Genomic DNA, 144,179 nt, shown 5'->3' with positions numbered 1-144,179 from the left:
AATTATTAATGTTTCCATTACTTAGGTGTTTTAAAAAATTATTTTGGTGCATTATAGTCAAACATCTTAATGGAATACAAGTTGGTAGAGGCATACATGCACACATCACTCATTTAACTTTTCCCTAATTCCCACCCCATTCTCTCCCTTCTCCCTCCTCGTGTTTGGCTTAGTGATTGACTTGGATATGTTTATGAATGTATATCATGTACATTACAGAATTTTCCTTTCCCCCTTCCATCCCCCTGTATTTGGTCACCTTATTTGCTCATCTATGGTTTCTCCTTCTTTGTCTAGAGTTTCACTTATGACCCTTTTTTTCTCCCTAGCTGCCCCATATTAGGAAAAGCATCCAATTTTTTTACTTTTTGTGATGGACTAATCTCACTTAGCATAATGATGTTTATCTAACATCAAATTTTATTACCCTTTACACCTAACTAGAATTTTGTAAGTTCCATTGACCTATAGTTTTGAAATGTGTCAGAAGCAAATTGTCCTAATATAGCACAATGTTTTAATTTTTCATGTCTTAAATTATGTATGCTATCCTACCACACATTTCTTTTGTGTTATCTTTATTCAAGGGAGCAAGAAACATGGTATCCTGACAAAACTTATATTTTATTTGATCCAAATTTACAAATTACTTTGTCATTTCTTTGGTTAGCTTTTGAGCAAATGATTATTACATTTCATTGAACAGTATCAACATTTATTCATATGCATAATTTATTTACAAAATACTTGATTAAATAAATAGTTCTATTCTGATCATTATGTGTCAAAGTATAACTGTAAGACTTTCTAAGGATTTTATCAACTCCCTGGAAAAATTAAGCTCCAAACAGGTGCCCGTTTCATCTAACATAACAAAATTTCTTTGACTAAATTATTCTGAAAAATTAGATTTACAAAGTTCTTGACATACATGTAAGAATTGTTTGACATATAAGTAATAAATGTTTGCAATACTTAGTAGATCTTAAGCATAATTTAAAAATTTTGCTTTGAAAAAAAACAGAAAGTTTTTCAAATACACATCACTAAGTAATTAATGATATTGGGAAAGCCATCTAATTTCTAAACCACATTTTTAATAAGAAAATCATATAATAAGCTGGACATAGTGGATTGTGCTTGTAATCCTAGCACTTTGTAGGCTGAGAGAGGAGGATCATGGGTTTGTGGCCAGCCTCAGCTACTTAGTTAGGCCTCCTACAACTAAGTGAGACCCTGTTTCAAAATAAAAAATAAAAAATAAGGCTGCGGGTATAGCCCAGAGGTAGAATGCCCCTAGATTCCATCCTCAGTACCACAAAAAATAAAAAATAAATTAAAAATAAAAAACTGTATGGTAATGCACTTATAGAATTTTAAGAAGTCAATTTGAAATATCAGATAAAACACTTAATATAGAGCCTGGCATATCATCAGTGCTCAAATATTGGTTGTGATTATTAGAATACTTTTATATCAGATTGCTAAGTAATTTTCTAATTGTTTCAGTATTTTGTCATTACATAATTTTTGGAATTTTTTTCTTATTTTCTTCTTTGGCCAACTGAATAATGAAATGCTATTTGCCCGTCTAACTTCAGAGACAGGAGGAAGTGTGTCCACCATTATCTACGCACTGACCTAAAATAATTGAGTTCTGCTTCTGTTTTAGTATTTAATTCTTTAGGGAGAGTGTTATTTTTAAGATAAACATCTTTTTGTTTGGGATTAAAACTCATATCCAAAGCATACTTTCTCCATAATAAGATAACAAGAGGGCACAACAGCAGTCAGTGTAGCAAGCAATTGGGTTGCATAAGGCCACAGGTGTAGTGGTTATAGGGTCCTGCTGCAGGGAATAACTCTATTTCTACTTCTAATTACTTCTGTTATTGATTTTTAGAGAAATGGGGCTCTGTACTTTAAAAACTAATGCTTTGGTAACAAAACAGTCATTATGTTAACAAAATGTTGTTCTCTAACTATAAACAATAAAAATAATAATGCATTATTATGTGAGCTGCTTTAGAAATTTCAACAACTCGCAGAAAAGAGCTTTTGTATTCAACTTAACCAGAATATTAGATATTGAAACCAATAGGACTTAGTAGGCAAAAAAGTTCTTTTGCATATCATTTGAAAATGCTAGAAAATTTAAAATTGTCAATTTTAATGAAGTGTGACATAGATAAATTTGTTATGTTTTTTAGTCTTTAATTTTTCATGTTATGATATAATAAGATTTAATACTCTTCTTTTGCATAAAGGCCAATCAAGGTGTTGCTTTACTATTTGTGTCTATAGCCAGTTATAAGAATATACTATCAACAAACTATAATACTGTACTGCCAATCGAGTGGAAAATTTCTCTAAAACAATCTTTTCTAATTTTTTTTTAGTGAAGAAATATAGAAAGTGGTTTAAACTCAAAATTGGCTTTTTTTCTGGAACATCATGGCAACAACATCATATGAAACAGAAATTGTATAAATTTTGATACTAAAATACAGATTTCAAAGAGGACAAAAATTCCTGCATATATGACACTAGCCTTTTAAATAATGAGAGACAGTAGTTTATTACTGCAAACTAAAATTTCTACTTTTGTTGTAGCCAAAGTTTCAGCACATTTGAGAACTAATGGGCCCACCATGAAGAACAGGTCTCCATTATTTTGCAAAAACTAATAATAAAAAAATTGTCGATAAATATTAGTTGCTTGATTTTGAATCCTGTAATCCAAATTTTGAAATTTTCTCAAGCTACAACATAATATTAAAACTGTGTAGTCTCTTTAAAGGTGAGTCTAGAGAACTTGAATTTACATGAGCAGTTTATGACCAACACCAACTGTCAGGAATCATAATTGATCCTTTAAAATGTAATCTCTGTGCTATGAGAAATAAAGTAATAAGAAACTGCAATAACTAAAACAAAGCAAAGTAAAAATACAAAACAAAACAGTTTAAGTGAGTATTTGCCTGAGAATCAGAAGATTCAAGTTCTAGTTTCATTATTGTTGAAAGCTACTTTAACACCTGAAACAAAGGATTGTATTAGATCACCAGTTTTCCAGTAATGGTTGCCTATTTTTTGTTGTTGTTGTTGTTTAAACAATGGAAGGAAGGAAAAGAGGGAAAGAAAGAAAGGAAAAGAGGGAAGGAGGAAAGTGTTAAAGCTCAAATTACCAGAATACTTGATTATAGACCAGAGAATAGAGTGTCATTGGGCTGCCAAACCAAACAAGTAAACAAAACAAACAAACAAACAAAAAGCAAAGAAAAAAACTCACCACCACAACGACTGGTTTTTAATGAAAACACCAAAAATGTAACTCCCCACAACAGCATTAATGAAGGGGAAAAGTTAAAGTGCATGGCTATTTTTTAAAAAGTGTGATAAATATTGATTAAATATTTGATGCTAATTTTTTGCATTTTATAAAACCTGGAGTGTATATCAGGATGTATCTTTGGCTTGACCATCATGAAAAAATATTTAATGTGTAATATTTAAATACCACTGTGGTAAATAAATTTTATGAAGTTCCATAGCTCCATGTTAAAATACTATATATCTAATTTCACTGGTCAGGATTGAAATGGTAATCATACTGTCTACCACTAGAAGCAGGGAGTGAACAAATAAAAAAAAAAACAGATAAAAATGAGCGGAGCAAAATACATGGCTCAAAGCAAGCAATATATATACACACACACACTAAAACTTCATTAGTACCATCGCTATTTTTAAAAAAGCAACAATAAAACAATCTGGAAACTAAATAATCCAAAGAAAAGCATGGAACTGCAGAAGTTCAGAATATCCAGGTATACAGAGTATGACCAAAGAGAGAAATTCCTTATACAACTAGAAAAAAAAATCTGCATTACTTAATAGAGCAGGGAACCAATTAAGAACAGTACCCTATCCGGTTTAATTAGGCTAACTACAGGTAAGGGAATCCTGTGGCACAGGGAGGAGCATTAGGTGGTGAATTCTCCCTGTATCTCTTTCATCTATGACCCCTCCACTGTGACAATGTGAAAGATATGTAGTGCTTGACATTCACCCAGGATTGCCCTTTTCAGTGGAATTTAAATGAATTAACACTTTTACAGTATTAGCATGTAAGTTCCAGAAGTACCCCAATGCTATAAAGAAAGCAACAACTCACTAGTTCTCATCAACATCTTTCCAGATTATTGCCATATTAGAGCACATCCATGTCTAATTTCACCTTTAGTAAAATGACATTATGAAAAAACTGTATGCGCTCTCTGTGTAGATGAAAAAAAAGAGGTGCATGTTAATCATGTAGTGTCAAGGTCTAGGCTTTAAAATGCTGCTGAAGAAGGAAACCAGAAAGTGGAAAGAATAACTTTAATTTTCTGTTCTGTCTGGTTATTTACCTGCAACTCTGACTTGCTCTTCATTTGTTCCACTTTCAGGGTTTCGAACAGACATGCTTAATAAAAATTGGACCTTCTGGGAAGAATTGGGAAGAAGATGCCATGTCTCCTTATCTTACATTGCAGTTCTTAATTCATACAAAATTTCCCACTTGTTTAAAAGAATTGTTCTGCCTATCTTTAATGTCACATTTTAATAGGAAGTGATTATTTTATAGACCTCTTTGTAGAGTTTCAAAGTTATTGAGAATTCAGGGGTAGTAAAACAGGACACTATAGGAACTGAGAAAACTATGTTGTAAAAAAAAAAACTGAAAAAAAATCCCTGAAGGAGAGAGCACCTTAAGGTCACCAGGTCATTATATGCTGATATTCTGCTCTTTAAACAAAATTCCATTTCTTTCATTGGTGCATATAGCTGAAGAACTAGAATAAATTATGTTATCAAGACTACTAGAGGAAATTAATATTTTAAATTAGTGTTATATAATATTCCAAATCATAACATACGCATGTACTTGAGTATGTTTATGTTTGCATACCTATTTTCTTAAAACATATCTATAATCAATACTATACAGCTATATTCCTTCCTATCTATAAAGGATATCTTCAGGTTTTGTGACTGTGGTTAGAAAAAGCCCATGGCAGTACTAGTACAAATAGAATGAATATATCTTAGCATTAAGGATCATGTGAAAATACAGAAGAGGACAAAAGGTATTAGACCTACTCATTGGCTTCTGGATATTCATATTTTTCTGCTATGGTCATGATTATTTTCTGAGGGTCCCCCCTTTTATCCACATTACTTCAGTAAGTTTTACTCTCCACAGAAGTGAGCATTTCATTGGTTAAGTAATTTCTTTCACTTATTTCAAAATGAAAAACACACTTAGAATAAATTTTTCCAACTCCTGCCCAAATATAAATGCACAATTTCAACATCAAGGCGGTAGGGATTGTGATGTTATTATGTCTCAAGAATTCTCTGATCGCTGGGTCTGAAATGGCTTTGTATCTGATGGTAAAACAACGAAAGGCATCCCATGACTGGAAACATAATGTAATATAATATTACAGTTACGAATTCTATAAGTGTATTTCAAAGCCATTTATTTCAAGGAAATTTAGCTTTTCATGTAACTGTGCACAAGAAGAACAAGAAATTATCACTCAAGAAACATTTATTGAGCACCCACACTGTGCACGTAAATGATACCAGCTATTTAAGAAGGATGCAAGAGAAAACATACATTTTGAATAATTTTGCACAGTATCACCGAGTGACTTGGGAAGATCACAGGGAGTACTTATGTAGTCAGACAAACATGAGCATCAGGTGTCTAGATTTGTTTATTGTGACTAAGTGAAAATCTGAGATATACTTGAGACCAAACACAACTGTTCAATTGGGAATATCAGAGAACCCCCAGTGGCAGGCCATAGTCACCCTATTTCAAGTTCTTAAAAACATGAAATACTAGCAACATGGTCTGTGAATTTTATATTGGAAGAAAACAGTCGTCTGTACGACAACATAAATTAAGTTTTATAAAAAATGTGATCAAAAAGTTTTCCTACAATAGTGTAGTTGTTGATAGAACGTATTTTAATAGTAGAGTGTGAAATTTAGAAGGGCAGTTATGCATCGAAACACATAAGATAAAAGTAAATTTATAAAGTAAAGAGAAGGAAAATCATGTTACCGAGAAAGTCCAAAGGCCCACTATAGACTGTAATGCAAGCAAATATTACAAGCCTATCATTATCTGTATTGAGTTGTAATCATAGGCCTTTTAAATTTTAATAAAAAAGGCTATAGATCCCAAGTAGACCCAAATACAATAATTCTGGGAGACTTTAATACGCCTCTCACACCACTGGATCGATCTTCGAGGCAAAAGATGAGTAAAGATGCTTTAGAACTAAAGGAAACCATAAACCAAATGGACCTAATAGACGTTTTCAGAGTATTTCAACCAGGAACTACAGAATACACTTTCTTCTCAGCAGCCCATGGAACCTTCTCCAAAATAGATCACATCCTGGGACACAAAGAAAATACCAGCAAATTCAAAAAATGTAATATAATCCCATGCATCTTTTCAGACCACAATGGAATAAAAGTAGAAATCAACAACAGGAAACTCGAAAGAAAGTATTCAAATTCATGGAGAATGAATGATACACTACTAAATGACGAATGGGTAAGAGCAGAAATTAGGGAAGAAATAAAGAAATTTATGGAAACAAACGAAAACAGAGACACAACCCACCAAAACCTATGGGACACCATGAAGGCAGTACTAAGAGGAAAGTTTATCGCATTGAGTGCCCACATAAAAAGGATGGAGAACCACCAAGTAAAGAACCTAATGAAACAACTCAAGGATCTAGAAATTCTGCAACAATCCATTCCCAAAGCCAGCAGAAGACGAGAAATCATCAAAATTAGAGCAGAAATAAATGAAATAGAGAACAAAAAAACAATTCAAAGAATCAATAAAACAAAAAGTTGGTTCTTTGAAAAGATTAATAGAATTGATAAACCCCTGGCCAACCTAACCAAAAGAAAAAGAGAATCAACTCAAATTACCAAAATTAGAAATGAAAAAGGAGATATCACCACTGATAGTGAAGAAATTCAAAACATTATCAGAAACTACTTTAAAAATTTATACTCCAATAGATTTGAAAACCTGGATGAAATTGACAGATTTCTAAACACAGTTAACCTTCCTACACTCAACCAAGAGGACATAGCAAGCCTAAACCAACCAATAACAACCAAAGAAATAGAAACGGCAATAAAAATTCTTCCACCAAAGAAAAGCCCAGGCCCAGATGGGTTCCCAGCTGAATTCTACAAAACCTTCAGTGAACAACTAATACCAATACTTCATAACACGTTCCGGGAAATTGAAAGAGATGGAACTCTTCCAAATTCCTTCTATGAGGCCAGTATCACATTAATCCCCAAACCAAATAAAGATACCTCAAGAAAGGAAAACTACAGACCAATATCCTTAATGAACATAGATGCAAAAATTCTAAACAAAATACTAGCTATACGCATTCAAAACTATATCAAGAGAATAATTCATCACGACCAAGTCGGTTTCATCCCAGAAAAACAAGGCTGGTTCAACATACGCAAATCAATACATGTTATTCACCACATAAATAGAACCAAGAACAAAAACCACATCATCATAGCAATAGATGCTGAAAAAGCATTCGACAAAATCCAACACCCATTTATGTTAAAAACACTGCAAAAAATTGGGATAGAAGGAAAGTACTTCAACATCATCAAGGCAATATACTGCAAACCCAAAGCCAACATTATATTGAATGGGGAAAAACTGCAAGAATTTCCGCTACAGTCAGGAACAAGACAAGGATGCCCACTTTCACCTCTCCTTTTCAATATAGTCCTTGAGACTCTTGCTGCAGCAATCAGACAAGAGAAGGAAATCAAAGGAATCCACATAGGAAGAGAGGAAGTGAAATTATCCTTATTCGCAGATGACATGATCCTTTACCTGGAAGACCCAAAGAACTCAACCAAAAGACTTCTGGAGCTGATCGACAAATTCGGCAAAGTCGCAGGTTACAAAATCAACCTAAAGAAATCAGTGGCCTTTCTGTATGCCAACAACGAATCCACAATGAAGGAAACAAAAACAACAATTCCATTCACTATAACCTCAAAACCAATAAAATACCTAGGAATAAACCTAACCCAAGATGTAAAAGACCTCTACAACAAAAACTATAAAACATTAAAGAAAGAAATAGAAGAAGACCTTGGAAGATGGAAAGATCTCCCGTGCTCATGGATAGGCAGAATAAATATCATCAAAATGGCCATTCTGCCAAAACTGATCTATAGGTTCAATGCAATTCCCATTAAAATACCAGTGACATTCTTCAGAGACCTAGAAAAATCAATCATGAACTTCATATGGAGAAAGAAAAGACCTAGAATAGCCAAAGCAATTCTCAATAACAAGAAACACGCAGGAGGCATTACAATCCCAGACTTCAAACTATACTATAGAGCAATAGTAGTAAAAACAGCATGGTACTGGCACAAAAACAGATATACTGACCAGTGGATTAGAATAGAAGATACAGAAACAAACCCACACATCTTTAGTCAATTAATCTTTGACAAAGGGGCCAAACACATACGCTGGAGAAAAGACAGCCTTTTCAACAAGTGGTGCTGGGAGAACTGGCTAGCCATTTGTAAAAAGATGAATCTAAACCCCTATATCTCACCTAACACAGGAATCAACTCAAGATGGATCAAAGACTTAGAAATTAGACCTGAGACGGTGAAGTTAGTAGAGGAGAACATAGGTTCAACACTACAACATATTGGCACAGGCAGTAACTTTCTCAACAAAACCTCCAAAGCTCAGGAAATTAAAGCAAGAATAAACAAGTGGGATAACATTAAACTAAAAAGTTTCTTCTCATCAAAGGAAACTATCAATAACCTAAAGAGGAAGCCTACAGAATGGGAAAGGATCTTTACCAGCCACCATTCTGATAGGGGGCTAATATCCAGAGTATACAAAGAGCTCAAAAGGCTCTACACCAACAAAACAAACAACCCAATCAAGAAATGGGCAAATGAACTAAATAGACACTTCACAAAAGAAGAGATACAAAGGGCTAATAGATACATGAAAAGATGTTCTTCATCACTGGCCATCAGGGAGATGCAAATCAAAACTACACTGAGATTCCATCTAACCCCAGTGAGAGTAGCAAGCATAAAGAAATCAAACAACAACAAATGCTGGCGAGGATGTGGGGAAAGAGGAACTCTTTTACACTGTTGGTGGGAGTGCAAACTAGTTCAGCCACTATGGAGATCTGTGTGGAGATTCCTAAGAAAGGTGGGAATAGATCCACCATATGATCCAGCTATACCACTCCTGGGTATCTTTCCAAAAGGGTTGAATTCAGAGAAATACAGCAACATATGCATACCTATGTTCATAGCAGCACAATTTGTAATAGCCAAAATATGGATCCAACCCAGATCACCATCAACAGATGAATGGATAGCAAAACTGTGGGAAATACACACAATGGAATTCTATTCAGCCATAAAGAAGAACAAAATTTTATCATTTGCAAGAAGATGGAAAGCCCTGGAAAGCATCATGTTAAGTGAGATCAGCCAAGCACAGAAGGAGAAGATACACATGTTTCCTCTAATATGCCCAAACTAGAAAACACAAAGGATACCAGTAGGACCCCAGATATTAGAGGGGAAATACTAGCTAAGTTTTAATGGAAAGATAGGAGAGGAGAAAGGCCGATCTTGATTAAGGAGCATCTTCACCTGAACATGTGTAAAATTATGAATAAGACATGGTTAACCTGGCCAACCATTGGTGGGGGGGGGGAGAAAACGGGGGCGGGGGGAGAGGGCACCAAATATAGTGTAAATGTATACTATTTATGTTCAATAAAAAAAAATTGTTAAAAAAAAAAAAAAAAAAAAAAAAAAAAAAAAAAAAAAAAAGGCTAGCGGCATATAAACAACATTCAGCATCTAAGTGTGCAGTAAATCAGATTGTGTTCCTTCTGAAAAGGCTTCATGACGCACTTGTTTATTCAGCAAAACAAAATTGTTTCCTGTGTCTCTTAACAAGCCCTGTTTTGTGCCACACAGACTTCTGCGGGGCTGACTCCCGTTTTGGAACCTTTTCACACTAATTAGAAATAAGAGAAAAGGCAGCGCTCATAAGCACCGCAGCTCTTGGCCCCTTTGAACAGCTCTCTCCCAAAATTAACTCTGTTGTAACCCTGCGTGAATAATAGCTTTGCGGCAACAGTTTAGAGAAATATATTGTTAATAATTGCCATCTTGCTGAGAAAAATGCTGGGACAGATTTTACATAACAGCGCAAGATGTAATGAAAAGGTGAGTTTGCGGAGCTCTGAAAGGCAGTTCGCTGCTCAGTTTTGTTTCCAAGACTCCTCTCAGAATGGTTTTAAAGAACATTACAAATAAATAAGAATCAGCATCCAGTTCCAATAAAAGATGATTGCCCAAGTTTTAAAAGTTTTTAATATATTAATTGATAGCAACACTAGAGATAGAACTAACTATAAAGGACAGTTTTCATAGACAATATATATGGAAAATATTGTTTGATGCAACTAAATTGCTAAAAGATAGGTGGTATTTATAGCTAATAAAAATAAAAATTTTGTAAATTTCTAAAATAAAATATGCCTTAAAATGTGCATATGCCCATAGATGGCATAGAGATAAAAAGGAAAGGGTACACTGAGGGATATATTTTTAAGAAAGAAAAATAGAGCAACAGAATCTAGGTAGGGCTTGCTCTACCACCAAGAAAATATCAGAGCCAAGTACAGTGGTGCATGCATATAACCCCAGTACTTGGAAGGCTGAGACAGTAGGATTGCAAGTGTAAAACCAGCCTCATCAAGGCCCTTTGCAATTTCATGGGACCCTGTTTCAAAATTAATAAAATACAATAAAATAGAGCTGGAGTGTAACTTAGAGGTAGAATGTCCCTAGGTTCAACCCCAGTAACAAAAGAAAGAAGGAGGAAGAGGAAGAGGAAAGAAAAAAGGAAGGAAGGAAGGAAGGAAGGAAGGAAGGAAGGAAGGAAGGAGAAAAAATATCAGAGTTAAAAGAAAAGAAGGAAAGAAAGGATGTCATGTTAAAAAAATTCATCTCCTACACATATTGTTTTCCCTTAAGAATATAGGTTTCTAAATACTGTTTTCTTAGGGTATGCATAGAACTATATAGTCTCATGTCCTAGGATCTCCTCTAAAACACAAAGACCTATGAAAGAAATAGATATTAGCAATACGATTAAATACCCCGTACAGATGCTTCAAGTGAAAAGTCCTATTTGCTATGGTTTGTCTTTTAATCCAAAGTTTGGTAGAGAAAGAATTGGGTTCTGATTGTTAATACAGTAAGAAATTGAATGACATAAACAATATGGGTCGGCTATTTGCCAATCTTTATCAAGTTGATTAAATAAAAAAATATTGCAATCAGTTAACAGTATTTGGTGTATAAAAAGGAGAAAAACTTGATCCCTGTCCTCAGGCAACAGATACTCTGTTTAAAACAAAGAAAATATACAATTATCAATGTGTTCTGTGTGTTCTGGGAACATGAAGGAGCTCAATTTTTCTGGAAGTGGAAAAAAGGAAAAAATGCATTAAGAAAAGCAGCATAGAGAAGGTAAAATTTGCAATGAGTATTGCGTAGACATCATCAAAAATGAACACACACACATAAATCAGTGTATGTAAAAGATACCTTTACTCTAATGCTTATTGCAACAATATTCACAATTTAACATATAGAATCAACCCAACTATCCATAAATGAATGGATGGATGAATAAAATGTGGAACATATACACAGTGGAATATTATTCAGCCAGAAAATGAAATTTTTATCTTTGTCCACATGGATTGAGCTGGAGGTCATTATGTTAAGCAAATTAGGCGAGACAGAAAGACAAAAACTGCATATTTTCATTTGTTGAAAGTAAAAAGTTGATCTCCTGGAAAGAAGAATAATGAGGTGATATAGAATCGGTACCAAAATACAATTAGAAACTGGGTGTAATTGTGCACATCAGTAATCCTAGTACTTGGGAGGCTAAGGCAGAAGAATCAAAGGTTCGATGAGAGTTTTAGCCATATAGCAATAATCTTAGCAACCTAGAGGGCCTGTTTTAAAAACAAAAAATAAAAAGTTTGTGGGTATAGCTCAGAAGTAGAATACCCCTGGGTTCAATCCCAGTAACAACAACAAACAACAACAACAACAAAAAAAAACAATACAACTAGATAGGAGGAATAAGTTTTAGTGTCTTACTGCTTACAAAAATTTATTATGTATCTTATAAAACTTTAAAAAGAGGACTTTGAAGTTTCCCAACGTATCAGAATGATAAATGTTTGAACAGATGGAAATGCTAATTACCTTGATCTCATCATTATACATAGTATACTTGTACCAAATTATCATACTATACCCCCTAAATGCATTCAAATAAGCAATAGAAATCCAAAGGCTATTTTACAAGTGGACTCATTTGCTCATGAATCAAGCAGAAGGATGATATGAGCAATGACATTTCAAGTAAACTAGAGACAAAAGAATGTCTTGATTAATGAGGGATTGTATTATTTTTCCACGCTGTATTTCAGACTACATTCATTAGCAAATTTCCAGAATCAATTAGTTCAACAGATCGGTGTTGAACATCCATCCAATGATTCAGGCTCTAAGAAAGGTACACACGATGAATTGGAAACTACATCTAAAGAGCTTATAATTGATTGATATAGACAACCTTCTGAATGGGGAAAGAAAGGGAGATTTAAATAGTTTTTGGAAATATAATTTAAGGAAAATTTATTTCACCAAGAGGTCAATGTTATTTTATTTTTTATTTATTTATTTACGTATTTATTTGTTTGGAGGTACTGGGGTTCCTGGAAGCCCTTTTTCCTCCGAGCTACACCCCCAGAGCTATTTTTTATATTTTTTTAATTTGGAAACAGGGTCTCTTAAAGCCAACACGGCTGGCTTCGAACCTGTGCGATCCTCCTGTCTCCGCCTCCCAAGCATGGGGATTACAAGCGTGAGCCACCACGCCGGGCTTCAATATGTTATTTTATTTTTTTAACTATTTTATTTTTTTTGCGAGTCTGGGGGTGGAACCTAGGGGCATTTGACCTCCGAGCTATACCCCCTGCCCTATTTTTTATCTTTATTTTGAAACAGGGTCTCACTGAGTTGCAGAGGGCCTCACTAGGTAGCTGAGGCTGTCCGCGAACCGCAATCCTCGGGTCTCAGCCTCCGGAATGCTGGGATTACAAGCGTGCACCACCACGCCTGGCTCATTATGTTATTTTAAAAAGCTCTATTGGGGTAGTCTTAGACATATTCTTATAGGCACTGAAAACCTCACAGGTTGAGGGCAGTAAGAGAAAAGAAAATAATATGAGTTGTTAAACTAACCTGCAGGGATTGTATTAGAACAATAGCATTTACTGAATTACACTTCTGAGATTCTGATTTATTTGATTTTGGTTTGGGTCACAGCATTAGTTTTTCAAATGTGTTTGTGTTTTTCTTAAACCCGCCACATGTAGCCAAGATTGAGAACAAGTTTGCCATAATTGTTATATCACCAATCTTAAAAAAATTAAGAAGAGATCTATTTCTTTGAAATAATACATTTGCAAATATTTAATTAGATGTATTTAAAATAAATTAATTGAATGTAAACACAATAAAAACTATAAACATCATTGATCCTTTTGAATTAAGATAAGTATATATAAGAAATTAATGCAGTGAAAAGTCTTTTTCAGAAGTTAATCTGATTTCTCTTTTTCTATGAAATTATTACTTCAAATAATGCATTTATAATAAACACTGCCTAAAACTTATCAGTACTCAAAGTGACTTTAACAACTTTTTTTTAAATAAAAGAACAATGTTTTCTATTAGCATATTTTACTCTAAGTTTCATCTGAAATTGCAATTACACTTCCAAGTTACTAGGATTGATGGATTTCAGCCCAATTAAATGCTCTCCTTATGAAGCAGGGCTCTGGGCCAAACTATGAAAGAATGATCCAATTCTAAATTTTGGAATACTAAGGTTTAACTTCAAGTGTTGATCTATATGGAGAAGCAATCACATTGTTAAGGTCATAATTGAGGTTCATTAACAGAGATTTACAAATTTAAGGCAAAGAAGCCCTTATCTTAACCTTAAACCCTAGCAGCACATTGCACACTTATAAAACTAGGTCACAGCTCTTTGAAAAAAATCCTATAGGTTTTCCTGCCATTTTAACAAGTCCATAATAATCCCATTCTTGGACTAATAAAAAAGGAGAGTATAGAAAGTGCTGGAAGGCAGGTCAGTACATTTTAACCCATTAAAACTGTCAAAAGTATCTTCCAAACTTAGTACCAGGCTAGTGAAGGGAAGGTCTACATTAGTTAATATCCAAAAAGTTAAGGGCATTCTCAGATTCCTTGGTGAAGTTTCTTCTCTGTATGAATATTATATTACAGGCCAGTAATATAATAGGACTTCAGTCCTAGATCCACTTTGGTGGCAAGAATTCACACAGAAAGCACGAACTTGGGGAGGAGAAGATATTAGAGGTTTATTTAGGAAGTAGAGACACAATAATAAAAGAAGGCTGTGATGGAATTACGTTCCAAGGAGAGGGTTCGGTTATGAGAGGGAGCGAGAGTCCACAGAGAGCCATTTCCCTAGAGTGAAAAATGTCAACCGACTAAGGGAGTGACCAAAGCGTTTCTTTTCAGACATGGAAAAGGGAGTGATGTCTTCCATGTTAAGTTTGTTCAACAGGGAAAACTTTCCCCCTAATATGCATGTGGGGAGGTCACTGTCTCTGTTAGTGCCTGTCTTTCTGCACTCTTCCTTGTCCCCACAGTCCCATGGCAGAATGGGCGTATCTCTAAATGAGGCCTTGCAAGTGGTTCAGCCTTGTGATATCCCTGCAATTTTCTAGCCCCAGCCATATTCATTTACAAGGGTCCATTTATTCAGATGTGGTGGAACAAATCTATAATCTCAATACTTGGGAGGCTGAGACAATTGTATCACAGGTTCAAGGCCAGCCTCAGCAACTCAGTGAGCCTCTCAGCAACCTAGAGAGACCCTGTTTCCAAATAAAAAATTAACAAATTTAGACTGGGGGTATATCCCAGAGGCAGAATGTCTTTACAGTCCAATCCCCAGTACAAAAGTAAAATAAAAAGGCCTGTTTAACCTTTTCCTCAAATACTTCAGGCTTGGTCCATTTTAGCCTGTCTGTTTCCATATTTCAGTAGCCATCACTTAGATGTTTGCTACAGGGAGTGTTGCCTGGGTTCAAATGTGCAAACTCTATAGGCAGAATGACTGGGTTCAAATCATATTCTCTCCCTTATTCTGGGGTGTCTTGGGCAGAGTAGTTAGTAAGTTGGGATCCATGAAAGTACTAACTTCACATAGCACAGCTGCATGAAAAAACCACACATCTTGCCCAGCCACAAGCAAGAAATATATATTAATTGTGCTCTTATGACCTAGCAGGAAAAAATAGATTTATGTATAGTTTGTTTGAGGCAAACTTTCTTATATTATATAAACACACACACACACACACACACACACACACTATATATATATATATATATATATATATATATATATATATATATATATTGCATCCTCAAAATAACAAATGTAAATCATACTTTTAAAAGCTTGTCAATAATTGTTACAATTTTTCTCAGCCTCAAGAACAAAAGTTGAATTCTCACCTTAAAAATACAGAAATTCTGTGCTTGCTTCGGCAGCACTTAAACTAAAATTGGAACAATACAGAGAAGATTAGCATGGCCCCTGTACAAGGATGACATGCAAATTTGTGAAGCGTTCCATATTTAAAAAAAATACAGAAATTCTCTGAGTGTATATTGGGACAGAACACATTTTTTCATTAACAAAAGAAAAGATGGGATCCCTACCAAAGTCTTACCATCTTTTTTGGTGCTATACTGAAAAAAATAATTTAATAATGAGTTCTAATTCTGGTGTTTTCAAATAATTGTGTACTTTTAGATGTTTTTTTAAAAATAACTATAAAAATTAAATGTAAATAATGAATCTGCTTACAGATGCATAGAATAAAACTACAGTTTTCGGGTAAGAAGTTTTGGGTCCAAGAGAATAATTCTCTGAATGTTTCACTATCAGTACATAATAGGGCTTATACTATAAGCCAAATTTTTTGACTTAGATAACTTTGAACTTATTTTTATCACTGTTATTATAGTTTTAACTATGCATTTTAAATTACATTTAGTCTATTCTTATTAATTTTACTTAACCATAAGCTTCAGAAAATCTCTTTTAACACTGCTGTATTGTAATAGAATACCCAGGCCATGTTAGGGACTCAAAAATAAATGAGAGAATGTTTTAGTGTAATCATATCACTTTTCAAAATGGTATAAATATTAAAATATTACTATTCTCAGAAGATATAATTTTCTGTGTGTATATGGTACTGAGGATTTAACCCAGAGTAATTCTACCTTTTTTTTTAACTTTTTTCTTAAAAAAGGCTCTTGCTGGGTTGCGGAGAGTCTCCCTACATTGCTGAGGCTATCCTTGAAACTGCAATCTTCCTGTCTCAGCCTCCCAAATATTGCAATTACAGGTATGTTCCACCATGTCTTGGCAAGATAGCATTTATAAATTAAAGTATTATAGATATTAACTAAATTGATAAGTAACCAGATAAGTTGTGTTTATTACTTTGTACAGAAAACAAAAATATATTTGTTGTGGTGGTTCTAGATAGAGTATAAAAAATTCAAAGTTTGTTACAACCAAGAGTGATGTCTAATATAAAGTAGGTGTTGTTTGACAAATGGTAACAAGGAAGGTGATGGTGATGATGAGAATGATGTAAAAAAATGAATAAGCTGGGAGTGGTGGCGCATGCTTGTAATCCCAGCATTCGGGAAACTGACACCAGAGGATTGTCGTTCACAGACAGCCTCAGCTACTTAGTGAGGCTCTCTGCAACTTAGTGCGCTTCTGTTTCAAAATAAAGAATGAAAAATAGGGCAGGGATGTAGCTTAGTGATCAAATGCCCCTGGCTTCCATCCCCAGACCCCCCTCCCTCCAAGAAAAAGAATAAATAGCCAGGTATGATGGCACAGGCTTGTAATCCTAGTACTTAAGAGGCTGAAACAGGAGAATTGCAGGTTCACCACCAGTCTCAGCATGTTAGTAAGGGCCTCTGCAACTTAGTGAGACTGTGTTTCAAAATGAAAAATAAAGACTAGGGTTGGGGATGTAGTTCAGAGCCAAAATGCTCCTGAATTGAATCCCCAGTACCTCAAAAAAATAGAATAAAATAAAACTAAATAAATTGCTTTTATACCCATTTTATTTCAACTTGAATTATAAATATTTTGTAATATATATACATATATATATATACTCATAAACATTTATTAGGCAAATTTAGACAATACAAATATATGTTTTAATGTTTTTCTTGTTTCATTCATGATCTTCTCCCATAATTACAATCCCTCTGTTATCTGGACATTCTGTTTTAATTTTCTGTTTATCTCCATTTATCATGTTAGTTGTGATAGACACTAGAGGCTCCCCTCTTATAGAATTATCTCACAGGCATAAATGTGACCACCATTACAGGATTACTTGTACTGCAATTAATGAATGACTTTTGGATTAGTGCAAACCTATAAAGAACATTATGCTTGATTTTGAAAACAAAATGCATTTAAATAGCTATTAAAATTATTTCTTATGAGTTTTTCCTATCTCTACTTTTTATTGTTTAAATAGATTGAGACTTTTAAATTACTAATCTTACAGAGTTTTCTTGTGCCCTTCACCTGGCTTTCCCTACTGATATCTTACATTTCTACAGTTCATATAAGTTAATTATTTAAAGTGGAATTACATTTTTACTTTATTATATTTAGTTTTAAGCATATTGATCCTCAAAAATTTCTAAGTGGGTGTCAAACGAGGTGGTTCACGCTTGTAATCTCGGCATTCAGGAGGCTGAGACTGGAGGATCACGGTTCGTGAACAGCCTCAGCTACTTAGTATAAGACCCTGTTTCAAAATAAAGAATACAAAATAGTGCAGGGGGTATAGCTCAGAGGTTGAATAACCCTGGATTCCATCCCCAGACCCACAAAAAAAGTTTTTAGGTGGGAATAAAATTTATTTATTGTTAACAAACATCATTTCTCCAAAATATGGTTTTGGGGGGAAAATACCAGACAATATCTTAATCCCTATGTCTCTGTGGGAAGTTAGTGAATGGATTTAAATGCATTGAGGAATGTACTCATTTACCATTTCTGAGAGGCTAAATGGGGGATTTTAGGAACAATTATGGAACATATTCTAGACTACGATGGTGACAATATGACGGAGATTTCCTGATCAAAGGGGTAAATACATTGCCTTTAGAGACAAATCCTAATTACTTCTGGCCTTATATAAAGTTTAGTAGACTATGGTGTTCTCCTTTATAACTTTCCCTACGAAGCAGAAGTACCCCAGAGATACTGGTGGTAAAAGTGAAGGATTCCCATTGTTGGGAGTAGCCTAAAATGGTACAAGAAAGGTAAACTACCCAGTTTCCTAGGTAACTGACTTCCTTTCTCTGAAAGTAATTCACCTTAATGCCAAACAAATCACAATTTCATAATCAATACCTATAACCCTCATTAAGAATATAGATATATTAACAGAATTGCATAATGAGATCAATAAACTACCTGAAGTATGTAGACTATGTTAGAAAAATAGCCTCAACTTTTTGTCAAAACAGGCAAAAATTTGTTTAGTTTTCCAGTGTTAGTCTAATTTAATTCTTGCTCCAATTTTTTATGCATGTTACCATTTCTTTGTCTCTTTGTTCTGTAAATTTTATCAACAACTCTGTAAAATCATGAACAAGATCTATATACTAAACATTAAATCTAAATTAAAATAGGAATATCTATTATGAAAAACAACATAGTCTTGTCCACATAAAAATAACAGGTATTTGAATTTTAATTCAGCCTGTATATCAATAGACATTATGGCAATATCTGCCATGTCTCTACATTTTAAATATAGGTATCAAAGACTATTAATTTATCCACATAGTCCTTTTTATAAGAATCACACAAAATGTGGATCAATTATATTTTTGCTAACTTTATCAAATGCCTTGTCTGAGCTAATTATTTCCATCCCTTTACTGCACATTAGTTCATTATATCATTTGAAATCCAGTTTCTGCCACAGAAATTATTTTAAGACCACTATTTCCCCATTCTTTCTTGGCTGAATACATTTTGCTCAGAATAAAAGTCCTAGAAAAAAGTCCTTGGCTGCATAAAAGTCCTTTGTTGGTGCTTTTGAACTCCCTGGTCGTGGACTACAAAGAGTCCAGCGCTCTGCCTCTCACCCCTGTAGAACAGAAACGGTGCCTTTTGTGGATCTTGATATACAGGATACATTACTGAGTGCCTTTAAAAGCTTTGTGAACCTTGATGGAAATCAGAGGTGAAAATGACAGTTCAAATGTCTGGTCTGGGTTTAAAAGATCCACGGTAATATATTTTTCTTCATATCAGATGCAGATAAAATAGTGAGAGTTGTTCTACCAGTAAAAGCAGGCTGGGACTTACGGTCACCGCACTCTGTACTCCCCAAAGCCATAGCCCGGTGGACTTGGCAAGCTGACTCACCTGCTATGGGTGCACTAGGGGCAAGGAGACCTTATTATGCTTGTCAGGATTAGATGAGTGTCAGATCACCAGTGCTTTAAATTCTGAGGTGAATTTTGGACTGATACCACCTATTTAACAGGAAAGTTGCTATTTAAACATGCTTCAATTACTCCTAATGATCTTGAAGATATTTGAATTGTCAGTGCTTGGGCTCATGTGTGGGTCAAGACTGGAGCCCCTCAAATGTTGATCTCATTGAAAATGAAATTAATCAAGAGTTATGAGCATGATGATTCATTTAAGGAAGAGGAAGGATTAGACATTCAACAATATATGGAAGAAGCTGGGAAAATAAAAATCTGGAAGGAAAAAAATAAGACTATCAGAGAAGGAATCAATAATTATTCCTACTGAAGCTCTTATATGTGTCATTAGGTCAGAAGAGTCAAAGGATGTTTAATCTTCAAAATGTGACTGCTTATTGATGAGAAATGAGCTAAATGGGCTGCTCACTGAGATCATGATACCTTGTGTGCATTGCTGTGGGTAGCAGCCACCTCTGTGGTCCCAAGCCAAGAAAACATCTCTTGGGGAACCTAAGGCCTTGGTGGTCAGAAGGACTATTGTTCTGGAAGAAAATCTGTAGGAAGACTGTGAACTTGGAGAGCAGAGCAAGCTGAGGCTCCTGGGGAACCTCTGTGTCTTCTCTCACTCCAGATTCCTCAGGAACTCCTGAAAACAGTCTCTACTTCCCTCTGCCTTCCATATTTAATACATGTCCCATTTTTGGGCAACTCTAACCTTAAAATTGACAGGGGTATTAATCTAAAAAAAAAAACAACAAAACACTAGTTTCAGAGCCGGGTATGGAGGAACAAGTCTGCAATCCCATTCCTTGAGAGATTGAAACAGGAAGATCTAGGTTCTCAGCCAACCTCAGCAACCTAGCAAGTCCCTCAGCAACTTGACAAGACCCTGTTTCCAAATAGAAAATAAGATGGGGTTGGGGGTGTAGCTTTGAGGTAGAATGCCTCTGAGTTCTATCCCCAGTACCAAAAATAAAATAAAATAAATCTGGTTTCAAATTAATGAAATTGACAATAGCACACGTCATCCCAAGGGTTTTCTTTCCTGTGGGTATAAAACTAATTTTACTATTAAAACTCTAAATTAAAATCATCATCAAACGAAAGCTGTAGAGTCTCTTGTGTACCTCCTGGGTGAAGTCACAGATGATTTATCTGGCAAACAACCAAAGCAAGAGATGCATTAGTATTGTATTTCATGAGCAGAACTATAGATCCTGGTAGGATGTCATTCTGTTAGTGTATCCTTGTGTAAAACATTAAAAAATTCCTACAATAAATAGTACTATTTGATTTGGGTTTGTAGTTATAGTTGCTAGAAAGTTTATCCCTATGTAGAAATTAAAAAAAATAGTTATCTATCTAAAATTAATCTTGTTCTAAACAATAGTTATCACTGGTGATATAATTTTTGTCTCACAAACCTATGGTAACTTATTTTATAAAGGTCTTAAGTTTCTATCTCTTTTGGGAAAATATAAAGAGAAAAATTAGTCTTGTCCTATCTAGTTTGCATTCACTTCTGGAAATAAAGTCTTCTTGGGTCAGTTTGCAGAACACAAGAATAACTTGTCTGTCTTGGTCCTTGCTTTGATCTCTACACTAATAGCTTAGCCATGGTCTCTACTTGTTAGGACACAGAGTTATTTTCTTTCCAATTTTCATATTTCTGCTAGCCATTTTAAGGGTTTGATATATTTTGAGAGACTGAAAAATCTTGGTTATTAGCCCTCTAAGTATTAGCAGCTCCAGAACTCTTGACTACTTTCTTCATATTCCAAGCTGTGAGGAAAGCCTCATGATGATATATCCAGTCACCCATGTGAGACCTTCATATTTGCCTTAGGTTGTATTCTCTGGAATGGATGACCTGAGCTAAAGGTTTAAGTGCAGATAATTTATTTTCTGTCATCCAAATAGTAGGAATCTGAAACAGAAGGAGAAAATGGGAATGATAAAAATGAAAAGCCGTTATAAAGAGGTGTACTGGCCACCTTTGCAGCAACTGGAGGCTTGATTCTATCGATTGTCTAAAATTTGTACCTAGAGAATTCTGTTTGGAAAAAGAGCATTTGTCCATCAGCAACCACAGCACTCCCTGATAGAGATGTGCTCCACTGGGTTTGCGGTCACCTGCATTTCTGGAATATACATTCCTGGGTGCCCAGTCTTGGAACAGAAGTGAGGTGCATAGCCCAACCCTGAAGCACTGTCATATTTCATTGCATGAAGTTGGTTGGGCAAAATAGAACAGGTCACTACAGCAGAAGATAAAATAAGATTAGGAAAGTAATTGGAGAAATATCTAACACAGTCCACTCATTTTAGTACTCAATATAATTCATCTGAATCCACTTCAAGATAATAATCAGAATTTCTCTGAAAAATGTTTGGATCATATAGTGTTTCTGAGGAATCTTCACAATGATCTACATAGTGAAGAGGCTATGATAATTTGCAGTCCTTCTAACAGTTTAGAAGAGTTCCTATTTCCCCACAATCTCAAAAGCTGTTTTATTGTTTGTATTCTTGATGATTGCCATTTTAATGGAAGTTAGATGAAATATGTGTCATTTTTATTTGCTAATGATTAACCTTCTTATATATGTATTGATCATTTGTATTTCTTCTTTTGTGACGTGTCTACTTAATTAAATTGCTCATTACTCGATTGGGTTATTTGTTGCTTTAATGTTAAGATTTTTAGTATTTTGTATATTCTGGATATTAGTCTTCTATTTATTTATTATTATTATTTATTATTATTATTATTATTATTATTATTATTTTATTATTATTTATGGTGGTACTGGGGTTCCTGGAAACCCTTCTACCTCCGGGCTACACTCCCAGACCTATTTTTATATTTTTATTTAGAAACAGGGTCTCTTAAGTCAGCGAGGCTGGCTTCGAATCTGCACAATCCTCCTGTCTTTGCCTCCCAAGCGCGGGGATTACAAGCATGCACCACCACGCGCCATGCTAACATATACATCTTTAAAACACCCTATTATTTTTCAAGTGTCTGCCACCTGGGCATATATTTCAGGGTTTCAAGAATATTGATTTTGCTTTGGGTTGCAAATATTTGCTTAAAATTTTTAAATTTTATTTATTTATTTATTTATTTATATTTTTACTTATTCTCACTACCTCGATGGTAATTTACAGAAAATGCTTTTGAATGGATGAGGAGACTAAGAATAAAATAAAAACAAATGTTTAATTTAAAACATGGTCTTACTACACGGCTTTGGTATGCTAAGAAAGGACCTGATAACTCCCACTGATGCATAAAAAAGGAGGAAATAAAACAGGTGTGGTGGCACACGCTTGTAATCCCAGTATTTGGGAGGCTGAGACAGGAGGACTGCAGGTTTACCATTAGCCTCGGTACTTAATGAGGCCCTCTGAAATGTAATAAAACCCTGTATCTAAATTAAAAAAAAAAATAGGGCTGGGAATGTAGCTCGGAGGGAAAATGCCTCTGTGTTTCATCCCCAGTGCCACACACACACACACACACACACACACAGAATAAACAGAAGACAATGATTTAGTATAGTAAGGCAATAAGGATTATCAAGTTTGAAACTTGAATCTGATGTGATTCTTCCTTCAGTCTATTTCTTTTTTTTTTTTTTTTTTTTTTTTTTTTTTGCGGGTCTGGGGGTGGAACCCAGGGGCATTTGACCTCCGAGCTACACCCCCTGCCCTATTTTTTATTCTTTATTTTGAAACCGGGTCTCACTGAGCTGCAGAGGGCCTCACTAAGTAGCTGAGGCTGTCCACGAACCGCGATCCTCCAGGTCTCAGCCTCCCGAATGCTGAGATTACAAGCGTGCGCCACCACGCCCGGCTCAGTCTATTTCAATATGAGGGAAAAGTCCAGAGTTTCTTTGATTTTCTAGCATAATTAAAGTCTGACCATAGTGAAGTTCACTACCAAAACCTAACTTAAGCTCCCTCTAAACAAGCAACAGTGCTCACTCGCACTTTCCCCACTCCAATATTTTCTGAAATACTAATTTGCTGACAATAATTACCTCAAGAGAAAAGAATTTTTCATTGAAAAATATTTGCATGAACTTCAAACCCCAGTCAGAATTTTTCAGAACAGGTTGCTTGGTGTGGCACAGATTCTGGATTCGGATGGTTACAACCCTGAGTCTGCCTCCAGGCTGCCTGGGACTTTAATTTTGCTAATATGGCACTGTTCCTGTTTCACCACTGTTGATTTACTTAAATATAAAAAAGTAGTGCATTCGAGAAAAAAAGGTCTCAATTTAGTGAAATAGATAGATAAAAAGGGATATCTCTGAAATGTAAGCAGTTAGAATAAGGGAAAATCACAGAGCCTATGCCACTAAAATAAAATTCCTAATTCTAGCTCTAGCTTTATGACTTGGGGAACAAAGATCTTGCCCAATGAATTGCTCACTATGTGTCCTTGAAAGCTGTTAGAGTATCCTGGTGCTAATGGTGCTGCCTGAGTTCCTCACTTCAGAATTCACCCACAAGTTTGAAGGAATGGTCATTTTTGTTGACCCAGACCCTGAGCACCTTCATGGCTTGGCTTCAGTACTTCCTAGTTTCTTATACTTCAGAAAGCTTTGGGAAGATTCAAAGGCTGCAAAATTGCCGGGGCTGCCAAGTCTGATCTAGTAACTCGTGTCTGTAAAATAACAAAAATGTGGGTGGTTCTAAGCAACCCAGAGCCTGGAGTGATGATTAAGGATATTGTTTGGTGCCAAACTATTCCTTCATGGAATGAATGTGTAAGAAGAAGTACTTTCATTTTGTCTGTGTTAATACCCACTTTTAGAAGCAATGATCAACTGCCGCCTTGTTCCAGAACAATAATGGTGGCATCACTGGCTTCCAGGTCATGTAGCCATCATGCATTCACACAATGGGCAGCCTGGCAAAGCTGTTACTCTCTCCTTCTCAGAATTCTGCAGAATCCCTTGCTAAACTCTGACTCCGCACATCTTCATCCTGTAGGTCACTTGAAACAAAATGATCCCTCTTACCTGTAAAATATCTCCTTTACACTCTCTCTGCAGATATTAATTGATTTACATATAAATAAATACACATTCATAGCTATGGATACATTTATCCATCCATAGAGGATATATTTGTATGTTGCATCAGAAATATTTTGAAAATTGTTGGTTTGTTTAAAATTTTTAAATAATTAACTGTGTACTAAAAATAAAACTTATTCTATAATTTAATGTAAAGTTTATATTAAGTCAATGTTGTACCAACTATTCAGATTTATAGACTTTCTTAGACATTTTTGCTTTGTCTATAAATATTGAGAATTATTCTGAAATTTTTCTTTGTACTTCAAAAATTATTTACTTTTATATTGTAAGCTTATATTATTGGTGGCAGAAGATGTTATGTATTTCTGGGTAGATAAACATTTTATCAAAATTTATTGACTTAAATATTTCAAATTTATGACTTTTAACAGTTATTTTAACTAATATTAATATAAACAACCTATTTCTTTTACTTGTATTTGTTCTTTCACGTTCTGTCTCCTTATGTTTTAGGAGGCATATCTCTTCTAAGAAAAAATCTAAACTGTTCATCTTCGGTTATTGACTAGTATAGTGGACGTTGATAAGACTGTATCACTCCATCATTTATTGTTTCTGGTAATGCTGACACCTCCTTATTACAAAAATCAGTAATGCTGTGCCTGAGCATTTCTTTCAGCTGCAGGGATGTGTCTGCAGCTTGAAAGGACCAGGGAGTGAATGCTTCAGCAGCAGTTCTCAGAAGGAGGGATGGAATCTGCTAAGTAGAAGTGGCGGCTCCTTCACCTGGGGCAAGTATTGTGAGAACATGGTTGTATCTTTTCTATCAAAGGAGTAGTTTGAACTTAAACTGCCATTTTGAAATCTGGTAGGGACTTATATTCCTTTTCAAATTAGCACCTCTTAAAAGATTGCAGGTGCTAACCATTCCCCTCTCTTCCACTGTAGCTGACCTGTGAAGCTGTAACTCCCACCAATAGGAGTTAAGCACAGGAGAACCTTTGCGTCAGAGATATAAGACCCACCTGGTTCTTTGTCAGGTGTACTCTATTGCATACCTGGGAGCGCCCTTTTATATAAAAAAGTAAAATTGCCTTGCCAAGCAATTTCTGACCACACGTCTTTTCTTAACACCACAAAAAGTTATTTCTAACAAATTTGATCCCCATCTGGGGCACAGCACCCCTCCATGGTGGTGAGGATCCCCTTTTTCCCTTGAGAGACACAGTTCCTACCACCCTATTGTGATCACCTTGTGGGAAAGAGGACCCACAAACTCTGGAGCAGGCAACAAATCTTCAGTCAAGGTAAAGCAGGAAAGGCCTTAGAAGATACTGCAGCAACGCGAAGCTCACATGTGGATCTAGGTACAAACACTTTGGAGAGAAGCAAGTAACACCTGCGTGTCAGGCCATCCCAGGAGGGTTGCACATTTGTGTGCTTGAATGAGCGAGTGTGGAGTCTGAATCTGCATTTCTGGCATAGCCTTGGCACATCATTCCGCATACGACCTCTTTTCCAGGAGAGAGCCAGCTAGAGATTTTAACTGGCCTGCCTATTGTGGATATATTTCCCAGGAGAGAAAAAGAGAGAAAGATAAAGCACATTGGGGGAAGAATGGTAGAAAACCCAGCAGTGAGAGACTGGGCATCAATCAACTCAAGCACCTAGTGTGGTTATATAAGCAGAAAGGCCAGGGTGGGAAATTCTTGAATGAGACTTAGCAGGTATGGAGTCTAAATCTACACTTCTGGCATATCCTTGCTGGCTACGGGCTTTAACTGGCCCACCAAGAAGCACCTAGCATGGATATATATCCTACAAGGGAAAAGAACAGAGAAAGACAAAGCATACCCAGGGAGAAATACTAGAAACCCTAGCTGAGGGAAACTAGGTCTCAGCCAAGTATCTAGTTGTGATTCCACAACTAGGAAAGCCAAGCAAAATGGAAAAATAAAGCCTCTTCATTCAGCAAAATGGCTCCCATGGAGGGAGAGGTATTAGACAATTTTTTTTCCTAATAGTCTGTTAGGTCCAATGTTTTAATATGGAGAATTAAGCACACAAAGGTTTGTGTTTTTTTTTAACAAATTGGCTATAACTCTCTTGTTCTCTATCACGAGGACACAATGCCTGGAAAATCAAAGCTATAAGATATGTGTTTGCTGTCTATTTGTATGTATGTCCATAGTCGTAAATGTGTTGTCTGTCTAATGTCCACATGATACTAACATTGGCTTATAGGGTAGGATATTCATAAGTTTTTTTTTTTAAATTGGAATTAAGGCAGGTAAAGATTTTTGCATGAAAAAAGAGAGGCCCAAATCAAAGTATGGACAGTTGGTAATTATAGTAGTAAGGGCAGTAATTGTAAAGTAATGCATCCAGGTTTCTTTCCTAAGTTTTCTGCCAAAGCTTAACTTTTTTTTATATAGCTTAAAGTTTGCCATCTTGGGTTTCACATTGGTCCCCAGGTAGTTGGGACTGGGTGATGCTATCTTGATGGACTTAGCTGCCTAATCTGGCTTACTCTAATGTAGATTCAGAAATGGAAGCTTTTTCTTTAAGTGGGAAAGACAAATGGGAAGAAATCTAAATATTCCGATTTTTTCCCTTCTCAGAAACATAATGTGGTGATATTTGATGCAGATCTGCCTCATGGTGACAGTGGCACCTGAAATATTTTGTTTCCATGCCATCCATGATTAGCAGTCCCTGACCTACACATTCCCTACTGTATGGGCTCCCATGTTTACTAAATTAATTAATTAATTAAAAGATGTCATTGCCGGGTGTGGTGGTGGTGCACGCTTGTAATCCCCGTGCTTAGGAGGCAGAGACAGGAGGATCGCACAGGTTTGAAGCCAGCCACGCTGGCTTAAGAGACCCTGTTTCCAAATAAAAATATATATAAAAAAAATAGGTCTGGGAGTGTAGCCCAGAGGTAGAAGTGTTTTCAGGAACCCCAGTACCACCAAAAAAAAAAAAAAAAAAAAGAAAAAGAAAAGATGTCATTAAAAGTTAACAGATTTTTTTCAGGTTAGTTAATTACAATTATATTGTCAGTTTCTATTTGATGTTTAAACCACAATGTTCATTGTTTTTATGATTTTTACTTGTGAAAATAATAACAAAGTGCTGGCTACAGCTATTATAATGGGTAAATTAGGTAAATATAAATAAGTTTTATAAATGGCTTATATTTAAAAAATCTAAATTGTGTATAAGTAAGTTAAAATGTTAAATTTCAATTGCTAAATATATTCTTGGCCTAACATCAGCAAAAGATAATATATTAGAGTCTAGTAAATATGTTTTTATGTATATAAGGAGCAGGGAGGTGGTAGGGAGCACTGGCTTCTTCCCTGACTGGGCCCCTGTGCTCTCTGCAGGTCAGCAGCAGCAAACCAGGCCATATAAGTTCTGATTGATATGTGATTCTTATATATATAAGGCTAAAGAATTCTTAGGCTGCATTTTGATAAACAACTATTAAGAAAATTATTAAATGCTTTTATCTAAGTGCTAAGTGTTTTATCTTACCTAAAAATTGTAAATTGAGAGACTTGTAATAGAGTTTGTTTTAGTGTAAGGATTAGTTAAATGTAAGAATTATTTAATTGTTTAAAGTTAAAAAAATTGTCAGTCAGTAATGGTAGTGCATGCTTTTAATCCAAGTACTTGGGAGGCTGAGAAGGATGATTGCAGCCTCAGCTACTTAGTGAGGTCCTTCATGACTTAGTGAGACCTTGTTTTCAAATAAGAAATAAAAGGTTTAGATTAGAGGTAGAATGCCTCTGGGTTCAATCCCCAGTGCCAACACACACACACACACACACACACACACACACACACTCACACACACACACACACACACTTGTCAAGACAAATGGAAATCCAATAAATAATAAGAGATGAATATTCAAGAGATATAAGGAGGTATTATAAAAAGTGGGGGAAATAATTTTATATGTTTTAAAAAGGGATTTTTAATGGCAAAATTGTAGTGTAAATGACTCAATTATCCCATAAGGAAAAGGAATTTGAGAACAAAAATCAAAGTCCCAGAGGATTGGAGGAAATTTTGATATCTGTTAAAGATAACTTACAGTAGTGTTTTTTTTTTTTCACAAATTGGCTAAAAATTAAAATACTTTATTTAAATGGTCCTCTAAAAGGCATATTTGTTGCATTGATTTCAAATTTGAAACAATAGCGTTTTCTTGAGATATTGATCTCCTTTTGAGTTTTTTCATTTTATTGAGATAATATTCTATGTTCTTTATATTTAAGAATAAGGTTTTGTTCTCTTGACCTTTACTAAGAACTAGCTTAATGGTTGTGTGTTAGCAAGATAATCATTGTGTTTACTGTACTTGATTACCTAGCAACCTGCATTGTAGCAAAATTGAGGTTTATAACATTGGGTTACTATATTTATCTATGACCCTATATATATCTATGATCATAGATGTGTACATATCTGTAACCTAAATATGCTGTGTATCCAGGTTCACCTAAGTGTTTTATAAAAAGCATATATGTAAAAGGTATATAGGTTTTATATACATGCAAGCTAACCAATAGGTGATCTCTTTATGAAATGTGCATTTGTGTCTAAAGTTACTAGAACTTTTTGTCATCTCTGTTTAGTACCATGCAAAGATCTATCATTAAGTCCTAGTTTACATCTGTTTGCCTTGACTAAATAAATGTCTTATTATTGTATAAGAGAGTAATAAGCTTAATTCTGATTATTAATACTGTCCTCTAAACTTATAAAAAAACATAGAGCTATTTACTGACTTTTATCAATGCTGTTAACCTACATAGACTTATATAGTTATCTTTTTTTTTTTTTTTTTTTTGCGGGTCTGGAACCCAGGGGCATTTGACCTCTGAACTACAGCCCCTGCATTATTTTTTTTTTATTCTTTATTTTGAATCAGGGTCTCACTGAGTTGCAGAAGGCCTCACTAAGTAGCTGAGGTTGTCCACGAACCATGATCCTCCGGTCTCAGCCTCCTGAATGCTTACAAGCATGCGCCACCACGCCCGGCTTATAGTTATCTTGCTGAACCACAAATTCTAAGTTTTATTCCAATGGTTAAGTTAATAGTATATGTTAACTTCTATGTAACTATATACAGAAGTTAATTATTACCAGCTCCTTTGTAAGTTAGATATATTTGTGTTTCCTAAGTATCCTCTAAAAGGTGAAGCTTAAGAAAACACTTTACCAATATGATGTCCCCTAATAAAAAGTTGTTAATAGTAATATATTTTTAAGGTTTATATTTGTGTAATCCTAATTTGTGTTATGATCATCTTCAAGCAAAAATAGAGATTTAGACTAGATGATAATAGTTAAGACCAGGATATGAAAAAGAAATCTAGGTTGAAATGAATTAAAATTTCTGCCAGCCCCTTAAAAATGGCTCTTTATATTTGTGCATCAGGCATACCTGAAGCTTGAGTTTCTTTTCAGATGGACTTCAGACCCAACAGGAGCGTGAGATGTATGATAGCCCTCTTCCAGGACAGTCTAGCATGGGGCAATGAATCCTGTAAGACCATATCTCTCCTGTTCCCAGCGGCTCAGGGTACAAAGCAAGAGCCCCTCAAAACTGTTAAGCCTCTAGTCCTGAACACTGACTATCCTTCGTGCCTCCCAAGGTGAAAGGGACAATCAGCGTTTTGCGGGAATGTTTCTGGCTACGGTGAATGCTGGTCCTTTGAGGAGTTAATCAGTCTTCGATTAGCAGTAGCTCAAGCAAATGTCTGGCAGTATTGTGGAGGACTGATACTGGAGACTTTATTGGTCAACTGGAATGAAGTTTGTACTGTAGTACAATTGTCAATCCCTTTCACCCTGACATTTCAAACTGCAAGTGAGTCATTAGATCCCCACATTTATGTTGATTCAGTCGGGATATCAAGGGGTGATCCCAACAAATGTAAGACTACATGGTTTATGCCAGTATTACTTTGGTGGTCCACTACTAATTAAAAAATAGATTGGATGAACAATATATATTACAATTAACAGAGGGTTGTCAACCATACCCTAGATGACACACAGGAAATGGATAGTTAGATGCTACTAACCAAATAACACGGAAAATAAACAAGCCTTAGGTATGATCTTAAGGAGAAAGGCATGCTCCTTAAAGAGGGATCAATGTTACACCTGCATTCCAAACAAAAGGGCAACAGATGGCGCTATAACTGAAGTCTTGCAAAGTTTGTTTGCATTAGCAAATGAGCTAGCCAAAAGTTCAAGGATAAATAATCCTTTCTCCAGCCTAATGAAACAATGGCTTGGAAGAAAAATAATAATAATGACTCTGGTCATAATATTTCTGATAGTATTTAAAATAATGATCCTACTAGGATGTGGTATAATTCTCTGTATTAGGGGGCATACTCCCAGACAGGCAGAGACAGTTCTTTTTGTGTGTGTTGCAGGAGGGGGGGGTACTGGGGATTGAACTCAGGGCATCTACCTCCAAGCTACACCCCCAGCCTTACATTTTAATCCTTAATTTTGAAATAGGGTCTCACTAAGTTGAAGAGGGCCTCACTAAATACCTGAGGCTGGCCTCGAACAGGATCCTCCTTTCTCAGCCTCCCAAGTACTAGGATTACAAGCATGCACCACCATGTATATCTAGGCAGAGACAGTTCTAACCAGATCATCCTTCATAGAATACCAAAATAATAGCTTGTTTTGACTTGTTGCACTTTCAAGAGCAAGAGCCACTCTATATTAATAGAATTTGATAAAGAGTATTAGTGTACAATAAAAGATGGGAAAAATTGTGAGAATATAGTTGTATTTTTTCTGTCAAAAGAGTAGTTTAAACTTAAACCACCATTTTGTAATCTGGTAGAAATTTACATTCTTTTGCAAAATTATCATCCTCTAAGAGATTTCAGGTGCTGACCCTTCCCCCCATCTTCCCCTGTAGTTGACCAGGAAGAATATGAAGCTGTAACTCCCGTCTATAAAAGTATATTGCAGGAGGAGCCTTGCATCTGGGATATGAGGCCCACCTGGTTCTTTGTCAGGTGTGCTCTTTTGCATACCTGGAATCACCCTTTATTGCCAAAAAGTAAAATCACCTTGACAAGCAATTTTTGACCACTTGTTTTTTTCTAAACACCATGAAAAATTATTTCTGATACTACTACAAGAAGTGGACAGAGCCTTAACTACCCAAAGTTTTGCCTATCTCTTAATTCCTCCTGAGATCAACTCTAGCATTACTGCCCACTAATCTGGGTGTTTGGGTGTCTGCTTCTGAGAAAACCACATAAAACAACCAAAAAACTCAGTGTATAATTAAAAAGTTTGAATTTATTTCTGCCATCATTTTTCTGTATTATGCCATTATTATACCATCCCACTGATAATTTCTCTTTTGTTCCCTTCCTTCCTTCCTTCCTTCCTTTCTTTTTTCTTTTTTCTCTTTCTTTCTTTTTTTTTTTTTTTTTTTGGTACTGCGGATGGAACTCAGAGGCATTCTATTTCTGAGTGACACCTCCAGCCCTATTTTTTATTCTTTATTTTGAAACAGGGTCTCACTAAGTAGTAGCTGAGGCTGTCCTCGAACAGCGATACTCCTGTCTTAGCCTCTCAAATGCTGGGATTACAAGCGTGTGCCACCATGCCCAGACTGTTCTTCCTTTCTTGATATCGAATTATCTCAGATTTCTTTCTTCTCACATTACTCTTTCCTTTTTTTTTTTCATTCTTTGGGAGATGATCTTCTCTATATTTATTCTTCTCTTAGCTACTCTATTTTTTTTTTCTGAGAATGGCAATAAGTTAACACATTAAGCCATGTTGCTCAAAGTAGAATCTGTGTGAATTCAAAGAACTCAACTAGAAAGGCAGCAGTAAACGGCATAGGTACAACATGGATTCTATCCAATCACATATTATTTTGATTATTGTGAAATATGGAAATACAGTAGAGCATAAATGTATAAAACTGTGCTGAGCAACAACTCAAGTTGTCCATTCTTCTAAGAGCAACGTTGGCCAAGTCTCAAACTTCCTCAGGTTTCACTAGTATCTGAAAGTCAGATTTATTAAGAAAAGTGCCTGTAAAGTTTTAAGTTGACCAGTTTGTGCAGGTTACCCAAAATGAATTAGCATCTAGCTAGTTAGCTCTTGGTTGCTGTAACAAAATGCCTGCAAAAATCAGCTTAGAGGAGAAAAGATTTCACCTGTCTCACAGGTTTCAGGTTTCAGTAAATGATCATCACTTGACTCTGGGCCTAAAAAATACCATGGCAGGGAGAGTGTGGACAGCAAAGGTGTTCATCTCAGGACCAGGAAGCTGAGAGTGAGAGAGAGAGGGGAGAAGAGGAGAGGAGAGGAGAGGAGAGGAGAGGAGAGGAGAGGAGAGGAGAGGAGAGGAGAGGAGAGGAGAGGAGAGGAGAGGAGAGGAGGAGTTCAGTTCTAGGAAGAGGAAGAGTCTTGGGACAAGAAAAAGTCCTCCTAAGAGCATGCCTCCAGGGACCCACTCCCTTCAACCAAATCCAAATTCCTGTAGTTTCCAGTACCTTCCAATAATGCCATCAAATTATGTATTTCTAGTACTTCGTAGACTGAGATAGGAGGATTACAGATTCAAGACCAACCTCAGCAACTTAGCAAGATTCTGTTTCAAAATAAAAATTAAAAAGGGTTGAGGGCATAGCTCAGAGTTAAAATGCCCCTGGGTTCAATCCCCAGTACAAAAACATATTGTAAATACATCAGTGAATTAATGGGCCTTACTAATGATATCAGAGCCCTCATAAACTTACCATTTCTTCAAAGCCTCACTTCTAAACATTGCTGCCTTAGGGCCTAAGTCCCAAACACGTGAGCATAGGGAACATTCCAGATCCAAACTTCAGCAGCATCAAGCCTATTTCAGTGACAGAGCACAGGTCAGCTGATTTATTTTTTTAAAGAATGATGTTGACATCCAGGACACCCTCCCAGGCAAATGTCTTTAGTGTGTACTTCCTTTCAAATCCACTGTCCTGATGTACTTAGATGGCCTACGTAATTGCAAAGGTGACAGGGTCCTGCTCTCATAGAGCTGTGAGAAGAGAAATGCAAGCAGACCCCACGAGCCTCCTCCACCATTAAAAAAATAAAAATAAAAGTGCTTCTCCCAATAATAATATCATAACAGTTTAGCATAACAGCATAGCATAACAGTTTATCTTAAACCTAGTATATCTGTCCATTTTCTGTTGTTAACAACACAATACCAAACTGGAGAATTTCTAATAAAAGACATTTAACTCAGCTCACAGATCTATTCCAAGAACATAAAGCCATATCTGGCAATGGCCCCATTGCTGGCTAAGTCCAGAGCTGGTGCAGAGCATCACTTGGAGAGGTGGGGATGCACATTTGTATGCGTCTCTTCCTCCTTATAATGCTGCTCAAACATGGGAGTTCCATCCTGACTTTACTCTGATCACATTATCTAATCCCAGCCATTCCCCAAAGGCCCAGCCTATAAACATCATAGGCAGATTAAGTTCCCACCCTCTAATAGCTCACAATGGAGTTGAAATTTCAACAGATGAACCAATGGAGAACATCTATAAGCCACAGCCAAACCATAGCGCCTGTGGAAGATTTAAATAGTGGAAAATAATAAGTCCTCCTCAATGTCATGACATTATTTATTAGATGAATTTTTTCATGACAAACGTGCTGCTTTTGACAGTGTGTGTGTGTGTGTGTGTGTGTGTGTGTGTGTGTGTGTGTGTGTGTGTGTTATTGAGGATTAGACCAAGGGGCATTCTACATCCAAGGAATTTTATCTTTCAATTTTGAAACAGCTCTTGCTAGAGAGTCTCAGTACTCCCCGAGGCTGTCCTTGAACCTGTGATCTTCTTGTCTCAGCCTCCCAAGTACTGATATTAAAAGCGTCAGCTACCACACCCAGCTTGATTAACACTTTATAGAGCCCTTGGATCTCTATTTAAGTATCTGTGGCATTATCTGACATTAAAATTCCTCATACCACTGAAATCATATGATTTGGTGTTTTCTTACTGTGTAAATTATATTACCCATTCACTGTTCAATCATCTTTTTATCTTCATAGCATTTTCTCAATAATCACTCTTAATACTTCTATTGTGAGACATAGCATAATCACATACATAAATGTGAATGTTAGACTTGTATAGTGAAAGAAAAATTGTCAATATTTATAGCAGTGCTACATATCAGTGATGTTTTATTGTCTGATTCAAGATTGTATTGATAAATTCTAGCTATAATATTTTTTCTTTGTGATTTCTTTAAGATATAGTAATTAAAATCATCAGTAAAATAATATACTTCTAAGGTGCATTAGGTGGAGACTGCTATGTATGGTTTAAATATCTCTACAAAAATGTATGATGAAATTTAAGCCCTTTTGTAAGATGTTAAAGAGGATCATGTGGGGTCCTGAGGATCCTGAGGGCTCTGTTCTCATGAATGGATCAGTCAATTTGGTTAAAGAAATAGGTTGATGACCTACCCCTAGCTTGAATCTTTTAGAAAAGGAAGTTTGCCTCTGTGTCTTGGATGTACCTCTCTCACCAGGTGATTCTCTGTGCCACCTTGGGATGCTAAAGAAAGTTCTTATCAGCAAGAGGGCCTCAGGCAGATGTAGTCCCTCTACTTCAGACCATGACTAACAGACATAGTCTATTACAGCAGCAGAAAATATGCAAAGACTTCATTATTAACCATAAAGACTGCCACTCTTACAAATATTAATAGCATTTTATTCATTCAATCTATCAGACAACATTAAAAATCTAAACAGACTTCCTTCACTAGATTAAAAAGTCACCCAAGACATGATTTCTTTGAATTAAAATTTGAAAGTCATTGAAATTGGCAGTGATTTCTTGGTTATGATTTCAATGGCACAGGCAACAGAAGAGTATACAAACTCCCTAAAAAATAAAAAAAAAATTGTATATCCAAAGACAATGTAAACAGAGTTAACAGTTACTAATAGAATGGGATAAAATATTTCCAAATGCTATATCTGAAGGTATATTAATATTCCAACTAGACATCCTAAAAATTAACAACAATAAAGGCAAACAATACCCTTTAGAGATAGGTAAAAGACTAACATAAATAATGAATCTCCACAGATAACCAATCTTAGTTGTCTGTTGGATGGAAAATCTTGTTTCTCTGGTTCTGATGTGTGTTACTTATTTCTTCTTTGTAGTTAATCTCTTTGAGTATTTTCTCTAGTGCTGGTTTTGAAGATATAAATTCCTTCAGTTTCTGTTTGTCATGGAAGCTTCTTATTTCTCCATCTAATTTGATAGAAAGTTTTGCTGGGTAGGAAATTTTTGGCTGGAACCCAGATTTTCTCCTAAAAGTTTATAGTCTTAAGATTTATATTTAGGTCTTTTATCTATTTTGAGTTAATATTTGTATATGGGATTAGGTAAGGGTCCAATTTTATTCTTTTCTGTGTAATTATTATTTTTCAACAATATTTAGTTAAAAGATTATTATTCCCACCACCAAATGTTCGTGGAAACCTTGTCAAAAATAACTTGACAATATAGGGAAGAATTTAGCTCTAGGCTTTTATTTAACTCTAATGGTTTATATATCTGCCTTTAGAATAGTACTACACTGTTTCAATTATTGTAGCTTTATATGGTTTGAAATCAGAAAATATACATCTTCTAGCTTTGTTCTTTTTCAAGATCGTTGTGGGTACCTAAAGTCCATATTCCATATTAGGATAGATTTTTTTTCTGAAAAATAAATATATAAATATATGATAGTTTCACCTAAAAAATAGAAAAAATAGATTCTCTGGTAAGAAAGAAAGCAAAAAGAAATATTGAAATGTTATCTTTAAGTCATCAAAAGCTTGGTATCAGACAAATGAAACTGTTATGTGAGATTATCATTTTTAATTTTTGATAAATTGCTATAATACTAGATGTCAATCACTAAGCCAAGCATGGGAGGGAGGGAAAGGGAGAGAATGGGGTGGGGATCGGGTGGGGGCTGACTGGGCAATGTGTGCATGTATGTCTACAAAAGTATGTATCCCACTATGATGTATGAATACAGTGCACCAATTAAAAAAAATAATAAAATTTGAAAGTCAACTTGTAAGCATACATGTCATATTAATGGTTTATTTATCTGAAAGAAAGCATAGAATTTTAAAGTCACAGCAATAACATCTTATGAGAATACATTATGAAATGCACAGTGAATATTTTGTTTGCCAATAATTTCATATATTTAATATTAAACTGCTGAATAATGTGTTTTGTTTAAAAAAAAACTTACTTCTTCCTAGCCACAGAATAGTCTCCTAGTGTGAAATGCATGTATTTAAAAAATATTGGCATGCTAAAAAAGTGATTTGTTGTTCCTCACTTCCTATATTTTCAATATTATCAAATTCTAATATGTATTCTACAGAAATAAAATAAAGAAAACTCAGACATAATATGAAGACCCAATAATAAAGAAAAATTTAGAAAATAATACAAATATATGAAACATTTATGTCCAAAGCCGCGCATGGTGGTGCACGCTTGCAATCCCAGCATTCGGGAGACTGAGACCAAAGGATTGCTGTTCATGGACAACCTCAGCTACTTAGTGACCCCTCCGCAACTTAGTGAGACCCTGTTTCAAAAAAATAAAGAATAAAAAATAGGGCAGGGGGTGTAGCTTGGTGGTCAAATGCCCCTGGGTTCCATCCTCAGACCTGCAAAAGAAAATAAATTAATAAAACATTTATGCCCATATGTTATTTAATGTAAAAAATAAATAAATGAAAATCTACCTGCAGAGATATACTTATTTGTATCAGGTTGCAAAATAGAATATTACATATAAAAATAAAATATGTAGATAAAGAATATATATAAAAATATCATTGAAAACACTTCTAACAGAATTTTTTACAATTAAATTTTCATATAAGCTATGAAATATAATACAATCATGCAAAAAAGGGCACAATATAAAATAGCTAAAGTGCATGCATCATAATAATAATGAAGAATAAATGATATTTAACCTTTCATATTTTTATAAAACATATTGTACGGTTACATTATCTAAGTAATAGAAATTTTAAGATACTGTTGAATATCAGAGATTCTTTTTACTAACATTTTACCTTGTCAGTAAACTCAAATATCTACTAAGGAATATAAAAATAAAAAGTTACTTTGATTATCTCTCTCTTTTTTAAATTATAGATTGACAAATTATAGTTGTATAGATTTATAGGGTACAAAATGACGTTATGATTTACAAATACAGTGTGGAATATTACATCAAGCTAAGGAATCTATCCATCATATTGAATACTCTGGTGAGCACACATGAAATTTATTCTCAGTGTCTGAAATCTACAACACACTCTTGACTAACTATATTCACCATGCTATGTGACAGGTCTGAAAACAGGAAAACTTGTTCCTCCTATGTAATTAAAGCTTCATATTCTACCACAGCCCCTGGTGACTACTATCTTACTCTTGGCTTCTGAGTTGGATTATTTTAGATTCCACATATAAATGAGAACATATGATTTTTGTCTTTTGTACTTGGCTTATTTCATTTAGCACATTGTGCTCCAATTCCAGCCATGTTCTCACAAATGGAAGCATTTTTTTGGTAAAGTTGAATAATATTTCATTTTGTATACATACCACATTTTCTTTATCTATTCATCTGTTGGTAGGTACACAGACTGCATAACTTCATTGTTGTGACTAGTGCTACAATGAACAGAAAAGTGCCTCTTTTGATATTATCAGTAGAAGAAAGTGATGTGATAGGTCAGAGTTGATAGAGAATGCAACTATTAAACACATCAAAGTGTAGATTATCAAACAGGAGCCAAAAAAAGATAAACTGGGTATCGTGTGTGTGTGTGTGTGTGTGTGTGTGTGTGTGTGTGTGTGTGTTGCTAGACATTCTATCTCTGAGTCACACTCCCATCCCTATTTTATTTTATTTGTTTTTTAAAACGGTATCTTGCTAAGTTGCTGAGTCAGGGCTCAAACTTGAAATCTTCCTACCTCAACCTAAGATTGTGGGTGTGTGCCACCACTCCTGGCTTATTTTAATATCTTAATATCAGACAAAATGAGCTTTAAAACAAAAATGTTACTAGGAACAAAGATGTATCTTTTGTAATAATGAAAATCTCAGCTCACTGTGAACATGTAACAGGACTAGAATTGCAGTACTTGGAAGGCTGAGACAAGTTTGAAGCCAACCTCGGCATCTTATAGAGACCCTGTTTCAGGCGTCTCTATAACATACAGAGGTGGTGGTAATCCCAATACTTAGGAGACTGAGACAGGAGCATCACAGGTTAGAAACTAGCACCAGCAATTTTGTAAGACTTTCAACAACCTAGTGAGACATAGTAATACACACTAGAACATGCTTAAAAACAATATGCTAAGTAAGTAAATTCATTTGCAAATGATCACATGTTGATTGATTCCATTTATATACTAAGTGTACAAGTATATCAATACTGACAGAAAATAGATTAGCAATTACAAAGGGGCATAGAATGGCCAGAGATGTAAATAGGTATAAGAAATACATTTTGAGTAATGAATGCTCTAAAACTATATAATGCTAATAGTTTCAAAGCTTAGTAGGTATACCAAAACCCTTAAATCACACACTTTCAATGAGAAATTTTATGATTTAAAGTTTTTTAAAAGTTCCCCAACTACTAGAGCTTCCTTCTGATATAACTTCTCACTGAACATAGTATATTAAAGCTAGGTTGCATTGCTAAAGAGAACCTATAATATGAGAAAGTTCCAGAGTAGAAAGTAGCTTTGTTCCACAAAGTTATTCAGGGATTGAGCATCCTTCTTTGTATTACTCTCCTATGTCCTGTGGTCATCCGTATAGTAGACATCTTCCTGTTTAGTCCCTGGCTGGCATGGACCAATCACAATTTATTGGTAAGAATGTGATCATATGGTTCACTCTGACTTCAAGAAATGTGCTGTGGCAGCACTGGGCTCAGTAGGAAAAAGAAGAAGAAATTCTGGTGAAAAAACAAAGAATAAAATTAATGTGTCTGAGGTCCTAACTTGTTAGTTATATCGCTTTCCTGTTTAAAAATTTACAAGAGATTCTTCTTACCCAAATTATACATTTTGGGTTTTTCAGAACACTTTCATATTTCATCTTATGTGATGTACTTACTATTGCTCAAACATCCTAGTGTTTGCTTAAATAAAAATTATCTACTTGTTTCCATAAAAAAGAATAACAACTCTTCCATTTCAAATGTGAAAAACAAATCTTTTCTTTGAGATTCAGTTCAATAACATCATCTTGGTGAATTTTTACCAACTATTTCAGGACAATTTTATACATTTCCCCATAGAAATAGTTAGAAATTTCCCTCCTCTAAACCAAGTATTTTATTCTGATAGAGTGCATATTTTGATTTTTAACTAATTTGGAAATACTTTCAAGATAAAAAAAACAAAATTAGGTTACTATTTATATAACTGCTTTTAAAAGAACAAAATTTTATATTGAATCCTATTTTATAATCTATTGTATGCTCCCCACTTTGCACATAAATATTTATGGAATGAATATACTAAAATTTTAGCCATAATAAAACCTTTATTTTATACCTTCTTTCAATTTTGTCCAGAGTTGATTATATATCTTAAGAGTTTGGGTTGTGGACCATAATTCTTCATCTTCAATTGGCACACCTAGCTCCCAGACCTTGGTTTTAAAATATCTTTTTCAAGTGAAGAGGAATGGCTGAATCTAGGGCTAGGTTTGTGAATTATAAATATATGATGATACTGTTCCATCTTGTTATATCAGAAAGTAAGAAGACATTTATATTTTTTAAAAAGTGGGAAGATGTCAAAAAATATAAAAGTGTTAATATGAAGGGAGTAACAACTGCCAGATATGGGAAAGTTTAAGTATTAAAAAAGTAATTACTTAAAAAGAATTTTAATCACTGATAAAACATTTTCTGAATTTATCTTGATAACATATATGAATGAGGAATGCTCTTTTCATAAGCTATGGCAATTAAACATACAAAAATAATATAGTTAGATCAAGTTAGAAGATCACCCTTCTTGAAACAATTATAGGAATTTATTAAAGCAGAAATCATCAAAGGATCATCAAAGGATAAAAAGATAATCAAAGAAATTAGATGGAAACTTGAAAAGGAACAGGATAATTTAATATATTATTTGTTAATTACAAATGGAAATGCAGTAACTTTATAGTAAAAAATGATAAAAAGTCTGTTTAACCAGCTTAATAAATGAAACATGACAAATAATGCTATACATTGACAATAGGTTTTACCAGCTATGGTAACATTAAAAAGGACATAGAATCACTTAGGAAATGTTCCTCTGGAAAAATAAATCATCTTTATATAATCATGAGGATAGCTTAGAAAAACCCGAATTGAGTAATATGCCATAAAACAGGTTTGACTGTCACTTTTCAAAACTGTTGATGTTATACACTGGTCAGATTAAAGAAGAATAATCAGAAGTAATGTAGTGTATGGTTTATACTGTATCTTAGCCCAATGAAAACAGTACTGCAATAACAAAATTTTTATGAATATTAAATATTAAAAATATTTTTATAAATGTAAAATATCCTGAGTTTTATAGCTGCATTGTGTTTATGTAAAAAAGCAAAATTCCCTTGTTCTTAAACCAGGCATGGTAGCACACTCCTGTAATCCCACTACTTGGGAGACTGACAGACGACTGCAGGTTCAAGGACAGCCTCAGCAATTTAGCAAAAATTTAGCAAACTAGTCAGAAACCCAGTTTCAAAATACAAAGTGCTGGAGGTTTAACTCAGATGTAAAATGCCCCTGGTTTCAATTCTCAATAACGCACTATGTCTCTGTCTGTCTGTCTGTCTCTCTTTCTTAAAAATATATAACAAAGTGTTTACCCCATAAAGTGTATGGGGTAAAGCAAACATGGCAAAACATTTTAACACATCTGGGAGCTCTTTATATTATTTTTTAAGTTTTCTGTAAATTTAAGATTGTACTAAGTAACTTTGATCAGATTCTTTTAAAATGAGAAACAAAATTATGGTACTTTTGTTTTTGCTGCACATCTAGATTTATATCCTACTCGACAATATATGTACAGAATGTGTAAGTTTTGATGAAGTGCTTAATGTTAAGCCCTATATTTCCTCATCATTAATAGAAGGACGATAGCAACTATCTGTTCAAGTGTTAAAAAGGAAGACTTGAAGAAAATGCCTGGCAATAAACACATAAAAATTGTCAGCTCTCAATGCTATAATGTATTTGCCCTAATCATAATGTAAATCCTGTCATATATTCAGTTCTGAGATGTTAAGCAGTTCTTAGAAATATTCCTCTTACAGCTTCAGCTTCATAATTTCATATTGCGTAACCATGTCAGCCAACCTATGCCAAATTTGGAAGGTAGGTTTATCAAAAATTCATAAGCACTTGATTGTTGAGTCAATTCTACATTAATCTCTGATCACATCTTATTTTCTCCATGAACAGGCCTCTAAGAATTTGACTTTTACACCCTTGCCTCCATTCCATGCTGTGATTAGTAAATTATCTTGACTTCAGAATCAACAAAGTATTTTGTGTTTGTTTTAAGTATTTGTGCCTATAAAAATGTCCTATTTTGATATCCACAACTGAGATGAAATAAAAATATGTTAATTTCATATGCTCACAAAATAAATATTTTTATAATTAATACTGTAGTATTCTAAAATAAGAACCGAATTAAATCTAGATTCATTTAAATCAAAGCAAATACTCTTTTTATTAAAATGTGGAAAAATAAATTCTGGTGACCCTAAATAATTATAAGCAAATTATTTTGTAAGTTGAGAATAACTTGACTTGTACAAATATAAATAGATTTTAATGAATGAAAGAAAATATGTTTAATATGTTTATACTGAACATATCACTTATAATGTTGGAAAACGTTGACCATGGACCGTAGTGAATAGTCAATTTTTTTTTCTATACTGGGGATGGAACCAGGGGCATTCTACCTCCAGGCTACACCCTCATCATATTTTTTGAAACAGGGTCTCACTGAGTTGCGAGCCTCACTAAGTAGCTGAGGCTGTCTGTGAACCAGGATCCTCCTGTCTCAGCCTCCCCAATGCTGGAATTACAAGCATGCGCCACCACACCTGGCATGAATAGTTATTTAAATGTCCTCAAAGTTGATGAATGTTCTAAGTATAATTTGAAAAGGTCTAGAGATCATTTTATTAGAGAAGTAACTATTTTATCATTAGTTTCAGATCATTATAATTATTTCTCTTTTCTTGTGGGCATGTGCCTTACTGAATGTTTGTGTATAAGACCTTTTATGTTATTGATGCGTTGCCATTTTTCTGATTAAAACTTGCAGGCAAGTGAAATGCATATGAATAGAGCCTTATGATTCTAAAATTCATTAACATTGTGATTATCTAATTTAATACTATTATTTTGAAGAAACTGTGATATGTATTATTTCATTACAAGTGTGATTATTCTAGCTGTTATTTTTATGGATTTTTATACATTCATAGTTCACAAATGATTCTCAAATTAACTATAATCATCAATGGCAAGTGGTCATTTATTTGAGTCTATTTACTCTTCTATTTCATATTATAAGTGAAGACAATCACAGCAATTACTTCCCACACTATTGTGGAAACTAAATGAGACAAAGCATCTTAAATAGTTATGATTCTGGAAGATAGTAAATACTCAGTAAGAATTAGTGAAAATATCGAGAATAATGATGTTTTTACAAAGCCTTAGAACTAGTTGCTCTGAGAAGGGCAAGTGTTCCTGGGAGCTGGGCAAAGGGGATCCTCACGTGGCATTAAAGGAGCGTAAAAGGAAAAAAAAAAAAAAAAAAACTAGTTGCTACTTGTCAATTAAAGTGAGTTGATTCTATTTGTTCAACAGAAAACCTTCTAAAGTACCTTTGCTGTTGGATAATAAAATTGCTTTATGATGATTGGCAATGTATAAAAATTAAAGATTTAACTCTGAAAAAAATGTGACGTGGGTCAAAATTATATAATTTGTTAATGAGCTGGCACTAACAAAAAAAGGTGGTGTTAAATAAGAATGCAAAAATGTGTTCAAAGTATGGCATTCCTTGCTACATAAAGGGTATGAGGAGAGTTTAGGGAGAAGCAGACTATAGAAGTTATTCATTATGCATTCCATTACCATGTCTATTTAAAACACCCAACTGGAAATGGATTCTAAGAAAAGCTCTCTGTTTTAAGAAAAGAAACAATGTGTTCCATTGGAATAAGTTATCAGACACCAATTTGGGATTCAAGTAATGATTATTCTTATATATACATATATGTGCATATTTATATACATATACACATATATATGTACATGCATATACATGCATAGATGTATGTATCTATATTCATTTGCATATAAGAATTATCACTGATAATTAATGAAAGTTAAAAGTAAAATTTACCTCTGTTTTGTCAATCCAGTGTTTAAAGCATGAGTTTACTAGACAGTTTCATTTGTCTAAAAATATGAATGATTTTATTTATTTCACTCACTATAATTTTAATTTAAAAAAACTAAATTTAATATTTTAGAAATTACTTTTCTTTTCTTTCTTTTTTTCTTTTTCTTTCGTGGTACTGGGGATGGAACCCAGGGTATTCTACCTCTAAACTATACTCCCAGCCCTATTTTTTTGACTATTTATTTATTTATTTTGGTGGTACTGGGGTTCCTGGAAACCCTTCTACCTTTGGGCTACACTCCCAGACCTATTTTTTATATTTTTATTTGGAAACAGAGTCTCTTAAGCCAGAGAGACCTGTTTTTTATATTTTTATTTGGAAACAGAGTCTCTTAAGTCAGAGAGGCTGGCTTTGAACCTGCGCAATCCACCTGTCTCCACCTCCCAAGCGCGGGGATTACAAGCATGCCACACGGGCGGCCTGACTTTTTGTTTTTTGAAACAGGGTCTCAATGAGTTGTGAAGGGCCTCCCTGAGTAGCTGAGGCTGTCCATGAACTGCAATCCTCTAGTCTCTGCCTCCCAAATGCTGGGTTTACAAGCAAAAATTGCTTTTCTGATGTAACTAACAATCCTTGAAAAAACATCTTCTTAACTTTTTCTTAAAATACATTCCAGAAATACATCAATCTTACTTTGTAGCTAAGTAAGTAAAATTTGTGAAAATAAAATGAAAATGATCGAACATGAAATTACTTATGGTTTGTATATATACTTCAATCGCAGAGCTCAAATCAATTTGTTATAAAGTTTATATATATATAAATTGAATTATCAGAAAAATAAAAGGGCTTTATAGACCTAAATTAATAATTTTTATAATAAACTCCAAGTTGAAAGCAAACAAGGAGTTAGTGGTCTCGAGAAAGCCTTCAGAGTAGGAGAATACTAGATATTTCCTAAAATATTCTGATCTCTGTACCAGAAAAATTGATCCAGTGCTTTATATGGTTAATTGTTAATTGAATGAAAGTAAAATGTACATGCTACTGATGAAGATATGAAATATCAAAAATATGAAGAAATCTAGAAAAATAATAAATAGCTTCAGGATAGTATGGAGTGTTAGATATAAATATGTTAAGTAAAAAATAAACTTCTAATCCATATATGCTACACCTCCTAGGAAATAAATCTGACCAAGCAATCTCTGTTCTGGGCACATACCTAAAAGGAATAAAATCACAACTTGGCAAAAATATCTGCACGCCTGTGTCCATTGTAGCATCTATTAGAATAGCTGAGATATGAAAACAACCTAAATGACCATCAGTGGGTGAATAAAGAATCTGTGATACATTTATATGATGTGATATTATTCAGCCCTAAAGAAGAAGAAGATCTTACCATTCTCCCCAACATGGGTAGAACTGGATAAGTGAAATGAGCCAGACAAAAAGAGAAAAATTTTGCATGACATCACTAATATGTGGGATTTAAAAATCTACTATAAAGGGATAGAGAACAAACCAGTAGTTATCAAAGGCGGTGGAGCTAAGAAGAAAATGGATGCAAGTAGGTCAGAAGATATACAGTAGATAGGTAGAGCTGAGCCTGGAAACCTGAAGTATAGCATGAATGACTTTGGGTAAAGTTGCACCGTATCTGAAAGTCAGAGTAAATGAGTAGACCTCAGCTGCTCCTGCTTCAAAACTGGATAACTATCAGCCTGGCATGGTGACACTTGCCTGTAATTCCAACGGTAGGCTGAGACAGGAGGATTGTGGGTTTGAGGCCACTCTCAACAGCTTAGGGAGACCCTCAACAACTTAATGAGACCCTTATTCAGAACAAAAATGTATAAAGTAGTAGCATGCCCCTGGGTTCAATCCCTAGTACTATGGGGGAGTAGTGGTAATTATGTGAGATGATGGATACGTTAATTTGTTTTAGGATAGTAAGCTTTTATTACTTACGTGTCTCATTATATGTTCTATACCTTAAATATCTACATCAAAGTTTATAAAACAAAAGGCAACTTGAAAAATAATTTTCAAGCAAAATAGAAAAGAAAGAGGATGTCCTTTATTTTCACAAAAACTAGGTATCCCTTTTATGATACAGTCCTACAGATACTGTTACTGTTTAATACAGTGGCGATTGCAATGAAGCTCAATGTGAGTATCCGCACTGCGGTATTTCAAAATGATCACCACACGCAGAGTAGCAGTTGTAATATTTCTATTTCCTATGCCATTAGTCTAGAAACAGTGAAGTTCCTGCTGATATTCATATAAGGGATGAGGACAAACTAGGGTCACAATCAAGATCCCCTTTGGTAAAAACAGGATGAACATCCCCACACTCCACAGAAAATGCACAGCGCTGTTTTGTATAGCTTGATAAAGAATCATAAAGTAAAAAGAAGTTTTGATCTCTGTATCCAAATCCTTAATTTTCCTGTATGTAATGAATATATTCTGTCATTTTACTTACAAAGGCTTTGTAGGAATCGTGGACAATATCTCATCTTTGGAAGATAAATTTAAAGGCATGAAATAAAAATATAGGCTAGGTGGTATTCTTTGTATGACCAAAGAAATTAACTTATATTTTAAGCTAATGCTTGGCTTGAAAAATAGTGGAAAGTTTTAAAGTTCTTTGTGTTTTCCAAGAGCCAATTCATAAAGCTTGCAATATTAAGAAAGAAGTTTGGCCATAAAAGTCTTTAATTTCAGAAATATTCAGCCATTTTAAATGTCATGCATGAAAACACTGATATAAATTTAGAAAAAAAATGAGGGAAGCTTCATATTTTAATCATATTTTGAAAGTATTGTGTAATATGTCCTAACCAAATTTATAAGCTTTTTATGTGGTTTTATTATAAAATTAATCCACCTTTCCACTAAGAAAATTCAGAATGCTAAAATCATGTTTCTGCATGTTTTTCTATGCCATCAAATGTTCATACATATTGGCCTCTTACTGCATTCATATTTCCACTCCATTTTTTTACTCTAGCTTAAAGTGACCATGGTGTCAGGTACAGTGGTACAGCCGGGTGAGGTGGCACACAGCTATAATTCTGGTACTTGGGAGGTTGAGACAGGAGGATCCCGGGTTCAAAGCCAGCCTCAATACTGTAGCAAAGACCTTCAAATACAGTTCTTCAAAATTAAAAAAATACAATTATCCAGGGGAATAGCTCAGGAGTATATTACCTGGGTTCAATTCCTAGTACAAAAAAAAAGTTGGGGTATTCTTTTAGAATGTGGCTTTTATAATTAATCTAATGTGGGTTTCTTAATACAAGTTTTTTTTTACCTACTTATTCATATCTCATAATTTTGAATTTTTCATTTATACTAATGAATTATAAAAATCTCAATAATTAAAATAACAGTGATACAACTTTTTGATAATTTCAGAGAAATATGAAAATAAAATTCAAAATTTTAACAACTACCTAGAAATGAGCAGATTTTAAAACCTCTTGAATCTCCTTCATATTTTTTAAGCTATTACAAGGTTGGAAATATATGTACAATTCTGCCTTCTGCTTATTGGTATCTTTATTTTTTATTAAAGTATTTTATTTCAATGTTCTAACAATACATTGAAATTATTTTTATGGTTGCAAAATCATGCTTTTTGTGTTTGTTTATTTGTTGTCGTTAAATTTCTTCCAATATCTTTTGGTACTGTAAGTAATAGTTTCTTTACAGCCTGGCAACATGATACACTTCTTTAATACCAATACTTGGAAGGCTGAAAGAGAAGGTTCACAGGTTTGAGGTCAGTGGGCAGTATTCGTGAAATATGGTTTCAAAATAAAAATAGTAAGATCGGGAGTGTAGCTCAGAGGAAGAACTCACTAAAGAACTCTCACACAGAGACCCAGAAAGAAGCAATTCTGGTTACTATATTTAATCATACACCTCAACATTTATTTAAAGAATTTGACTAAATATAAAATTAGTTGTAGGGAATAGAGTTTTATCAACAAATAAAGCTTATTTCTAAATAGTTAAGTAAACCAACCTAGTGATGCTTTTCATGGCTAATCCTTTGACATTATCTTTTTTTCTTTATGCGGTACTGGTGATGGAACTCGGGGACACTCTACCTCTGAGCTACACCCTCAGCCCTAGTTTTTATTCTTTATTCTGAAACAAGTCCTCACTGAGTAGCTGAGGCGCTCTCTCTCTCTCTCTCTCTCTCTCTCTCTCTCTCTCTCTCTCTCTCTCTCTTCTCTCTCTCGTGTTCTTTGAACCATTTTTATTTTTCTTAGCATCTTCCTAGAAATGAGATGCCTAAAACAAATCACTGTACTTATATTAAACCATGGTTTAAGTTAAGAATAGAAGATATTTAGATAACATGTCAAGCAATCGTAGCTTTGTGATATACTGGCTACAATGATGAGATCTCTACATTTTGATTAGATTCTTGAATAGATATCAATTACATACTGACAGTTCCTAATGCGAAATTCCAAAATTCAAAATGTTTCAAAATCCAAAACTTCCTGAATGCCAATGTAACACTGCAAATAAAAAATTCCATACCTGACCTTATGTGACAGACTGTATCAAACCACAAACACACTGAAGCTGATGTATAAAATTTCCTTAGGCTATGTTTATAAGATGTGCAGAAAACATAAGCAAATTTTGGGTCCCATCCTCAGAGCCTCTCATTACACATATGCAAATATTCCAAAATCTGATCAAGAAAAAAAATTCTAAATCCAGAACACTAGTATTTCCAAACATTTCCAATAAGGGCTACCAAGCCTGTTCTCTTTGAGGCTCCTGAGTGTCCTGTGTGGCCTAAGATGTTTTCCTCAGTGAATTTTCAAGTTGGATGAATCAAAATGAAATTTCGACCATATATCAAACCTCCTCAGGGCTCATTACTGCTTTTTGAGCTTGGGGATGTGTGCAATATTCCCCAACTTGGCACGGTCTGTTAATTTAATTAGCATGCTGTTTACTTTCTTGTTGCCATCATTAATGAGTCTGTTTTTAAAAAATCGGACCTACCACTTACCCCTGTTGTGGTCCTCCAGATACCTCTTCTCTCCTAGAAAAATTGCCATTTATTATGAGCCCTTTCATGTGATACTTCAACTAATTTTTAGCCTATGTAAAAGTGTTCATATCTACGCTAATTTAAACTAATTCTTTGAGTAAAATTTTATAAGATATGGTATCCTTTTGCTTTGCTGAAATCAAGATATACCACATCTATAGCTGCTTTCATCTACTAATCTCTCAAGTTGATCCACAAGGAAAAAAAAGCAATTAAATTTGCCTGGTATGATTTTTTTTTATAAAATCATACTGCTTGCTTTTCATAATTCATTTATCCTCTAGATGTCTTCCAATATTTATCTTAGGATTTGTCTCCTTATTTTACTAAGAGCTGAGATGACTGGTGTTCTCCTTTGAAGAAAACAGGGCCTTGTTTGCTTATAGCTTTTCTCTTTTAGAGTCTCAAGTTACCTGTGAAAACAAAGCTGTGTTCATCATTCATCACTGGAAAGCAAGCTCACTGAATAGATTATGTCTTTCTATTCTGTCTTAAAATTGTGGCACAAAATCAATATAAATAAATATACATATATACATATACATATACATATACACACATACATTACATATATATATATATATATATATATATATATATATATATATATATGCAGTTTTAGTTTTTAGTATCCCTATGGTATGATAGAAAAGTCAAATACTTGATTTCTAAAATAACCCCATCCTCCTCTTGTTTAATACAATCTTATTCTATGCTAATGACTTCAGCTTCAACTTCCTACCTTGTTTTCTCTTTTTTTTCTGGCTTGTTTTTTAAAGATGATTTTAGAAAGCAGGTCAATATACTAGTCATTTCAAAGTCTTTGTGGATTTCATTATCTTCTCATTAATTAGTATATACATAATCCCTATTTATTTCTTTGAAAGCCCCTTTGGATATTATTAACATCTCTTTTTCTTTTTCATATTTTTTCCTGAGGTTTTCTTTTCACTAAAAGGCTTATCTCATTATTTGTAATTTTATAACTTGGATCCCATTGATCTTTCCTTCAGCTGTTAGTTTTTCTTCTTTTCTATACTTCATCTCTAAAATAACATTATTTATGTTCATCATTGGTGCAACTTCACTTTGAGCAATCAGAAATATTAGGTCTCCTCTGGAATATATTAATTTTTTCCTTTAGCAACAATTAACATATTCCAAGTCTCTAAACTTGTTCAAAATGAACCAAAAATTTCCTATTTTCAGATGGGATAAATTGATATTGGGTGATTTATATCCAGGAGTAGAAAATGGTGGGAAAAGGTGAACGGACTAGAAGCTACTGCAAATTTTTGGGCAAGAATTAATACAGGCTGAACCTCGTGAAGAAGGCTTGGGGCCGGGGCGGGAGGCAAGGGTAGAGAAGTTCTGTGGGCCTTGGGAACGAAGAGAAAGGATCCAGGCTGCCTTTCTTCATCTACTCTGGTAAGCAAGATCAGGGCTTTTTAAACTTATTGTGCACATTACACATCTGGGCATTTGGCTAAAACTAGACTCTCATTTGTCAGATCGGGGCTGAGGTCTGACGCTGCGTGGGGAAGACGCTCATTTCAGAGCTGACAGGGCTGGTCCTCACAAATGCAATGTCACAAATTCTGTATTACTTCTCTCTGCTGCTACTGTGTGGGGAGAATGTCTAGGAACATGATTCCTGGGGAATGGGTCTACAGCTGGAGTCTTTTGTCTTCTTTAAGCTGAAGTTCCCACAGAGATTTGAGTGGGGCTAAGTCATGGCTGGAGTAAGATGCAATTTTTCTGAGTTAGGCTGGGAGTGTAGTTCAGCAGAAGAGCACCTGCCAGACCTGCTTACAGAGCTGGCCTCAATTTCTTATAGTGAAGTCACTGGATTGTTCGGGCCAGAGTGGATTGTTTTACCCTATGCAGATCAAAGTTTTCTTCCCTTGTCTTCTTAGGCTGTGAGTCCCTTGGAGAGAGCTGGCAGTTATTCACTTCCTTCATCACTGTGTTGCTGGCAAGGTGACCATCAGAGTAGCTTGTTGCTAGATCCAGTTGGAATACATGTCAGCAGTTGGAATACATCTCATCTGTCCTTTACTGCCAGAAGATAGGCCAGTCCTCAAAGCTCCCCAGGTAAAGACTTGCTCTGGAGCTATTCGGGCTGTGGACTCTCACCGTGGGGCAGATACTGACACCGCAGCTTGTCATCATGGTATAAGAAGTGAGGAAGTCATCAGCCTCAGATCACCTCTACTTCTCTTTATTGCTCACTCGGATGGCAGGTCTTATGTTGGAAACTGCAGTGTGCTAAGGACTCCAGCACCTTTTATAGTACATGCTCTGAATGTAGGCTGAGGCTGCAGAGCAATCTGTTTGGTGGTGTGTCACTGGAAGTCCACTACCCACAACTCCATTTTCCTGAGTCTTAGCCTATGCAAAATCACAGGTGATAGCTCACCTACCTCCCCCTCTACGCACATAGCTAGCTTCCCAACCGACAGTTTTAAAGGGGATGTGCCCTCAAGTCTATACATACCGCATTCAATTTTCCACCTTCTAGAATTTTCAGTGTGTTTTCTTGGTATTATTCCTTGAGCTTTAGGTATCATCATATTGAGGCAGTTGTTGCCTGTTCCTATAGATTAGAATCTCCCTCCCCTATGTTTTCTTACAGCAGTTTACAAAGATTCTTTTTTTTTTAATTTCTAGGTCTTCAATCCTAGAATCAAAGTTGATCATGTTCACTTTTGTGTAGGGTAAAAATTGAATATCTATATTTAGAAGAATGAAATTAGATTCCTGTCTTTCCCATGCACACAAGTCAGGCAGACTTTTAAGCTGATGGGTCCCAGTGTTTCCGCCTGCTTTGAAGAAACAGACAACACAGAGGATACATTTGGTTCATTTGTACAACATCCCTCTGACAAAATTAAGATGTGAAATGGGAAGAGTGAGAATTTTCACATTCTATAGTCTATGAACACAGAAGCATGTGTTCAATCAATCTTCATATTGCTAGAATCTGTTTCCAGGCCTACTCCTACTGCTGGCAGGAATTGGGTGTACACATGAAGGTTCCTGGCCTGTGCCTTGATTCTCCTCTCTTTCCCGCTTGATCTCCATCCCTCAGTGCCTTGTTTACTTTTGCGGAGACTTTGCACACCCTAGCAACTGTGACCAAGCTTTTCCACAGTACATAGCTCTCCTAAACCAGCTAGGACTGAGCCCCCTGTCCCCCAATCAAGTCTAACAATAGGCAGTTTTGTTAGTCTGTCATCAACAGGACAAAATCAACTATTCATATTTTCAAAGGAGACTCAAAGCTATTTAGAGAGGAAATCCAGGCTTCTGGATGGCCAGACCATGATTTAAAAAGGAAAGGGGCATTTCTTCAGTGCCATGGAAAGAAATTAAGACATATTTGTACAAAAGGCTTGGAGAGAAATGGTTGAAAGTAGTAATTATGATTTCATAAAACAACATAAAAATATCACTTAATAATTATTAGGCATGAGGTTATGGTGGAGAGGTACTTATCCATGGCTTATTTTTCCTTCTACAGGGAGAGAGGTGAACAGTCTCTGGTGATGAAAGTTACATTAGATAAATCAATGATTCATCATCACATTGTACATTACAGGTGTAGAGTGTCATATTAAGAAACCAGTTCCTGAACTATGGAATGTCTTTCTGATAGATACACGTCAACACTTCTCTGTCAATAAATAAAGATATATCTATATATTGCTAGAAAAATATATATATATCAGTTTATATCTATGTAGTAACCATGTCTTCAGCATTCAGGGTTAATGATCTTGATGGATAAATACTAAAGAAAAATTTTAACACAATGGGTTTTCACTATACAAAACTTTTCTCTGGAAAAGAATGAAGCATTCTACTGAGGAAGAAACAGACATTCTTTTTGTTTTGTTTTGTTTTGTTTTGATTTAACATTCTTGATATGAGAAAATGCTTCCAGGAAAATAGTTTGTAGTCTGAAAGAGGTTCGCAAAATAAGGAATACATTTAGCTTTTAGACAATATTTTAGTAACAACCGAAAGCTCAAATTTTGTGCCTGAGAGGGTATGGTTGCATAAGAAGTTTCCTTTTACGTCTTTAAACTGGACTTCAAACATTTTTCAAGAAATGACACTGTGAATACTAGGCTGGAAGGTTCATCAAATCCCTAAATTTGAATATTCTTCTTCTATTTAAAAGTAATTTGAATATTAACTTTGTGTTTAGAGAAAGCTAATATTCCACTGACTGGTTTAGTTATATGAAAGAAATATTAAAGGTAGATTCAGCAGGAAGAAAGGGTCAGGGCTAAGACATAGAATATTTTATAACTAAAGGGCAATAGAACACGGACGGTGGAGTAAGAAAAAAAAAAAGAAGAGATGTCATGAGAGTAGTAATGGAACTTTGTGACCTAAAAAACCACAAAACAAAATATTAGTGATATTTGTGATGCTACACAAGTAGCTAAGAGTATCTTCTAATTCACTTTATTCAGCAAGGTATAGAGGCTCTATTTTAAATTTGAAGAAATTGATAATCAATACGACTATATAGTTTACAAAATCATTCAACTAGATCCAAATGAAAAACATCTGTGTATTTTTAGTTGTTCCAAGAGAGGGAAATTTTGTATATTCAACAGTGGCACAATGGGCTTTACTTATTTATTAGTTGTATATTTATTTACTTGTTTTTGTTGTTGTTGCTTTTTGTCCATTCTTAAGCCATATTACTCAAGCTGCAATGACCTAGAACATCAGCTAGTGACATTTAGAAGTCGGCAAATTTCCAAGACCTTGTTTCCCATATTTTAAAGTGACTTTATTGGCCACATCCAGGCAACTGAGGATGTGATGTAAGCCAAGAGGTGAGCCAGATCTCTCGTTGAAGACTTTGATCTTTCCATCCACCATTTCTCAGGTTGCATGCCTAGCACATTTCTTGCTTTTCTGGTCTCTCACTCCTTCTATTGTATTTATATTTTTCTCTACCTTTGTTCCTAGGCCAACTTTCTACTTTTGTATTGAAATCATAATCAGCCTTATGTTTTGTGTTTTCCCTTGCAAAATCCAAAGCATTTTAATACATGTGACATTTGATCATGTGTGTAGAACAGAAGTTTTATATAAACACTTTGCAAAATAAGAAGCAGAAACTTAGAAGGTTAAGTGATTTATCTGTAGTTCTGCAAATGGCAAAGCTAACATGGGCTTGCTTTAGATTTTGACTCAACACTCCTGTGTTTTCATGCACTTTGGCTTAACCAAATGTGTGTAAGAAAATAAGTAAATAAAACCAATTGTGCCACTGTTCAACATACAAAATTTCCTCTCTCAGCACAATTGCAAATAAAATGAATCTTCACTGAGATCTGGTTGAATGGTTTTGAGTTTCTCAGTTTCTCAGCCCACCGAAGATATTGAAGGCCATAGAAATGACTGGAAAACACTGCAGCATCTTAGTCACCTTTATACACACAGGAGATTAAAAGCAAAATAAAGAACAACAACTTCCAAACACACCTTCCAGCCAGGCATGGTGCCGCATTCTTGTAATCCCAGCATTTGGGAGGCTGAGAATGAGAATCTGGATTTGTGGACTGCCTCAGCTATTTAGTGAGGCCGTCTGCAACTCAATGAATACCTGTTTAAAAAATAAAAACTAGAAATAGAGCTGGGGGTGTAGCTCAGAGGTAGAATTCCCCTGGGTTCCATCGCAGTACCACCACCACCACCACCACCACCACAACACCTTCTTTTTAATATTGTAGAATATTGGCAAATGAAAGTCTCCAATTTCTTCAAGCACATTTAAAGAGTAATAATAATAATAACCTAAAGCTAACTCTAAGTCTCTCTATAGACATTGAAACTTCACTTGGAGTAATATTATTGAGTAGAAGTTTTCTGAGGATAAAAAAACTATATTTTAAAGAATTTTTTTTTAATTTTAAAGGCATAGTTGAAGAATTTGAAAAGCACTACAAAGTAGGTAGACTTAAAAATACAGTCCAATAATAATCTCTCTATATATTTAGTTTATAATATTATAGAAGGCAGATTATAGATATATTTTAAGGTTCAAAGTAATTTATAAAATCTAATGTTAGTAATAAAATCAGAAAGCTACCATTAAAGACCCTAACCAAAAAGATAACAATATCCATTAGCAAGTTTGTCAAAGGCAATATAAGCTGAAACAGTGAAAGTACATACGCAATACATTTTCATGCTATTTATTTTTTATTTTTATATGGATCACATTGAAAATTGCATACATTCAGACAGTACTTGGTCCCCCCCACTTCCACTTTCCCTTCCTCCCAACATTGAGTGTCCAGGTTGACCATGCTACATTCATACTTATCTACATATTCAAATATAGCTCCTCCATTAATCAACCACAGCCCTCTTCCTCTCCTATTCTTCCTTTATGACTTTGCTGAGGTTTCCCCTTCATTATCTTGAGTCCCTCTGGTGTCCCTAATACTTTCTAGTTTGGACATATTAAAGAAAACATATGTCCCTTCTCTTTCTGTGCTTGGCTGGTCTCAACATAATGTTCTCCAGGTCTTTCTTTCCATCTTCCAAAATGACATGATTTTGTTCTTCTTTATTACTGAGTAGAATTCCATTGGGTGTAGTTCCCATAATTTTGCAATCCATTCATCTGTTGATGGGGACCTGGGTTGGTTCCATATTTTAGCCATTACAAATTGTGCTGCTATGAGCCAGGCATGGTGACGCACACTTGTAATCCATGCTCTTGGGAGGCAGAGATAGAAGGATCGTGCTGGTTCAAATCCAGCCTCGCTGGCTCAAGAGACCCTGTTTCCAAATAAAAATATAAAATATGTCTGGGAGTGTACACCGGAGGTAGAAGGGTTTCCAGGAACCCCAGTACCACCCCCCCAAAAAATTGTGCTGTTGTGAACATGGATATGCATGTGTTACTGGAGTTCTCTGATTTCAACCCCTTTGGAAAGACACCCAGGAGTGGTATAGCTGGATCATATGGTGGATCCATTCCCATTTTTCTAAGGAATCTTCACACTTATCTCTATAGTGGCTGAACTAGTTTGCACTCCCACCAACAGTGTAAAAGAGTTCCTCTTTCCCGACATCCTCGCCAGCATTTATTGTTATTTTATTTCTTTATACTTGCAACTCTGATTGGAGTTAGATGGAATCTCAGCGTAGATTTGATTTGCATCTCCCTGATGGATAATGATGTTGACCATCTTTTCATGTATCTATTGGACATTTGTATGTCTTCTTTTGTGAAGTATCTATTCATTTCAGTTGCCCATTTCTTGATTGGGTTGTTTGTTTTGCTAGTGTAGAGTCTTTTGAGCTCTTTGTATATTCTGGATATCAACCCTCTATCTGAGTAGTTGCTGGTAAAGATCTCCTCCCATTTTGTAGGCTTTCTCTTTAGGTTCTTGATGTTTCCTTTTATGAGAAGAAACTTTTTAGTTTCATGCCATCCCACTTGTAAATTCTTGCATTAATTTCTTGCGCTTTGGAGGTCTTGTTGAGAAAGTTATTGCCTGTGCCTATATGTTGGAGTGTTGATCCTATGCCCTCCTCTAATACCTTCACAGTCTCTGGTCTAATTTCCAAGTCTTTGATCCAACTTGAATTGATTCCTGTGCACAGTGAGACGTAAGGATTTAGTTCGATCTTTCTACAAATGGATAGCCAGTTTATCAAAGATCAATTGACTATAAGTGTAGGATTGTTTCTCTATCTTCTATTCTGTTCAATTGGTCTGTATGCCTGTTGTTGTGCCAATACCATACGTTTTTACAACTATTGCTCTGTAATATAATTTGAAGTCAAAGATTGTGATGCCTCCTGCATGGTTCTTATTGCTGAGAATTGGTTTGGCTACTTTGGGTCTCTTCTTTATCCATATAAAACTCATGACTGCTTTTTCAAGATCTATGAAGAATGTTGTTGGTATTTTGATAGGAATTGCATTGAATCTATAGATCATTTTTGGCAGATGGCCATTTTGATGATATTAATTCTGCCTATCCATGATCAAGGGAGATCATTCCACCCTCAAGGTCTTCTTCAATTTCTTTCTTTAATGTTTTAATTTTTATTGTAGAGGTCTTTTACATCTTTGGTTAGGTTTATTCCTACATATTTTATTGGTTTTTAGGTTACAGTGAATGAAATTGCTTTATTTCTTTCATTGTGGATTCATTGTTAGCATAAAGAAAAGCAACTGATTTCTTTAGGTCTCTGTCTTTTAACTGGTGAGTTAAGTCCTTTGATGTTCAGGGTTATTATTGAAATATGACTTTTGTTTCCTGCCATTTTGTGTTCTATCTTCTGTTTGATATAATGTTATTTCGTCTTTGCTTAGTTTCCCTGCTGATCAACTTCATCTCTGGTTCTGAAAATTGCTTAATTTTTCTTCTTTATGGTTTATTTCTTTAAATATTTTTATACTGTTGAGATTCTGCTTATCTTGAAACACTTTTCATAGTATTCAAATTCTAAAAACCTACATTAGAGTCATTATTTTAAATTAAATGTTGCCTTCACTAATGATTCTTAGTGATTTTCATGATCAAATTTTTTTTCAAAATTCCACTATGAAATAAACTAAACACCATAATCAAATCATATAATTTAGTTTTGCTGCTATATATTTGTACTTAATTTGAAAACTTATTATGGTATATATTCATATTTGATCACATATTATGAATTTCATTCATCTCAACTAGTCACTTCTGTCTTCCTAAATCCTTGAGGTAAAGTAAAGATTTAAGCAGTTGTTGAAGGGAGTTAAATGAATCAACTAGAACCAACTATCTACTGAAATCAATAGATAGGTCAGCCTTTCTCACCTCTCTACCACAAATGTGTTCCCTGAGAAAGATATGTTCATATCTGAGTGCCTTCCCACTTGTAAACATGCTTTGTAGATTATATAATATAAACAAAAAATTATTTTTCTATTATCTGTGTTTCCTTGGGTCCATATTTGGAATTTAAAATCAGTTGCATTAATAATAATTATTTTTCTTTCTTAGGAAATCAACTCTAGTAATTTATAGGAGAGCATCTGATAACACTGTATATATTCCAACAAACATGTATTCTCAACCATTCACTTGAAGTTGGGGAAGAAAGGCAGTGACAAATATTTGCACCCATGCTTATGATAAACAAGGCATTTTACCTAGCACAAGAGATACAGAGATCAAGCACATGTCATTCAGGAAATAATCTGGGTTTAATAAGAAAATTTAAAATAGATATAGAATTACACAGAGTGTTATAAATAACATGGCAAGCAAGAATGGACTGCTATGAGTTTCTATAGGAGGATTCGTCAGCATAGACTAGAGACACAAAGAAGTTGTTCAAAGTGGCATGAAAGTTAGGAACAGAATAATTATCTGTGAAGAATGAAAGGGGGCATATTCCAGGAAGAGAAAAAACTGTGCAGCATGCCAAAATCCTCCCCAAATCAAAGCTTTCAGCATAGCCACTATTAAATTCATCTTGACCCTTGACCCCTAAGTAATAGCTGCTTGGAAAGTCCTTTCTTCTTAAACTGCAGTGAAGACAAACTTGGCAACCTTTCACCACAGCACCAGTAGGCATCATACTGTGTTTTGGGTAGAGATAACAAGTGCAGCAGTAAAATCAGCCCAATATTATGACATCATCAGGAACACCTTATTTTACAAAATCACATGAAGATACTGATAACAATGGAAAACTCAACAGTAGTTGAATAATCAATTCTAATATTTTCTGGCTCTCGAAAATAATATACCTGATACAATTCATTCATAGTTCTTTTCAGATATAGGTATTAGGAGACAGTGAGACTAATAATTGACCTTAAGGTATTTGAGCTGGGCAAGGTGGAGCACACTTCTAATCCCAGTATTTGGGAGGCTGAAACAGCTACTGAATGAGGCCCTTTGCAAATCAATGAGACCCTGCTTCAAAATAAAGAATAAAAAATAGGGCTGGGAGTGTAGGTCAGAGGTTGAATGTGCCTGGGTTCCATCCACAGTACCGCAAAAAAAGAAAAAAAGACATTTGAGATTCTTACAGTATCAATTTTTTTTACTATAAAAACACATATTTATATTTTTATATTTTCTTAAGCAGATATATGTGTACTATATCTTAGTATCAATAATAACATAGCTTAGAATGTTGCAGTGTTTTGTATGAGTGCATGAATGACAATTTTTTTTAAAAAAGGCATTTAGATAATCTACATATCCTGTATACATTATGATTTATTCTTTAAAACAAAACTCTTTAAATTGTAAGGTCTCTTATTGCCGGGCATGGTAGCGCACGCTTGTAATTCCTGTGCTTGGGAGGCTGAGACAGGAGGATCGTGCAGGTTCGAAGCCAGCCTTGCTGACTTAAGAGACCCTGTTTCCAAATTAAAAAAAAAAAATATATATATATATATATATATATATATATATATATATATATATATATATATAGGATTGGGAGTATAGCCCGGAGGTAGAAGGGTTTCCAGGAACCCCAGCACCACCAAACAAATAAAAAGTATCTTATTTTTTTAATAATAATATAAATTTTTCAAGATGATACCTCTAGGCTAAATAAATTCTGCTCAATAAGTTTTATAAACATCAAATAGCCTAACAAGGAACTCATGCAGATCTGATGCTTATGTTTCTGAAAGTCGCCTCTCAATACCTTACATTCACCTGAAGGCCAAGATCTTAGCAGTCTAGCTAGAGAAGAATAAGGAGATTTGGAGCCCATGCCATTTTTATGGGCTTGGTTTGTCTGCCATTCATAATTTCCATTTATTGCTTTCTTAATTGCCTGGGCATGACCTTATATTTTGTAACCTTTTCCTTTTTCTCTTTAGGGCTTTAAATGATTTGCACATATCATCTTTAATTGACATCTCAGTGTGACATCAGCAAAATAGAAAGGATGGATAGCATAATCCACAAAATGTTTTTCTTGAAACTACATTTCTAATACTTTGTAAAACAAATTAGCTGAACATATTTGGTTTTTAGGCTTTTCTTAGCATTTTTTCTGGTGGGTGGGGTTATTCTAGTCTCCAAATCAGGCCGTGGACCAATTCCATTAACATATATTTTTAACTTCAATCTAAAATTCAGCAAATGAAGCTTACACTGGGAACATTTTTCTATATGACAGTTTTGATAGTGACAAGAGTTAAGATGAGAAAGTGTAACCCATCTTATATGATCAAGATAATTGATATAGAGTGCAGATATTACAACCACATCCTTTTAGAGTCCAGAGGAAACTTAAGAGATCACAACACCAGCAGTCACTTGGTACAGTGGACACTGAAGTTCAACAGTGTTATTGGCAACGTAAGAGTTTCTAGTGATAAACCTGGGACTACTCCTCAGGCATTCTAATTGCTATGCCAATTTCTACCATACTAAACTCTTTTCTTTCACATTCTAATTTAGTTAAGACAGATATACAAATATAAATTGACAAACATGTCACTAACCTATTATGGGGGATACTCAGTGATTAAACTGTTTTCTTGTATGGAAAGGAGAAAAAGAATAGGAGACATTTCCAGTTACCAAACAGGGAAGAAGTATTAAAAGTAACTTAAATAACTTAGCCACCCTCTATCCTATATTCCCCACTCCTTAGATGTTTGAATCACTTCTACTATTGAATTAATATGTAATTATTCAGTCAGGCATGATGGTACACACCTACTCAGAAACTTAGCAAGAACTCCACCAATTAAGTAAGACTCTGTTTGAAAAAAAAAAAATCAAAAGTAGGGCTGAAGTATAGTTCCAAAGTAGAAAGTCCCTGGCTTCAATCCCCAGTACCAAAAAATGTAATTATTCAAATTATACTTGAATACCTCTGGTTACAGAAAGCTTAATATTTTGCAGGCATGTATTTCCACCTGACAACTTAAATCAATTTCCTGGAAAGTCCTTTTCTTGTACCAACAGACTTATAGATTACATAGTAAAATAAAAATAATCATTTGATGTTTAGACACTTTTACTCTATTCTATAACTCTTTTCTAGAAAAAAATATATCAGTCAGAAATATGAACAAATAATGTATCAGTCAAAAATTTACTATACTTTTTGACAAAACATAAAAGCCTCAAAATTGAACTAAATGATCTCTTTTTAAATAAGTACAGGAATTCCATTAGATGCTGTTAATCTTGCATAATAACCTTGTGTGTGTGTATATATATATATATGTAAATATACATATATAAAATCTATCTATCTATATATATATGTATGTATATATAGAGAGAAATGGGTTATAATCAAATTAAGCATTTAATAGCATTAGTGGAACTTAGAGCTAAAGCTAAAGTTCTTTCCAAACATTATAGTGTCACTTTGATAGTTTTGAATCAAATAATATTTTCAAACTAAAAAAAAGGAAGATTCTTATTTACCATCTAGTAAAACAGTTATTTATCTTGAAGAGTTCAATGGTAAAATAAGATATTCTTATAAAAGGTACAGATAGATGAGTGATGTGTTAGCATGATTGAAAAACATCTCAAGGCAAAAATGCAGAAACCATGCATAATAGAAAAAGATGTTTATGGAACACAATCGATGACCTTGTCTTGAATTCTGTGTCTGAAAGAGAAATGTTAGCAGAGGCTTCACCCACAGATCATCCTCTGTGTATTGTCACTGCTAAACTTTCCATGAATGAGGTGTCAAATTTAACTTCAAGTAAATCAGACTTCACCCCATAGATACTAATGATATATGCAGCATCATAAATCTAAAGCTTATAAGTACTTTGTAATAATACTCTTTTGGCAATACTTTTTCAAATTCAAACTTATTTTTGAAAGATTATTTTTCTTTATCTAATGTAAATACATACATGTAGACTGATGAAAATTTGTTTTATGTATGTAATACAGTTGTATATATATATATATATTATGATGTGTTACACTTTGATAGTATTAATTCACTAAACTGTGCAGTATACTATAATGTGCTTTAGTTCTTGTCTTTAAGAAAGTAGCCCTTCCAACCACTAACCAGGGCCCAACCTTACTTAGTTTTTGAGACCAGACAAGACCAGGCGTGTTTAGGATGGTATGACATTCCACCTAACCCCAATGAGGAAAGCAATCAAGAAGTAAAATAAATAAATAAATAAATAAATAAATAAATAAATAAATAAATAAATAAATAAATGCTGGCAAGGATGTAGATATAGGAACTCGTCTATACTATTGGTGGGATTGCAAATTAGTTCAGCCGCTATGGAGATCAGTGTGGATACTCCCCAGAAGACTGGGAATGGATCCACTATATGATCCATGCTATACTACTCCTAGATACCTTCGCAAAGGGGCCCAAATCAGAAAACTACAGATGCATATGCAAACCCATGTTGATAGCAGCACAATTCTCAATAGCAAAATTATGGAACCAACTTAGGTGTCTATCAATGGATGAATGAATTACAATATTACAAGACATATGCACAATGGAATTCTACTCAGCAATAAAGAATAAATCATGTCATTTAAAAGAAAATGGAATGCCCTGGAGAACAGTATGTTAAGTGAGATTAGCCAGTCACAGAAAGTGAAGGGTCATAAGTTTTTTTCTAATATGTGGAAGCTAGGGAGTAACTGAGACACCAGAGGGACTCCAGATAATGGAGGAGAAACCTCAGTGGAGCCTGAGAGTTGATCTAAGGGAAGGGGGGAGGGGGAGGTTCACTAACAGAATTACTACCATTGACTACATGAGCATTTGTGAAAGTGCCAATGTCAATCTCAGCACTCTGTATTAAAAAGAGGGTGATGGGGAGGCAGGGGAGGGTCACCAAGTGCTCTGTGCATGTATGTCACTGTCAACATAATTTACATTATGTGAGACTTTAATGCACCTATAAAAGCATGTTAAAAGAAGAATGTATCCCTTCATACGTCAAAATAAATAAAAATGAAAAAGCAGAATAATAAAGTAGTAAAATGTGAAGTATTTTGATAGGAAAGAACAATTTGTAGTTAAGTGAATATTACATATTATTATCTGAAACAATATTAGTGTAATGTAAAGAGTTGCTCATTGTCCTCGTGCTCTTGGATTGTCAATAAGCCTCATATAGCACTGTGACTCTTGTTCATTTACAGCTATGTTGTTTCTTCTTTCTGGAAACTTTTATGACTTTCTCCTTTTCTAATCTTAGTTTTCACTATTATTTTCTATCCATCAGATTTGGCTTTTAGATTTTTTTCTTTATTACTGTTATACATTATCTATCATTTTTCTAGATATTGTCTATCCTCTGTTTTGTTTCTCCTTTTACAATACTTCTCAATACATGTCAGAATTCCCTTTGGCTATGTCATTGTGTGTGTGTGTGTGTGTGTGTGTGTGTGTGTGTGTATACATAGAGAGTAGAAACATGCTGAATATATTGTGTTCCATTACTCAATGTGTGTATAATACTCACCCATAATGTTGTGTGTATCTGTTGCTCATGTATTTGTATTGCTTCACAGCCTACTACTGTAGACCATAAATTACTGTTGACTGAAATCTGCATGGTTTTCAATCTGGGGCAATGAGAAATGCTGCTTATGTCTTGATGTACATAAGAATCCAAAACTCTAGGTCAGGAGAGGTTAGAATGAATTCCAACATGGGCATTGAGATCCCAAATACAAGAGAATGTATTTCTAAAATGTTGGCTGGTAATGCTGAACCTGTGAGGACTGTAACCTTATGTAATTGATTCCTTTTTTCCCTTCTTTTCCTCCTTCCTCCCTTCAGTGCTAAAGATTGAAGCCAGGGCCTTGCCCATCCTAAGCAAGTGCTCTACCAATTAGTCACAATTCCAGCCCAAGATCTCTTGTTTTTAGATTGTCCTTAATGTATCACAATAAACTTCTAATTATTTTGTCATATATTTTGTGAGATTTATTCCTAGAGAGCTGATGTTTTAATGTAATTATATAATGTAATTATAAATTATAAACCTTTAAATTTGTTTTTCTGTTTATTTCTGTTACATATAAAATAATTGCTTTATTGATATATTTATTTTATATCTAACAACCTTGTTAAACACTAACTTTAGTACACTTACTATACTTTTAAAAATATTTTAACATACCCTCTATCATCTGTGAAAAAGGACATCTTTGTTTCTTTCTTTGCATTACTTACACATTTTTTCATTTGTTGGACTGACTTTAATTTCCAGTAAAATACTGAATAAAGATAGTTATAGCAGGTATTCAAGTCTTATTGCTGATCTCAAGAGGAATAATATATATATTTACTATTAAGTATAACCATAGTTTTGCTCTGCCCTGCACTCCCAGTAGGATGTTATAGTCTCTCCCCCAAGGAAAATGCAATGGCCCATTGATCCTGGACTGAAATATCCAAAACTGTGACTCAATATAAGTCAGTTATTTCAGGTATTTTGTTATAGTGATGAAAAGCTGATTAACACAGGAGGCCAAGATACCACAATAAATTAGTTTTGAGCAAAAAATTAATGCATTGATCTAATAATAGTTCTATATTCTTGTATTAAACATTTATAAATACACATTTTTTCAATATGCACAGGTTATTTGAGACTATTGATACTGTCCATAAAAGCATGTCACTATCAATTCTAATGAACTAAATTTATTATAAAATATGTCTTCTAATCACAATTCAATTATTCCAACAAGAAGAAAAACAAAAGCATCCTAATATACATGAGTATTAAAAGTATGTCAATTATATTTAAATATCATTCTTGCAATAAATTGACTTTACCCTTGTGGTATACAGTTCTGTACATTTTGTTGTTGTTGCACTAGAGATTGAATTTAGGAGGATTATACCTCTGAGCCACACCGCTAGCCCTATTTTTTATTCTTTATTTTGAAACAGGGTCTCACTAAGTTGCAAAAGGGCCTCACTAGGTAACTGAGCTGGCTGTGAACCTGTGATCCTCCTGTCTCAGCCTCCCAAGTACTGGGATTACAAGCATGTGCCATTATGCCTTCCTTACAGTTCTGTACATTTTAATATAGGTATGAGTTCATGTTATTATCATCACAGTGAGATACAAAATAGTTTCATCATCTGCCCAGCCACTCATTAATCCTATATTCCTATAAATTTGATTTTTTAAGATTAATATATAGATGGAACCACACAATATATAACCTTTAGAAAATAATTTCTTTTAAGCAGCACAATGCCTGTGAGTTGCATCTAAAGTCTTGCATATTTCAAAAATTTATTCATTTTTCTTTTTGTGTAGTATTTTATTATATAAATAACTAAGTCACAATTTTTATATCCTTGGAGATATATTTTGATATCCTTAGAGCACATCTGAGTTATTTCTAGTTTGGGGGAATTATGAATGGAGCCACTATGAATATTATGTAGAGTGAATTATATAAACATTATTATTATTATTACTATTATTGCTATATTATTATTATTATTATTATTATTATTGTTATTATTTTATTGTGTGTGTGTTGGTGTGTCTGTGTGTGGTGCTGGGGGGTCAAACCCAGAGTTTTATGCATGCTATGCAAGGGATCTACTATTGAACTACACCCTCATCCTAAGTTGTTGTTGTTATTATTATTATTATTATTATTATTATTATTATTTGTGTGTGTGTGTGTGTGTGTTTTGTGGTACCAGGGATGGAACCCAAGGGCAATGTACCTTTGAGCTACACTTCCAGCCCTATATTTGAGTCTTTTATTTTTGTAATATGGGAGGCAAAGGGCCTCCCTAAGTAGCAGAGGCTGTGCATAAACCACTATCCTCCAGTCTTGGCTTCCCAAATGCTGGAATTACAAGTGTGTACCACCATGCCTGGCCTTCATCCTAAATTTTTAATTCTGAGTGTAAATACCCTAAAATGAGATATCCTAAAGTGAGATAAGTAAATGTTTATAAGCCTAAAAACTACCAATCCTTTTTCATAAAGGCTACACCATTTTTAACTCCTATCAAAAACGGTATGAGAATTTCAGTTACTCCATATCCATGCCAGCATTTTATACTTTCAGAGTTTGTTTGTTTGTTTGTTTATATTTTTGTTTTGTAATTTAAATTATTATGATGGTTGGGTCATAGAATTTCATCATGGCTGTATTTTGCATTTCCCTAATGGTCACTAATGTTGAGCAACATTTTTGATGTGATAAAAAGCTGATTAGCACAGGAGGCAAAAAAAAAAACACAATAAAATAGAGTTTTGAGCAAAAAATTAATAGCATCTAATAATAGTTCTATATCCTTGTATTAAACATTTATAAATATACATTTTATTTTATATATAAATAAATTTAATTAAATGTAAATAAATTTACATTTATTTTTATGTTTTATAAATGTATATATACATTTAAAGATTTTATCTTTAAATCTTATTTGAAGTGTGGTTATTCATTTCCTTTGATAATTTTTAATCATCAAGGCAGCACATCATGTTTGAGGAACAGAGAAGAGGAAAACTTATTACCTCATTAGCCAAGGAGCAAAGAGGGAGAGGAAGGGTCTAGAGTCCTACTGTCTCCTTCAGATTCACACCTCCAGTGACCGAGAGATCTCCCTCAGACCTCATTTCTCAAAGGTTCCACCGACTTCCAATAGCGAGACCCTAGTGACCACGCGTTCAAACCACGGGCCTTCAGGGACATTCAAGATTCAAACTATAGCACCGCCTCAATCAATTACTGAGAAAGGTAGTGCTTAGTTTTCATTTTCCTTTTATATTTTAAGCAATACTACTGAATGCAAAGGAAGCAATACTTTTATCTGTAGTTTTTTTCTTTGGTTTGTTTCATATCAAAATTTCTGTACTTGTATTATTTGATTAGTATTAACTAACCATTCTGCTTTACATTTTTACATAAATAGTATATATTAATGTTTTGCTCAATCTTCTAATTATCTTATTAAGTTAGAAAATGTGCATTCAGTGTAATTTTTAATATATCTAACTTCAAATGTACCTTATTTTTATGTGTGTAGGCATACACATTTCTGTTTGATTTTTTCTTAATTTTTTTTTTTTTTTTTTTTTTTTTTTTTGGTGGCAGTGGGGTTCCTGGAAGCCCTTCTACCTCCGGGCTACACTCCCAGACCTATTTTATACTTTTTTATTTTTGGAAACAGGGTCTCTTAAGCCAGTGGGGCTGGCTTCGAACCAGCACGATCCTCCTGTCTCTGCCTCCCAAGCACCAGGATTACAAGCATGCACCGTGACCACGCCTGCTTTTTCTTAATTTTTATAAATGATTGTGTGTGTGTGTGTGTGTGTGTGTGTGTGTGTGTGTGTTTGTATGTTACCTGGGGGACTGATCCCAGAGGTATTTTACCTCCAGATTATACCCCCAGACTTAATTTTAAAAAATTATTTTGAAGCAGGGTCTTACAAAGCTGCTGAGTTTGGCCTCAAGGCTGATTGTCCTATATCAGCCTCCAAAGTACTGGAATCACAGGTGTTTTATATATATAGCATATATTTTATTTCATTGATTTTTCTTGAAATTAGAGTATACATGATTATATATATATATATATATATATATATATACTTTGACCCATCAATATTATGATTAACAATTTATTTCTAGGATTAGAAACAAAGATACAATATAATCTTCATCACAATATACTTCAACTATTTAATAAAACAAACTAAAATCATTTAAATAATATTTTAAAAAGATAATGGAACAAATATTTTCATAAAATAACATAAAGAAAAAAATAAAGACCCAGCACAATTTTACTGTATATATATGCACATACATGTGTATGTGAGCATGTACATATTTATAATACAAAGGTCTATAAAAAGATGGGATATATTATTAAGTTATTTAAGCATGGTGGTGATATTAAAGTAATAAATTTTATTTTATCAGTATTACATGTACATTCTATCACCATAAATATTCTAAAACAAATAATCACAAAACAATATTATTAAAAAAAACTTGTCACAGAATAGTGCTAGCAATAAGAGTTTGGTAAAAAAAAAATTAATTCTATCTCTGCTCCAATAACAACAATTTAGACTTTCCTAGGCATAGACAGAGAAAAATTATTGGAAAAATTAATAGTGAATTTTATATGGTTTTCAATCTTGTATTGTCAATATTTTCTTGGAAACTATTATTTCCCTTTAAAAAATAAAAGTACAAACTTTGCTGACAGAGGGACTCTGATGGTAGCCTGAGCAATAGAAGAGGAAATTGTATAGATTCAATATAATCCAGCTTCAAATATAGAGCTGCTCCCTGCACATATCCAGTTGTGTCTGTCAGATACAAACTGTTATTGCTATCATTAGCCAGCAAGTAAATCCCTGATGAATGAGGGTGCTCCTTCAGCCATCTTTGGCTCAGCCCGGCCATTAATCTCAGCAAAGATTTCTGTGCTCTCTCCCTATTCATGTGCTGTGACCTTGGGCTTCAGGCTCTGACATTGGACTAAGATTTTAAGATCCCCTAAAGGACTGACTTCAGGCTAACAGAGCCTTCACCTGCTGCCGTGTTGCAAATGTCTTTTCTGTCCAGGACACATATACAGAGTCCTCTTAGCTGACCAGAACCAAGTCCTTCTTATCAGAGGCTGTAGAAAGTCCTTGGGAAATGACCATCAGAAAAGAATCTTTGAAAATGTTTGTGCTTTTGATTTTTGATGCAAAAGAAAGAGATGTAAAATTAGACTACTGATATACTACTTTTAACATTTCAATTCAGAATCTGAATGTTAAAAAAAAAACTGAGGGCTTATGTGTAGATTTCCCAGTTTATTGTCTAGAAGCATTACAACCTCATTTTTCAGTATAAGTTGCCCGAGAATAGATATTGCCCATTAGTGGATTCCACACACGTCTTATTTAGATAAAATTAATTTAAAAACAAATACGTTAAAAATTAAACATTTTCTTCAGTAGGCAGGCTTTAAGACTAACCCACCAATTTCCCATGTTATAGTGTTCACCCTTTTGTGTAATTTCCTCTCTGTCAGAGTTAAATTTATATGTCAACTTCCTTACTCTATAGTTTCCTATTATTTAATCAAGCATTAATCTAGATGTATTTGTAAAGATATTTTGTAAATGTGGTTAACATTTACAATTGTATGGTTTTAAGAAAGAGGTTATGCTGGACAATACAGATTGACCTTGTCCAATCAAGTTGACTTTGTTGAGAAGAAAAAGCTAAGTTGTATGAAAACATGAAACTCTAGCTTAAGACTGAAGCTTCAACTCCTGCCTGAGTTTCCAGGTTTCCAACTTGCCTTGCATGGGTCAGATATGCCACTCCCTACATTATAGACATCATTTCTTAAAACTAATCTCACATATGTCCTATTACGCCCATTTATTTGGAGATCCCTGGCTAATAATCTTAACAGTAGGAGATATCTATGACTTGCGTCTAACTGGAAGATTATGGGAAGCGTGATGTTGTGTAGCACTTGGGATCATTTTACTTTATATATGAGTCTATCTTAGCAGACCAGAACTAAAGTCTTTCTGGAGAGGCTTAATAAAAGAGTAGGCGTGTTGAAGAAGGCTGCGTGACAGTTTATAGTTAGATATAGAATGTCCCCTAGAAAGCTTATTTTTTCAAGGTTGATATTGTTAAGTCATGAGAGTTGTAATCTAATCATACATAAATCCCTTTATCTGAGTGGCTAGAGAAGGCGGGTTCCTGGGGGTGTGGCTGTAGGGACTGTGTTTAAGCCTCTGACTCCCCTTGTCTGCTCCTTCTCTCTTCCTTCCTTCAGGCCTTCATGATGTGAAAAGAGATCCTGTGACCTCCCTCTCTGCTTCCTGCCACCATCCTCTTAGCTCCAGCTCCCCACCCTGGCCTCCCATGAAATCAACTCCGAGATCTCCAAAATACTGTGAGCAAATAAATCTTCCTTTTTTCAAGTTGTGAGGTCAGATTTTTTGGATACAGCAGTGAGGAGGCCGATTAAGACAACAAGTGATTTCAGTTGTGTGTGTCCAAGAATCGTGGGCTGCTTCTAGGACCTGTGAGTGCCCCCAGGTGGTAACCAGTAGTGACAGGGCCCTAATAATATCACCATACCTTCTCCCAATATCCTGAATATGCAGAAAAGTAGGTTTTTCCCAGTCAAGAGCATACAAACTGGCTCTCACCCTCACTGCCACCAAGTGGGTCCCTGAGATGACCAGCCCAAGCTGTACTTGCTCTCCTGACCCATGAAAATTACAAGATAATAAATGTTTTCCTATTAGTTGTTATGTTTGTGACATTTTTAATGCAGCAATAGCAAATGAATACCATTTCCAACCTAGATTGAATATTTCTATGAATAGAATCTGTGTTAATCAATTTTATATTGCTTTTTAAAGGAAAATTTTCCTTTAAATATGATATAAATCATATGATAAAAATCTTCAAATTAGTCCTTTAATGCTATATTATATTCGTATATTTCTGTTGTAAAAAGTGATAAAAAGCAATGCAGAAAGAGGATCACATAACAAGAAAGAAGCAGAGAGAGAGGTAATCAACAAATGTAAACTAGTACATCAAGCTACAAGAACGACTTTATGCACTGCAACTCATACCAAAATGGTATTTAATCAACATTGATTTTCAGTGTAGTCTATAAAGAAATTTTTAGACTTTACTGGATGTTCTTTAAAAATATGTCCTTTAAGCTGGGCGTGGTGGTGAACGCTTGTAATCCCCCCACTTGGGAAGTGGAGACAGGAGGATTATACAGGTTTGAAGGCAGAAGTGCTGCCTTCTAAGAGACCCTGTTTCCAAATAAAAAGTATAAAATAGGTCTGGGAGTGTAGCCCGGAGGTAGAAGGGCTGCAGGAACCCCAGTACCACCAAAAATAAATAAACAAATAAATAAATAAATAAATATCTGTCCTTTAAAAAACTACAATTTTGAAACTTTAGGCCATAATAAAGAGTTGAACGTCCCTAAACAATGCCTCTTTCTTTGACTTTTAAACTGTGACACAATTTCTGATGAGTTTAGAATTTTCTTATTCCAGAAATGTCTTGCTATGTTCCCAAGCTGACTTCAAACTTGCAATCCTTCTGCCTCAGCCTCCCAAGTAGCTGTGATTACAGGAGCATACCACAACACTCAGCTCCTAACTTTTCATTTTATGTCTAATTATGGTTTAAGTAACCCAATATGGAGTTGAAAGTTTTGGTATGGTATATTTAAAGTTGAAAAATAACACATGGACTAATCTATCTTCGGTTATGTTTTAATTTCGACTCTCCCAAAGCAAAATGGAAGCCAGATGTTCTCTAGGGACTGTCAAGACTCTTCTCCCTTACTGTAGCCTAATTTTGAACTCTTTCCCAGGAAGTGTTTGGCTCAGAGGATGTTCTTGCATTGGCTTACCAAAGTTGCAGATTTACTCACCAGATTAAGGTTTTGTGAATAACATTTATACCTTCAAATATTATCACTCAGAATATAAAAAAATGCCAGCCGTGGTGGTGCACGCTTGTAATCCCGCGCTTGGGAGGCGGAAACAGGAGGATGGCGCAGGTTAGAAGTCAGCCTTGCTGGCTTAAGAGACCCTGTTTCCAAATAAAAATATAAAAAATAGGTCTGGGAGTGTAGCCTGGAGGTAGAATGGTTTCCAGGAACCCCAGTACCACAAAAGAAAGAAAAGAAAGAAAGAAAGAAAGAAAGAAAGAAAGAAAGAAAGAAAGAAAGAAAGAAAGAAAGAAAGAAAGAAAGAAATCATTTTTATAAAATCATTTTTATAACACATCATCTTGAAATTTAAAAAGTATGTTATATTTGGGATATAAAAATATAACCAAATGATCTCAATAATCAGGAAGTACAAACAAATGAATTGAGCATAATATCGTGACATTTAAGACATGGGAGTATAACATAAAACTTTTAAAAATAAAAATAAATAGAATAAGTTTTAATTTTTAGATGGGTATCTTCTAAGATATAAATTTATTATAACTTGAAAGGAAAACTATCATGTTATGGGTGAAATTCTACATTACCTTTCCTGCCAAGAGAGCTTGTCTCTGACCAAGAGATTCAGAAAGAATGTCATTTGTTAAACTACTTTCTTGAATTTCTGACATTCTTTATTATAAGAAGGCAATACAAAATTAAAAAATAAAATAGAAGTGCCACAATCTTTCCATCTTCATACAATATGGGTCCTTCGTTTGTCTATAACTAAGCTTTATGATGATGGCAAAGTAAGCAGGCTCTTTGCTTGAAAACCCTGGATCTAGCCATTGGACTCTCAGCTCAGTAGCTTTCTCTTAATAATGCAGAGGGTTCTTGGGAATTCAAGGTAGAGAAGAAGATTAGTAGGTCTATGTATATCTCAAGTGTAAACTTAGTTATAGAAGAGGTATTCTCCAAGTGGTTTGAGCCTTTTGATCTTTTTTTAACCACCTATATTTTCTTTAATTTTATAAATCCCTATGAAATTTGGTGATCACTCACATATATAAAATATCCACTCAAAAGTTATTTAATAAATAACTCATATCACAGGTAATAAATGACATAGCTAATATCTTCAAAATAGATTCAAAATATTCAAAATGTTGCCTTTTTTAGAGTTGAAATAAATCTTAAAATGAGGAAACAAGATAAAAGGGGGCTTTATCAATAATGTAGTAAAATCAGACAAGAAAATTTCAGTCATAAGAAGGTAATGATGTTTATCAAATTTGCAAGATACAGCATGGACCTAAAAAGAAATAATGGTAATAATGTCTGTGGGCAAGACATGAAACACTTGTAGCCTGTAATTTGTTTTGATGCCTCCTAAATTCATTGACAAACTGAAAGTTTATCTACTGCCCAATGGTAGTGGGAAGGCAGATGGTACTATTTGAAATATCTGTACAACATTGCTTTGGATTCTGCTTTTGATGCCTCTTTATTATTTGTGTATACAGTAAGCTGAAACTGAAATTGAGATACAGTGTGTGCATTCATGTTCTTTCTCCTATACCATGTTGTTCTCGTAATCTCAAGGAAAAGACAAAGAGTACGGAATATTTCTTACCATCAGTGAGAGATTCTGTTTAACATTCGAAGAGAAGTATTTAGATTAGATGTGAGTTACATACACCTTAGAGACCAGTAACATGCCTTCAAAGGCATAATTCAGGCAAGGAAAACACAGTTAGTTATTCACACCAAAAAAATACAGATTATTGGGTAAAGACTCAGCCAAATGATAAAAGACTCTGCAAGGTCATTATTCCTACAACTCACTGAGATGACAAGAGAAAGTCACTATGCTTTATGCTTTGAGCGGTGAGTGATTAGTGTAGTATTAAAAACACATTTCAACAGGAAACTTTAATTTTTTCACTTTTTGTCACTACTCAACAAGTAGTCATCTCTGTGTATGAATATAATTTGCATCTATCTTTCCATATATCTATATAGTTCATGTAGTATGTGGTCATAAGCTCCTATGTTAGTCAGCATTGCCCAAGTCAGCTTTATGGCCCTTCAATAATAAGAACATATGATGTAATCCAAATATGTTATTCAAAAGAAAATAGCACTTACTAAGTGAACTGTTTTCCATTCAGAAAAGTCACGTTTGTTTTTAAAACTGCTCACAAATTTAATAAAGAGGCATTTTCCAAATTCCAAATATACAAATACTTTATTGTAGACAAGAAACTTCCCCAAACCAAAGAAACACCAAGGAAAAAACCCTACTAAGAGAATATATAGGTACTCATTATTTTCCATCTGTTAGAATGAAATGGAAGCCTCTAGAATTACATGTACAACTGTGACTTGTTATTTCAATTTCTCAGTACAAATTTAGAATTGCTCGTTGGTTACCCTCTGTGCTTATTCTCCATGAGTATAACCATGACTTAAAAATTAAGCACTCGATTTAATTTTATAAACTCATGGAAGACTGTTAAAGTACTCTTTAGAATGAAAGTAGCTAACTTCAAAAGCCTTTCATTTTTCAAAGTGCTATTATAACCATCTCACCTGAGTCTTATCTTAGAACAACCTTGTAAAGATGGGAGATAGGAAGTATTATCAGTATTTTGAAGAGTCTAATAAAAAAATCAAGGCATATGTCTGTGAAGAGTCTTTATAACATGAAGTATAGAATTCATTTCATGTGTTAATATGTATGTATATGATTATAAAGGGCTGTATTTTCCCTATTTGTCTATTTATATAATCTTTAAAATTTTTATTAGAGCATTTTAATTATATATAATAATTGATTTTACTGTGGCATATTTATAACATACTTTAGTCATAACCACCCTTCCTATTACCCACCCTTACCTTCCCCCCCTGTCCCCCCGGCCCCTGTTCACCTTCTTCTCTAAAAGTCTATCTGAAATTTTCATGTTCTCTCTTATTGTTTCATAGATTTCATATATGAGGGAAAACATGTACTACTTGTCTTTCTGACTTTGGCTTATTTCGTTTAACATTATAAATTGTGTGTTTGTGTGTGTGTACACATGTGTGTGTATCCTTTTCTATAGGGATACTAGTGACTTTATTGGCCATATTTTAATTTTATTACCTCCACAGACACCTTACTTTAAGTTCACAATCTGAGGGTACTGAGGATTATTAATATCACAGGAAGCCACAATTCAATCCATAACAAAGGGTGTAAAATAATTTGAGTGGACATACCACACACATACAGTTTATGGATATTAATATTAAAAACAATATTACTCTTGTTTTATTTATTTTTTATTGGTGCCTTTTTTGCGGTACAGAAAATGGAACCCAGGGGCATTCTACCTCCGAGCTACACCCCCAGCCCTATTTTTTATTCTTTATTTTTTGAAACAGGGTCTCCCTGAGTTTCAAAGGGCCTCATTAGGTAGCTAAGGCTGTCCTTGAACTGCAGTCCTCCTGTCTCAGCCTCACGAATGCTGGGATTACAAGCGTGAGCCACCATACCTGGCTTTATTGGTGCATTGTAGTCATATATCGTAATGGAGTACAGATGGAAGAGGCAGGCCTACATGCACACATCACTTATTTAGCCCTTCACCAACCCCCCCATTCTGTTTCCCTCCCTCCTTCTCATGTTTGACTTGGTGATTGACTATGAAAAAAAATATTACTCTTGAGTCACTAATTTACTTCAATGCCAGGCCAGGAGTTTAATCTCATTAAGATGTACCAAGCTAGTCTTCGTGGCAAACGCTTGTAATTCCAGTATTTATGAGGCGGAGATAGAAAGTCTTCAGGTTCAAGGCTGGGCTCAGCAATTTAGTAGGACCCTGTTTCAAAATTAAAAACAAGCCAGGCTTGGTGGTACACGCTTGTAATCCAGCGCTTGGGAGGCTGAGATAGGAGGATTTGCACAGGTTCGAAGCCAGCCTCAGCTACTTAGTGAGGCTCTCAGCAACTTAGTGAGACCCTATTTCCAAATAAAGTATAAAAAAAAATAGGTCTGTGAATATATCCCAGAGGTAGAAAAGCCCCTGGGTTCTTCCCCCAGTACCACACACACAAAAAAAGGTCTAGGGATGTAACTTGAGCTAAAATGTCCTCTGTCCCCCACACCAACAAAAAATATGTACGATGCATCACTACTTATAGTCTAAGAAAGTATTTTCCTTGTGAGTTTTTTTTCTTTGATACTGAGAATTAAACTCAGGAACATTCTAACTCTGAGCTACATCCTCAGCCCTTTTTAATTTTTAATTTTTTTTATGTTGAAATAGGGTCTAATTTGTTGAGAGCCTCTCTAATTTGCAGACGCTGGCCTCAAAACTGTGATTCTCCTGTCTTGGCCTTCCAGATACTGAGATTACAAGGGTGTACTATCATGCCTAGGGCGAATCTCTAAAAATAAAAAAAAAACTATAAAATCACCAAAATTATTTGATTTTATGCTCCTGATGCTTTAGTGAGTAAGATTCTAGACTGGCAATTGAGTGCCCAAGCAATAGAAGGCTAGAAGATATTCTCAATTAATTTTGTTTATCTTAATAATTTTTTAAGATGAAGTCTTGTTATGTTTTTCAGGCTGGCCCCAAACTTGTAGTTTTCCTAGCTTGGTCTCCAAATAGTTGGGACTACTGCATGTGCACAACCAGACCAGCTTTCAATAAAGTTTATTATTTTATCTTTGTACTTAACAATTTTGCTACTATTTGGTTATGATATTAGACCTCATGTTCTCAAGACTCAGTCTATCCTTCTTCCTGTATTGAAGGACCATAATCCATAGCTTTCAATGACAGAATTACACATGTATAAATGTATAATGTATACATGAGTACCTGTGCTACTTTTCTTTTACTACTTAGGGTTACCCTACTTAATTGCTATTTAGCTTTAGAAACCAAACTGGAATTAGAAATTTATTAAATGATCACACATATCATTAGAGAGATTGAAGAGCTTTTCCAGCCAATTTCCTCCTCCCTTAACTAAATCCAGATGTCTTCCCAATACTCGAATTAATCCTGAGGAGCTATTCTCTGTATGTGAATGCTTAACTACTTTGCTTTATGCCCTTTCCCCTTCACTTAGTGCTTAGTGTACCCAACCATCACATCAGTAGGAAAAGGAAGCATACCCCAAAGAAAGGGTTGACTCACTGTTGAACATAGCTACAGTAACATCGTCTATGGGTCTGAATATTTACAGCCACAGAGGGGGAAACACAATAGTCAACATTGCCTTTCTGTTTATAACTCAGTACTATGTGTTTATGATTGTTTATGACACATTTGATTCTAAAAAAATTTATTTGAGGTGGCCTAGACAATGAAATTAGTCTGTGTAGAAGTATGCTGCAGAAATCCAAATAAGTGAAATGTAAGATTAGAAAAATTATATAAATGCAATGGTACATTCACCATATAAAATACATGAGCATAATACATTGAGCTAACAGACGTAATCTAACATTCAAAGATGAACTATGATTACAGTATCAAACAATGAATGACTAAAGTAAAATCATATGTGTTGATAGATGTCAGTTGTATTAAAATTTTATAAAGTTCGATATTTTTATGATTACAAACTTTAAAAATACTAGGCATTGAATAGACTGGTTAGGACATAATAAATCCCTCATTTTTAAAGACATTGTAGGTAATAGAAAAATTTCAGGATATTTCATTCCTTGCCAGTTTCTTTTTTGTACTACTTGGTTTCTTGGTCAAGGATTCCACATTTGGCACAGTTTTTAAAGTTAGTTTCTCAAGCTTTGAAATCAAGACTCATGACAGCATTCAGTTAGTAATATTTCTTTCTTTCTTTTTTTCATAATGTTTGTTTCTTTTTGAGGGAAGTCTTTGTATGCCTTTGAAGGAGATAATTAGTCAATCCAAAAAACAAAACAAAACAAAACAGTTTGCTAATTGGCCAACTGGAGATTTGTGAAAATGTAAAGTTTCATTTGATTTCAACAATTAACTTCTTGTTTGTAAACCATATTCATGGATTTTTGTTCACTTTGCATAAGATTTTATATTTTTATTTTACAGGAATAGGAATCTTTGAGGTTTATGTGTGTACTTACTATGTGGATAAGGAAACATATAAGAAGACATTTCTCTACACTAAATTTATACGATTCTCAAGTGTTTTTTACAAGTTCTTTATTTTACTGTTGTCATCAGAACATTACTACAGAAATTTAGAATACTAGGAATGGAATCCCCATATGACCCAAAAATACCACTCCTTGGTAGCTTTCCAAAGAAATTTGCTAGAATACTGTAGTGATACATGCATAGTAATGTTTACAGCAGACAATTCAGAGTAGCCAAATTGTGGAACCAACCTAGGTGTCCATCAAAAAATGAATGGATAATGAAATTGTGGTATTCACAATGGAATTTTACTCAGCAATAAAGAACAGCAAAATTATGTTTGTGATTTGAAGAAAATGAATGGAAATAGAAAATATTATGCTGAGATCCACGAGTCTCCAAGTCATATGTCTCCTCTCATATGTGGAAAAAAAATAGAAAACAAACAGAATTTCAGTCAAATAAGGAAAGAATGCAGTAAAATAGTAGAAGAGAATTAGGGTGTGGGATGGGGAGGGGAAATTTAAGCCCAAGGAAGAAAACAGATCAAATAAAGTTAAATGCATACAAGATTTCACTATTAATCTCACTAACATGTAGAGAGAAGGAGAAAAGAAAAAGAGAGGCAGATATATGAAGAAAATACAGCAAGTGTTGTGTGCATGTATGTTTGTATCGCTTAGAATCTTATTATGATGTATAATTACATTGTACCAATAAAAATATAAAAATAAAATTGAAATTTTATAAGCTATTTCTGATATATAATACTGATATCTAACCAATGATTAGAAATATATTTCCATAGAATCATTTAAGAAAGAAGATAAATGAAATAAAGTTAAAGGAATTTTGGGTCCAAGAGGTAACAATTACATATATATATATATATATATATATATATATATATATATATATATATGTATGTATGTATGTATATATTTAGAGAGAATTTATATATATTTACATATATGTCAGCAAATCTATATTATATAAATATATATATCAATTATTATACATGTTATGTATATATAAATAACTCATTTTTATTGTAACCATATATCTTGATGAAGTTCAGGGTGATAGAGCCATACACCCACACAGCACTCATAAAACCCTGCCCTAGTTCCCACCCCACTCCCTCTCCCTACCCATCGTTCCATGTTCAAAATAATGATTGCCTTTAGTAAGTCTGTGTTTGTATATCATGTCCATTGAAATGCTTTTCCCTTCAAGTTTTCCTACTCTTGTCAATTTTTCTCAGATCTTCTCCTTCTCCTCCTTTGTCTGGAATCCCTTCTGTGTCCCAGTTTCTCTGGCTTCTGTATATGAGGGAAAACATCCAACCTCTCAATCTTTGTTATGCTTTAATCTTACTTAGCATAATATTATCTAGTTCCATCTATTTCCATGAAAATGTCTTAATTTTGTTCTTTGTCAGCGTAGAATTCAATTCTGTATAAATCCAGTAATTTTGTAATCCATTCATCTGTTAGTAGACATCATGGCTGGTTCCATAGTAGTCTGGTTTCAGTTCTTTAGTTCACTTCTTCAGTTCAGTTCAATTCTTTTATACCCAGGAGTGGTAAAGTTGAGTCATATGGGAGGTTCATTCCTATTCTTCTGAGGATCCTCCACACTGTTGTCCAAAGTGGTTACACTAATTTGTATTCCCATCAACAGGGTATCAGAGTTCCTATCTCTCCATATCCTTACCAGAATTTTTTATTGATTGTGTATTTGTTTATTTGTTATTTATTTATTCATTTATTTATTTATTTTGTGGTACTGGGGATGAAACCCAGGGGCATTCTACCTCTGAGTTATACTCTCAGCCCTGCCTCACTAAGTAGCTGAGGATGTCTGCAAACTACGATCCTCCTGTCTCAGCCTCCCAGCTGTTGAGATTACAAACATGTGTCACTATGCCCGGCTTTGTTTGTGTTTTTAAAATTGCCATTCTAATTGGGATTGAGTGAAATATCAGGTAAGTTTTGATTTACAATTCTCTGATTGCTACTTTTTTTTTTTTTTTTTTTACAGTACTGGGGATAGAACTCAGGGGCATTCTACCTCAGAGCTACACCCCCAGCCCTATTTTTAATTCTTTATTTTTGAATCAAGGCCTCACTAAGTAGTTGAGGCTGTCTGTGAACCGCAATCCTCTGGCCTTAGCCTCCCCAGGGCTGGGACTGAAAGCATGAGCCACCACGCCCAGCTGATTGCCAATGTTGATGAACATTTTTAATATATTTATTGGCCATTTGTATTACTTCTTTTGTGAGTATCTACTTTATTGAATTATTTTTAAGGTAAATTTTTTGAGTTCCATGTGTATTTTACATATTAATCCTCTATTAGAGGAGTATCTTGCAAAGATTTCCCATTCTGTTGGCTCTCTACAGAGGTTCTTGATAGTTTCCTTTATTACATGAAGATTTTACCCATGCCTGTATTTTGGAGTATGGGTCATATGCCCTCTTCAATAACTGCAAAGTCTCTTGTTTAATTTTTTGTCTTAGATCCATTTTGAATTAACTCTTGTGCAGAGTGAAAAAGTGGGGTTTATTTCTATTTTTTCTCTATATGGATAACCAGTTTTGAGAACATTATTCTTTGAAAAGGCTATCCTTTTTCAAGTGTATGTTTTTGTCAAGTCAATTGGCTCAAAGTGTGTAGATTTGTTCCTGAAACTTCAATTCTGAGTCACTGGTCTATGTTTTTCAATAAAACTTGTCTAAAAAATATAACAGAGTAACTAACTATGTTGATGAGTTGAAAATTGGCCTGGAAATGAAAGAACAAAACGACAGAAAACAAAACATTAGGAAAATATTTTATGAATTTATAATTGTGGTAAAGACTGACACATTCACAAAACAATTAATTCCCATATCAAAGGAAACCAACTTTTAGACTTCGTGAGACCTATGCAAGTCTATTTGAGCCATGTACATGAGTCTGTACCATGGAGCATGTTGGAAGGAAAGTGCAACACTTTTACACCTTGTGTATGATTAATCCATTGCTCTTTTTATTTTTCTTTCTTTTTTGTGGTGCTAGGGATTGAACTTAGGTGCATTCTACCTCATAGATACAACCCCAGTCCCCCGTTTTTAATTTGAATTTAATTTGTAAATAGGGTCTCTCTAAGTTTCTCACAGCCTCACTAAAATGCTGAGGCAGGCTTCGCACCTGTGATTCGCCTGTTTCAGCCTTTCAAGTACTGAGATTACAAGCATGCACTACCATACCCAACTATCTCTCTCTATTTTTTTCCTAATTAATTCAGCCACATCACAAGACAATAAGATGCTGGATACCTGAGTCATCAGTTAAGAAAAACCAAGTATAACCATCTCACTTGCACTGTACTATGACTTGGTTGAAAATTAATCATATGTTCTGCTAAGCTAATGAGTTGTATGGTGTTAGAGTGGCTAGCACTAACCAGTTTAACAGAATGATGATAGTGTCTCATGAAATATAGGATATAAAATTTCAATTTCAGTGAGAAAAATAAAAAATGGAGCAGGTGAGAAAAATGTTCTAAATAAACATGCTTTAAAAAACCACCATGGAAACCAATGTTTTTTTTTCAAAGGCAAACTAATTTTATTTTTTAGTTTATGCATGGTAGTCAAACATCTCAATGGAATATAAAACTTTTGAGGATATACAAGCACACATCACCTAATTAGCCTTTATCCAATCACCATCCCATTCCCTCCCCCTCCCTTGATCCTATGCTTGATTTAGTGATTGACTTTGATAATATTTGTTTAAGTACATTATGTGCTTTAAAGAGATTCCATCTCCCCCCCTCCTGTCCGCTCTGATAGGTCATCTTAATTGCTCCTCCATAGGGCCTTTTCTTCAACTAGATTTTCTTCTATTACCCATTTCTTCCTAGTTTTTGCATATTAAGGGACATCTGATTTTTTATTTTCTGTGATATTTCCCTGTGGATGCTGCATTGCAGGCTATGATCCTGGCCTCGGAGGTCCTAGCACCAGCCTTGCCTCATGGCAGGCTCAGATCCCAGCCTCACTGGCCCTGGCACCAGCCTCGCTGCATGGCAGACTCTGATTCCAGCTTCGTTGGCCCAGGCACTGGCCTTGCCTCCCAGCAGGCTCCTATCCTGGCCTCAGAGGCCCTGGCACCAGCCTCACTGTGCTGCAGGCTCTGGTCTCTGCCACTGTAGAAGGTCGTCTACAGATGTTCCCTTTTTTCTTCCTTTTTTTTTTTTTTTTTTTTTTTTTTTTAATATGAGAAAGCAGTACATGTGTTTTGCAAAAGCTGGGAGCCCAAATACCTGGCGGCAATAAATTTTGTCTCCGGCCCAAAGTTAGAGGTCTACTACTTCACTACAGAGAGCAGGCTCTGCTGCTTCTCATGCACGCTGGCCTCCCAAACTGTGCAGAGGAGCACGGTGGCCATGAGGGCTGATGTCTCCCAGAACATGCAGCATGGCGGCCCAACCCGGCTATGTGGGGCTCCCTCTGATACACCCCACTGCCATCTTGGTTCTCTTCTGAGAACCTTTTTCACACAGCATGTTGTCCCAAATTCCCAATCATGTGCGGTGGTAGCATTCTATCTTTAGGGGAGATTTCTTCAAAACATCCAGGTGGATTGGATCAGATCTCTGCCTCTCCAAAATACTGGCCGCCACTGCCACCACTGCCACTATCATATCAGTTCTCTTCTAAACACTTTGCCCACAAAACATGTTGTCCAGAATTCCTGGGCATGTGTGGCAGCAGTAGCAGTCTACTTTTGGGAGATTTCTTCAAAAAATCAAGGTGGATTGGATCCAATCTCTGCCTCTCCCAATTACTGGCAGCTTCCACTGCTATCACCATCTCAGTTCTCTCCCAAACACTTTTCACACAGCATGTTGTCTGGAATTTCTGAGCATGCATGGGGGTAGCAGCCTACCTTTGGGGAGATTTCTTCCAAAGTTCAAAGTGTATTGGATTGGATCTCTGCTTCTCCGAACTACTGGCCACCACCACCATCTTGGTTCTCTCCCAAACGACTTTCCCACACAGCATATTGTCCAGAATTCCCAAGGATGCGCAGCGGTAGCAGTCTACCTTTGGGGAGATTTCTTAAAAAGCTCAAAGTGAATTGGATCAGATCTCTGCCTCTTCCAATTACTGGCCACCGCTGCTGCCTCTGCTGCCATCGCCATCCCCCTGGTTCTCCCCTGTGCACCTTCCTTACATGGTATGCTGTCCAGAATTCCTAAGCATGTGCAGCAGGAGCAGCCCCGCTTTGCAGAGATTTTTTTTTTCCAAAAATTCAAGGTGGATTGGATAGGATTTGTTTGCATTTCCTGAATACTATCTGCTGCTGCCACCATCTTGGCCCCTCTCCAATATTTTTAATAAAAGAAGACAGTGTGTGTGTTTTGAAGAGGTTGTGAGATCAAGCACTCAGCATCAATGGATTTTATCTAGCCTCCAAGAGTGGAGGCCCACAACCTCACCATGTAGAGCAGGATCTGCTGTTCCGAGCACACCATGGTCCCCCAGCATAGCAGAGAGGAGTGCAGCGGCCAGGAGCACTGAGTTCCCTGGGACGCGCTTGCTGGGCTTCCTGCCTGGCACTGTTTCCCTTGAACATGCCCGGATCATTTTTCTTACAAGGTACGTTGTTAAGAGTTCCCCAGCATGTGCAGCTAAAGTGGTCTTTTCTCTAATCTCTTCTGGGATATTCTTCAAAAAATTACTTTTTTTGTGTGGCGGGTGCCTCATTGTCATCTTGCTTCTAATTCTGCCATCATCCACTCTCTCTCCTGTATTGTAGATAGGAAGTCATGGCTGGGTATGCCTCCTTATTGTTCCAATCAGATAATAAACCAAAATTTGGTGTCCAGGACTTCTCCGAGGTGCATGTCCTATTTGGCGACTGCGACCGCGGCTGCCGCCGTCTTGCCCCTCCTCGCTGAAACCAATGTTTATATGTATAATTGTATGGGCATCAAGTAGGGAAGGAAATACTATTTTTAAAAGTTTACAGGTTCAAATTTTGGCTGTTTTTAACTGGAGAAATTGGTGCTAGACATCCCCTCATACCACAAACCCATGGGAAACTGAACCACCGAAGCAAAGCAGGTTTGTTCTCAGGAACTGGAAAACTGTGATACCTGAGGCAAGCAAACAAGGGGGCCAGAGCTAAGGCTACCTAGGTGTTCTGTTCGAAACATGTCTTAGTTTATGGCACTGAAAACGAACATCCCAGGAGAAGAGGATTGTCTCATTGGACTGAGAAAGCAGAAAGTGCTAAGGATGTCTACCTAAACCTCTTCTACCATGCAAGGGAGGATGCTTCAGAAAATCTGCATATATTTCTTCAGATCTTTAATTACATATTAAATTATACACACTAATGAGTAAACTCCATCAGTGTAGGCACACACACACACCCACACACACAACATCTGGGAAGCTCAAATGACATAAATTCAGAGATCAAACAGGCTTGAGAATCAACAAAGTGCTGATCACTCAAAGAATAATAACAAAGATAACCAAAGTTATTGAAAAATACATAAAAGGCTTAGGAGACAGTCTGGATTAATCCAGAATAAAGACTCTTCCAGACCTGCCCTAACAAAGCTTAAAAATAAGTATTAAGTGGATTAGGGTATGCAAGGTTAAAATGTATTTTATCTCCAAATTAGACAGATTATATCCATCTCAATCAAATTCCTTGCAAACAGTGTATAGAAATTAAAAAGTACAGACTAAATGCACATGTAAATGCAAAGAATTTGGACTATCAAAATTAAGTTTTAGCCGGGCATGGTGGCGCATGCTTGTAATTCCCCCACTTGGGAGGCAGAGACAGGAGGATCATGTGGGTCTGAAGCCAGCCACACTGGCTTAAGAGACCCTGTTTCCAAATAAAATATAAAAAATAGGTCTGGGAGTGTAGCCTGGAGGTAGAAGGGTTCCATCCCCAGTACCACCAAAATAAATAAATAAATAAATAAATAAATAAATAAATAAATAAATAAGTTTTAAATATAAGAGTAAATGTGGGAGGTTTGCCACATTCAAGATTCATTATAAAGGTCAATGATCATGATAGTGTAGCCTTGGCATAAAAATAGGCAAAAGTAAATGAAGATAATAGAGTGCAGAAGTAGAACCCATGCATATAACCAATCTACATTTGACACAGTTACCAAGGCAACTCAGTGGGGTAAAGATAATCTTTTCAACCACCATGCTGAAAATATGGGTAGCTATACAAAAATAATAAAATGAACCTCATTCTTACCTCATAACATACACAGAAAGTAACTAAAATGGATCCGAGATCTAAATGTAGAGACTGAAACTATAAAACTTTTGATTGAAAACAGAAGAATGATATTGTGTTTTGGCAAAGATTTCTTAAATTAGATGAAAGGGACATAAATATAAAATAAAAATGACTACTTTTATAAAATTAGAAAGTTGTAATAAAAAGCTTAAGACATGTGGTAATTAGCAAATGTTTATTGAATGAATAAAATATTGTGTCCAAATTAAAGCAAAACTCATTTGCTGAGTTAGCATAAGTGGTATGTAGGGCAAGGAACGAGGGTAGAAAAACTTCATTAAAGTTCACATCTCTAGCTGGGCATGGTGGCCCACACTTGTAATCCCTGCGCTTGGGAGGCAGAGACAGGAGGATCGCGCAGGTTCGAAGCCAGCGGCGCTGGCTTAAGAGACCCTGTTTCCAAATCTTAAAAAAAAGTATAAAAATAGGTCTGGGAGTGTAACCCAGAATTAGAAGGGTTTCCAGGAACCCCAGTACCACCAAAAAAAAAAAGTTTGCACCTCTAGATATCTTTCAGTTGCGTTTTTTTTATTCTTCTAAGTATAGGTTTATATAATCTGTAAATAGAGATAATATCAGTTCTTCTTTTCCTATTTCTATGTCTAGCCCTTTTATTTTCTTCTCTTGCCTTATTGCTCAGGCTAGAATCTTAAGTATTGTATTGAAAAGGCATGCTTTTCTTGTTCCTGATTTTAAGGAAAATTTCTATAGTTTTCCCCCATTCAGTATGATGCTGGCTTTGGGTTTATTGTATATTGCCTTAATGATGTTAAGAAAAGTTCCTTCTATTCTAATTTTCTGCAGTGTTTTTTTTTTTTTTACATAAAATGGGTGTCAAATTTTGTCAAATGCTTTTTCATCATCTATTGAGATGATCAGGTAATTTTTTCTTTAGTTTTATTTATGTAATAAATGGCTGGTATGATTTTCCTTTTTTTTGCGGTACTGAGGATGGAATCCAGGGGCATTCTACCTCTGAGCTACACCCCCATCCCTGTTTTTTATTCTTTATTTTGAAACAGGGTCTCACTGAGTTGCAAAGGGCCTCACTGAGTAGCTGAGACTGTCTGCGAACCTGGATCCTTCCGTCTCAGCCTCCCAAATGCTAGGATTACAAGCATGTGCCACCATGCCCGGCTATGTATGTTGAACCAGGCTTGCATCACTGGAATAAAACCAACTTAGCCATGGGATAAAATTATATATATACACACACACATACATACACACACACACACACACACACACACACACACACACACAGACACAATGGTACTGGAGATGTAACCCAGGGGCATTCTATCTCCAAGCTATACCCTCAACTCTACTTTTTATTCTTTATTTTAAAATAGGGTCTCACTGAGTTGCAAAGGGCCTCACTAGGTAGCTGAGGCTGTCCTCAAACCACGATTCTCCTGCCTCAGCCTCCCGATCTTAATATGGTTTTGAATGTATATTGTTTATATCTTTTTCAGAATTTTTGCATCTATTGAGGTTGGGGGGGGGACCAGAGGCAAGCCCACCAAGTGCATGTATGTCACTACCACTATGAACTACATTATAATGTGAAAGTATAATGAACCAAAAAAGTAAAAAAAAAAAAAAGTTCACATCTTTGATCAACCAGTCAAGTGATTATGATTAAGTTCCTTAGTCTATGCCTCATATCCTTCTATTTAAAACTAAGTAATTATTCTATAAAGTCACTTTGACAACTCATTTAGAGTGCCTGGGTGTTGACATATAAAAGATATAACATCTAGCTAAATAAAATATTTCTTCATAACATTTAATAGGTATTTCTATATAATAATACCTTACTTAATTTTTATAAGAAAAGATCATTTTTTGAGGTTCTATGTCTAATGAAAATATTTTATAGACTTTAAAAAATAGTCTAACCTAAAATTAAACAACCTATCGTCATCTGTAAAGTAGTTAAATCTTATTCATAAATTTCTAGATTCCTAGCATGGAGGTAAATATTTTTAATTTAATACCTCAGCTATTACTCTTTTACAACTGGGTATCTATTAAACATTCCTTAAATGGACTAACTCTTAAATTTATTTGTTAAGATTTCTAATGAATGCTGTCAATTGAAGTGTTTTCTTCATCACGTCTCCCTTTGCCCAACCCCGACCTCCATTCCCTAGACCTGCTCCATCATTCTACTCAGGAATTCTACTTCTTTATCTGGAGCTACTCTTGTTTCACATTTTCTCTCTAGTTTTCACATATGAAGAAAAATATATGAGCCTTTATTTATTGTTATTGGCTAATCTCACATAGCATAATATTCTCTAATTCCATCCATTTTCCTGCAAATTACATAATATTGTTCTTTATAGCTGAGTAAAATTCCATTGTGTGCATACCCTGTAATTTTATAATCCATTTATTCGGTGATGGATATCTTGGCTGCTTCCATAATTTTGCTGTTGTGAATTGTGCTACTATAAGCATGGCTATGCACTTCAAACAACAGTATGTTCCTATATGAAAATTTCAGTGCCAATCTCAGTACCATGTACAGGAAAGGGAAAGTGGTGGGGGGGGATATATGTATCTCTGTCACTCTGAACCAATAAAAGTAGATTTTAATAAAAGTAGACTTTAAGCCGGGTGTGGTGGTGCACGCTTGTAATCCCAGCACTTGGGAGGCTGAGACTGTAGGATCTTACAGGTTCAAAGCCATCCTCAGATACTGAGTGAGGCTCTCAGCAACTTAGTAAGACCCTGTTTCCAAATAAAGTATAAAATAGGTCTGCGAGTATAGCCTGGAGGTAGAAAAACCCCTGGGTTCCACCCTCAGTACAACAACAACAAAATAAATAAATAAATATATAAAACATAAAAGTATATTTTAAAAAGATTTCTAATAAATAGAATAAAACTAAACAATTATCTTTACACGTAAAAATTTTATAATTTATTTATCATTTCCACTCACAAAATATCATAATCTAATACTTGTCTCCAAATAGATGCTAATATTTTTACCATTTGTAGCATAGTAAGGTTTGGGGGTTTAGTGGTTGTTTTAGGTATATCGTAATTGTAACTCTACTTCCATTACATCTGTCATCGGGATTCTGAGAACATATCATATATAGAAATGAACATATTTGTCTAGAAAAATTAAACTTCATGGAGGTAAACTGATAACAGTATTTTTTATTATTTTAGTACATAAAACAAAAATAAAAATGCTTTTTGAGATGTTAAAATCAAATATATGAAAATATGCCTTGCTTTTTGTATGATTAATATTTCCAAAAGAAATTTCTTATTTGACAATGTTCCTGAAACAAACTATAACCTTCTGCCACAGTGAGACAGTGGTCAAAATTATAAGATATTACTAAATCACTAATAGCACTGAGTTTTTGCTTCTTTGGAATCTGGAAATTAAAAACATTCATGTTATATATTCTAGGACATTTTAAGATGGAATTATGAGCCTAGTCCTGGAAGGCAAATTTTCATTAAGTCATAGATTTTTATGTGTGAAGTACAAACAGGGAATTATCTTTATAAATTGGAGAAAATTGCTACTACTTTTCAAATGTACCCTTGACATTTTGAAAAGTGCAGTAATGGATCTGTCCCCATGGAGACAAATATTTTACCCCTCATTTCTGCAACCAAAATTCAGCATATTATACCCAGATCTGATCCAGTCTTTATCATCTGTCTTCGGGGTTTCTACAAATAAGAAGATGTGTCCAAGTTAATGGTAAAAATTTAAAGTTATCGTTTTCATTCTCAATCCTTCCAAATGGTATTGTTCGTTATCTTTTTTTTTTTAACCCTGGAGTTTTCAAGATAAAACCTGTTATTATTCAATAAAGTGGAAGAGTCTGTACAAAGCAAAAATGTGTGACAAGTCAAAAGCAATTATAAGCCCTAAGACTGAGACTAATGCCCCATGTCCCTCTCTGCTGCAGGAGACATTAGTGAAAGTGAAGTTCACTCCAAAATAAACAATGTTTGTCTGCATATTATCCCTGCAAAACACAAAAATGACATAAAAATTTCAAATGAACAAAAATGCACATTTATCACTCCTATGTTACCTTTATTTTTTTTATACATTAACCAAGATAGTATTAGCAAATGTGCTTTACCCAGTGCCTCAAATAAAGTAGTTGTTCACTAAGTGCTCATTTGGTGTTTTAACAGGTTCGTTTTTTAAATCATTTTTTTCTTTATACCTTGAAAAGTTCATTAACTTGAACACTCTAATCTATTAACTTAAGTTTTGGTAGTAAGAAAATCACAAACAAGGGTCTTATTATGGAGTGTTGCTAACAAGAAAATAACCCACCTGATTGCAAGCCGTTGACAGGCAGAGATTATTTATTATTCTATCCTGTGCACATATGCATTTCTTTAAGTAACTAAACAGAATCCTTTATGTTATAAATGCTAGTAATTATTTTCCTAGAAAAATTACATTTATTAGATGTTGTACATTGGTCTAAGATGCAGGCAACAGGTAAAGCTGAATGAAAGGCACTTTCTGAATAAACATTACTTGATTCCTGTTGAGAGAAAATCTGCAGAAAAATTTATCATCAAATGTGCACATTCTAATTTTAGCTCTCAACCAATCCAATGAGTAAATGTGGAACAAAGTACTTCCTTTATAGCTAGCTTTGTTTGTTTACATTTTTCATTTGTAAAACAAGAGAATCTGCCAAATTCTAGAATCTGCAATGAGGCTTTCTGTACATGTGGCAAATGTTGTTAAAGGACACACACAAACACACACACACACACACACACACACACATGCTTGCACATGTGCATACGTAATGTATCATATATATGACAATTTCAGAGTAGTTAAGATATGTCACAGACAGAAAAATATGAAATATATTATACATATATAAATATTATATGGACATACATATGAACTAGTTTCAATAAAAATCTCTGCATGTGTTTGTGAATGATATGGATAAGAATAAATTCTCGGTAGGAAAGCAAATTTTCTATAAATAAAGGAGTTTACATGTTCAATGAAGGAATCTTCAAAGGAAAAGAAATAAAAGCTAAACAGAACAATTCATATGGCCAGATGAATAAGAGTAGCACCAAAGGTAGGAAAGCTATTAATGCATAAGTATGTCATAAATAAAAATGAAGTTTCAGTACAGAAGTGCAGTGTAATTCAAGCCCTGAAAGCAAAGGGCATCATAAAATTCCATTAGCACATGGAAACAATTGTATCATTGCATCCCTTTTAATCTAAATATGTACTCTGCTGATTTTTTTTTAACTTTTACTGAAAGGAGGGTTTTTAGAGTTCAGGCATGAAGAATTTTAGCATTCATTTTTTTTCAGTTAAGAGAAAAACTACATAAACTATTAATTCACTAAAACCTATTATTATATCTTCTTGAACAGATTGCTTCTTACAGACTAGAGATCTTAGAAGACATTATTTGTCCTAAATTTCTTTCTTCTTAAATTGTGTGAATAGGTAAAACAATGAGATGGATCAAAATTCAGAGTGTTATGAAAAAGTAAACACACAAAAGCAAGTTATCAATTTTTTTAACCTGTTGGAATTCTAAGGTTACAGGGCTATTATCTGGTCCAAAAATCTAGGAAAAGATTAGAGAAATTTAAAATATGAGCAGAGATTTACCAGGGTAGAATGCAAGTGGACAATAAAAGGAAGGAGCATACTGACAAATTGATAAAGAGTGAAATGGTGTGCTGTAGGAGAAAGAGAGGTCCTTGGGGACCATAAATACTGGGGGAGTCTGCTAGATGAGGATTCAAAGATATTTGGTAGACTTCCAAAAAATTCCTTTGTGGTGCAGAATGGGGGAAGTTTACAGAAGGGTCATCAAACTCAACCTAGATATATCTTCTCTATGTTCACTACCCATTGAAAACCTTGATCTATAAGGGGAAGAACAGTATATACCTAGGCTCTTAGGGCACTGATGACAACTCATTATAGTTGAGGGAAGAACGCAGAAGCAAAGAATACTAAATCCTGGAGAAGAGGCCTAGACTCTTCTCCATGGACTAGACTCATGATTACTGAGCAAACTATATCACTTGCTCCCAGGGACATAAGACGAGTTAACCAGAAGAGCAACAACCTCTCCTCTCATCTTGTCCATCTCCTCCTTCTTTCTCCTCTTTTTCTTCTCCTTCTCCTCTATCTCCCTTCCCTCTCTCCCTATCTCTAGTATCAAATTATAAGAAATTTGCACAACAAAACAAAAAAGAACGATAGAGAAATACTAGGCTAGATGGTTAACTTGTTTTACTCATGTATAGGTCAGATATTCTCAATCTATTTTGCATATACACTAGGCTCGAACAAATAAATAAATGAACTGTAGATAATGAGAAACAGATTTCTTCCTTTTGGAGAAAGAAGGAGGGTGTGCATTGAAACAACACAAAGGCTAAATTTAGAAAGAGCACCCTGTGACCAAAAACAATTTGAATAAGCAAAAGTAATAATAATAATAATAATAATAATAATAATAATATTGAGTTGTTACCCAAAGGATGAAATATCCACAATTCTGATGACTTTAGGTTTCCTTCCAACACATGAAGTGGTTGGAAGTCATCACTTTTGCCCTTACAACAAGAATAAACCTAGACCAGGTGAAGATCAGTGACTTTTTTGGAACTGAAAGAGAACTAGTGTACATTCCCAAAATGTGGAGAAGCAGGCACATTGAGAGACGAGGTGCCTGATAATGTTCTACTTGGAACAGGAACCACCAGTCAAGGAGCACTTAACTAGCAAGCATTATGAACTGCTGCAGGTGGTGTATGATCTAAAAGGGGGGAGAAGCCTTCAGGAGGGATCCCCACATTTCCAAAGGCTTTGTCTTCCAGTCTCACAAGTAAGCCCTTATTAGATCTGAAAAGATTCTCAAGTGGCCTTGGGAGGAGGAAGGTAAGAGAAGACATTGATAAACCCTTCTAAATCCTTCTCTCTAAAAAAAAACTTGTCTTCAAGCATTGAGATTATAGATGTAGGCCACCACGCCTGACTGATGTATTTATTTTTAAGAACTTTAAAGGATTTGACCAGAGAGGAAGTAAAATAGAATCATACAAAATTCCCAAAAGAGCATACTAATAAAAATAACTTATTATAAGCAGGGCATGTTGGCACACGCTTTGTAATCCCAGTACTTGGAAGGCTGAGACAGGAGAATCACAGTTTTGAGGTCAGCTTCAGCAACTTAATACGAGCTGTTTCAAAATAAAAAGTGAAAAGGGTGGGGGTGTAGCTTGGAGATACAATGCCCCTGGGATCAATCACCAGTACCACACACACATACACACACACACACACACACACACACACACACACACACACACTTATTATACAAATAAAGTTTAAGAAAAAACAATTTCTTCTAATAAATGCATTTAAATTGATAAATTTATAATAAAGAGAATAAATAGAAAATCCAATTAGAGCCAGCATGGTGGTGCATGCTTGTAATCCCAGCATTTGGGAGGCTAAGACAGGAGGATTGTGGTTCGAGGACAGCCTTACCTATTTAGTGAGGCCCTTTAGAACTCAGTGAGACCCTGTTTAAAAATAGAGAATAAAAAAAATAGGGCTGAGGTGTACCCTGGAGAATGCCCCTGAGTTTTATCCCCAGTACCACACACAAAAAAAAGTCCAATTAGAGTGCCATAGTAATATATGGCTATAATCAAGTTCCACTGATGGATGCTAAAATTTGTGAACAATATCTAAGAAACAGATTTTAATATAAATTTGGCTCAAATTATCTTACCTAAATACTTAGTATTTACAAAGAAATAAAAAGCAACATCCCAGTGGATAAACTGTAAAGATGGTCTTAGCTGAGAGATGAGAATCAGCATCTCTAGAAGGAGACACAGTCATCATCATCATGAACCCCTTTTGTGATGGAATAAGAAGCCACATTGCCTTTGTGGCCATCTTCCCCCAAGCGCATGTCCCCAAGAAAATAAAAGACAATACAAAATTCACATAAATTCTTCAAAATACCTGACCCGTATTCCTCAAAAGGATAATAATCATAAATCAGAGAGAAAATGAGAAGCTGCCACAGACTACAGAACATTGAAAATCATAACAAATAAATGTAAGAGAGTCCTTGAGTGGATTCTAAAATAGAAAATGAACATTTTGGGGAAACTGATGTTACCTGAATAAAACCTATAGTTTTGATTAATAAATGCTAATATAACCCTAGTATATAATAAATGCTGATTAATAGTACTTATCAATATTAATTCCTTAGCTATGTATGATTTTAGACAGTGGGAGCCTTGATAAAATAATATGGGACTTTATATATTAGTTTCCCAAATCTTTAAAAAGCCTAAATTATTTCAAAGTAACCTTTTTGAAAAGTATACCCTAAAAGTTTCCCCCTATCCCCATTTCCATCAACTCTATTTTTCCTTCATTTTGTAGGTTTATTAGCTTCATGCTTATCCTTTCAGTGATTCTTTTGAAAACACAAAGAAGTTTAAATACAGTTTTATGTATCTCCTTTCTTACATGTCAGTAGTGCATTATCTACATTATCTTCCACAGTGATTTGTTTACTTAAATAAATCTTAGAATGTTTTCCATTGAGGCCTTTATATATTCTTTTAATTGAATAGAATTTCACCATTTGGACATATTATAGTTTGCTCAAACATTACTCATATTTGTATTATTATTATGCTTCTAATCCTTGATTGATGAAAATAACATTTTCTGAGTATCTTTATACAGTATTTATAAGTTATTTTACTCACCAGCAAGTGTTTCTGTGTGGTAGATTTTCAGAATTAGGACTGCTGAAGAAAAAGAAAAACAGCTATAATGTTGGTAGATGTTTTCAACTTCTCTTGCACAAAGGTAGGGTCATTATTCAGACCCATTAACAAAATAATAGAGTACTATTTTCCCACAAACACTCACTTTGGGGTTCTTAGAGTTTTCAGAATGACTTTATAATATGCATTATTTTATGTATTTTCTAATAGCATCAAGTTGTTATCATTACTCCTACAACTAAGATTTTTCCCCCAAAGAGACTATATCTTCTTCAAATAAATTATCCATTGATGAAGCCATTCAGTAGCAGCAGTTTTGCTCCATGGTATCAAGTCAATTAAGTCACAGCTTCCTGTAAGCAGACTGAACAGATACTTATGCCAAGTTGCTTAATAAACAGAAGCTATTCTATCTGGTATTAAATAATTATAACTTATTGTTGTTCTTTTTATTTGCTATTAATTTTTCAATTTTATAATTATGCCAGCTTTGGTATATACTTAGAGTAATAGCATCACAAAACTAAATAATAGAATCCATAACTAAGAACAGATAAAATTGAACTCCAGAATTAGATATGCAGACAGTGGTTATCCTTGGCAAAATAACAATTGGCAGAGCAAATTATAAAGCTTCTGAGAATCTAGCAATGCTCTGTTTTGAGAGCTGCCAACAGGTTATGCTTTATATTTATGTATTGTGCATTTTTTACTATGTGTGTTATAATTCAATAAAATGCTTATCAGAGAAAAACTTTCCATGACGTATGCCCTTGCCAGATTGTTGAACTGAACATTGGACTGTGCCTGTGTTCTTCACTTTATCTTAGATGCTGAACAAAAGTCTTTTGCTATTCTTTCTTCTGTCTAGCCAAACCTTACAAAAATGATAAATCTTACTCTACATGCCCCTCAACTCATATCCAGGTGTAATATTTTGAAAAGTTTAAGTCAAGTAGTGAAATTTAATCTCAGTTGTCTCTAGGATGGTACAAAAACATGCGATATCAATTTAATGCAGAAACATTGCACAGTGCTCCATGGACTTCCATTTATGTTGGTAACTACAGACATGCTCATAATTGTATCTCACATAGCTTCTTCAATGCTGATCCCCAACATGACCATAGCCGGAGAAGAATTTGTTTGCCCAGACTGAGAGCCTCAGTACCTACATTCCTAGGTGCATCCTATAGTCGGTCTTTTCTGATTTGGGTAGTATTCTCTGAGTATTGCCCAAGATAGTGGTCTGGACCCTTCATTTATGCAGGGCTAACATCATTTTCTCTCATTTCCTGTCTTGGAAAATACCTCCAGCTTATTTTCTGCTTTCGTACCCAAATTACCCTTACTCAACAGCCTGATATTTCTTTTCATGCACCACCTACTCCCCACCTACAAAGCAACTTCATTGACAGGCTTTTAAAAATAAAGACCTACATACCACAAAGGGAAGATATCTTCAAGGGACTCTACAAAGCAGCCTCGCTTCCGATATATACTCATAAAAGAGTCTTAGAAAAAATGGAGACAGAAAATGCAGGTAGAGGGAAAAAATAAATATTTCAATAAATTATCTTGCCATGTTTTTCCAAAGAATCAAATTGTTGTTACATGTACTACACAGTCACTCAAAATAGGCACCAAACTTCACTATTTTTATAGTTATTAAGCTATCAAGAATGAATGAATATCAGGACATATCTGAAAAAGTGTCCACTATGTGACTTAGAAACAATAATAAGCTCTTGGGGGGAGCTCAATTTTTAAAACATCATATGCCATTGTATGGCAATAAAAAATACTTTCAAAGAAGTAGAGGTTCAATAATCTATGGGGAGAATGTTTTTTAAGTGTCAAATTAGGGGTTACCTTTAACTTGATTAAATATTAATCAAATGTTTTAGAACACAAAGTAAAACAAGCAGTCATGCATAATATTTACAGATACTTTTCCAGAAATTGAAGTGAAGTTGAAAGCTTTCCTTGCCCACAGAACTTTTATTGAATTTTCCCTTAACATTTTAGACTAATTGCTATTTAATTTTTTTCAAATATATCTTAAATCATTTCATAGTTTAATCTATAAGTACTTAAGTGAAGCCATGGTATTATGTAATATAATTAAAAGTCAAAATTGCCACCTGGTTTTTAACTCATGCATGTTTCTAAGTATTAAAAATACAAGAAAAATCCATAATTAGCTTCATAAATGCTTAAATGGAACTACTAGATTACCCTGATAAGGAATACAGATACGCAAAGTCCTGTTTTAAATCTCCTTTCTCCCATTTTGTTTTTCTCCAGGTTGTGCTTTTTAATGGTTGGAGGAGTGGAGAGGTGCAGTGGAGAGGGAGTAAGAAGTGTGTATGAAGGGGAGACTTCATTGTACAGAATGGTCATTAACTGTGATGCAAACGCCAATGTTTCCATGGAAACCTCTGTCCACTACAGAATATACTAGAGCAATTTTTGAACCATTTGTCCATTTGATTAATTATGTCTTTGTGCCGAAGGCAGCTTGGCTTGATTGTCTCATCATGTATTAGAGAAGCTACTGCACTAACAAATGGGCCTATTGTTTTGGGCCTATTCATCTTGGTGCATCCCTGCGAGCTGATAGACATTTCAACAAAATGACTGTCCCTTAATGAGCTGCAGCCTGTCAGAATTGTTTAGGGCTTCATGCGAGGCACAGACCATGGTCATGACAGCCTCAGTTATTATGACAATGAGTGGGATGTCCATAAAAGAGTCTATATAAATACAATGACCCTCATTTTGATATCACATAGTTGCTTTTTAATTATCAAACCTATGTATATTATGTCACAAAACACTCTTTAATTTTGTTCCAACATAAGCTATAGAGTTTTCTGTCAAACTAAATTACCATGACCACCAAATTGAAAAGAGGGAAACATTTTTCATAATTTGAAACAATTCTTCTTGGTTTCAAATTATCTGAAAAATATTATTAATGCAATAACAGGGACTGGCTAGTGGGAGTAAAACCGACATTTCTGCTACATTCTAAAGATATCCATGGTGGGATTTTTAGCATTCTAAAATGGTAAAAGCTAATTTTACTTGAAAATAAAAACATTCCTCTGAAAGAAAACAATTCTAAAAAATAGCAAAACAAAAACATAAATGATAAAAAAACATGGGAAGACCCACAATATTTAAGCACAAATAAATACATTTTAATGAATGAGGCAAATATAACATTTTTCTAGCATTCTCGGTACATATGAAATGGAAGATAACCTACTCTGCTTTGAGAGAATTTACCTGTTGATTTCTTCTGAAGATGTGGGGGTATTTTTAATCCAAAAAGCCCAAGCATGATTCACAGGAATTAGTATCCAATAACAATGCGTATTTCTGTCCATATTAAATTGTATTAATTCTGCTAAAAAAGAAAGAACATATTGGCAATTTTGATTTCATGTTTGCTCAGAGCAAGAGCAAGTTCTCCCTCTGAACAGATGAACACACTTTCTAAGAGGGATGGTGTGCCAGTCACAGCCAGAGTCAACATGCCTGAAACATCCCCTTTGCCAAAAGTTAATTATGACACTTAAGAAGAGCTTCCTACATGTTTTTAAATTGTGTATTTCAGTTTTGCTTCTCCAGTTCTTCCGAGCAAGGAACAGACATGGAGCATCACTCTATATGGTATGTGTTTTAACTATATCTCCAGGCAAAAATCAATGATTCAGTTGTGTCCCTAAAACTCACAGATGGAAATCACCACCCTGTAGCTACCAACAGCACACTTAATCAGTTAATAACTGGAGATTAAACTTAATTCAGATTAATTTCTATTAGTATAGAGTTTGTAAATCAATTGCTTTCATATTAATTTACATGTTGTCTAGACATGACATCATGTTGCTTCTTTGTGCGGTTCAACTAGTAATTATAGACTTTAAGTGTAACAGATGCAAAGTTTTTGTTTAAAGCTCTGAAAGTAAGTCAAGGCTGGAGTGATGATATAGTTTGTTTTAGGTTAGAATTCTTTTAAGATTGGTACATAAGTACATATATGAGATAAACATCAGATAAACAATAATGTGTTTAAACACAGAAAAGATTTCTCTTAGAGATTTATTAGATGGTAAGTGAAATTCTAGTAAAGATAAAAAGGATACCAAAGTTCCTGAAACTCAGTCAATAAGAAACCAAATAACTATTGAAATGATTCCTGCCCACAGATTTCTGTTTGAATTCTATCTGCTTCATTCAGAGCCTTAGCCTTACATAATTGAGTAACCACTTTCTGAAATACATTTATTTAATTCTGATAATTAACTTAATTCTAATAACTTTTACACTTCTCAGGATTTAATAATTTTCATTTCCTTAAAACTGTAGGGAAATATGGTAAAAATTAAATAAACAAAAGGAAATAGGAAACATTTCCTTCATTTCTTAAATGACCACCCTCAAAAGGATCAACAAATATATTTGGTGGCTTTCTATTAAGCCTGGAAAAATAGCATCTAAATTCATACACTTACTGACTTATAAACTTTCTTTAAAAAAATCTACTCAGAAAACCCAACACTTAAATTTTAGCTTTATCCTTAATTAGCTCATATTTAGAGTTTAAAGTGCACAAAAATACAATAGAATGAATCGTTTTCATTTTTAGTTTTCCCAAATTGTCCCATAAAATGAGCTTTCTTATTTTCAGAAGGTATATTCCAGGGATCTAGTCACTTGAAATCAATGTCAGTTATATATTAGACATTTTAAAATCCTAGTTTTATTTATCAAGCTAGCTGTCAGAAACAGTATCCTTTATATGCACATGAGAAAGTCATATTCTTGAATGGGAGTTGAAGATAAAAAAATAATGCAATACTATTGTTAAATGCATTTTATGAACCATGTAAAGCATGACATTACCCCCAACCTGAGAATTAATTCTATTATTTTCTGGTCATTTATATGGAAGACTGCCCCTACCATAACAATGCTAAAATTTTTGATCTTCACAAAGCTATCTTTAAATGTTAATAAGGGTTAATAAGATAGGCATCATTCTACTTATACGCCATTGATGATACCATCACCTTGTCCTGCAAAAATTAATTTGGGAGACTTTTGTAAAGTTTCATTAAAAAACACATAAAAAATTGGAAAATTATCTTTAACTTGAAAGTTAAACTTTTAAAAACTGCAAAGTTAGCAACAGGGAATTTCCATGGAAATTTATTAAATGGTAACATTTTATTTTTTCAGTACTGAAGATGGAACCCAGGGGCATTATACCTTCGAGCTATAACCCCAGCCCTATATTTTAGTAATTTCTTTAAATTTCTGAAACAGGAACTTAATGAGTTGCAAAGGGCTTTGCTAAACAGTTGAGGCTGTCTGTGAACCACTATCCTCCAATCTCTGCCTCCCGAATGCTGGGATTACAAGCGTGCACCACTAGCCCGGCTAAATGCTAACATTTTAAATTTAAAGTTTTACCCCTCTTCTCTTTGCATATAAGAGGTGTGTAACATCCCAAATGGCTCGTTAATACAGAGGATTTTCTCTAAGACTCTAGGGTCTAACAATATGCAATTTTCTAATTGCTTTGAATATTATCTAGTACCATCATATATTTTTATTTGCCTTGGATAATTAATGTAGCATACTAAGCTGTTTCCCAGCTTGGACTTACACTAAGGCAAAAGGCAGGTAAGTAGAGTGAGGATTCATAATGTAGTTTACAAACATATCCAAAAATCACACCAAGGATCTTGATTGCTGTGTAAATGCAAATGTACAATAAGCTAAAAAAAAAAAGAACATCCAGATTTGGCAGAATAGTTTTATATGAAACCATCCTTACATGTTATAAGCAGAGATTTGTTTTATTAAAGTAGCATGCCTTTGACCCAATGTATAATTCTTGCCAGAAAGAGAGAATACTAATCCCATTTTCATGCATGCAATTTCAAGAGCATGCCATGACTTCAATCAAAAGAGAGGAAGAAAATTCATTGTCAGTGTTTGATGCAATGGAATAAAGATCTTCAGAGTGCAGGGGTGGGAAGCAGGAAGAGCTAACATCTTTATTTCAACACATCTAAAAGTTTTGTTTTATAACCTACTATTCTCACCAGATTCTAAATGGCATGTAACAACAACCCATATTGTGTGAAATTTATAGCTTACTATAAACAAGACTGGCTTCCAAAGGTTGTTCAGCTTCCAGAAGATAACACCACCTTCACTCGTCCAATTGGGTGTTCTTTCAGTTTCTAAGAATTGTGTCGACATAGTTTCCTCTGACTCCATTTCATCTCCTCTCTCCCCTACCCTGTCACTATCTAGTCCACCACATTTCGTTTATTGGGGCCAGAGAACATGCCTTCAAGTCTGGCCATAGTGCTGCCATAAATAGCAACAGTGGAGGGGTCTCAGTAACCTCTGCTTAACATATCGAAGCAGGAAGCCTGTCCTTGTACTCCTGAGGCTGAAACAGGAGGATACCGTTTTGCAAACAGCCTCAGCTACTTAGTGAGGCCCTCCGCAACTCAGAAAGACCCTGTTTTAAATTAAAGAATAAAAAATAGAACTAGGGGTGTAGCTTGGAGGTAGAATGCCCCTGGGTTCCATCCCCAGTACTGCAATAAATAAATAAATAAATAAATAAATAAATAAATAAATAGCATGGCAATGCTGAACATCCTTCTCAAATCAGGCTGAATGTACTCAAAACAGAACAAGCAAGTATGACTGAAATCGGAAGAATTACATCCTTCATTTTCACTACCATAGCCCAGTCTCAGAAGTTCATTTGGGCAAGACCAATCAAAATAAAGTGTTCATCATGAAGCAAATATTAGGCTTCTGAGGATTTCTATGTAGACAGCCATGCCATCTGCAAGGAGAGTCAGTTTTATTTCTTCCTTTTTTTTTTATTGTTTCCAGTCTGCTTTATTGCACTAGTTAGAACTCCCAGCACCATGTTAAGAGAGATGAGAGCTTTGTTTCTAATCGGAGGGAAAAAGCAGTCTTTCACCACTAGGTACAATGATCAATCAATTTTGACTAGATCAACTGAAGACTTTAGCCTTCATTTCTACATTTCTAGGAGCTTTGATCATGAATGAGTATTGAATTTTGTATATTTGTTCTCCATAGATTCAATGGTATGATCATGTGATTTTTCTTTTGCCTGTTAGTATGGTGGATTACACTGATTAATTGTTAAATATTGAACCAGTCTTGCATCACAGAAATAAATCACACTTGGTCATGATGTGTAACACTTTAATATGCCATTTAAATCTATTTGCTAATATTTTATTAAGAATCATTAGGTCTATATTCATGAGAACTATTGGTCTTTACATTTGGTTTGTGTTGATGTGGTTGTTAATTTTGGTACTCTCCTTGGTTTGCTATCAGTTTAAGACTGTCTTTATAAAATGAGTAAGGAAGTGTTTTCTCCTTTCCTATTTTCTGGAAGAGATTGTGTAGAAGTGATGTTAATTCTTCCAAAAATGAATTTTCCAAATGAAACCATCTGGGCCTTTGAGATTCCCTTTCCAGGAGTTTTTAAATTACAAATTTAATTTCCTTAAAAGTTAAAAGGATATTAAATTTATCTTTTGCATATCAGGTGAGTCATAGTATTCTTTGTTTTTTTGAGGAATTGGTTCATTTTGTATAACTTCAAGCATTTATGTAAGTGTTAAGTCTTCAGAACATGTCCTTATCATCCTGTTGAAGACTTCAGGAGCTATAGTAATAATCTATTTTATTTCTGATACTAAAATTGTATCATGCCTCTTTTCTCCTCACTTGACATTGCCAAAGGACTGTTAATTTCATTGAACTTACCAAAGAAAAGCTCTTTGTTAAATTGTTTTTCTCTATTGTATTTGTTTTTTCAATTTTATTGACTTCTTCCTTTATCTTTAATATTTTATTTACTTGTATTCTCCAGATTCATTCTGTTTTTCTTATCTAGGTTCTTGAAGCAACTACTTAGATTATTAGAGATTCTTGTTTTATTTTGACATATGTATCTGATTTTATAAATTTCCCTCTTAGCACTGCTTTATTGTGATTCACAAATTTTTATGTTATGTTTTCATTTTCATTCTATTTAATGTATTTCTTTTTGTTTACTGAAGATTTATCTTTCTGATTCGATGATTACTTAAAAGCATGTGGTTTAGTTTTGTAGTGTTTGAGATTTCCTTTTTGTTTTTATGCAATTGACTTTTAGTTTTATTCCATTATGGTCAGGGTGCATACTCTGCATAATTTTGAAGTTTTAAAATTTGTTAAGGTTTATTTTGGGGTCCAAAATACAGTCTATCTTGAATTTTCCAAATTTAACTATCTAGGTCTTGAGATTTTTCTGAAAAAAAATTTATGATAAAATTATATTTTCTAAATATTATGTGGAGATTGAGCCCACTTATAATATCAGTATTTGGGAAACTGAGATAGGAGTATCACAGGTTCTTAGCAACCTAGTGAGACCCTATTTTGAAACAAAAACTAAAACAGGTGGGGCAGCTGGGAGCATAGTTTGGCAGAATTCCCTAGATTCAATCCCTAGTACCCCCCCCACACACACAGAGTTATGGAAATATTAAATTAATTACAACATATCAGGAGGGTTTTGGTAATTTGTGCTTTTGATAAATTAATCTACAGTTTTCATTTTTTATATTGTTGTAAATTTTTTATCTAATCTTTGGATTTCTATCAGACTAACGTTATCTTCATAAAGTGAATAGGGCTGGTTGGGATGTACCTGTAATCTTAGTACTTGGGAGGCTAAAAGAGGAGAATCTTGCAATTTCAAGGGCAGTTGCAGCAATTTAGGGAAATCCAGTTTTATTTAAATGAAATAAAATAGGGTTGGGAGTTTAGTTCAGAGATAAAAGGACCCCGGGTTCAATCACCAGTACCAATAAACAAACAAATAAATAAGCAAAAAAACAAATAAATAATAGGGACATGTTCTTTCTTCTTTTTCTCCTTTGTCAAAGAGTTCAAAGATATTTGTATAAAACCAATATGCATTCCTCCAAAACTGATTTTTTTTTTGTGTGTGTGGTACTGGGGCTGGAACTCAGGGGCATTCTACCTTCAAGCTACACCCCCTACCCTATTTCTTATTCTTTATTTTAAAACAGGGTCTCACTGAGTTGCAAAGGGCTTCACTAAGTAGCTGAGGCTGTCTGTGAACTTTGATCCTCCTGTCTCGGCCTTCCAAACGCTGGGATTACAAGAATGAGCCACCACACTGGGCTTCCAAAACTGATTTTAAAAATGAAACTATATAAGCCTTAAGTTAAAAATAATGTCTTTTCAGGTGTTTCTGAATGGAATATTCCATAAATATTAACTACATCTTGTTGATTAATAATACTGAGTTCTTGCTGGGTGTGGTGGCGCACACTTGTAATCCCTGCACTTGGGAGGTGGAGACAGGAGGATCCTACAGGTTCAAAGCCAGCTGTGCTGGCTTAAGAAACCCTGTTTCCAAATAAAAATATAAAATAGGTCTTGGAGTGTAGCCCAGAGGTAGAAGGGTTTCTAGGAATGCCAGTACTACCAAAAATATAAAAAAAAATTTAAAAAACTGAGTTCTTCTAAATTATTGCTGATTTTCTTTGTAATTGTAATTGAGAAAAGAATGTTGAAATCTCCAACTATGATTGACTTTTACTTTCTTTCAATACTGCTTTTGTTTTGACATATTCTATAGCTGTTTTGTTTGGTGTACATATACAATCTATTATTATAGGCTGAATCAAAAATATAATATTTAAAAATATCCCACTGTTTCTGGTAATTTTTTCTTAAGTATATTTTATATGACACTGATATAGTTACTTCTGTTTTCCTTTTGTAAATATTATAAGACATATAATTGCCCCACTATTTTACTTTCAAATAGCCAATTGTTATGTTTGAGGTAAGTTTTTTGGTAAAGTCTATACCTTAGTTGTTTCTGTATTTATTTTGACAGTTCTGTCTTTTAATTGGTAGAAATGTTTACATTAAATTTTATTATTCATATATTAGGACTTGTATGCCTTTTATTTCTGATTTTTGTTCACTATTTTTTTCTTTTTGTAAATTACTTGAACATGTTTATGGATTATAGGCTAATTTATCTGCAGTATTTGAGGTTACTTGTTTTGATATATACATTTTAGTAATTGCCTAGAAATTACATTATGTTTACATAACTTGTCACAATCTTCTGGTATCATCATTTCACTAGCTAGAATAAAATATAAGTCTTAGTTCCCTTTATGTTTCTTAATATTACCCTGTTTATTATAAAACTGTCTTTGATATTTTGTTTACATATATATAGAAACACACCAGTGTTATAATTGTCGCTTTAAGTATCAAACATAATTTTAAAAATTCAGTAGTGAAAGCCTGTTGTGTTTATCTGTATTATTTCTACTATACTCTTCTTTCCTTCCTGATGTTCCAAGATTTTTCTCTTATCATTTATTTTAGTTTAGAGGATGTCCTTTAAATATTCTTCCAAAATAAGTCTGCCAGCAGTATATATATATATATATATATATATATATATATATATATATATTAGGTTTTATATATAGTATATAATAATATAATATATAATATATATATTAGGTTTTATATATATGTATATATATTATATATATTAGGGTTTTTTTTAATCTGAGAATTGACTTCTCATTCTATTCTGCAGGATATTATTGCTAGTCTAGAATTCTGGGTTCAGGTATTTTCTTTTTTTATAATTTATTTTTTAAATTTATTTATATATATTAGGTTTTATATATAGTATATATAACATACATATATGTTATATATACTAATATATATATAACATATTTATAACATATATGTATATGTATATATATTAGGTTTTTTTTTTAATCTGAGAATTGACTTTTCATTCTATCCTGCAGGATATTATTGCTATTCTAGAATTCTGGGTTCAGATATTTTCTTTTTTTTAATTAATTTATTTTTTAAATTTATTTATTTTATTTTTATTGGTACATTGTAATCATACATCACATTGGAATACATGACTTGAGAGGATATACAAGCACAAATCATCCAATTAGCCCTCATCCAATCCCCATCCCATTCTCTCCCCCTCCCTCGATCCCATGCTTGATTGGTGATTATCTTTGATACATTTGTTTACGTACCTCCTGAGTTTTAAAGAGGTTCCATCCTCCCCCATCCTATCCCTTCTGATTAGTTATCTTAATTGCTTAGCTATAGGGCCCTTTCTATAACTCCACCTCCTCCTGTTACCCCTTTCCTCCTAGTTTTTGCTAATTAGGGGAAGCATCTGGTTTTTATTTTCTGTGATATATCTCTGTGCATGCCGCATTGCAAGTTCCGATCCTACTCTTGACGGCCCCAGTAGTGGCATGGCCACCCGGAGGATTCTGATCCCAACCTCACTGGCTCCAGCACCGGCCTTGCCTCATGGGAGGCCCTGATTCTGGCCTTGCTGGCCCCTGCACCAGCCTAACCCCTCGGCTGACTCCGATCCAGCCTCGGAGGCCCCAGCACCGGCCTTGCCCCTCGGCAGGCTCCGATCCCAGCATCAGAGGCCTCAGCACCAGCCTTGCCTCATGGCAGGCTCCGATTTCGCTGGCCCCAGCACCAGCCTAACCCCTTGGCAGGCTCCAATCCCAGCCTTGGAGGCCCCAGCACAGGCCTTGCCTCACTGCAGGCTCCAATCCCGGCTTTGTTCCCCCATCACTGGCCTCACCCCTCAGCAGGCTCTGATCTGAGCACCCTCTTCACCCAGCAGGTTGGCCCACGTTCCCGAGGATTCGTGGTGGTAGCATTCTGCCTCTGGGGTTATTTCTTCAAAAGTTCTAGGTGTAATGCATCAGATCTCTGCCTCCCCTGAGTACTGGCCGCTGCCAATGCCACTGCCTCCCCCATTTCAAATCTTTCCCAAGCTCTTTTTCCACTTTCCATGTTGTCCACTGTTCATAACCATGCGCAACGCTAGCATTCAATGTTTGGGGTAATTTCTCTAGAAAATAAGGTTGGTAGGAACAGATTTCTGCCTCTCCCAAATAAAAGTGTCCACCACAATCACAGCGACCGCTTCCAACACCGCCTTCCTCTTAGGTCTCCACTAAACTCTCTCCTTACAGGTGATGTCCAGGATTCTTAAGGATGTAGAGAAGAAGCAGTCCTCCTTCTCAAGGAATTTTTCCAAAAGTTCCAGTTCAGTTGGAAAAGTTTTCTCTGCATCTCCAGTATCCTGGCAGCCGCCGTGGCCGTCTTGACACCTTTCCAATATTTTTCTTTTCTTTTTCCTTTTCCTTTTTCTTTTTCTTTCTCTTTTCCTTTTTTTTTTTTTTTTTTTTTTAAATAAGAGAAGACAGTATGTGTGGTTTGAAGAGGTTGTGGGATCAGGCACTCCGTAGCACTGAGACCCGGCCCTGGTTCTTCCGGGGGTCCGGCATGCCCCGTGAAACCCCGTCCGGGGCCCATGGTCTTGCAGTCTGACCCCAGGTTCTTCTGGGGTCCGTTGTGCCCAGGTATTTTCTTTTAGCACTTCAAATATATTGTCCTTCTTTCCTCTATGGTTTATTTTAGAAATTCCCATTTTTTCCTCTCTAATATGTAATGTGTCATTTTTTTTCTCTGTCTTTTTAAAAGTTTTTTCCCCCAGTATTTAAACATTTATATTTGATTTTTTTTTTTAATTTATACTAACTGGAGCCCCACAATTTCTTAAAATGTATGTCTCTTGCTGAATCTGGAAATTTTTAATACATTATTTTCTTGCATACTTTTTTAGTCAGACTCATTCTATCTTAACTCTAAAATTCAAATGGCATAACTACCATTTTCTTGTTGATAATTTCATAGGTTTTAAAATATCCAGGTTTTTTCGTTGTTGTTCTTTCTTCTTTTTTCATTTTTTTCTTTATTAAATCTTTCCATGCTATGGGTTTCTTATTTTATTTTTATTTGTTTAAAGTATGTTTACTGCCAGGCATGGTGGCATATGCTTGTAATCCCCGTGCTTGGGAGGCTGAGACAGGAGGATCACACAGGTTCGAAGCCAGCCTCAGCTACTTAGTGAGGCTCTCAGCAACTTAGTGAGACCCTGTTTCCAAATAAAATATAAAATAGGTCTGGGAGTGTAGCCTGGAGGTAGAAAGCACCTTGGTTCTACCCCCAGTACCACTAAAAAATAAATAAAGTATGTTCACAGTTGCTCACTGAAAAGTTTTTAGATTTAAATGTTTTGTCAGGTAATTCCAAGTTCTCTGTCACATCTATATTGGCATCAATTGACTGTTTTTGCACTTATTTTATAATCTTCCATGGCTTTGATATGTTGAGAGATTCCTCAGTATTTTATGAAATATTAGAGCTCATTTAAATCTGCTGTTTTTGCTAGGTTCTTCTGACTCTGTTCCAGCAAGAAAAGAAGAAGAAATGTTGGCTCATTATACCAAGGGATAGGATTCTATGTTTCTTTCTCAAATTCCTTTGACATATATTAGTGAAAATCCTTCTTTATTTTGAGATAGGGTGGAGGTCCAGTTCCTCTGGTGGTCTCCCCTAACCTGGTGATGAAAGTGTTGTCAGTATTAGTTGGCAATAGTAAGTACTGTGACACTCCAAAAACCTTTTCATCTTTCTTATTTATTATTATTAGCCTTCTCTGATATCTTCCCAGTATAAATGTTGAGTTTCTATATTTAGAGTCTAGGTTTTCTACTCTGCCTTTGTTGGTGTGGTGAGGGTGGGATTTTTTTTTTTCTTACCTGTGTCATTTAGCTGGACTTGGTTGGTATTATCTAAAAGGATTTTAGTAATGAGGCTGACTCTTTTACATTCCTTTAACTAGAGAAAGCAGACGCTTGTCTTTACTTACTGAAATTTCTGTATTGCAAATTTCTTTACCTTCAAATCTGGTAAATACAAGGCAAACAGAAAACCCAGGATCCTCACGACAGCTATCTCTCAGTCCCTTTGAGCCCTGGAAAGGCTTCCAGCTTCAATATTCCAGAACCTTCTTGTGTTTGGTTTACATAAAATTTTATGTAAATTTAAGTATTTTAAATTTACAGGATTTTAGTTGTGTCTGGTGGGAAGTATAGAGAAAAGTACATCTACCCTATTTATCTAGAACCAGAATTCTGTGAGGGTACCCGTTAAAGGATAATAGCCAAAATACCTAATTTGTTAAATTTTTATGTGTTGCAACCAGAGACAAGCCAATATAAGCCAGACTAAAAGGTCTCTTGAATTTTAATCAATCATTTGTCAGATCCAAAATGGTAAAGATTGATTTGGGTAGATATTTAATTTTTGCCCATAGAATATCTAAAGTATTTATGGTAGTTAAAGAATCCCAAATTTTAGAGGCTTATGGCCACAATTTTTTGTGACTAGATCGTCTTCAGATCATTGCTCTATGTTGACTGAAGCTTTTGATCCGAGACTGTGGGTCACTCCATGTGTTTTCTCTTTCTGGAACCAGGCTTAGGGGAAATCTTCTCTAAGTATATGACTCTTTATGGTAACAATAGGTACAAAACCAACAGATACTTAGGATGACTATTAATTCTTTTGTTCAGAATTGGTACACTGTACTTTTTGCTTATTTTTGGAAACCAACACAGGTCACATAGCCAAGCTCCAGGTCAAATGGGTGAATTATATTCCTTTCATGGGAGGCAGACAAATTACACTGTATGGGGTATAGATAAATAACCATTAAAAGGAGGACATGGATATATATGCTTTTTACATTGTACAAAATTATAAAAATCCCAAACTCAATCACAGGTTCCAAAACTCATTTGCCTTTTGGTCCCCTCAAAAAAAAGGACTCAGTCCATCTTGACCCCTGGAAATCTGCCTTTTTTCAGAAACTAAGCAGAGCCAGGCATGGTCATGAATGCTTGTAATCCCAGTACTTAGGAGTCTGAGAAAGGCAGATCACCAATTCATGTCCAGCCTCAGCAACTTAGTGAGGCCCTCTGCGAAAATAAAATAGGGCTGTGAATCTAGCTCAGAGGTAGAATGCCTCTGGGTTCACTCTCCAGTACCACACACATACACACACAGGAAAATAAATAAATAAATAAATAAATCCTGTGACAAATTCACATTCTTTCATGCATCTATATTTTATTCCAGCACCCCTCAGGGGGAACCATTGCCCACATAAGGAACGTGTGGTGCATTAATTTGAAAGGCCAATTTGATTTCATAATTATTCCAAAATAATGATTGTGCTAAAATATATTTTCTGTGAAAGATACAAAACTCATATAGGAAATAAATGGCTCTATGATCCACTCAGAATTTTTCACACTTGTTATAAAAGATAAGAATAACCAGTAATTAAAGTGAGGTGTCAAGTAGGTCACCTGAAATTTATGTTTGCTATCAGCTTAATTCATATATATATATATATATATATATATATATATATATATATATATATAGAAGAAAGTTATCTCCAGGCCAGTTCTTTTCAGGTTACTAACACATTACTTTGCATTCCTAAATCTCCATTGAAACATAGGTATATCTATGGAGACAGACATGTCTCTAGAGATATCTATATGTCCTATTGTTTCAAGAAGTTTTATATTAAGGCCAGACACAGAATAATTCATAGAATGATAGCAAGGGAAAAAAAGGATTTTTAGGCAGCTGGAGTGAGAAGAAAAATTAGAAAGAAAATGTTCTCTACTGGGAACTATTTTAAGTAAAGAATCTGGGGCAAAATTTTACATAGCTTCTTCTCTCTAAATGAGTGAATTGATTCCTGTCCCTACAAATTCAATAGTGAGCTCACGTGAGTTCCACATAAAGCACCCCAGCAGAAAGGAAGGCATATAGTGTAGTGAAACAGAAATTACTTGGCATAGCTCACCTTTGTTTAGTTACATATCTTGCTATTTGCTTGTAATTGTGTATGGATTATACTAGCTACCTCTACTGACATACAACCAACTAAATAAGTAAATTAAGTACCGGTGAATACTTTCATTTTATTATTCAAAAGTACTATCGACAGCATTTAAAAGAAACAGAGGGGTAATATCATCCCACTGTTCCTCCTAAAAATTTCTAGTTTTACTTAAATAACTACTGTGATGATGAAACACTACTGATGATTATGAGAAATAACATCCTTACACTGATTTGTAATTTTTTCTCTACTTTTCACCTAAGAGTAATAATAATAATTTTTATTTTCCTAACTTCTTCCTAATATTAGCAAAAAGCACCTATCAGGTAATCATTAATTGGTGCATGCTAAATTCACAGTTAACTAATTTAAGGTATTTTTTTTTTATTTTTTTGCTTTGTTTTTGTTTTGTTTCTGTGGATTGAACCAAGGACATTCTGCTTCTGAGGTACATCCCCAGCCCTATTTTTTTTTTTAATTTTAAAAAAAGTTTTACTACATTGCTGAAGCTGACTTCAAACTAAAGATCTTGTTTCAGCCTCCCAAGTACTCAGATTACAGGCATACACTACTATGCCTGTCTAAGGTATTATCAAACCTAGTAAAAATGAAGAGACAAATGACAAATACTTAATATGTGAATCAATATATTGTTGCTAGATAGAAGTGTATGAAAATGTTTATCGGGCTATGTTGGAGAGATTATGTATTATTAGCAAGAGAGAATATATAGGAAAGAGAAATTAAAAATATTTTCAAGGTATATTTGACATAGGTTTCAAATTCTAGTAAATGTAGGAGATCAGTAAGAATAAGCAAAGGTTTGGTTTTTTGGTTGTTTTGTTTGTTGTGTGTGTGTGTGTGTGTGTGTGTGTGTGTGTGTGTGGTACTGGGGTTCCTGGAATCCTTCTACCTCCGGACTATAGTTCCAGACCTATTTTATATTTTTATTTGGAACAGGGTCTCTTAAGCCAGCATGATCCTCATGTCTCTGCCTCCCAAGCATGGGGATTACAAGCGTGTGCCACCACGCCCAGCTGAATAAGCAAAGTTTTAAGTGAAATATTCTGAAATGAAACTAGTTAAAGAAAAGGAGACAATGAGACTCAAGAGGTGTTTGTATCACTGAGCTGGAGTTAAAAGAAAAAAATGCCATGAATTTCATGGCCTTGATTATTTTTCACAGTTGTGGTGGATAGAAATTCAAGATCAAGAAGCCATCAGGGAGTGGGTGTGGTGGCTTATGCCTGTAATCCTAGTACCCGGGAGGCTGAGACAGAGGAATCCCATGTCTAAGGCCAAGCTCAGGTATTTAGCAAGACCCCCATTTCAAAAAATGGGGGACTAGGGTAGCCTGGGTTCAACCCTCAGCGCACACGCACGCACACACACACACACACACACACACACACACACACACATTAAAAATAAATGAACAGAAAACAAAAACAAAAGGAGAATAAGAAGCCATCAGGGTTAGTTTCTTCTGAGGCCTTTCTGTCCTCCCGCTATATCCTCACATGGCCTTTTCTCTGTGTGCTCATGTAAAGACAGACAACTCTCATTTCTCTCTCTCTTCTTAGGAGCACATCATTTCTACAGATCGTTAGGACCTCATTTGACATTCAGCACCTTCTTCAAGGGTCCTATCTTCAAATATAATCACGTGTGTTATAAGGGGCTCAACACATGAATGGGGAGAGGATGAAGTCTCCAGCAGTCCCCAAGGTAGAGAAAAAAATCCACACAGACTGAGAATTTATCATTTAATTCAGTTTGAATTAAGAAGCCTTTTACACAAAAACCTAGATTAAGAAAAGACATCTTAAACTTTCACGCAGTTTTCTCTGAAATGGATAGAACAAAATCTGAATCCCTGAAAATAATTGCATCTAATTAACCAAGTGAATCAAACTAATGCTTCACTTTATAAGTACTAGGAAAATGTGAATATCAATAAAAAAATCAGAGTTTTATACCTTTGCTGGTTGAGTAAAATTGCATGTGGTTTCTTTTTTCATTTTATGAATTATTAAAAAGCTTTTGCCGTTTCATTCATTTTTCCTTAACAAAATTAGATTTGATTTATGAAATTTTAAAACAAGGCAATATGAAATGGAAATAAAAAATATCATTAACTTAGAACTTAAAAATTCTGCCACCAGAAAGAAAAATATGAAATATTTTGGGTTCCCTCTCCCATGATTTTCTACATTGCCTAAATAATGTGAATTCATTACATAAATAAAAAATTTTCTGGTTTTATATCAACTCAGTGCTTCTCATATGTAATTGGGCATCATTATCTGTTTAAATAGACATACTTTTAAGAAGGCTTTTGTGTTTTTTCTATCAATATTTATAAAGAAAATTTAAAATTAATTTATACTAGCCATTTTAAAACCCCCCTAAAAAGAATGTTTCTACCATTTCCTACTAAATGTTGAGTTGAAGCAAAGGATATTTTGGCACGGTTGATAATAATGTGATTTCTGAGTAAGACATAACAGTGTAAGGATATTCATTCTATCAACTACAATATAGATGATTCATTTGACTCTCAGGCAGAGAGAAAACATAATGTGTGTAACCCTAGTTTATCTCTCTTGGTTCACTTCTAAGACACAATATTACACTGAGTTGTAATATTGGAAATCTCATCTAAATGAAAATGGATAGCAACTTTATTGTGAAAATGTATAGTTGCAGTTTCCTATAATCTTCCAAATAATAAATAAAAATATTTGGTAAGAAAGCAATGTATTAAAAGTATAGGAAAGATTATATTTTCAAAGTTAAGCCATCTCTTTATGTTCTCTGTTCTTATACCTTTAATTTGTTTGCATAGCAAGAAAAAGCTGAAGATAATTTCTTATCAGGTAAAACAGAATCTGTCATAAAGGAATGTCAGCCTAGGCTGAATTATATTGAAAGTATAATGAGACTTTGCCTAGAGAACCAAGTAACTTGCTTTTTTTTTGTTGTTTTGTTTTAATTTGCATCTTTGGTATGAAGGGTAGGGGACAATTTCCCACAGTAGATAGAGAGGCTCAGAAACAAAGTAGGGGGACGTTGAGGGAGAACTGAAGAAGCAGAGAGGGATCAGGCAAGTTTTGCCCTATCAGTACTATGTCCAGTATCCTCATTTGATGCCATTTTCCAGTTTTCTCTTTTCTGTTTCAAAGTTTCTTAGGCTCAGAAAGGCTGTGGTTTCACTATATCCCTCAGGCAATATTTAATCTGACATGACAGTTAACATATGATGTAAAATATATATTTTCATGAAAAAGATGCTGCTGTCATGAAGTGCTTAACTTTTGAAGATGTATTCCACTTAACAGGAATCGATATATATTGAGAAACAAGCAGGACAGTAATAATAAATTCTATTGACCAAAGAAATAATAAATTATGCATATAAAATGTATATTTCGTGTACAATTATATCATTATAAGTTTCTTACCTTTAATAAAGATACCGCCACAAAACAAATTTTTTTTGTGGTAATAGAGATTGAACACATGAGCATTCTACCTCTGAGCTACACCCTCAGCTCTATTTTTATTCTTTATTTTGAAACAGTGTATTTTGTTTTTTAATCAGGAATTAGGACAATTTTCTAAAGCATTTTTGTTACATATAATTTTGTAATAGAGCTGAATTCAGATACTAATATCTAAGATGTTTGCTCATTGTGACTGACATATTCAAAATAGAATATAAATACATATCAAAAGCCAGAGTAGAAAGATTATTTTATTTTAACTTAAAATCTAATATTAAAAAGTAGTAGTGGTTAGTGTGCCAGTATTGGGAAGAGGCATCAAAATGTATTAAGGTGCTGGTATTGGAAAATTGCTTTGATAATTTCCAAAGTGTAAGATATAGTCAGAGCTTAGGTGCTGTGCAAGCACTCAGGCAGGGAGGGGGCTGCAGTGATTACAATGCAGAGTTCCTCTCTGTCTTTGCCCTGCATTCTAATCTTTAACCTATAGTAAAACTACAATAGAGGCAACTGGTGCCTCTGTTTGCCTCCTCTCCTCTGTGATCCGGCCTGGGCAGAGGAAAGGTAAACTTTGTGTGGGGCTTCAAAGCACCCTAGATGATGAGCAACCAATACTGCCCAATACAATAGATCTGAGGGCCAGGTAGATTCTTGACCCTTGCACTTAGTAAGTGCACTGTCCACAGACAAAGAGGCATCGCCTGGCTAAGGAATAAGTAACTAGCCCCTTGCCCTGGTAACGCTAATGAGAAAGATACCAATACAAAATCTATCTAAAGGTTGGGGTCCCCAAAAGGGGCCAGAGTTCCATTTTATGGGTTCTCCAGTGTGCAGGTCAGCATGCTGCTTTTTCTTTCTCTTCTCTATTTTTTACTGCTTTTTCCTAATTTTGTAATAAAGATTTGTTAAAGCTGCACTGAGCTGCCTGTTAGTTTTCATTTTTCTATTCAACCAACCTTAGTTGAATAAGAAAAAGAACCCCCATCATTTCAAGCCTTAACAGTTAGCCAGAATAAAATTTAGCAGTAAGGAGAATTCATTCTGTAATAAAATACAAAGAATTCTGTATTTTCTAATTTTTTAATTCTTAGTTTTCTAATTTTCTATTTTTCTAATTTTTTATTTGGATACCTTTTCTTTCCATCAACAAATGACCACCAGGAGCACACTTGAGATCAACAAAGGCATGTTATTATTTGACACAGCAGAAGAACTCACACAGCATGAGAAATCACAGGATACCACACCAGGGGGAGGGGAAGGCAGAGAAAGGATCTCAGAGCTTTCCTTTTTGGTGCTAGAGTTATAGAATGATCTGGGGAGGGGTTAGACTAGGGAGTTATTGCAATTAAGGTCATTATCTCTGGGATTTATGAGTTCTTATAAAATAATTTAATCAGTGTTTGTGGTTTCATGGAAAACACCTGTGTCTAAAAAAGCAGGGAAAAAAGAATGAAAGATTAGATGGTAAGTGATAAACATCAGGATTTTCCTCTGGTACCTTTTCTTTCTTTATGATCCAGGGTACACTTTGCAAGTTATGTTTTGTTATTTGTTCCTTCTTTGCATTTCTGTCAACAAGACTCTCCCTTTATTATCATTGACAAAATGTGTAACTGAGGGCAAATCATGTAAATTCCCTTGAGCCAATGCTTTCAACTGTAAAAATAATCATCTTAGAATTGATATTAAGCCCTCTTTATACTTCTAAATTTTAAATATTTAATATGAGAAACCAGCCCTTAAACACTATCTTTAATGATAGAATAATTCTATATTAATGATATTTTAACCATCATAATCGCAAAGTCCGCAATGGAAAAACTAGGTAAATCTATTTTTAAATAGAAAGTGTCCTATTCTTGTTTTCTTAAAACTCACTGAAAAGAAAATGAATTCCAGTATAAAATCATAGAACTGTTAGAAATAAAAGTCCATGTTGTCAGAAAAAAATGTTTGAAAGTGGCTGGGAAAGGCAATTTTACTTCTTACAAAAAGGGATTCCCTCCCCAGTAAATTCAGGTGAGCAGAAACAAAATGGCAGAAACCTACTGAGTCTTATATTTCCAGTGTAAGGCTCCTGTGCTATGCTCCTCTTGGTGGGAGGAGAGCCCCACAGTCTTTTTATCATTGGCTGGAAAGAATGCTGGAGGAAGCGTTGGCATTTGCAATTTCCAAGAAATGCTGATTTTAGAAAAAGAATATAAGAATACACAAGGTTACAGAATGATGGTTTTACAAAATGGAGCTTAAGTCAAGCTATTCTTTGTTAGAAAAACATCTAACTATATCCTCAGAGGAGCTTTTGGAGATGGTTCATCTGACACTAGATGAACTCTTGTAAAACTAGAAAAATAATGATGGAGCCACTGACGCAGATGGGATATTCACCACCATGGCTGGGTGTCCAAAGGATGGATTCCAGCACAAATGAAATAGAAAACATCCTAACATTGTGTTTTTCATGTTTTCTTGTTTCAGGATACTGTAGCAAATATCAGAGATAGCATGGACTGAACAACAGAAGTATTGTCTCACAATTCTGAAGCCTTGTAAGTTCAAAATTCAAGGCTCAACTCTGAACCTCATTATAAATATGTGTCAATTCACTTTGACCTAAGTGAATAATGTATAAGTACAATTTATAAGTACACTGTGATGTATAAAGTACAATGCACCAGTAAAAGTATATTTTAAAAATTGAACATGGGTTTAGTTTCTAATCTGGTCCCTTTCCTGGTTTTCAGAGGCCACCTTTTTCACTGTGTCCTCATTTGATATATAGAAGGAAATTCCCTGCATCACTTTCTAGCCTTATAAAGGCAGCCATCCTGCAGGAGTAGGGGTCAGCCCTTACGTATTCATTTAGTTTTTCTGCCTTCTTTTTGGACCTGACCCTAAATAGTGTCACACTGGGGATTCAGGTCTGAACATACAGAGTTTGAAGGGACACTATTTAGTTCATGTCACTGAAAAACCTCAAGTAAATAATCTGTTTTCAACAAAATTTTCTATTATTCCTTATATACTAATAATTATTACTATGATTTTTTGGGAAGGTACTGAGGAATGAACTCAGGGCATTCTACCTATGAGCTACTCCCCCCCCCGACCTATTTTATTTTATTATTATTATTTTATTTTGAAACATGGTCTGGCTAAATTGTTGAGGATCTTACTAAACTGCCGAGTCTGGCCTTCAACCTGGGATCCTCTAGTCTAATTTTCCCAAGTATTGGGATTATAGGCATGCACCACCATGGCCTGCCACTTTATTCGTTTTATTTATTTCCTGGGGGAAAAATCTACATGAAACAGAAGATTCCATTGTTTTCTTAGCGGAACCTTTTTCTTATCCATCAAAAAAGATTTTCCCAAGAAAAAAGTGATAAATTTCTTGAAATGGGCTGGGAAGGTTTGCTTCTTTGCTGCCTTACTCCCACCTCTGACCTCCACAGAGATTATCTTGGTAGGAGGCCTGCTGGCTTTGGCTTTGAGTGCTCTGACCTTCAGCACTTCCTTAAACATGGACAAGAAAAGGAACAGCTGTCTGCAGTTTAAGGGGAAGTCAAGAGAACTCTCAGAAAAAAAAAAAAAAAAAAAAAAAAGAAAAGAAAAAGTCAGTTTAACTGTGGAAGCAAATTTCAACGGGTGTGGTGGCGCATACTTGTAATCCCAGCATTCTGGAGGGTGAGACCTAAGGATCGCAGTTCACAGACAGCCTCAGCTACTTAGTGAGGCCCTCTGAAACTTAGTGAGACCCTGTTTCAAAATAAATAAAAAATAAGGCTGAGGGTCGGAGGTCGAATGTCCCTGGGTTCCATACCCAGACACGCAAAAAAAAAAAAAAAAAAAAAAATATCTTTAAGACTGATTAGAGCCAAATTTGAATGAACAGATTTCTTGATCATTCAACTACTGAGTAGCTAGTTTTTTTTACGAAAAATATTTTCTTAGGTTTTATTCTACTTTAAAGAATGTAAAAGCTACATTATGAGAAAATCAAATGGATAAATTAACTTCCATTTATTTTATTCAATACTTTTGAGAATTGTTTTCCATAAGCATTAAAAAATAGACTATGCTGTTGCAAGAAGATGGAAAGCCCTGGAGAACATTATGTTAAGTGAGATCAGCCAAGCACAGAAGGAGAAGGTACATATGTTTCCTCTAATATGCCCAAACTAGGAAACACAAAGGATACCAGTGGGACTCCAGATATTGAAGGGGAAATACTAGCTAAGTTTGGATGGTAAGATAGGAGAGGAGGAAGGCCGATCTTGATTAATGAGGGTCTACACCTGAACATGTGTAAAATTATGAATAAGACATGGTTAACCTGGACAACCATTGGTGGGAGGGGGGAAGGGGGGCGGGGGGGAGAGGGCACCAAATATAGTGTAAATGTATACTATTTATGTTCAATAAAAAAATTATTAAAAAAAGACTAGTATTGCTTCTTCATGCAGTTGAATTAAAAATAAAAAACAACCCAATTTGCAATGATTCATTAGTTTTATTTTTACTTGATTTTGGCATTATAAATAGGAATCCTCTAAATATTGACACAATATTTTTCTACTTAATTCATAGGTTAAAAATTACAAACTTTTATTTCTATCAAAGTAACAAGCAGTATTTTTGGCTTTCTTTATTTTTTCTTTCTTATAGTTGGTATATAAAAATTAATTGCCAAATTCAATGTAAGGAGGCTTTCCCTTTGTTTTATTGTTTTAAAGTTTTAGCCTCTTATGCTTGAGTCTTAGATCCATTTTGATTTAACTTTTTGTATGTGTGTATGGTACTGGGGATTGAATCCAGGAGTCTTCTACAACTAAGCTATACTCCCATCCACCCTTATTTATTTTTATTTGAATTTGAAATAAGATCTTGCTAAGTTATTGCATGTTAGTTTCAAATTTATGATCCTACTGTCTCAGTCTTCCAAATACTGGAATTATAGGCATGTGCCAATGAAACAGGCTTGAGTTATTATATATAAAGGTTTGCATTTAAATGCTTTAAATGTATCTACTCAGCATTCAAAATATTTTTGTTGCAAGGACAATTCTTCATTCATTCAATAATCTTGCCATTTTATCAAAAATCTTTGAATATATACACACAAGTACTTACTTCTGAACTCTATCCTACTCACTCATTGTATGATTGTCTTTTTGCCAGGACAACACTGTTTTTGATTTCTTTAGCATTGCAATATATTTTGAAATTGGAAATGTAAACTCTACAAGTTTGTTCTTTCAAGATTGGTTGGGCTACTCAGATTTCATTTGACATTTAGGATAAATTTTCTATTAATAAAAAACTCTACAAACACCCTACTGAAATTTTAAAGAAATTACATAAGTCTACTCTTTATTTTCTAGCAGAGTTTCTAGAGTCATTTCTAAATGTATTGGTTTGATTGTTATCTCTCTGTGTGTGGTAGAATGTTGAAGCCACCCAGGCCCTGATATCTGTAGACCTGCCCTTATATAGACTAAATCTACATCTCCAAAACTGTGAACAAATAAATATTCCTTATTCTAAATTGTATAGTTAGTTGTTTTAGATTATAGTAGTGAAAATGTTGGCCAAGATAGAAATTAGTACCAGGAGAGGAGGCTTAAGTGTGCTTTGTGAATCTGTTTGTTTGTTTTTTTGTTTGTTTTTTTTTTCGGTACTGGGGGTGGAACCCAGGGACATTCTTCCTCTGAACTACACTCCCAGCTCTATTTTATTCTTTATGTTAAAACAGGGTCTCACTGAGTTGCAAAGGACCTCACTAAGTAGCTGAGGCTGTCCATGAACCACGATCCTCCTGTCTCAGTCTCCCAAATACTGGGATTATAAGCATGCACCACCATGCTTGGCATAAATCTTTGAAAGTGTTTTGTGAGAGAAAGTTGGCAGGGTCAGAATGTAACTAGAAAAGCAAAAGGTAGAGACTGTGCTTCAGAGATTTTAGAAAGCATAAAGGACTTCTTAGGAAAATGGAGTAGAGGCGACACATATTACATTCAAGCAAAGAAATTATTGGCATTTTTTCTATCAGGAAACTTTATATGAGTCTGAATTTAAAAATTATAGCCAGGCGTGGTGGTGTATGCTTGTAATCCCCGCGCTTGGGAGGCGGAGACAGGAGGATGGCGCAGGTTAGAAGCCAGCCACGCTGGCGTAAGACACCCTGTTTCAAAAATATAAAATAGGTCTGGGACTGTAACCCGAAGGTAGAAGGGCTTCCAGGAACTCCAGTACCACCAAAATAATAATAATAATAATAATAATAATAATAATAATAATAATAATAATAATATAAGAATTATAAACTGATTAAGCTGTCAGAGGAAACCTCAAAAGAGCAAAGTATCCAAATAGAATTCTGGATGTTGATGTCTGCACTTAGCAAATTGTACAACAAATTTCAAGAGCTAAAAGTAAAAACAGAGATTTTGTATATTTGTAATTTGGCCAGAAGACATGTGTAAAACTGAGGTCCAGAGAAATGATGTTGTGGAAGACAATAAGACAGATGAAAGGAAAAAGAAAGCAGGAGCCCTGATGAAGGTAGGGCCAGCAACACCCATTATGGAAGTGGGGCTAGCAGTGTCACAAAAAGAGGCAGACCTATTTGTGATTCAGATGGAGGTGGGCCCAGAAACTTGATTGAAAAGGGCCCAGTGGCAGTGCTTACAGAAAGTGTGACTACCTTTTCTACTGGCAGTTGATCTTGACACTCAATTTTTCCTAGCTTTTCTGGACAAAAGGGGTCATAGAGGTTTTCCCCACCTTTCAAAGGAAGGTCTGGGAACCCAAGCAAGGTGTGGCAGTTAGAATTACTGCAAGTAGGACTTAATAGGGCAATTTGTGCCATGGATGCCAGAAATGAAGATGTTTATCAAATGCTTCCACTGCTGGATTTCAATACTGTTTTTTGATCCCATTTTTGTTCTTTCTATGGCCCTATGTTTCTTTCTTGAAATGTAAATGTTTACTCTGTGCCATTTTATACTTGATATATAATTTGCGTTTTGTTTTAACGAGGGCTCACACCCAAGAGATTACCTTGAGTCTCAGTGGAGACTTTGGACTTTTGAGAGGTGGAAAAACTGTTAAAATTATGAAACTCTTAGAGATGGACTAAATTAATTTTGCATTGTGAGGTCACCCTCATTTCTAGGGATCTATGGGCAAAGTGTGATGGTCTGGATTTAGGATGTTCTCCTTGCTCTCATGGAAACAAGATAGCAAAGTTGGAAGAGCTTGGTTTCTATGGAAGGGTTCCTGGGGTTGTTGCCTTGAGGATTATATAAGGGCCTCTCCTTCTTGTATTCTTTGTTTGCTTACAGCCACCACCATGTTAGGGTGAAGCTTTGTACTCTTCTGTTCTCTGCTTTTTACCCCCAGGCCTTGAGTACTGCAGACCCAGTTTGACATAAACTGAACTATTAAATCTCCAAAACTCTAAACAAATAATATTTCTCCCTCAAAATTGCATAGGCCGTTGTTTTAAATTAGATGAGTGATAACGTTGACTGAGACACACAGTTAATGGAATTTCTTCATTGGTAGCTGATTTAGAAGCAGGCCACTGTATAACAAGGGCCTTAGTATTAACATTTGATGCATTATAAATATAATCTGTGTGTGTACCACCATACCAAACTTACATTTGACTTCTGAGAAGCGATTTAAACTAAATGGTTTTCAGTTCCTCTTTTAACCATTGAAATGAAAATTATGATAATACCTGTCTCCCCTATTCCAAAAACTGCTTTAAGTAGCAAATGGCTATAAAACGGCCTTAAATAAAAATATTAAATCGAAATTATTGAAGAATATTGTTTAAAATAACTTTGTGCTTTAGCAATAAATGAAGCTATAATGACAATCTTTGGTTAAGATCATTTTTTTTCTTAGACGTCAAGAATGCTTTTAAGGTAGTTGAGATCAAGTCCACCTCCAGCCCTTTTTATTTTTTTACTTGAAACACAGTCTTCCTAAGTTTCTGAGAGTCTCATTAAGGTTGATGAGCAGGCCTAGAACCTGCAATACCTCCTGTTTTATCCTCCTGTGTAGTGGGATTACAGGCATGGGCCAACATGACAAGCTCTGAAACATTTTATGTACATGTGAATTCCTTACTTTGTCATTCTGTAAATAAATAATATCTTCTTGCTTGCCAAATGTTTGATATATAAAATATGGTATTCAGATAACTTATAATATCATATTAACCATTCAGTATTCATCAATTCATCCTCAATTACATAGTATATAACATTTATTTATTTATTTTGCTGTAATTTTTAAATTTTATTTTTATTAGTGCATTGTATTTATACCTCATAATGGGGTAAAAAACTTGTGTAGACATAAATGCACACATCACCCAGCCTTCCCCCACTCAGTCCCCACCTCACTCCCTCCCCTTCCCTTCCTCCCATGAATAGTTTAGTGGTTCACTTCTATATGAATAAGTACATCATGCGCTTTAAAGAGTTTCCCTCTCCCCACGTCCCATCCCCACACTTAGCTTGCCTTATTTTCTCCTCTATAGGATCTCCTTTTTTACCTGAAGTTCCTCCTATGACCCCATTTACCCTAGCTTTCACATATTAGGGAAAGCATTCAATTCCTTACTTTTTGCAACTGACTAATCTCATTTAATATAATGTCCTCAAGATCCATCCATTTCCCTGAAAATACCTCAATTGTGTTTTTTTTTAATGGCTGAGTGAAATTCCATTGTGAACATATGCCACAGTTTTGTAATCTAATCATCTGTTGATGGGCATCTTTGCTGGTTCCACAGTCTGGCTATGGTGAATTGTGCAGCTATGAACATAGATACACATGCATTAATTTGGTAGTTTGGTTTCCTTTCTTTTGGGTGGACACCAAGAAGTAATATTACTGGATAGAATGGTAGATTTGTTCCCATTCTTCTGAGGATTATCCATACTGTTTTCCAAAGTGGTTGCACTAATTTGCAATCCCACCAACAATGTTTTAGAGTTCCCACTTCTCCACATCCTCGCCAGCATTTTTTATTGTTTGTGTTTTGAATGATTGCCATTCTAGTTGGAGTTAGGTGGAATCTCAGGGTAGTTTTGATTTGCATCTCTCTGATTGCCAGTGATGTTGAGCATTTTTTCATGCATTTATTGGCCATTTGAATTTCTTCTTTCGTGAAGTGTCTATTTAGTTTGCTTCCCCATTTTTTGATTGGATGATTTGATATTTTAGTGTTGAGTTTCTTGAGTTCTCTGTGTATTCTAGATATTAGTCCTCTATCAGAGGGGTGGGTGGCAAAAAGGTTCTCCCATTCTGTTGACTCTCAATAGAGGTTCTTGACAATTTCCTTTGCTGAACAGAAGCTCTTCAATTTCATGCAATCCTATGCATTGATTCGCATTTTGGTTTGTTGTGCCTTTGGGGTCTTTTTGAGAAAGTTTTTATCTGTGCCTATGTATTTCAGTGTTAAACCTATACCCTCTTCAAGGAGCCTTAAACTCTTTGGTCTAATTTCCGCTTCTTTGATCCATCTTGAATTGACTCTTGTGCAGGGTGAGAAAGTGGGATTAATTTCCAATTTTCTGCATATAGTTAACCAGTTTTGCCAACACCATTTGTTGAAGAGGCTATCTTTTTTCCAGTGTATGTTTTTGGCCCCTTTGTCAAAGTTCTATTGGCTGAAAGTGTGTGGACTTGTTTCTGGGTCTTCTATTCTGCTCCATTAGTCTATGTATCTGTTTTTGTGCCAGTACCATGCTGTTTTTATTACAATGGCTTTGTAGTATACTTTAAAGTCAGGTACTGTGATTCCTCCTGCATGATTTTTATTGCTGAGAATTACTTTGGCTATTCTGGGCCTTTTGTTATTCTAAATAAATTTAAGGACTGAGTTTTCTAGGTCTGTAAGGAATGATCTTGGTAGTTTAATGTGCATTGTATTGAATCTATACATCACTTTTAGAAGCATGGATATTTTAATAATATTTATTCTGCCTATCCATGAACATGGAAGATCCTGCCATCTTCTAAGATCTTCTTTGATTCCTTTATTCATTGTTTTATAATTTTCTTTGTAGAGATATTTTATTTACTTGATTAAGTTTATTACTAGGTATTTTATTATTTTGTGGGTGATCTTGAATAGAAGAGTTTTCTGAATTTCTTTTTCAGTAGATTGATGGTTGGTGTACAGAAAGCCTCTGATTTTTAAAGATTTTGTATCCAAACACTTTGCTGATTTGTTGATCAGTTCTATAAGCCTTTTGGTTGAGTTTGTTGGGTTTTCTAAATAGAGTATCATGTCATCTGCAAAAAGTCAAAGTTTGAGTTCTTCTTTCCTTATTTGATCTCCTTTGATTTCCTTCTCTTGCCTTATTGCTCTGGCTAGAGTCTCAAGTACTATATTGAAGAGAAGTGGTGATAATGGAAATCCTTGTCTGGTGTTTGTTTTTAGGGGAATTTTTGAAGTTTTTCTCCATTTAGTATGATGCTGGCTGTGGGTTTATTGTAGATTGCCTTTATGATGTTGAGATATGTTCCTTCTATTCCAGTTCTCTGCAGTGCTTTTATCATAAATGGATGATAAAATTTATCACATGTTTTTCAGCATTAAAATTATCATGTGATTATTGTCTTTGGTTCTGTTTATATGGTGAATTACATGGGTTGATTTTCGTATGTTGAACCAGCCTTGCATCCCTGGGATGAACCCTACCTGGTTATGATGTATGATTTTCTTTATGTGTTTTTGAATGTATGTTGCTAGTATTTTGTTTAGCAATTTTGCATCCAAATTCATCAAAGATATAGGCCTCTAGTTTCCCTTCCTTGAACTGTCTTTGTTTGGTTTTGGTATTAATGTGGTGTTGGCTTTATAGAATGTATTTGGGAGAGTTCTGTTTTTTCTATTTCATAAAATAGATTGAGGATTATTGGTATTAGTTCTTATATAAAGGTTTTATAGAATAATTTGTAAAACCATCTGGTCCTGGGCTTTTCTTTGATGGTAGACTCTATATTGCTGTTTCAATCTCTTTGATTGTTATTGGTTGTTTTAAGTGTTCTATATCTTCTTGACTCAGTTTAGGAAGGTTGCATTTATCTAGAAAGTTGTCAATTTCCTTCAGATTTTCCATTGTGTTGGAGCATAATTCTTCAAAGTTGTTTCCGATAATCCTCTGGATTTCTACACTGTCAGTAGTAATATCTCCTTTTTCATCTCTTATCTTCATAATTTGAGTTGATTCTCTCTTTGTTTTAGATAGGTTGGCTAGTGGTTTGTTTAACTTGTTAATTTTTTTTTTGAACAAACAGCTTTTGGTTTCATTGAATTTCTGTATTTTTTATTCTCTACTTCATTAATGTCTGCTCTGCTCTGATTTTAATAATTTCCTGTCTTTTACTGGTTTAGGGGTTAAATTGTTCCTGTTTTTCAAGGGCTTTGAGGTGTGTCATTAGATTATTTATTTGATTATTTTCTGTTTTTCTTATGTGAGTACTTAGTGCTATAAATTTTCCTCTTAATACTGCCTTCAAAGTGTCCAAGAGGTTTTGACATGTTGTGTCTTTATTTTCATTTATTTCTAGAAATTTCTTGATTTCACCTCTTATGTCTTTTATGACCCATTCTTCATTCAGATGTGTGTTGTTCAGCCTCCACATGTTCATGTGGTTTCTTTGGGTCTTTTTATAGTTGGTTTCTAACTTCATTTCATTATGGTATGAAAAGATACAGGGAAGTATGTCACATTTTTTAAATTTGTTAGTGCTCACTTTGTGGCCCAGGATGTGATCGATTTTGGAGAAGGTTCCATGAACAGCTGAGAAAAATGTGTACTCCTCTGTAGTTGGGTGAAATATTCTCTATGTGTCCAATGAATTCATTTGATTAATAGTGTTCTTTAGTTCTGAGGCATCTTTACTGACCTTTTGTCTAGATGATCTGTCTAATGGTGTAAGAGGGGTGTTGAAGTCTCCCAGTATTATTGTATTGGGATTTATGTGTGGTTTAATGTCACAGAGTGTTTCTTTTATGAAAGTAGCTGCACCTATGTTTGGGGCATAAATGTTGATTATTGTTATTTCCTCTTGTTGGACTGTTCTTTTTACCAGTTAAAAATGACCTTCTTTGTCTCTTCTAATAAGCTTGGGTTTGAAGTCTAATGTGTCTGACATCATAGTTAATACTCCTGCTTGCCTTTGAGTTCCATTGGCATGGATTACCTTGCACAAGCCCTTTACCTTAAGTTTTTTCTATCTTTACTTGTAAGGTGTGTTTCTTACAAGCAGCAGATAGATGGCTTATGTTTTCTAATCCATTTTGCCAATTTATGTCTTTTTATTGGGGAATTGAGGCCATTTACATTCAATGTGATTATTGAGAGATGATTTTTAATTCCTAACATGTTAAGATTTTATTTCTGTTTGAAATACTGTTTGTTCCATTTGCTTAGTTGTCTGATGGATGGAAGTTCTTGTTTGTCTGGTTCTGGAATGTATTACTTATTTCTTCTTTGTAGTTAATCTCCTTGAGTATTTTCTCAAATGTTGGTTTTGAAAACATAAATTCTTTTAGCTTCTGTTTGTCATGGATACTTCTTATTTCCCCATCTAATTTGAAAGATAGTTTTGCTGGGTAGAAAATTTTTGGCTGGAAGTTGTTTTCTTTCAGAATTTGGAATGTGTTACTCCAAGCCCTCTGTCTCTCATGACTTGGTTTGGGAAGTCTGGAGTGATTCTAATTGGTTTGTCTTTTAATTTCACTTGGCCTTTTATTTTTGTTGCCTTTAAGATTCTATCTTTGGCTTTCACATTGGTCATTTTGACTATTATGTCATGGTGTAGTTTTTTTTTTTTTGGATCTTGACTAAAGGGAGATCTATATATTTCTTGAACCTGTGTATTGACCTCATGTTCTATGTTTGGAAAATTTTCTGCTATTACTTCTCTGAAGAGATTATTGATCCCTTTGGTTTCACCTTCTTTTCCCTCCTTTATTCTGATTATTCTTAGGTTAGCTCTCTTAAGATACGACCATATTTCTTCAATGTCCAATTCCTGTTGATGAATTGTTTTTTCTGTTATACACTATGCATTCAGTTTGGGAGTGATCATCTTCTAGGAGTGAGATTCTATTCTCCAAGTGGTCTAATCAATTGTTTATAGTTTGAATTGATGCCTTTACTTCAATGATTGCATCATTTATTTCTTTCAGACTCTCTCTAAATTTTTTTTCTAAAATCCTGAATTATATCTATAGTTACATTCCTGATTTGATCTTCTGGAAATCTCTACATTTTTGTGTTATCAGGTTCTGTTATTGTAGACTTGTGGGAGCTCATTGCTCTGTTGTTGTTCCTCTTTCCCATGATTTCAGAAGTTTGTGCTTGTTGCTTTTGGTAGATTTCTTTCAGTCTCTAGGTGTTAGCCAGTATATTCAAGGGCAAGTTGTGATCACAAGTGTAGTTTGAGTAAGGAGGAAAGAGAGGGAGCAAATGGAAGAATGGGGTAAGGTCAGATAGGGTCAAATAGTATGAGTATATGAGTTTGTTAAAGTAGTATATACTAGAGATTAGAGATAGTAACAATGTAGTAGAATTCCAGTAACCAATGTATAGTTTCTGGTATAGTGATATGAATTGGATTGAATACAGGACTAAGGAGCGATAAAAAGAAGAGAAAAGATAGATGAGAGAGAGGAGAGAGTAGATTTGTACAAGGGAAGAAGCTTGGGAGACAATTTGGTATGAGGGTTAAAAAAAATCATAAAAACAAAAAAACAACAAAACAAAAAACCCACAAACCCCTTTCAAATGAAGAAAAAAAAAAAGCAGAAAAACAATCAGGTATACACACATGAAAAAAAAAAAAGAATGAAAAAACCCAACAATCCCAACAATAAATTGATGTGATACTACAAACAAATTCAAAAGTGTTTATGTATGTAGGTACCGATTGCTATGGTGACATTTCCCTCTGTGAGTCTGGTTCTCTGAGTCCTCTCAGTCTATGAAGATGGACAATATCAATGTGGTTGGAATTAATATTGAGTGAAGGTCACCCTCAACACTTTTCAAAGACTTAGAGTCTAGGTCTCTCCCTGCCTCTGTTGGCAATGTATGCCTCTGAGACCAACCTCAGTGTAGGAGTCTCAGGCCTACACAGCTAGGGCTGGGCTATTCTGACTTCTCCTTTTTCCCCACAACTGGGATTTCTGTGGTGATCCTGACAATCCTACTCATTGGGTTTAGAGTTAAGCATAAGATTCCCCCCACACTTTCCACCGGTCTGAGCCTGAGTCTGTCTGGGCTTCTGATATGATCAACAGCATATCCCATTCCCACCTTCTCTGGGTTCTTCTCCAGTTTACCAAAACTTCACTTATTGTGCTCTGGATCTCTGGGGAGTGTGGTAATCTCTGCTGCCACCCCTCCTTCCCTGAGTTGTATTGCAAAGTCTCAGACCCAGGGAGTTTGTCGCAGCTGCTCGAGGCTCTGAGGCTGCTGGGCTAGGGGCTTTTCTTCAGGGAACTGCGATTAGGGTGTAGTAATTTCTGCCACCCCTATTCCTGCACTGCGTTGAACCACTAGAACTCAGACCCAGAGAGTTTATCAAAGTTGGTTGAGTTCCTGAGGTTGCAATGCTGGGATTTATCCTGTAAGGACCACCATTTCACTTACAATTGTAGTGGCACAGGGCTGGAGCTTTATCTGGAGCTTTTGTGGGCGTGGTTAACATGCCACCTTGCTGGCAACGTGACGTCACTGCCAGGCCCTTGGCCCTGTGGCTGGCATATCTCCCCTCTGGTTTGAGCTCCACTCTGAAACTCTGGAGGCCATGATGGGCTTGGCTGGTGCAACTTTTAGCTCATCTTCATGCCGAAAGAACAGCTGAATTTCATCCACCTGGACTACAACTGGTCACTTCAGCTCCTTTCCTTTTCCTCCCTAAAGTGTGGTTCTGTGAGGCAAGGTAGTGTTGGTGCGGTGGCCACTGCTGAGGTGGGCTGGTTTCTTTTCTGCTTCTCTGGTTGTTCTAGTCTTCTTTTTTTCTGTCCCTTGTATTTATAGGTTTTATTTCTTTATTGACAGTATTTTCTGACTCTGTAAGGCATTATTTTTACCACTATGGACATCGAGTGTCAGCAGTGCTGATATTAGCTGCTTTACTTGGTCGCCATCTTCCTATCTAGTATGTAACATTTAATGCCAAATAAAAATGACATGGAAATAGCCAGAATTACTCCTCTTTCCAGTTTAATCTTATATAAAATCATTGCTTATAGATAACTGGAACTATGGTGTATTAGATTTTTATATTTTTATTGGTGTATTATAATTATGCATCACAGAGAAATTCAACATGAGGCAACTATACATGCACATATCACTTAGAGTATTTTCCTCTGCATCTCAACCCACTCCTTCCTCCTTCAAGTACATAATAACGAGATTGGTAGTAATACCTTTCCATAAGAATATTACATTATTTGAACCACTTCCAAAAATAACAGCCAGGACAGTAATCTCAGAATTTGAGAGGCTGAGATAGGAGGATCTATTCAAGGTCAGTCTCAGCAATGTAGAAAGACTCTCAGTGACATAGTGGGACACTGCCTCAAAACAAAAATTATAAAAAGAACTGGGGATATAGCTTGGAGGTTGACTTCTCATGGATTTAATCTTCATTATGAACAAATAAATAAAACAAATGACCAATTAACTCAGACATGGTATGCACCTGTAATCCCAGTTATTGGGAGGCTGAGACAGAAGGATCAAAATTTCAAGGTCAATGCATGATAACTTAGCAAGACTCTTTTTCAAAATAAAAAAATAAAAATAAAAAGACCTGGGGGTGTTGCTCAGTAGTGAATACCCTTAGGATTCACTTTCCAGTACTACACACATATGTATACATACACAAAATAACCCACAAATTAATATATTTACAAATGGAAAACCAGCATTTTTGTCTTCATAATTCAGTTATGCTTTTTGTATATCTTTGGAGTTCTCATCTATACTTTTATGGTATTGGCTATTCCATTCAAAAATAGGGGAAAATATCACAACTCATATTCCAAAAGTTCCTAGGTTCCTTAAGGTCTTTTCAAGAATTAATGTGCTTGAGGTTGGTTTAAAACATCTATCTAAAAATTTTTATGTGAAAAAAGATTTATACAAATTTAATTCCTTACCTATTATAATAAAAATGGCAACATGATTCAAGAAATGATATTCTCAAATTCTTATGTTAAATATTCATAAAAACCATTTTCATACTGCATACCATCCATCAGTCATAAGGAAATATATTATTATTAACTTGAAGAAAGTTAATATAAATAAAAAGTACACTTAAGATGTAAATTGGCTTGTTTAATTGAACAATATACACTCAACACATATCAAACCTGCAATATATCTGATAAGTTAGTTTATACAACACAATAACTATGTACTGGTAACATTAAGTTTGATAAAGTAAGGGATTAACCTCCACACACTTAGTGAGTGGGAAGCTGTTCTGAAAATAATGGGTGGGATTATTGCCATTGTCACATATAAATTATTTTGTTTAAAATAACATGTAGGTGAAGCAAGACAAAGTTAAATGTCTGCTGACATGTTACTGATGCTTGGGCTGTAATTCTGAAGGGTGGTTAGCAAATTGGAAAGTCTTTATTTGAATTGGCCAAGTTGGATTAAACATGGTGACTTTGAGTGAGACAGCAGAATTCTAGTGTGCTGAGATCTACAACTCAACCACTGGGAAGACTCCTTCTCCATTAAAATGTAAAAGCAGAAAAAAAGTCATTAACAACAACAACAACAAAAATGAAAATTGAAAAGCAGCAGAAACATAACTAGAAAAAAGAGCAGGAACCTATGAAGTGCTCCACAGCATTCACCTGGGGAAACAAAGACCAGAGACAAGCTGCAGTCCCACCAAAAGCAGGCTGCACTTGAGTAGCCGGCAGCTCCAGCACTATGGCTTCCAGAGACATCCAGGAAGAAACTGTGGATCACTGTGAGGCTGACAACTACAGACCATCAGTGAAAGCTGTAGACATTCTGCCCTATGTAGGGAAGGCAGGGACCCAGCAGAATAGACAATTCAGCAGGACACCTTGGTGGCAGCTGAACTTATCTCTTCTGGCAGCAATTTGGAGCAGCACCTATCTTTGTAAGTGAACAAACTATTTCTGGGGGTAAAGCCAATTGTGCTCAGCCACAAGGGCTTACTTGACAAGGAAATAGACTTGTTGGGGGCCTGAGAACTTGGGAGTTTACTATCAAACAGAGTGGAAACTTGAATTAGTAAATAGCTCATAGTGACTGAGGAACTACAGCCTGTAGTTCGTAGAGAACAGATAGAGACTGTGGGGATCACTGTGGTAGCCCAACTAATGGTGCCAGGGAAAAATAGCACAGCCGACTGAGTATCCGGTTCCAAAAGTAGTGAATCTGTGCCTGGTTGTGTCTGGGAGCAACAAAGCACCAGCACCTGAGGCCAGCAAGGACTCCCAGGAATGGTTGTCTAAGTAAGGGGTGTCCCTGGAACTAAGGAACTGAGCCACTCAAACCCCTGGCTTAGAACTGAGCACTCGCTTCCTGCCAGATCTTAGGCCTTGGGTGGAGTGAAACAAAGGTGTCATCTCAGCCAGACTATACCAAGGGTCCAGGGCACCACTTGATCACAACCAAAATCTGGGAATTCAGTACTCAGCAGAGTTTGTACTTGGCATGCATGTAAGCTAGCAACTAAAAGTTCATTATGTGATCATAACAAGCAGATCTAGAATGGAGACCAAGTGGCTATCAAGAGCTCAGAGGGCTAGACCATAAGTTTGGAACATAGCAATTACTGGCTTTGCTGAGTCTAAGCCTATTTGTCACAGAGGCTGGATATTAGCACTCTGCAGTATCATGCACTTACAATCAGTTGAGAAGAAGTGGTCTTTGGAGTGCATGAAGTTTCATCCAGCAGGCTGCATAGTCTCTGGCCCTGCTGAGTTTGGGCCAGGGCAGCACAGTGACCTGCAGCTAATCAGAAACTACTGCTTACCTGCACTAAGAGCTGTATATAGTTAAAGAGAATCTAGGGAAAAAAACTAAAAAAATTGAGTATTTATAGGGGTGAACATTTACCCCTAAGCATAGACCTTATTATTAAGGGATAGCAAATAAAGACAGAACTCACACACAAAGAGGAAGAAGATGACAAGACATTAGAAACACAAACCCCAAAACTCTGAAAATATGAGAACAAGGAACAATGAAGAAACAAACTCTCACAATTCTCACAATTCAACAACAAGGAAGATCACCAATACTGATCTACAAGAAATGCAAGAATTCTGAAGCTTGCTTTTCAATATGATGAAACACTTCACAGTAAGTGTATAAAAAAAGAAAGAGAAAATTGAGACCTTAAGGAAGAATCAGAAAGAGGGCATGAAGGAAATGAAGGAGTCAATAAATGAACTGAAGACAGATAGCAATAGCAAACCATTCTGGAAAGTTAAATGAAATGGAAAACAAAAGATCACTGTTAGAAGATAGTTCATTCAAAACTGAAAGCACAGTCAAGAGTGTACAGAAGACATCACAACAAGAGAACCTAAAGATCCAACAATTATGGGACAATAAGACATGTCCTAACTTAGAGATAAAAGGCATTAAAGAAGGGATAGGGGCACAGACCAAGGGTATCCATAATCTCTTTAGAGAAATAATTTTAGAGAATTTTTCAAACATAGAAAAATTTTGGACATGAATTGGCCAAGTTTCCAAACTTGGAACATGAATGTATGTGATCAAGAGATCAGAAATTTCCATGATAATCAAAAATTGTGTATTCTAATTCTACTATAAATATAGACTGAAAAAAAGTTATAAGTTCTTTCTGAAGTTTTTTTTTTTTTTCCCCAGAAGAATTATTAACATCATAAGACTGGGGAAAATAGGCTTACATGATGAATATTTTGAAATTTTAAAAATAAGTTGTGGAGAATAACAATAACTTTTTTATTTTTACTTGTATGAATATCATACATCTAACTATTAAATGTTCAAGACTAGACAATCTTTGTGAGCCCTAAGCTCCTTATTTTTTAAATCTCGGTTTTATCACCTCTAAAATGAGGAAACTAATAAACATAACAAGCTAACCATATAATCTACCAAATGCTAGTTTCTAAAAATAGGTACATACTTGTTAATCATATGTTCATATCTACAGCGGATTGTTTTGAGAACTTTCCCTTCTCCCATGGATCCAAAATCCATGGATATCTCTTTTAGAAAATGAGGTAGTATTTGCAGATAGCCTGTGCATATCTTACTTTAAATCATGTCTAGATCACTTATAATACCCAATATAGTGAACATGCTATATAAATGGTTATTATAATGTGTTACTTAGGAAATTATCACAAAAATGACTGTATATGTTCAGGACAAAAAAAAAATTTCCAAATATTTTTAGTTGTAGTTGGTTGAATCTCCAGATGAGGAACCTGTGTATATAAAGTTCTCACTCTATATTTTTTTTCACTTGTAAAAGAAAAAAATAAACTTAAAAGTCTTTAATTTTATTTTCTCTGATTGTAGCAATGGCTTCTTTATTATAAGTCAGGTCAGGTCTCCTTTGTTTTTAAAGTGCTAGGGTTTAACCTGGGGCATTCTACCTCTGAGCTGCATCCCCAGCCCTATTTTTTTTTTTTAATTTCAAAACGGGCTCTTACTAAGTTGCAGAGGGCCTCACTAAATAGCCAAAGCTGTCTGTGAACTAGAACATCCTGTCTCAGGCTCCCAAATGCTGGGATTATAAGCATGTTCCATGATGTCCAGCTTAGGTTTCAGTTTCTCTCCATTTCAATGTTCTTCAAGACTATGTAGGCTATTATTGATCCTCCGCATTTCCAGATACATTTAAGAATTTATCTAGAACTAAATTTTATCCCAATTTCTAACTTAATCATTTTTCAAATTTCAAAAACTTATTTAAAATATGGCTTTGGGCCTATAATTATTTTTTATTTTTTAGTAAGTTTAATAAAAAGTCCACAATACTAAATAACCCTTAACTAAGCATTTTTTCAATAAGAATTAATATAGATTTAACTTTGAAATCCAACTATAAATTCTTAGAGAATATTTCTAAGTACATGTTAATGCAGTTAACCCATGTAACAAGGTAAGGTATTGGAAATGCAAAAGTGAGCTCATTTAACTTCATAAACATGTAAGTTTGGGCCTGGGTTCTTTTATTAATGACAAAGTTTTGTTTCTAGAAATGTTTATATTATGAAAAGCAACCAAAACATTATGGCTATGGCATTTAGATAAAGTGTTTCAAAGGCATCAAATGTTTAGCAGCTAGAAAGTTCCATGCCTATTTTAATTAGCAGAATTTTCTATTAGATCTTTTTAAATTTACAAAGTTTGAACTGCATATAAAGAATAATTCATAAAAATGTAATAATTAAATTCATGGAACCAATCCTGGATAATATGTAAATCCTGGTCACATTAAAAGATCTCTTGACCATCTTTATAATAGCATAATATTATGAGAATAAAGGTACAATAACAAAATAAAACAAAATACAACATTAAAATAACCTGTAACACAGATTTATAACCATCTAACAGTAACTAAAGAAGCTTGCATATTTAAGTATATAGTCAGACCAATCACTGCATGTCTATGATTTCTATGCAATAGCAATTTTTCTATCATGAATAATTAATACCAATTAAAAATGTTAGGCCTCATAGCAGTCTGTATAATGTTTCTTAATTAACAAATAGAAGAATTTTTGTGTCACAAATAACCCATATGGAGGATTCTGGCTCCATCTTTGTTGTAGGTTGAATTGTGTCTCTCAAAATTAGTATTGAGGTTTTATCCTATTGTACTCAAAATGGAACTTTTAAAAAATATAATAACAAATAAGATGAGCCCTATAATTGATTTGACTTTTCACCAGGAGGAACATTCTGGAAAACAGGAGTATGTATGAGTATAATCCGGCATGCATATATGGAATAGGATGGGGGTAGTTCTAATAACAGGGTGGATTTTTATTGATTTCAGAAGAAAAATAGAAACCAGAGTTCAAGAATACTGAGGTGACAGAAATTTATGTGTTTTAGAGAATGCCAGATAGAAAACAAACAGAAATATGCACAGAATACACTGATTCTGCTAAATATTAAACCATGTGTATGTGGAATAAAATTATTCAGGATCTAACAAAGAGTAACAAAAATGAGGTGAATGGTTCTAAAAACTTACACAGGGATAACAGGTATTTAAGTTCCAATCAGTCAGAATTAAGGATCCTCTTGGATGAAAAATAGTATTCAATAAAGAACCAAGAAAATTCATGACTAAGGAATGTTACTAAATATTCACTAGTATGATGGATATTCTTCAATTGGCTTAAAAAATTTTAAAGTAATCCAAGAAAGAATCTAAATTAGTCAAATATATCTTGTTGCCTATGCCACAATCAATACTTAAAAAATTCATCCTATAAATTATTCAATTAATCCTAAAGAAGAAAGTTTACAAGAAAAGAAAGAATAAGACTAATAGAAACAGCAAAATAGTAACCTGAAACTCAAACTTTTAAGAAATATATTAAATGTAAACTGTGTAACATCCTACTTAAAATCTGAAATATGCTATCTATGAAATAAAATTTTACAAAGTGAAGGGTCATATGTTTTCTCTCATATGTGGAAGATAGAGTAATGGGGATACAAAAAGGATGTTAGATAATGAGGAAGTACTTCCATTGAAATTATGTACATATTTGAGAATATCAATGCTAATCTCAGTAGTATATAGTGAGAGGGAGTAAGGAGGGAGCTGGAAGAAAGCTAACCGAGTGCTATGTGTGTGTGTGTGTGTGTGTGTGTGTGTGTGTGTGTGTGTGACTATCACTTTGAATTACATTATTATGTGAGACTGTGATGTAACAACAAATGTACAGAAATATATAAAGACACAGTGACACAGACTATATTAATAAAAAATAACGGAAAGGCCACACCATCCAAACACTAACATAAATAAGCCAAATTCATTATATATTAGTAATAGACAAAGAAACATCAGAACAAAGTTTATTACTAGAGAAAAAAGAAAATTTATAATGATTTTAAATTTTAAGGAACAATTTAGAAATTATATATTACAACTCAAAAATTGTCTCTGTCTGATTAGAGAGCTTTAGAATATATGAAACAAAAACATATTGAAATAAGAATTAACAAATTCACAATAATAGGTGAAGAACGCAACACTTACCTTTCAATATTTGATGGAACAAATAGATACAAAAAACTAGAAGTAAATAGACCTAAAAACTCATTCAACCCACTTGACCTAATTGGCATTCACTAAAGACAATGCATCATAACAACCAAATACACATTATTTTCAAGTGCACAGAAAATGATCACTGGGATAAATAATAGGTAGGGCCATAAAACAAGTTTCAATAAATTTATAATAATTATTCATATTACATATTATCTTTGGCTAAAGCAAATTAACTAAAGAAGCAGTAACACAAATATCTAGAAAAAGATTTTAAAATGTAAATGACAAAATTCAAAGTAAACCATGAGTCAAAGAAAACAAATTAGAAAATATTTTAATTGGATTTAAAAAAATGTGATTCTGGTAAGATGGTTGTAGAACTGGTGGTGCAGGGTGATTCAAAGTTATTCCCTTCACTGAAACAATGATGAAACTGGCAAAAATTGACAAAATAAACTTTTTAGAACTTTGAATTCTGATAAAATACATCCAACTAGTACTAAATGAAGAAAGACCACTAAATTTTTGTAGGAGAGCATTGTGATATTTTTGCTTAGATATTTAGCATCCCACTTTCTCAGTGGGATGATGGTCATGGGAAAATGGTCTTTATGCATGATGTGACCTCCAGGTGCCAAAGGTCACAAATATAGACCTTGTTCTTAGTAAGTTGTTCTTAATAAATTGTGTGTCCCCTGAGGGACAGGCACAGACAGTGAACATTCTTTCACTCCCATTAGGAGCAATCTCTTGGTTGACCTCTGTCAGAAGCATTTAACAAAGAATACAACCCATAGTCACCCAAGAAAAAGAAGGTGAGACAAACATCAGTCAGACTCCAAAACCAGCAAGAAAAGGAGCCGGTAGGTATATTCTTGGGAAAATGGATGATTGAAAGAACCACAACATACACAGGGGGCTATGGAGAGCAATGTGCATGCTAAAGAAGAAACCTGAGAACACCCTATGTTTCCACCTCTGAAGGAACTTTGGAGTGCACACGAGCAGGAGGTGAAGACCAAGGCAGAGTTAGAGAGTTCCTAGCATAACACTGAAAGAGGTTTTCGGGTCCCATACAATCTGCAAGGAATAAGAGAATATTTTTCTTTTAACTTCTAGGAAGTTAAATAAGCTTTCGGTCAGGTTACTGGGTGAAGACTAAGAAAACTGAACGAGAAGTACAGTGAGATAATATTACAAAAATTACAATCATCACACAAATAACTCAGAAATATTAACAAATAGATGCCATAGCTGTAATCCAGTATTTGGGGTGCTGAGACAGAAAGTTTGCAGATTCAGAGCCAGCCTCAGCAAGTTCAGAGGCAACTTAGTAACAAAACAAGACCCTATTTCAAAATAAAAATAAAACAGGGCTTTGGGGTGTAGCTCAGAGGTAAAATGCCCCGGGTTCAATCCCCAGTAACACACACACACACACACACACACACACACACACACTCACTCACTCACTCACTCAATCAATCAATAATGAACCTTGGGGATAAGGGAGAACCCTAATTGCACATTTAAATACCTATTACCTAATGTTTTGTGTGTGGCACTGGGGATGGAACCCAGGAGCCTTCTACCTCTGGGCTACACTCCCAGTCCTATTTTATATTTTATTTGGAAACAGGGTCTCACTATGTTGCTGAGAGCCTCCCTCACTAAGTAGCTGAGGCTCGCTTTGAACCTGCGCGATCCTCCTGTCTCAGCCTCCCCAAAACTGGGATTATAAGCGTGCACCACCATGCCTGGCTATTACCTAATTTTTAACAACAAAATGCCAGGCATATAAAAATATTGGGAAATAGAGCATATTTACAGGACAACAAAAAATGAAAAGAAAAAAAAAAAACCTGTCTGGGGAAACCTAGACATGGAACCTATCTACAAAACAATTTAAAAATTGTCTTAAATGTGTTAAAATAATTAAAAGAACCAGGAGAATGATGTCTGAATAAATAAAGAATATCAATTAAGAGGTGAAAATATTAAAAGGAAACAGAGATATTAGGGAATGCAAGGAGAGAAATGAAACATTTATTATTGGTGTTCAATTGTAGGCTTGAGTGGGCACAAGGACAATCCGGATACTTAAAAATAGGATAATTGAAATTACTCAATATGAGAAAGAACAAGAAAATAATTGTAAAACTGTGAACATATATATGTGTATATATATATATATATATATATATATATATATATATATATAGAGAGAGAGAGAGAGAGAGAGAGACTATAGGAAGAGAGAGAAAAAAGGAAAGAAATATTTGAAGAAATACTGGTTAAAAATTTCCCAAATCTGATGAAATGTATGATCCATACAAGTCCAAGAATTTCAATTATATAAATTATAGTTTAAAAGAATTCATACTCAGAAATATTATAATCAAACTATTAAAAGACAAAGATTAACTTATCATGTACAAGATAGTCTCAATGAGATTAACAACCAGTCCTCATTAAAAACCATGAAGTTAGTGAGATGTAAAATTTCAGATACAGAAAAAAAACAAGAAATTTATAGCTGGAAAAAAATAATGAAACAGAAATTAAGACATCATCAGATAAACAAACTCATCATACTTTGCTAACAATTAATTAACAAGCTATGGAAAATAATTTGGCAGTTTCTGGAAGAGTTAAGCACAAAATTACCTTATAGGCCAGTAATTTGAATACTGGGTAGATAGAAAAAAAGAGTTGAAAACAGATACTAAAGCAAATACCAATATGTTTCTAGCACTTCTATTCATAGTAGTCAAAAGATAGAAACAATTCAAATGCCTGTCAGCAGATGAATGAATAAACAAATAAAATTGTAGTATGTTTCTATAATGGAATATTATCCAGCCATAAATTTAATGGAGTACTAATGTATATTGCAGTGTAGATGTATAGGGAAAATATTTTGCTAAGTGAAAAAGGTCATATATTATGTGGTTACCTTTATAGTAAATATTCAAGATAGGTAAATTCATTGAAACAGAAAGCGGATGAATTGTTTCCAGCAGCTAAGGAAGGGAGTAGCTTGCTAAATGTGTATGAGTTTATGTTTTTGTGACGAAAAGATACTAGAGTTAGAGAGTAGATGTGGTTGCATGACATTAGGAAAGTACTAAATGCCACTAAACTTCACTTTAAAATTGTTAATTTCAGATTATGTGAATTTTACCTCAAAAATTAAAATGGAGATTTGCATAAGGCAGCACTTAGAGTGAAATTTATAACCACAAATGCATGTGTTAGAAAAGATTAATCATATCCAGGCAGGGTAGCATATGCCAGTAATCTGACTGGTTGAGAGGCTGAGACAGGAGGATTGCAGGTTTGAAGCTAGTCTCAGCAACTTAGTGAGACACTATTTCAAAGTAAAAAATAAAATAGGGATGGAGGTTTAGCTCAGATGTAAATGGGCTCAATCTACAGTACAAGAAAAAGAAAAAGAGAAGATTAAATACTTAAGATGATTTGTCTAATTTTTTTTTTAAATTTGGTGCAGTATTTTAATTTACATTGGGGACCAGCCAACTAAATTCAAAATAAGCAGAAAGTAGAAAATAATAAATTGCAGAATTTACTAAAATAAAAATTTGAACTATGATAAAATTTAGTTTATCTTTTAAATTCAATTTGATAAATTTTGCTAATATAATTTTATTGGTGCATTGCATTTATGCATCATTGTGAGGTTCAAAGACATATATGAAAACATACAAACAGAACTTATTTTTCCCTTCAGATCCCAACCCTCTATTCAATCCCTCTTCATATATAATAATGGTATTGGCAACTAGACTAAGGAAAAAAAGAGTAGACAGAAATGACCGTGATCAGTAATCAAAGCATGCACCATACTCTAGGTCCTATAGTGCCAAGAATTGCAAACTGCAGCTCTCTTGTGAAATCTTATCTCAGCAATCACTTTGGAAATACAATTTTGTTAAGAGCAATTCTAGCTGGGTGTGATAACACGAGCTTGTAATCCCAGCATTTGGGAGGCTGAGACAGGAGGATCTTTCGGCCAGCCCTTTACAACTTAGTGAGGTCTCTCTGAGAAATCCTGTTTCAAAACAACAAATAAAAAATAAGGTGTGTTCCAAGATGGCGACAGAGAGATGCAAGCATCCCTCACTAGCTGAAGCAAACTAAGTGAGACAGAAGTGTCTTTATTACTGAGACAGAACTACTGAGACAGAGGCGTCTTAATAAAGAAAAAATTAAACGTACGATCCAAAACAGACTTGGAGAGTACGGCAGAAAAAATCCAGCAACTGAACTGCAAGATTCACCACAACACACAAAGAAAGCAGATAGTGAGCTGAAGACTGTGGCCGGCGGAGTGCAGGCGCAGGCACAGTGGCCTCAGGGCCGCTGGCCCAAACGGGACTTTTGGGTCTTTAACATTCCCAGAGAAGCTCTAAATTCTGAAAGTGACCAGAGAGTTCCAATACCTGAAGTTGCTAAGTAACTGGAGCTCCTGAGTGGCACCCAACAAAGGCGCCCCGCAGACACGCCTGGAGATCGGCAGGGACCAGGAAGTGAACCTGCTCACCGTGGGAGCGAAAAGTCAGCAGGATACAGGAGAGATGCCAGAGCTTCAGAGCCACAGATTGGACTGCCAGCGTGAATTCAGAGGAGCCACGGACCCAGCAAGCACACAGTGAGTACGATATATCTGAGTGCCAGTGTGCGCAAAGTGGGCCAATTCAACTCCAGGACCAAAGAAGAGCGCTTAAGGCACGATACCTGCACGGAGCCACAAGGGGACACTCCAAGCAAATACAAGATTCACCATATATCAACAACATAGTAGGACTGTTATCTCTTTTATTTTTTTTTCTTTACTATTTTTCTATTCTTTTATGTTTTATTTTTTTACTATTGTGGTTTGGTATTGTTTGTTTTACTTTTTGGGTCTTTGGGTTTGTTTTGGTTTTTGGTTTTCTGGGGGGATAAGTTTTTTTTTTTTTTTTTTTTTTTTTTTTTTCTGGGGGGATAAGACTTTTCTAAAGTCCTAATACAAAGACTGGGCTAAAAATAATACCCACTAATGATGGGAAGACAGCAGAAAACCAGACCTGAGAACTCTGAAAATATGAGATCTAGGAATAATGGTGAAATGACAGAAATCATGAATACTGACCTACAAGAAATGCAGGAAGGGGAGTTCCAAATGTTGATCTACAATATGATGAAAGGATTTAAAACAAGCTTAGAGGAGATGAAAGATGAGTTAGAAACACCAAAAAGAATCAGAAAGAGGTTTGGAATGAAATAAAAGAGTCAATAAATGAAATGAAGTCAGCAATAGAAAGAAATTCTGGAAGATTAAAGGAAATGGAAAGTAGACTATCACTGTTAGAAGACAGTTCATCCAACACCGAAAACACAGTCAATAGTATGCAGAAGTCATTACAGCAACAAAACCTAAACATACAGCAAATATGGGACATGAAACGCCCTAACTTATGGGTAAAAGGCATTGAAGAAGGGATAGAGGTACAGACCAGGGGCATCCGTAATCTCTTCACAGAAATAATTTTGGAGAACTTCCCTAACATGGAACAAAAGATAGATCTTCATGTTCAAGAGACATACAGAACACCATTAAGACAAGATCAAAAAAGAACCTCCCCATGCAACATAATAGTCAAAATGACTAACATAGAGGCCAAGGAAAAGATCTTAAAAGCAGTGAGAACAAAAGGTCGGGTGACATACAGAGGCAAAATAATAAGAATCACCCCAGACTATACAACCCAGGTCATGAATGCCAGGAGAGACTGGTATGATGTGATCCAGACCTTGGAAGAAAATGACTTCCATCTGAAGCTGCTTTATGCAGCAAAACTAAAAAGTCGACGGTGAAATAAAAGTATTTCAGGATAAACAAAATCTCAAAAAATGTATGAATTCAAAGCCAACACTAGAGAAAATACTTAAAAAAATAAACCATAAAGAAGAAAAAAGAAGCAGAGTTCAGAACCAGAGAAGAGAGGAAAGTGATCAGAGAAGCTTCTAAGTAAGGAAGAAAGAAAAACCTACCAAACAGATGACAGAACACAAAATAACAGAAAACAAAAATCATATTTCAATAATAACTCTTAACATCAGAGGACTTAACTCACCAAACAAAAGACATAGATTGGCAATGTGGATCAAAAAACATAACCCAAATATATACTGTTTGCAAGAAACTCACCTAACAGCCAAAGACACTCACAGACTGAAAGTAAAATGATGGAAAAAGATATACCATGCTACTGGAGAACAAAAAAGGGGAGGGGTAGCAATCCTGATATCCAACAAAACAGACTTTAAACTAAGACACATCAGAAGAGACAAATCAGGGCACTTCCTTTTATTAAAAGGAACAATACACCAAGATGATATAATGATAGTAAACGTTTATGCTCCAAATGTGAATGCAACCACGTTTGTAAAACAAACCCTTCAGGACATCACATCTCAAATAGACCCAAATACAATAATTATGGGAAACTTCAATATGCCTTTCACACCACTGGATTGATCTTCAAGGCAAAAGTTGACTAAAGACCCTTTAGAACTAAAGAAAACTATAAACCAAATGGACCTGATAGACATATACAGAACATTTCATCCAGAAACTACAGAATACACATTCTTCTCATCAGCCCATGGAACCTTCTCCAAAATAGATCACATCCTGGTACACAAAGAAAGCACCAGCAAATTGAAAAGATGTAATATAATTCCTTGCATCTTTTTAGACCACAATGGAATTAAAGTAGAAATCAACAACAGGAAACTCAAAAGAAACTATGCAAATACGTGGAGACTGAATGATACACTATTGAATGATAAATGAGTAAGAGCAGAAATTAGGGAAGAATTGAAGAAATTTTTGAAAATAAATGAAAACAGAGACACAACTTATCAAAATCTCTGGGACACTATGAAGGCAGTATTGAGAGGAAAGTTTATTGCATTGAGTGCTCACATAAGAAGGACTCAGAATCACCAAGTTCATACCCTATTGGCACAACTCAAGGATCTAGAAAGACTGCAACAGTCCAACCCCAAAGCCAGCAGAAGACAGGAAATTATTAAAATCCGAGCAGAAATAAATGAAATAGAGAACAAAAAAAAAAAAAACAATTCAAAGAATCAACAAAACAAAAAGCTGGTTCTTTGAAAAGGTTAATAGAATTGATAAACCCCTGGCCAACCTAACCAAAAGAAAAAGAGAATCAATGCAAATTACAAAAATCAGAAATGAAAAAGGAGACATCACCACAGATAGTGAAGAAATTCAAAGGATTATCAGAAACTACTTTAAAATTTTTTACTCCAATAGACAAGAAAACATGGAAGAAATTGATAGATTCCTAAACACAGTTAACCTACCTTAACTGAACCAAAAGGACATAGCAAGCCTAAACCAACCAATAGCAAACAATGAAATAGAAATGGCAATAAAAATTCTTCCATCAAAGAAAAGCCCAGGCCCAGATGGGTTTCCAGCTGAATTCTACAAAGCCTTCAGTAAAGAACTAATACCAATACTTCATTACTTATTCCAGGAAACTGAAAGAGATGGAACTGTCCCAAATTCCTTCTACAAGGCCAGTATCACATTAATCCCCAAAGCAAATAAAGATACCTCAAGAAAGGAAAACTACAGACCAATAACTTTAATGAACATAGATGCAAAAATTCTAAACAAAATACTAGCCATATGCATTCAAAACCATATCAAGAGAATATCAAGAGAATAATACACCATGATCAAGTTGGTTTCACCCCGGAAAAACAAGATTGGTTCAACATATGCAAATCAATACATGTCATCTACCAAACAAATAGAATCAAGAATAAAAACCACATCATCATAGCAATAGATGCTGAAAAAGCCTTCAACAATATCCAATACCCATTCATGTTAAAAACACTACAGA

The sequence above is a fragment of the Muscardinus avellanarius genome (assembly GCF_963383645.1).
Source record: "Muscardinus avellanarius genome assembly, chromosome: 13".
NCBI lineage: Eukaryota > Metazoa > Chordata > Mammalia > Rodentia > Gliridae > Muscardinus > Muscardinus avellanarius.
The sequence above is the reverse complement of the archived record's forward strand: the minus strand, read 5'-3'. Positions refer to the sequence as shown.